We start from the raw sequence: 112,518 nt of genomic DNA on the forward strand, positions 1-112,518 counted from the left end.
TTATAGAATCGTTGAATTGTAAGGGCTGGAAGGGATCTCCATAGATCATCTAGTCCAATCCCCCTGCTAAGCAGGCCTCCTACAGCAGGCTAGGTAGGCAGCCAGTTGGATCTTGAATGTCTTCAGAGGAGGAGAATCCACAGCCTCACTGGGCAGCCTTTTCCAGAGCTCTGCCACCCTTACTGTGAAGAAGTTCCTTCGCATATTGGTGCAGAACTTCCTGTTATCCAGTTTATGTCCATTTCACCCTGTTTTGCCCCCAAAGACCACTGAGAAGAGGTTAGCCGTGCTCCTTAGTCTTCCACACTTAAGGTATTTATAAACACTAATAAGAACACCTCTCAGTCTTCTTTTCTCAAGGCTGAACAGGCCCAGATCACACAGCCTTTCCTCATAGGAGAGATGCTCCAGGATCTTTACCATCTCTGTGGCTCTCTGATAGACTCTCTCCAGGAGATCCCTATATTTTGTACTGGGAAGCCCACGGCTGGACACAATACTCCAGGTGAGGCCTGACCAAGGCAGAGTAGAGGAGAAAGATCACCTCCCTTGATCTGCTGGCTACACTCCTTTTAATACACCCCAGGATTCCATTGGCCTTCTTGGCCACCAGGGCTCACTGCTGGCTCATGGCCAACGTGTCATCCACCAGAAGATCTATGAGTAAAAATACAATGCAGGAAAAACTACTGATAGGCTCAGACTACTGTGTGTGAAGCCATCCATCACTGACTCAATGCTTGCAAGTCCTTCTCCATTTGCCTGAAGCTTCTCATTCTCTCATCATCTGGACAGGGTGAGAATTGTTTATTTGTCTGGAGTGCAGCTGAATCCAGGCACAGAGCTGCAGCTCCTAAGCATTAACAGAAACAATACATTTGCCCTCACAGCATGTCAAGAAGCATGGTCCTATGTGCTTTGCTTAAAAATAGTTGTAGACAAAGCAGCAGAGGAAGAACCAGAAAACTTTGAAAGGCAAATCCAGCACCTTGTTGGTTTACTTGGGACACTTGGTCGTACTCAGAGTGGCTTCTCAACCTCTTCATGGCCCCTGGACCTCCACATGCTTTGAGGAATTGTCGTATCAGAGTTCTGCCTGCGTGAAAAACTGTCAGCTTGCAATCTGAAAGCTCATCTTACTGATACTTTATCCCCCTGTAAAGCTAACGGGGATGAATATACAGCACGCCTTATGAATGCTGCCTTTCATCATCTCCTCCAGTTTCAGTCACTCTCAGCAGCTCTGTTCCAAGAAAGCTGGACAAATAACCAAATGCCGAAGTGTATGAACCTGAAAGTCTGACACCTCACTAAAGGGTGTTACTTAGGTCTTCCACATGAATCTTTCTCTACCCATGGCTCAGTAACAATGCTGCAAATGGTTTGCTATTCGAGCAAGAATTTAAAAAATCACTTGCCTTCCCTACAAAGCCTCTTCTTCAACTAACATCTGGGTCATTTAGATGGCTAACAGGTTCACTTTTAACTGCAGGAAAAAGAAAAAAAAAAAAAAAAAAAAAGAACTCCTTCAGATGAGAGGTGCCTAAATATCTTATTTATCAAAAGTGACAAAACTTCACTCAGTTAAACAGGACAAGTTGAGCCAAATAAACCTCAGAAAGTTCAACAAGGCCAAGTGCAAGGTTCTGCACCTGTACCAAAGCAATTCTAAGGACAAATATAGGCTGGACAGAGATTGGACTGCAAGAAGACTTGTGGAGGACTTGAGGGCTCTTGTTGATGAAAAACTTAAAACAAGCCAGCAGTGTACACCTGCACTACGGAAAGCCAATGGTATCCTGGGCTGCATCAAAAGAGGGGAGCCAGCCAGGCGAGGAGGTGATTGTCCCCCTCTACTCTGCCCTCATGAGGACTAATCTGAAGAACTCAGCCCAGACCCGAGGCACCCAGCACAGGAAAGACATGGAGATGTTGGAGCAAGTCCAGAGGAGACCATGAAGATGGTCAGAGGGTTGGAGCACCTCTTCTATGAAGGAAGGTTGAGGAAGCTGGGCTTGTTCAGAGGCTAGATTTAGATTAGATATAAGGAAGAAATTCTTCATTATGTGGATGTATTGTGTTGTAACTTGGCAAGCATCTCAGCACCACATAGCCTTTTTGCTCACTTCTCCCACTCCAAAAAGGGGTGGGGGACGAGAATAAGAAAAAAAAATGTAGAACTTCTAGGTTGGGATAAAAACTACTTACTAGGATAGAAAAGGAAGATAGAAATAACAATAAAAATAATACTGCATTTATTTACAAAACAAACAATATACAACACAATTGCTCACCACCTGCCAACCAATGCCCAGTCAGCCACTGAGCAGCAGCTGCCTCTCTTGCCATCTCCCCTGCGTTTTGTAGATTTTTTCACATGATGACATGTGTATGGAATATGTTTATGTTAGCTGTCCTGATTCTGTCCCTTCCCAGCTCCTTGTGCTCTGCAGCCTCCTCACTGGCAGAACAATATGAGAAGCTGAAAAATGGAAACATTGTCTCAGGACAGCACTGCTCAGCAGCAACTTGTTGTGTATTTGCGTATATTTGTGTGTTACCTACATTGTTTTTCTCCTAAAGCTACAACATAACAGATGCTATAAAGAAAATCAACTCTGTCCCGCATGAAACCAGGACAGGGAGGTGGGGCACTGGCACAGGCTGCTCAGAGAAGCTGTGGACGCCCCATCCCTGGAAGTGTTCAAGGCCAGGTTGCGTGGCCCTGGGCAACTTCATCTGGTGGCAGGCGTCCCTGCCATGGAAGGTGAATTGAAACTAGGTGATCTGTAAAGTCCCTTCCAAGACAAATCATTCTGTGATCCTGAAGCTAAACCAGCCTGAAGTTCACTGCAAAACTGACAGAAAAACTGGGATACGGTGGATTCTCCAATCTGATTCTTTCTCATCTTCCTGGAAAGAGATTCTTGCTTTCTGCGAGCAATTTAACAACTACATGACAGGACTGTTAGGTTCTCAATTCACAATTCATTGCAGTTTGACTTGTTTTAACTGGGTAAGAATAGCAATGGTAACAATTAGATTTCATAAAGCATGCTTGTAAAACAATGTAAGATTGCAGAGACTGTTTCCCACTGTTTCTGCCCTCAGCTGAATAAATTTACCTTGAAGACAAGGATACCCAAGTAGTATAGGTCTCTTATGCATTTAACATGTATTACTTTTATGTGACTCTCTTCTGACCATGGGAGTCTTGGTGTCCACATGGAAGGTATGGACAGTAGATGGCTGTGCTTAGGCAATGGATGGCCTGCTCAGCTGGAAATGGTAAAGCCAACATTTGTTAGAGGAAGTAAAAGAAATGCTACAGACAATTAAAGTACTAGATGAATAGCACCACAGAGATTAAGATCAAGCAGCAAAAGCTTGTTTGAGCACAATGACCTCTCTAGATATGCTCTTGTTGTCAACACTGGACAGCTTATTACTGTCCTGCTGCAGTTCCCACAGGATAAGCCCAGTCCTTGAGATATCCTATCCTTGGTTCAATAATCACTGGCAACAAGTTCTCCTGGTTTCTCCTTCACTGCTTTGCAAGAGTCCACACCTAATACAATAGCACATATTGCTGTCTTCATTATTTTCTACCACCCTGTATTTAATTCTGTGATTAATTACTTTCATCTGTTACACGATATCAAGGTATGCACAGGGTGCCACAGATCCCTAGCCTCAGCACAGGCAGCAGGACTCAGCCTCTCAAGGCATCAAGCATCTTTCACACATTTGACAAAGTCACAGAGAAAATGGAAGAACAAGTTTGCTTTCTAAGCAAGATTTTAGAAGCTCTCATTTCTCTGTTATGCAATGAACTTTCTTTTTCCTTTTTCTCCTTCCATCAAAAAGGTGTCCCATCTACTTTGAGTCAGTTTTTGTTACTGCAGTGTTTGTCAACATCTACCTTATACAACTGAAAAGCAAATTTCGTTCCACGGCTTTCCTAATTCACTTGTTGAATCTAATCACTTGTACTTCCACACACACTGTAGACACATTTCAAGTGGAAAACCAGCAGTAAATACTTTGATTCTATGATGCAAAAAATTGTCAGTTATAATTTTTAAACTTCTGTTTATTTCCACCAAACAAAGACATTTCTAGGCCTTATTAAGTGAAAAGAACATGATTTAGCAGAGGGCTGTTAGCATTAGGGTAGTATGATTAGGTTGCGGTTGGACTTGATCATCTTTAAGGTCTTTTCCAACCTGAGCAATTATGTGATTCTATGATTCTATGAAAAGCATTGATAATTCAACCACTAGCTCTAATTCCAGTGCTTATCATCCAAATAATTGTGAAAGCAAGTATTCTTTTTAAGTTAAAGGACATGGTGATAACATTTTTTCTTATTCCTGTAAACATATTGCTTTTGTCACAGAACTAGATTTCGCTAAAAAGGCATTGCTGGCAAAAATACTAACATTTCCTTCATCTTTTCTGTAGGATTTACCACAGTTCATCCATTGCAAGATAAATTTTACATAGAGAGTATCGTTTTAAGTTATCTGCAGGACAGTTACTTTGTGTGCTTACCTCCTCAGAATCTTAGGTGATATTCTTCTTTACCATTGGATTTATTTCTCTGGCTATGCTCATTAAAACCTAAAAAATTATCACCAGCCTTAACAGTTTGTCAGGTTTTAAATCCAATTAATAAAGGATTAAAGACAAAAAGATCAAAAACATCATGCTAAAGAAAAGAAGAGAAAAACAAGAAGAAAAAAAATTCAAAGATCAAAAATGTCGCTTTATTTCTCTGTAGAATTTAAATAAATAAATGACTCTGTATGATATCAAAAGATCTGAGACTTTCCAATACTGTCTAAAAATGCACTGCACTAATGCTCATTTTTATAATGAGGATGCTAGAACAAAAGAAAATGGTAGTCTCTGTGCTACCTCTCCTTCCATAACTTCTAGGAAAGACTTAAATTTCACTTTTAACTCTCCCATAGATTTAATGTGAAATGATCAAGCTTGATACATAGATGAGGTGTTCTGTCTACAAAAGGAAAATTCCTGTTAGCCCAGCAGACAGTGGTGTGCTTCTCTCAGCAGGACTTCCCTGCACCTGGTGGGAAAGGCAGGCCTTAAACCTGTGCAGGACACGCATCATACCACTTCTGCCTCTGCATCCAGGTGCAGGGGGTGCAAAACCACTTATTTTTGGTGAAAAATACTGACAGAGACCCACTGAGGTTTGCTCACCTGCACACCAAGGTTTTCCCCAAGTGAACCAAACGCCCATGTGTTTTGTTCATTTCCATGAGGACAATTCTTGCCAGATGTGACCAAGCTCCTGTGCATCAGAATGTGTTGCATGCAGCCTGGGTTTTCTGGACAGACGTTTCAAAACCTAACACTACATATTCTTGCATAAAAGAGGCTCTTTTATCTAGTACTTAGATACGGTGGTTAACTGAAAACAAAGGCATTTTTCCTTTTCCTGTTTGCTAAGCATTAGACTAGAGGGAGTCCTTTCAACCTCAGGATGACACAAACAAATACATCATACAATCCCTTTCCTTAGATGAGGAACTTCCATGTTAACGTTCATATTTTTATTCCCAGTCTTACTGGAAGACTGTCCCAAACACCAATTCCGTAACATACAGAAGTCAAGTAGTTTGGAGACTAAATTTTTGTTACATGGATGTGTTGTTATTTATTTATTGAAAAATGCAAGGAAGACATCCTTAAACCTCTGAGTAATTCCAAAAGGACCACAAACAAAACAAGAATATGACTCTGTACCAGTAGCTCATGCAAAGGCATCCACTAGATCCAGGCCCCAAGTTAATAAGTAAACTTTATTATTTGTCTGTTATTACAGAGCTGTCTAGAAGCAAGAAGACAGTATCCCATTAAGGAATTTTACCAAACTGTGTCACTTATTTACAAAAGTATTTGTTATTCATGAATTAGAGATGACAAAGGAATGCTAGAAATATATGTCCTTTATAGTTCTGCATTTTTGGCTTGCACAGAAGTGACTTATATGTCACTTATATGACAAATTCTCGTGGCTGTGAAGTTTCCCCATACCTTATAACAACAAATGGGAAGTCGCCAAAGGACTGAAAGAGCATTTATGGTTTACTTCATGTACGAGCTGCTGGGAATCCATAATGCTTCAGTATCAAATATACTGTTTGCTGTGGAATACAACAACATAGAGAAATGCTGGTCAACCTGATGTACTTGCAATGTTTTTTCATTCAGCACTGAGTGTAAGTGAAAAAAGTGGCATTGTTCACCACCTCCCAGAGAAGAAGGAAATCCACATAGTTTGGGAACTGAAGATGTGCTGATGTTCAAACTTCCTCAAAGGTCTTGCAGGCACGGGGCAAGACAGTGTCTGGTTTGGGTGCCTGACAGGAGCTGGAGACACTGAAAACCTTTGTGTAAATATCTGAATTGAGTTTACTTAAAACCTTCCTATAAATACCTGAATCAAGTTTCGGCACCAAACTTTGATAAAGGAAAGTCAACAGTGTAGGAAAGAGAGAACAAAGATTATCTACCTACATGGAGCCAGATGGGGAGTAAATATCACAGCAATTAGCGGATCCTGGAGATGCAAGACAGGGAAGGAGAAAACACAATAGAATAGAGCACTACTTCTGACCTATGGGCTGAAATAGCAGGTGTGATTTTCTTAATAAAGCATGGGTGGAAGGATGGAAATTTAAGTGAGAGGAGGTATAATTACAAACTTCGCTATGACTGTGATTCAGATGTTTATGAATAATTCTTCACACTTTCAAAAAATCCCCAGGGAAGGAAGATTTTCTGGTGCAAAAACTCACTGTGCCTGTTCTGATATCACAGATAGAAAACCACAGTTGTGCTAACCAGTGAGTTGATCTCACTAGATGGATTATGGAGGTCCACCAGAGAGAAACACAGAGCCAGAATTGTCAGCTGGCAGATGCACTTAAAGAGGACCAGGAGGGTTCTGCCTGTAACAGCAAGAGTATCTCTTACTTGCAATGAAGTGAATCAGCATCTGCAGTCCAGATGGTGAAATGTGAAGGGCTGCAGTGCCTGTGAACAAATGGGAAACTGAATAAGATGTTTCTCAGGCTGAAAACACATTCTAGCAGACTTTAGGCTTGCTTGCAATAAAGGAGCCTTCCAAGTTGCTGCCTAATAAGAACAAAGTCTTTCCCACTTCCTGGGAAGGAATTTATTATTGATTCTCAACAGAACAAAGTAAAACGACACAGCCATCAAATACTGCTCACAGAAATGTATCTTCTGCATCACAGCTTACTGCCTTTTTACATTCTTTCTAACTTAAAAATTCATTCACAAAAAAATTAGACCAGATCAGAGCAAAGAGAGTGCGCTCTTCCCCTCCCAGTATATGCTCTTGATGACGTAATGGATCATCTGCAGGTGTTATTACTGCTAACAGCAAAACAGATGAGCAGATATTATGCACGGGAGACAAGTTGCATCAGCAGTATTCCCACTCAGCAAGAACCTTTGCTTTTTTGCTTTTTTGCTCTGTTACTGAGAGATATAGATGGTTTCTGGCAGAAAACAACTGGTAGAAAAACAATGGAAGAAAAAAAGTGATTAAAGGCTTTTTGTTTCTCCTGTCCAATTCTTCAACCCTGTTTGCAGTCAAAAACTGTTTTTTGTTTTTTTTTTTCCCAAAATTTCATACTACAAATTGCATCAACATTTGTCTGCTTAGTGCTTGGTCAACAAGGCACTGCCCTAACCTGTAGCAGACAAACGCTCACAAAATGCCATGGTAAAGCAGAGCCTCAGCCACTTGCCATTTAATTCACTGCTGTTGGAAAGAAACGTTACACTCAAGCTATTACAGAGCACATTTTAATGTAGAGCTTTACAATCACTTGGAGGTCTTAGGAAAGAAAATAAAATAATAATATAAAGCAGCTGGCCTATTTCTGCGTCAGCACATCGCTCGCTCCACCTTTCACCTGAACATCCTGTGCCCCTTCTAGAAGTTCCTTAATTAACCCTTACTTTATCTTACAGCTATCAAATGTAAATTAATAGTTGTCTGGGGTCATCTTTCCAAGGTTACGTTGCACAGCATTCACCTGCTCTTGTCTGTCAAAATTAAATCTGGAGAGTGCTGAGTTGCTCCATAAAGTACGTCACTTGAAGATACAGTTTTTCACCTATACAGCAGAGCATGATCTTAATTTGGGGTTAATGAAGCAAACACCAAAGTCTCAGGGACTAAAAAAAAACACTCTACAAAATGCTTTTTTCCCTCTGGGACGGAAGAAAAGGGTGAAAATCCCTTTTGAGATTTCAGAGCCTCACAACTCTCTTTTTTACACACGGTAAGTTTATTTCAAAACAGCTTTCATTAATAAGCAACAGAATTCCCTTAACTGACCTTAGACATATGCAGGCTCTCAGATGGTAAGCAGTACTGCTTCAGGCTAAATAAGCAAGTGATGTGCAGTGTATGAAACGAGCAGAATCCTTCTCCTGCTCTCAGTCAGCACAGCTGTGAGTGACAGCACACAGCAAGTGACCAACGCGCACCACTGCAGCGCTGCAAAGGAAGTTTTATTCCCCTTGAGCCATAGCAAATACAGCCGTTCAGGTGTAAAGCATTTTCAAATGCATTAGTACTTCTCTGTTGATTCCCTGAGAACAGATATGCCTCCTGTATGCTTGGGTTAAGTCTGAGGGCTAAATTTGCTTTTGGAAAATAGTAAAATTTGAGGCTGTGAATTCTTGCTTTTATTAGTGACTTCTCAAGTAAGAACTGAGAAACAGATTGAATGTTATTACACAGTGGTAGATGGGAGTAAACTGTATTTATACAGTAACCCCTCAGCAATCATGAGTTAGCAACTGAGGAAAGCAATTATTTTAGAGCAAATACTTTTAGTAAGTATAATATTTCCCAGTACAAATTTTCACCCTTTGGACCTGGAAAAAAAGATGTAATAATTGAAATGAATTGCTGGATCTTGCTGGATCTATTTGGATTTTAAACCCTTTTTTTTTTTTTTTTTTTTTTTTAATGGGGAAATATAAAAAAAGACAAGGAAGGAGGAAATGAAACGAAACTAAATCCAGTGAATAAAACAAGATTTTAGAGATTTTCTGATTGGTTTTATAATTTTGCTTTTCACTTCCAGATCAACTTTAATTAATAATTAGTATACAATTATATACTCATATCTAATCAAAAACAATAATTAATCATCTTAATCATCTTAATCTGTTACATTATTTATGTAAATAAATAGATCATGCAAATTCATAATACATAAATGCAACAGAAAAATAAAAGCATTTCATTATTTATTCATGCTTCTTTCTTCGTTAATTTGGAGGTAAAAATACTTCAATTTCCTATCAAAATGCAAATATAAGAACAATATATTAAGGATTCCACTTGCAAGAAATACCTCAGTTTGCACTTAATGCCAGCCAAGCCTCAAAACACTCCAAAGTAGTGCCATTTGTGCACTGTAATAGCTTCCCTTTTCCTTCCAAAGCACAACCACATGGCATGCATATGCTCAGAATCACATCGGTAAGCCCTAAATCTGGCTCCAGAAAAAAAAATGCTATCAGCAATGAAACAGGTTTTTGTTTCTGCTGTTCCCTTATAACTCTTGGTTGAACGTGAAAGTTATGTCCACTGCTACAGAAAGTCTGTACTCGTGTTTGCCAGACATGGAGAATTCAGTGAATCCACTCAGCAAAATCACATCATGATTTTCTACCTTCCCATCATTCTCTCCATTTTCTCAAGTCTGTTTATTTGTCTGAACTCAGCTACTGTTCTGTCATTTGTATCATGAAATAAACAAAATGTTTATGGAGACTAACTACTAGGCACAGACGTGCACACACTTGCTCTGAGGTACATAAGCAAAAGTAATGGAAAATTACAAGTTTCTGCATTGGGTTACACCAGAGCCATATGTAACAGGATCTGGAGAAGATAAATTCCTTAATCAGGGTACAGAAACAGTTATTTTAAGCAAGGCAGGATGTCTGGAAGGATCTGGCCTTGAACATGACGAAGTGATATTTTCTGCTTGTTTTGTTAGTGAAGAGGAGATGAGTTGGCTGGATTGAAAAACCATATCTTGTTGGAACCCTGAGGCTATCTAATAATTCACATTTCAGTTTCCAACAAGATGCTATTGATAGACTAGGTGTGTTGTACATGCTTACTGTTGCCCTTTTCTGAGCAGAATCAACTCCACAGTGCTCTGTATCCTGGGTCTTACATGGCGAGCAGAAATTCTCAGCTGGTTTAAGTGGATGTAGCTCCATGAATTCTTTGGGCATGTGTCCAGTTACATCACTTGTTTATGTAATTTGAGTTGATTCATTTATTATCAAATTTATTTGAGATTTAGGCAGATCAACCTCACTCTTGCCTCCACTATTGCCATGTAATTCTGGTAGACAGTAATACTGAGAACAACAGCCTTTTTAAGATCTGTCAGAGACAACTCGCCTTGGTGGCACTTTGATGGCAAAAGCAGCTATGAACTGACAGTGCAGCAACTGCAAGGGAACCATAAGGAAATCATGTTTGAAACTTTGTGACCATATTCTGTGATTGTTAATCATTACAGTTCTTTGTCCATCACTATTAAAAACTGCTATTGAAGATGAAGGGGTAGGATATGGGGCACTACTGCTCCAATTAGAAGATCAGAATCCCCATTTCTCTGATCACTAGAACTTCTTTCTGAAGTTTGTATGCATGCATCTGTTGCAATGTCAGCACCATTCATCAGTTTAAGTATTTCTTTCCCTCCCTGGCATTTGTACCCTTGAGGTTTTACTGGAAAACAATTAATTTCGCTAAGCTAAGTAACATTTTTTTAATACATTCCTAAATATCGTTAGTGTCACAGCAACATAATTTTCTGCAAGTATTATAATGTGAATTGGCCATTCTTAATTATGCAAGACCAGGACAATAAACAATCTTCAGGAAAGGTCTCACCAGTGCTTTGCAGAGAGTCCTACATAGAGGAAATTATTCCTGTGAAGCTAATCCTTATGGAAATGTCTGCTGTGAATGAACAATTTGATATATTTAAATATAAGTGCTCTCCTCCCAGTCCTGCAATAGATGTTCCTGACTTCTTTTTTCCTTTGTATTTTCAACAGATGAAATCCTGTCATGTTGCAAAAAAACTGCTGCTATTCTTCCCTAAACACGTGAGCTTGCACTTCATAGCGCTAAATTCAATCCTAATTCTGTTTCTCTATTTACCGGTTATCCCTTGCTTTCCCTGTAGGAATCATCTCTGTCATAAATCATGCTGTCAGCAAATTCCATTAGCAAACAAACGCTCTCTGTGACAAGGCCATTAGCGAACACATTCAACAGGACTGAAGTCAGAACTACAAACAGTACACCTTTCTGATCTGAGAGACCTTTCTAATACAATCTGCAGTTGTCTTATTGCTGGTTCCTCAGTCCTTTTCTCCAAATGAAATGATAACTTCTCATGTAGTACTGTATCAAAGGCATAAGTGAAGGCAGTAGAGTGCTACCCTCCCTAGAAAAGGTTATCAAAGGCAGATGTCTAGCTAAGTCTGTCACAGTCTCTCACACTGAACTTCATCCCTGTATTTAAATTCCTCGTTCAAAGCATCTTTTAAATCATTGAGTACTCTGAAGTCGGAGCACCACACACCAAGTGACCTAGGTGAGAGTGAGGGTGAGGTTCAGCAAAGAAACAGAACAGTCTTCTTACTTTGCAGCCCACTTCAAAGAGAACTCTAGTCTTTATTTCACTCCTCAGAGAAAGACCTTTGGCTGTTATCCAGCGACTGGTAGCAAATCAGACTGAACCATCCTCATGGCTGCAGCTATCACTTCTCCCTCACTGCACTGTAAAAGCTGTGGCTGCCTGCTCTGGGAACAGTGCCCCCGGACTCCCTGTGCTTCCTTTCAGAAGGGCTGATATGATTCGGGTCTTCCCAAAAGCTTTTTCTCAAGAAAGTTCATGATGCAAGGAAATTCTACGTCTCCTCCGTGATGAAGTTTATTTACTGGCTCAGTAAGAACTTCTATATTAGGTCCTCACTGCTCATCCAAAGTGAAGACAGAAATTGCATTGTTTTGCATTAGGTCAAAGTCATATGGGTAAATAACTCCGTTATTTAGTAATTATGATACTGGATCATTACTAGTAATGTGTTCTGCAGTCCATAGCTGGGAAGTAGAAGCTTTTAATCATAACTCCCAGAAGTCTGCATCCTTGCTGTCCTATTACAGGGCACCCTGTATACTATAAGGTCACAGCAGCAGCTCTATGGTCATCTAAATCACTTTTCCTATAAGCTGCAGCTGCGCTCAAAACCATAATAACTACTTCTCATATCCCTTTTCATGCTCTTCTTTCCCCCACATACAATCTGTCTCTGTCTCTTACTCCCAAAATTAAAGCACCAAGCATTACCAAAGAGCAGTTCAAGTATGTGTGATGGTTGCCAGAGCCCATCACACTGCAAACATTGCCTGAACAGCTGAATGCCTCCTCTGATATACCATAATGTAAAATTCTGGAGTTGTCGATGTTGTCACCATCACTACTTCCAGCAATAGTTGTTAACCAGAGTTTACGAACAAAATGACACACAAATTTGTGAAATGTTCCTTCTTTTTTTTTTTTTTAAAGATCTTGGAATGGGTTCAGAGGAGGGCCACTAAGATGATCAGAGGGCTGGAGCACTTCTCCTGTGAAGAAAGTTTGAAGGAACTGGGCTTGTTTGGCTTGGAGAAGAGCAGGCTCCAGGGAGACCTCACTGTGACCTTCCAATAATTGAAGGGAGCATTGAACAGGAGGGGGAACAACTGTTTACAAGGGTGGATAGTGATAGGACAAGGGGGAATGACTTTAAAATGGGACAGAGGAGGCTTAGGTTAGACATTAGGAGGAAGTTTTTCATACAGAGGGTGGTGATGCACTGGAACAGATTGCTCAGAGAGTTTGTGAATGCCCCATCCCTGGAGGCATTCAAGGCCAGGCTGGATGTGGCTCTGGGCAGCCTGGTCTGGTAGTTGGTGACCCTGCACACAGCAGGGGGTGAAACTGGATGATCATTGTGGTCCTTTTCAACCCAGGCCATTCTATGATTCTATGACTCTATAATCACTAATAAAGCTTTCTTCAGTGTGTCTTTGATGGCTAGCTAAGACTTAGTCCTCTTTAAGTCTGGGTTTTATGCATCTTTCTTTTAATGATCTCTTATGTGCCATATTTTTCTTTCTCACCTTATAATCTACTTGTTTCTGAAGTGATTCATGAGTGACATCACCTCATTGCTGTCTCCTCTCTGAATGGCTTTCAAAAATGTTGTCATAAACTGAGAATAAAAGAAATTTATTATTTTTATAGACAAGACTCATGCGAACATGTTTCTCACCATGTCTTGTACAAGTAATTATTGCTGTTAAATGCATCACTACCATTTCCAGTAGAATCAAACCAGGAACAGAACACAGCTGTGCAATAAGATGATTTTTGAGATACGGATTTTGCAGATAATGGAGACTACAACATGCTCAGAACTTCCTGTATTAAACATCTTCTTAGATCAACAGTAATGGAACTCTTTAAAAGCTAACATGTTTTTCAGCATTTGTGTCAGTTGCTTTCTTTTTATGTGTCACTCAACTTGAACAGTGACAGTTTCATTTGTATTTCAGCCAGTTCTTTTGTCAGACAGGAAACCTACATTGCAGTTGTTGTGTTGCAAATACTTGGAGAGAGCAATTTGAAATAAACAATTCAAATAGGATTTGAAAGAAAATCTTCCAAACCCCTTATCTTAGGGTTTGTATAATCTAAGGCTGTAAAATTTTGCCCAAAGCTGACATGATGCATCTTCCCATAGATATTTAAAAGATGTCTGCTGCATGGATACCCTTCTGCCTTTGTACAAAATATAAGAATGGAACAAAATTTAGTCTTTCCACTTTTTATTCTGATTCCTGCCTACACACCAGTGAAGATTATAAAAGTAAAAATAGTGAAAGGTTGCTCGTCTGGAGAGGAGCTAGATTTGATTTTCCTCTTTAGCCTAGAAGATTTAATGCACAGAGTAGAACAAACTGTTATTTCCCATATTTCTGCTCAGCTGCTGCTCCACAACAGGTAGAAAATGAGCTCCATTATTTTCCAAAGGTCAGTGTAATCACAAGTTGGCTTCAGTGATAAACTTGATTTTTCTGCCACACATAAACATGGAAATGAAATATCTCCGTGCTCTAGAATTAGTGCTGTGAATAATTTCTGTTTAAAAAACAAACAAACAAACAAACAAAAAACTAAATATGTCTTACTGCCCTAGTATTTGGAAAATAGATAATGTTGATGTAGCAGCTATTTATCCCAGATATCAGACCAGAAAAGAAAGGAGAATGCTGAAACACAGAGAAGAAGGCTGACACAGCTCTGCTCCTTGTCCACTGCAGGAGAATTGCTGGGAAGTTGTTCTGGGGATACTAGGAAGGGGGGAAATAATCAGATCTCAAAAAAAAAACACTCTCAAATTATTTATTTTAGTACAACTGAAAAGCCAGATTAGAGTGCTTGCCTCAGCTCAGTATCTCACATTATTTCCCTTGAAAAAAATGAGAAATGAAGACAGGGAAGCAACCAGAGCTCCTGCAGTCTTGGCTCAGGAAAAATCTACAGCTGCAGGGTAGCGGGTGTCGGGTATCACCACAAATAACACTACACAAAGTGCAACTGCTGGGGAAAGATAGTCAGAACAGTTGCCTCAGAGTGACCTCTTCATGCATCCCAGTCACAGAGATTATGGAAATGGTGATGTGAGTCAGCATTGTGCTCCCTGGGAATTATTCATGACAATTCAGATTCAAAGTCTGAGTCTCTCACATTCTGGGGAAGTTTAACTTCATGACTTTGAACTACTCCATCCTTGTAGAATTACAGAAATGATTGCTAGATAGTGTGGCCAGGGAAGTTAAATATTTGAATATTTGATCAAAATATATGCAGCTTAATGTAAATCTTCTCGCTCTGCCTCATAATCAGGCTAGCTGTTTGTAATGGAATATATTTTCAATTGATCTTGTCCTGACTTTCAGCTAAGTTTTAGTACAATTTCTTCCCAAAACCATGGATATCACAAGTTCTTGTGATTGTCAAATTCAGTCTCTATACTGTAGGATATTCAGCAAGATCAGTTTCAACTTCTTCCCTGACAATTCAGGGCCACCTATCTAAGGGAATAATTCTACCTTCATATATAAATAATCTGAATATTACAACCACATTCAATATGAGGGAGCACAAAAGCAGTGCAAATCCAGAGGCAAAAAGCATAGGTAGGAAAAGTATTGAGGAGCTAGATGAGCTCTACTGCAGGCCTGTTACAGCAGACTGTTATTTATAGCATAGTAGTAGTGCACATGCATTCCCCGAAATCCAAATCTGGCTTGTATGAAACAGGCATGTGTCCAAAGGTGTTTGGACGGAAGCTGGGACAAGAAATACAGACATGCTGCAGTAGGAGTTTAGCTACTGTTCAGCTGTCTTTCCTTTCACTCAGCATATTTCCTAGCTTCATATTTTTCTCTTAATTTCCTTTTTCTTGGCTTGTGCATGAAAAAGGAAAGGGTCTTGGGAGAGAAGTGTTTCACTGGTACTGAGGAAGGGGCAGAAGAACACAGCTGGTGAATGTGCTTCACAGTACTAGCTGGCATGGCAACATGGGCATGGAAGCCACTTTCCTTCATCAAGCACCTCACCTCACATCTGTGCCACATCCCCTCCCTCCACCTTCAGAGATCCAACAGTGGTCTCACAGAATGCCTTTTAACTGATTGACCTGTTAACCCTCAAACATAGAAAATAATGAATGTAAAGGATCAATGCACAAATAATTGATCCTTTCAAGGCTATTTAAAGCTAATTATAGCACTGAATGCTAACAGAAGTGTCTGTTGGCTACTACCACATAAAATAATGTCAAAAGCATGTTTACAAAAGAAAAAAAAAAAAAAAAAGATAAATTCTAAAACCTGAAAATGTATTTCACCTCATCTCTTCCAAAGGCAGTTTATGACACTTCGATTATTTGGGGCAAAGCAGTGTTTCAAATACAAACACATTTGTTCAGTCCTCTAAAGTTGGGTGCGTTTCCAGCAAAAAGATGATCACCAGCATTAGTGTGCACCTCCAGTAGGTGGGGTGTCACTGAATGTGTTAGACATGTCCCTACTCTGACAAGCAAAAAAGATGTGTAATTATTTCAGAACCTTTCCTTTACTTTCCCTATATCATTTCTGTTCCTTTCGTGAATTTTTTTTCCAGAAATAATTCAGCAATCTAGGTTCTTGCAGCAAAGAAAGTAACAGCAAAAACTGTATTTCACCAAGAACTGAGTGTATCTGGACTATCATCACAATTTTTTATTAAGCCAACTCATTTTTAGAGTTAATAAGTTCAAATAAGTCAAATTCAAAACTCCGCTGGTCATCACTTTAATTAGCAAGTATCAGGTGCTGTTAAATTTGTTAGCCTCTTTCACGAAGACTCCTGGATAGGGATAGGTTTCATTCTCATACTTTTGCAGGTAGCATTTCCTCTCATTTCATATCCAAATGATGTAAAGTCCTCTCGAAATTTTCCACAAAAAGGAAAGAAAAACATTCTTTTTTTTTCCACACTAACCAGAGTGGATGATAACAGACACTTCGCATGTGAGAGAGAGAAGTCCAACCCCAAATTTAAACAGAGTATTCCTAGGACATGAACCCAGGTTATTCCTGGTAGCTGACCCAGCCCTCTTTGTCTCTTACTGTATTACACAGAAAAAAAAAAAAAACTTCACTGGGAAAATTTGATTGAAGCTATTGTGCTCCTGCTGGTTCTACTTGTTTCCATGAACTGTCATTTTCTAGCAAGGAAAAGTGGCATCTGAAACACTTCAGAAGTAGCAGTCCTGTGTAGCTACTTATTTCTCTCCATAGACTGCTATTGAGTGAGTTGACAGCTATCTCTGATGCAGGCTCTGCAGATGCCTGTAGATAGAAAAAATGAATCTCAGCCTGTTCAAAGCTGAATCACACTCTATGTAACCATGAATGAGTCTTTGAGATATAGGACAATCCAGAAAGCTCTATTTCAGACATATTTCATGGATGAAAATCATTTTTCTGCCTACACTCACTCTCTACTGAATCAATCAGCAGTCTTCAATATTCCTGAAGAAGAATTAGACCCTTGATATGAAAAGAGAACATTCTGGCAGAACACAGAGTGCCTAATATTCATGAACTACTATTATTTTTCTTTTTCATTTAAATAGAGATCTCCTTGTACCTTGCTCAGATGGCACACTCAGAGCCTCAGGCAAGCCTATGCAGTTGGCTCTACAGCTTGCAAGGCCTTGGCTACATTACAAGTGTCATATTTTCTCACAGATAAATTGTTCTTTAGCATTGCCTAAGTAATAGGGTTTCCATCAGTATCAGTTTTGCATACCTCCTTCCCCTTTTTCATCTCCCTTTTATCATACACACGCATTAACTGTGAGCATTGCAAAGAAGCTCTATTTATGTTTTAGTTCCCCTGAGTCCCCCTTGCCATCTCCAAGGGAATGGATGGCATACAGGATCAAGTTCCATATTCCACCCTCATGTCTTTTTTTAGCACCTGCTTTAAAGAATCTAAGGCCACAGTGCAACAGACAAGGTTCAGTGAGTATGCACAGCACGTGTTATGCAGTAGAATGGTGACTGAAATGAGCTGTGCTCTCCCAGTATGCCCACTTCCATCATCCATCCCTACAAGTCCTAAGACTTATGAAGAGTTAGCTGAGGTGATGGAATGGGGTTTGTGCATGCATGAACGGCAGAGAAGTGGGTTTGCAAATTTCCAGTAAGGAGCTGACTTAGGTGCACCGACAAGAAATTCATTTATTTTTGTTTAGCTACGTGATCTCTATTATTAAATCTACATTTTCTTCTTTGCAGTTCTGAGAAAGGATAGTTTGACACTAATATGCAGCCTCTTTTATCCCCAAAGAATTTTGTCCTCCTAATTAAAATACATTCCTCTGTTTAAATGATTCCCCTGATGACATAAATTATACAAGGCATGAATGGCAGGGCATCAGGCTGTAATGTCCTGAAGAGATAGATGGAGCGAGGTCATGCAAGGTTATTACTTCACTTATGGACAGCACACCCTACTCTCTCCTTCCTAAACAAAGGATTTCAATCTTGCTTTATGAAATCCTGACTTAAAATCCTCCCTGCCCCCAGCAGCCAGCCCCCCTCTGCTGCATTATGACTGCTCTTCAGCCCACGTGCCTTCCAGTCTGAGCTACCCTGTCCAGCACCACTCCAGCCGAAGTCCCAGCTTCTCACCCCATATCTGTACAGCATCTGGCATTAAGAGGACAAATATAGAAAACGGTACTATGGCAGCCTTCCTCACCAGCTCCTGAAGCTGGAAAAAATGTGAGGAATCCAGACAGTGATTGATCTGTTTCTTTAGGTAAGTTTTGAATAAATGGCAGCTGTCTGATGCTGGATGAGAGTAGAAGAGTTTGTTACCCTACCCACATCTACAACAAAAATAAACTCAAGATTTACCAGAATAGGGAAAGCCATGTGAGCACAGGCTGACGTTTACAATATCAGCAGCATCCAGCTTTCTCCAGTTAGATGACAACAGTTAAGAAAGCCAACAAATTGCGCACATTTTTCTGTTTCTACTCCCAACAGTATTACTGCTGATGGGGGCTAGGTTGAAGGCAACAACCTACCAAAGGAAACTTTAGCAAATGTGCAGTAACATGGCTGCAGCCCAAGTCACCATTCAGAGTGTAATTCCACTCCACTGAGGACTCAGAAGGTTTGGTTGCACAGATAAACAAGTCACTATGTTATCCTGAAGTGTAACAAATGCCACCACAATGCTGCCTGCAGAAGAAGAGACTGAACGCAAGATTAAAGCCCAATTCCTACCTGAGAATGCTGAAGAAAAAGAATCTCAGCACTCTGCCAGGTGCTGCCTTTTCACAAGCAGCGTATACATCCCACACTTGACCCAAGGCAAGTCTTGAAGATGACACTGACACACTGATGGTTTTCTCTGTTCATTCTTAAACAGAAAATGTTAAGGGTGCAAGCAGTGGGATTTGGATTCCCTCTACTGTAATCCAATGGAGTTTAGACAAATCACTTTGGGTATGTCTATATTAAGAGAGTAAAGGCTCAAAACACCACAACAATTCCTCTGGTGCCTCTCCAAGCCAGAAGAAGCAAGAGAGAAGTGCAAAGCAAACTTAGTTCACTGATGGCATTTGGAGGCGTATTTCCTTTTGATATAATGTCTCGAGTGCAGTTCTGTATCAGCATTTCTGTATTTTTTGAGCCCCGTACTGTTATATCCCTGCACCACCATCCAAGTTCGCCTAATTGAAAGGAAAATAAGAAACAAAAAAACATAACCCTTTGATGTTCCCAAGTGGGAAGCAATATAAAAGCTCCCAAGAAATATTTTGCATGGCATGATAGCCAGTGAATGCTAACACAGCCTGTGACATATACCTTTCATTAATGGTCTTGGAAAATCAATGACTCTTGGGTTCTTAAGCAAATATATATATATTTTCATTCTGAGTGGAAAGATGGAATTTCCAAAGGGTATCAACTGAAACCCAGAGCAGAAATGTAATTTGTCATACAACAACACTGTGAAATATTTCACAGCTAAAACTATATTAACATGACAGAATCTGAAGCCAGTTAACACTTCCCCATTAGAGTGTTACTTCAGTATCACTCTTGAGCAAGATGTCCTTAGCCCAAACAAACGCGTTTATTGTTTCTTGAAACACTGCAAATGTTGCCATCTACCTCCTTCCCCTGTCATGCTTCCTTCTTGAGAAAAGTTCAAAGCCACAAGTTAATATTTGAGTCTCTCTTTGAGTAGCAGAGGTCAAGACATCCACCAGCCCCAGCTGTGCATTCCTAGGCAGAACGCTTGCAGTCTACTTGCAGCCGTACAGTGAGTAGTCAGGTTTTCTCTTGGACTGTAATTACACCTCTTAGGGAGATAAATCAACATAAAGATTAATTCAGGGTCAGATTATGACACAGGAACTCATAGCAAACACAGTTTACTCCTAAATTCGGTTCTTTCTGACTCAAACTGAATAACAATTGATATATGGAAAGTGGCATGCTGCTTGTAAAAAGTTCATGAGCTGAAGAAGCAGCAACATTCACAGCAAATCTCAAGCACTGTCAGTCATCCATTGAGTTCAGCTACTTAGAGTGACAGTCATTACAAGAGTTTTACAAGCACTTACTTAAATGCTGTCCTCAAACAGTTACTTGCTGACAAATCAACAGTGCATGGTCAGTGAGGTGCCATTCTGGCTACTGAGCAGGCTAACCTCCATAAGAGTTATTCAGTAGAGGCAGTAAAGCTGTAGCATTTATAACATGACACCTTTAAGTCTTGCTTATTGCTGTATTTTTATCTAAGGGATCACTCAAAGAAATCAGAATTTTGCAGCTTATTTTATTCAGAATGAAAATGGTTTCTGCTGTTTTGTTGGTAAATCTTTGTCTTCACCAGGTCAGAACAAAGTCTTTCTTGAAGAGATGATGAATCAACAGCAGTGTCTGCCCAAGTGTAAAGGACCAATGAAAAACACTTTCTGACTTCCTGTGATATGTTTGGTATCTTTTTCCCTTAATCTAACCAGGGGTATTTGTGAATCTGGTCACCACTTCCACGACCACTTAACACTCAGCCCTAAATGCTTTCTCCCCTTACCCAGCCTATCGCATTTGATTGCGTGTCCAGAAGTCTGTTTCTGCCCAGAATGTGGCCCCCTGGAATCATAGATATACAGGCAACATACAGCATAAACACAGCTAGTCTGCCTCATGTGGGATAGATGGGAGCCACTATCCCAGGGCTGCACAGCCGTCCAGACATGTCTGTGGTGCAAGAGACATGAGGTGGGCAGTAACGTTCAATGGCTTGTCTAGGATTCCTGCAGGTAAAGCAGCTCAGGTGGAGTGACTTTCAGGAGGACTGGGTAGAGCAAAGAAGTTGAATTAGTTTTCCCTGAGCCCTGAGAAGGTGTCACAAACATCAGCCACTCTTCCCTATGGATAGTGAATTGCACTTTTATACTCACCACTCATTCACTGCAGACTATTATGTAAACTATTTGTGACACTTGCAACATGACAAAGCCACAAAGCCTAAATGCACTGTCACTCTAAAGGTCCCAATGGAGACGAATCAAAATCATAGCTCTAAATAACCTCAGATCACCTTTCGTGAAGGAAAGGATAGGCAGTAAAAGCTGGCAGCAACACGAACCAGATGTCAGATCAGACCCTCCCCATTCCCCATACTCTTTTCTCACTAGGACCACAGAGTACTTCCCCTTTCCTTCCCCCTTCACCCCCCAGCTTTACTTCTTCTTCTTTCCTTTTTTGCAAACAACTGAGAATTGCTGCATCCCCACAGCAGTTTTCCCATGACAGGATGCTAAGCGCTACTTAAAGTCCTTCATTAACCACCTTCTGTGGATCCGACAAGTGGATCAATGCAATAGGAAAGCAGAAGCATCAGCAGATGAAAGCTGGCAAGCCTCCTTGGGCCACTCGAGGCTATCTGAGCTCAGCTGCTTGCTCTGTCAGAGACTACCATCCCACATCAGCAGGAGAGACGCTCAGCCCCAGATCCCACACTGCCTATCAGGTAGTGTGGCAGACCTGGCAGTCAGGTCATTAAAAGGCAGATCCCATTAGAACACTCCAAAGCAAACTCTGTTGCTTTATCACCTCCCTGCAGAATTGTTTTCCTCACTGTTTCTTTACTTGCTATTAAAATTCCCTTTTTCTCACTAGACTACAGATTGTTTCTTCTTACGTATGTTGTTTCCTTCTGTGCAATGAAACTGAATATAGCAACGAATCTTTCAGTGTACATTTACTGTTCTTGCTACCAGTCACTCTGCCAAATAATCATTGAGGCTCAGAGGGGACAAGTAATAAAAAATAAGAGGGAAATGCAGGTGAATTCCATATTCACTTATCCTTGATAGTGATATTACCACTAACAGTGCTAGTGAGCTACAAGTGATCTATTGCTCTGTTAGATATAAATAAGGGTTGGGCTTGACATGCTTTTGAATTAAGCTTCTAGTTTGGCAATCAAAGTGTCTTGAGTGCATTCCCCACCCACACTTTAACCCTTGCTAGTGTAGTCCTGACACAAGCACAGTAGCAACAGCTGAACGTGAAATGCCTGTACATCCAGATATATCAAAGTGAACCAGTCTTGATCTGAGAGAGTGGTAATTGACCTCAGGCATACAAGCCAGAAGGCTTAAACATGACATTTTGGTAATAGCAGCTTTTCTCAGCAGCAGCAGGAGAAGGGAAACATTTATTGCATGCTCCTAGAAATTCTTAGCAATCAAAGCCACTGACAGACAGCATTGGAGAGGCAGCAGTGGAGTCAGTTCTAGGAAGCAACACCTACTAATGAAAAAATACTTTCTGTTAGAGAGCTGGGATGCTCTTACAGACCACCTCCAGCAAGCTTTCGTGCCAAACACCAAAGAGCTGTAGCACTGAGCATTTTTTAAGACAGGAAAGGAAGCATTCCACTGAAATCTACTGAGCAGATATATAATGAGCTTATTTGGCTCAGTGATTACTTAGTGGCAGTTAGTCTTTATCTTTGCCACTTCCATTTTCCTTTTTGTTCTTGTGAACCAAACTAAGTTGACACAGCCAGGAACTGTATTATGATTCATAACTGTGGGACTAAGAATCTATTTTCATTGACTGGACAACAGACAGAAAGTGACTCTGCAGCTGACTCCCGGGACAGCATGTAAGATATGTGTGGTATGTGGTAAGCTTTGTAGTCTTCTTTGGCAGAGGAAAATTCCCTAGATAAGGACAATGGCAGGAAAGAGAAGGAAGTACCAACAGAAAATTTTACAACTGCAGAAGTCATCAAAGAAAGATGAGGTTTGTGTGAGGATCTTATCTTTTATGGAAAGCATCATTCTCTTAAGCTAAAACAATAAGTAGATGTTTGAACATCTAAACTTGGATCACTGTGCCTCAAGTAAACCCACAAGCACAGATGCAAATAACCCCACTTCACCTCTGGTCTTTCTGGATCAAAGTATGTCTCAAGGCAGATCTTACAACACCTACAGAAATAGTGATAGTCCAAATCAATCAATCAATCAACCAATCGATTAATTAACTCTTATCTGAAAAGCTTTGATGATTTTCCAGACTTTCTTCCTGAAAAGCCAGAGCAGTGCTCTCTCCTTTAAAAAGAATAGTATTGTTACTCAAGAAATCTGTAGATCCCCAGTGATTTACAGGTACTTTTATCCATATGTGGTGTAACAATCTCGTATTCACTCAGAATTGTAGACTTTTTGAAATCAGAGATTCTCATTAAATATCACCACCTATTTGGCTCTCCCTGGCTTATAGAACAATATATTCAGCAAATTCAACTTCAGGATTTCATTAGGCTAAAAGAAAATGAAGTATGGGCTCAGTCACCTTTGTACAGATTAATCTAGTGAGTTCTTTAATTCATCATTTCCCTAGCAATAGATCCACCTCAGAGGGTTTTTTGGTAAGCTGATGTGTTTATACTTTTAATTTAGATGTCTGGTCTACGTATTTATATAGGTTAGTTGACTTTGAAGGCACTGCCAGACAGCTACTATGCAAAGCTGCAGGAGGAGAGAGCTGCAGGGGACAGCAGGCTTAGGTGACAACAGCCCTTATCTGTGTCCTGCCTGAATATTGCTCTCACAGTGCCCTAATGGCAACGCTCCCAGCATACATCAGGTTTTGGTATGAGCAGGACCTGATGCAGTCACATCCCTTGCAATAGACCAAACATCCAACAAACTTCTGCCTCAGCCAGTGGACATACTGGTGCTCCTCATGCCCAGCCAAGAGCATGGGAAAGATCCTCTCACACAAGCCAGGCTTGGCAGTCTGCTATAAGTTAGCAGTTGGTGATATATGCTTTCAGCAAAGTGAGATAAGTGATAAACATGGATATAAAAGCATATTAACAACAAAACTAATGAAATGCAACACAATAGCACAATGGTCATAGGATGTAACACAAGACACAATATGCCATTTGCAGATGGTGCATATCCCATAAAAACATCATACCAATGATGTCCAGCAGATTGTTCTATTTCTGTTGCAATTCTGACTATCCAGCCCACATCATGTTTGATAGCAATGCACACCTGTTTTTGGCAAATAATAGCCTTTTTATATTTGGTGTTGAAGATTCCAGTCCTTCATTTTGAAAATACACTGTGTCACATATTATGCCTAAGAATATGGTCCAAGTTGGAAAATTACAGAAGTAGTTTAGGGTATCCAGAATGAGTTACAGCACTGCTCTAGCATGTTATTGCTTAACAGAGAAATCTAGATTCAAATCTGTCCAGAGGCTAAAGGCTGCAGATTCTATTTCATTCCCCTTTTTCCTTAGGTCCTTCTCTCATGAACGTATAAACCCGAGTGCACTACTTTGACAGAATATTGTGTGGAACCTCTTCCTTCAGATTTGAGTCAAATTCACAATCCATTGAGTATCAAGAAAAAGGTAAAACACATTAGTAGGATGTGGAAAGTCTCATCTCTGTTGGCTGTAGGCAGGACAAAGTTCAGTAAATGATATGCCAAACTGGAAAGGCCGATGAACCATCATCTCTCTCCATTTCATTTTGACAGCATCAACACCTTCATCTTTAAACGTTTAAATTTTTGTCGCTAGCACTGTTGTATGCTATTTTCTGAACCCAGAAAATAATATGCTTTACATATCATAGAAGAAGGATTCACTATCTACTAAACAATCTCCAAATTTGAAGCAAAATGCAGCCCACTAGCCTGTAATTTCTTGGAACACCGATCACGTGAGTAGTGTATTAGTTTTAACACCAACCTGTGGAGACATCAAATACCAGTTAAAAGAAAGCTGCCCAAGAATTCCTTTTGAGAAGTAATATATACAAATCCAGCATGACTAGAATACACTGAAATATCTACATTTAAATAAAATCCAGTCTCATTAGGTTGCTTATTAGTTTCGACCACACAAGCTCATTATTGAATAAATAGCCTATTAGTGATTAGGTGAGTGTTTCAAAACTACAAAAAGAATAGTCTTAATGCTGTAGGACTTATATTGGATTATTTTCTGCTGCAGCATAAGTTCAGATTAATTGTTAATGTTTTTGTAGAGGAAAAAATATTCTATCCAACCTGCAGTGGATCAAATGTGCACCAGAAAAGTGCCAGCAGAAAAGTGGCAAAGTCTTTTCATATCTAAATAAAGTGAAACAGGTTTGTGTCAGCTTTCACCACACTGGATTTGTCCAACTGATGTAAAGCAATATAAAAATGTGTGTTTGTTTTGAACTGACCATGATCAGTAAAACCAAACGCAGGAGACATTTCTGAGAGTCCCCAGTGTGTGTGTTTCAGTGAACTGGCTTCATATTATCACAGGATTTTTCATCACTCTGGGCGTAGTAACACTCTAAGCCGTGGCTGCTTAGCACCTCTCACCACAAGGTACAGCCTGCAAAGAGAAATAACTTCTTGACAGCTTTCCACAGGTCAGAGGGCTTGGTGATTTTTTTGTTTGTTTTTGTTTTTGTGTGCTTTTCATGAAATTTAGAAAACATTTGAGTGACCTTTTGTTTGTATGGATGAAATCCTGATCTGTACAGAGAAGGGCAGAGGACTAATTAGGTTTTTCTGCCCAGAGGTGGCTCCCACCCCAATGAAGTCCATGCACTCTTGCTACAAGGGCAGGGACAGCTTGATATAGAGAGAGTAAAAGGAACCTGTGAAACCCCATGTCTACATCAGGCCATGCAGGAGCTTGAACTACATCAGTTCAAACTGCATCAGTTTATCACTAGTGCTGAAACGAAGCTCCAGCCTTTTTGCTATGCCTGCTGCTAAAGCTTTTATGTATACAAACATACATTCATACACACAATCTCTTTGATAAACTGCTATGTTTATTTCTGTTTGTGTTTAAAAATAAGTATTTCTAATGTGCTGGTTGGAACAATCATTTTTAGCCATAAGTATCATGTTCAAAAGCTGCACAAATTTAGTTGAAAGCTTTAAAATAAATAAAATTTAAAGAAGGTAAATAGAATAGCTGGGACTTGTCTTAAAAAGAAAAACATAAAGAATGCATAAGGGAATGTAGTTGGTATAGGGGTGATAATCAAAGACAATTGCAGAAGAAAAAAAAAAACACTAAGTTAACACTACGCCTGTAAAAGAGGACGACAAAATTAAATCTGAAAGTAAAGTTGGCGGATATATAACATTGCTGGATATATTCACAGTTTCAACCCAGAGAAAAGCAAAGAAACATATAAAAAAACCATAAAATAAAAGAAAATATGCTTCTGGTTAAAATAAAATTAAAAATTATAGAAAAAATTCTTTCTGTTTTCTCCCGAATTTGGCTTCATATCAAATGTCAACATAGGAGTGACCTTGCATTCTAAAATGTGATAGATCCAGCAACTACTGTGCCACTTAACTTTTCCACCTTTGCAAGGCAGCCTTGGGCTGTTCTCTGTTGTGTGTTGCTTTCTCACAGTGTGAGTGCCCTTGGCTGGTACATACTGTTAATCGTTGCTTTTTAATTTGAATCACGGCTAGTTTCTTGAATATTTAAAGCAGCCATGCTAGAGAGTGAAATGCTCTCAGGCAACAGAAGCTGCCCTCTTTCTTTCCAGTGAAGACTGCCATTTCCAAGCTTTACTTTCAGGCTGATGTAGAATTATGGGCAGAGGTGCTCACAGTTGTCTCTAGATCCAGGTAACTCTCCATTTGTGTACTAGTGGATGAGTTAACCTCCTCTTCCTTCCTCAGTGCAAACAGGGAGTAGTGAAAAAGGAAGGCTGTCAGGGTGACCCAGCCCCCAGCTAGCGCTCACAGAAGCAGCTCAGGTTCAGCAGAAGCACGTTGGTGGGGCATACAGTACAGCAGGCCTTCACTTCGCTGATGGACCTTCACACCACTTGTAATCCAGCTCAGGAGGTGTCTAAGCAATCATGTGCAGCTTTGGTCACAGAGAGGGTACAAACTATGCACACATCTTTGAGTAAGGAATTCTAATTCTCATCCCCTGATGCATGCTTCCTCAGTGGCTCAGCATCTCTCATGCTGCTTTTCCTTACAACTCTTCTTGTATGACCTCAATCACTCTCCAAGTTAATTAGTTTGATTCTAATCAGTAAGATAATTAACATCTCATTTTAAGCAAGAAAATAGTTCTCTTCATTTCAGTGCTGTATTCTTAAATCTGACCTTTGCCTCCAACTCAATAACTCTAGAAAAACTTCACCTGATAGCAAATCCATGTTAAGTGCTGACCAGTAGTGAGAATCCCAGTGAATTTTAATATTAGAAGGACTTTCCAGCTCTGACTCAGAAGAAATACGGTGATTACTACATGAATTACTGTGTAAGTTTCCTTTGAAGATGAGTGTATAATGGTGACTATTCAGTCAGTGCACATTGTTGGAAAAAAACCTTCTTCAAAACTTCAACCTCCTGTGTGGAGCTGAGTAACCTTGAGTCCTTTGACAAGTGAAAAACAACTCTATGTTGCAGGATATTTTTACGCCATAAGTAATGTAATAAGGCAAAGTGAGGAAAGCTGCAAATAGAGGCATTTTCAGGAAATGGGAAACCTTTAAAGGGAGAGAGTTTCAGAAAAATTTAGGCAACGTAACTTATCTTTGGGAGAGATTTGCCTTCACCTGTAAAGCTGAAAGAAGTCATGTTTGTCTTTGAAAATGCAAAAGGAGCATAGATCTCTTGCATTTCATTTGCTAATAGTCAACGAAATCTCAGGGGGTAAAAACTTAATCTATACCCAGCAATTTCTAACATTACTGACTATCTGAGGCTGATTTCCACATAGTTTAAACAACTGTTCCTTCTTCCAGCCTTGGTACTTTAACTCAATTGTCAGTAAAGACATTTCCAGTACAGCGACACTTTGATCATGAGGCAGTGACTGTGATGTGCTGTGCCATTCAGATGAGTGCTTATTTTTCAGTTCCTTCTCTAAGACGATAATAAGCTTACAAGGTACTCTGTAACTGCATGAAGACTTCTCTTCATCAAAGCAAAGATTTCTGCAGATTTTGGGAAAACGTGTGAATTGCACTGCCTAAAAGGTTTTAAATGATTGGGTTATTAAAGTCTGAATTGTAAGGATGTAGCAGAAAGGGGCACATTAAAAATGAGTGACAACGTTTCCCAGTTTGAGCACATAACAACACAGCCTTAATATTCTCCTTGCACTGTTTGGAATTTCTGCATTAAATTTCTTGAAGCAGTGACTTTTGGTTGTTTGACAGATTCAAACTGACAGTCTACAGGTGAATGGCTTTCTGCCACGTTACAAGTCTTGAGTCATTCAGGAGTGCAGTGACAAGTACATATTATGTGTAGGCACTCATCTTACCAAGGGCCAAGCAGTAAAAATCCTCCTAAAAAATGGCTTCATTGACTTAAGCAAGTTTGTGTCATGCTTCAGGATGCATAGAATTTGTTCCAAGTATGGAGCTTCCTTTCACATTTGATTGCTCCTTTTTTATTCAGTGAAGATAAGCTCTCCTAGCACTGTAATTCGTAGAGCAGTTGTTGGTTTCACAAAGTGAGGCACTAACTTACAGCCACCTCCATCTTTTATTCTAAGCCTCATTCCAGCTTTGGAAGGGTCACCAAGATTTTAAAAGGCTAAATGAGCAAATCCCATTTCTTTCTTGAATTTGGTATTTATATTACTGGTGTAAGTAGTCAGATTTTACATCCTTTCCCCCCCCCCCCCCCCCCCCCAACAAAGTGTATAGAGTAATCACAATCTAAAACATGCAGTCAACATTGCATGGTTTGCTTTCATATTCCTGAAGGGAATAATGCTCTCTTAACAACTCAGAAAATGTGTCCTTTTAGGACAACATAAGTTTTATTATTTGGCATATAAATTAGCAGTACCTGGCTTGTGTGGAAATCCCTACTGTTCTGCTGTAACTGACCACCTCCAGTAATAGGGCCAAAGCTTCACCCAATGGGGAAACCTTCACCTTCAGTGTGCTTCAAAAATTGTTTTTTCTTAGATTGGTTTCTTCACCTTCAGATCTAGCCTAAAGATAGAGAAAGTAATCACTGAAACAACAATAACTTTGTCTAGGGATTGCATTAATGCCCTTGTGTTACAATATTTTAAATAACATAGCCATGTACTTAATTATGGTGGAAGATAATAGGTTCATTTTGCCTACAATCTTCCATTTGAGAGAACTGTGATGTCCTTTGGAAACATGTAACAGCATTGCAAAAAAGGCTGAATTTGATGTCAAATCCATGTAACATCAGCTTAAACATCAAGACAATTTACAGGGCCAAGACCCATCACAGGCCTTTGGCTCCACTTTCAGCTTGATTTTACAGCAAAATCCTCCTGCTTAGATTTTGGAATATATCTCACAGTATTGTGCTATATGATTTTCAGGCTGTTAATGGATTACAGTGGAAGTCACAGTGGGAAATAAGAATTAATGCAGTTTGCCAGCCATCCTCAGCAGAAAGATATCTCACACACTTCCAAACCACAGTCACCTGGCAGTGTAGCAATTCTAGGCTGCTCTTTGGAGATGTCGAAAGATCTCATTGCCCAGTACAAAATTTAGGGATTTTGGGGTCACTTTCTTGGGGCTTGATGCTTATTATGGGCTTTGAATCTGGTTGTTAATAATATTTCAAAGAATACTTAAAATATTTTTTTACTAATTTCATAAATATTTGTACAGTAACAATCAGGGAAGCAGCTACCCTAATTACAAGCTACTTTCAGAAGACACTAATGAAATCCAAATATTAAAAACAAACAAACTGATCATTATAATTGTAGTTGCTAAATACCTTGACCTTATGCTTAATTTTAGCTCTTCTCACAAAATGGTGTCTTAGTCATCCTTGTTGTACTGACAGAACGTTCAAAGAAAGTCTTCTCTTTCCAGTAAATCTAATATTGCTGTCTGACTCACTGATACTGCAGTGTTTTATCTATAAATATTTAAAACAACAATCTGCATTTGATTATATATTTTATGTAACTGTTTACCCCACCTGTATTGTTTTCCTTGTTTTCCTCCACATGTTCAAAGATTAAAATATGTTTATCATTTTACTCAATATTTTCTGCCTCCAAACACTGATTTTTGGTGAAGGAGCAGAATGTCACTAGGACTGGCTGACACTGTTGATGGAGCAGCACTGAAACACAGAGCAGTCATGTTTCTGCTCCATCCCAAGAAGGACAGCTACTGTAGACTTTGCTGAGGCATTCCCTCCCTTGCTTCCTTTCCAGTTTACAGGGATTCAGGCTCAAGCTTTGTGAATCAATGAGCATTTATAATAGAATCAATTCCATCCTAGAAGGAAAGATCATTTCTTTTATCACAGATTTCTCATTTACAGTCAAAATCATTTCCATTATGACCACAATAAGATTAATACGTATAAAAATGTGTCATTGAGTATCTCCACTACAATTTGTTGTTCTATTAGGGCTCACCAGAAGGTAGTGAATCAGGCTGAAAATTTCACTAAAATCCTAGTGCGAGTCGTAATGGGCTGTGAACTGTTCTTCAGCTCCATGCTCAGGTGACCAAATTCCATCTTCAGCCCAGAGCAAACCCTGTGGATCTCTGATTGCCTCTCTCCATGGAGGGAGGCAGCATGTGGATTAAATTTTAGTGTGCAAAGAGGACTCATCAGTTATATTTATTAAAACCTTTCCTTTATATAAACTGAAAAGTTAAAAAAATATACATGATTTGGTCTGCTCCCCAGGTCATTTTGTTTCCTACTGTTCCTAAAGTCTTCACGTTGCCTTTTACAGACAAGTTGCAGAAGGAGGTATATAACGTCACTTATAGTTGGGCTGTGCATCTGCATCTATTGGGCATAGCAGACTGTCAAGTAGAGCTAAATATGAGTATAATAATCGCAGCTTGACTTCAACCTTGTCAACAAAATCAAGATGACTTTTTTTTGGCGCAGTCTGTCTTTGAATAGTGCTAACATGACAAAAACATAAAGCAGAAAAAATGTATTTGTTGCTGAAGCATACCATTTTGACAATTTCTTTGAAATTACTAACTTCTGAACAACACTACTCCTCAAATTTAAGCAACTTGGAGCCCACTAGTTTTCAGTTATTTCATCAACATAGGTAGATAACATTCTGAAATTAATTGTCAAAGTGGTGTATTTCATTTTTTTTACCTTATTAGTCATCTGTGAGTACTTTTTCTCTACTTTAATATTTAGAATCACAGAATCATGGAATTGCTCAGGTTGGAAAAGACTTTAAAGATCATCAAGTCCAACAACAACCTAACCATACTACCCTAACTCTAACAACCCTGAGCACCAGTTTTGCTTTAGACAAGCAGTTTCTTCAGGTTTCTTTTGTTTGCTCTTAGGAACTCCTTTCCTCCATAATTAAAATATTAAAATCTCCCAAACATTTATAGGTGAGAGCAACTGTCTATGTAGCAGCCAGAGTCACTGATATGCAGCCATGAGAATCAGAAATTCATGTTGCTGGTGGCAGTCTGTTTTTCTGGCAGTCATATGTGCAACTTTCATTAATGATGATTGTTCATCTACTTTTCCAAGCTTTAAAGAAACAAGGAAAATTACACTATACGAAACGTCCCAGACATGGGACAGACTTCTTCAATGCCGCACAGTCTGTTCAGCTGGTATTTAGAGGTGAAATAAAGTCATCCAAAAATAGAGTTAATTTAGGGTCAAAGTGAGCCACGGTTTACTCCTGAATGCATTGCATTGTCTTTGATTATTTACTCCTTTATGTATCTTGAAAATTAAGGGCAGGTTTTTTCAATTCTTACACTTTCAGCAGACTAATAATGAAAATTTGCAGTGTTTTCTGTATATATCTTTAATTGTCGTCGGGATTTTTTTTTTTAAATTCCTTTGTTGAAACTGGTAATCTATGTCACTATATGAAATATTAAAAAAATAAATAAATAAGATGTCTAAACGGATTCTGACTGAAAACAATGTATACACGAAGTAATCCAACTTCCAAATCCATACTGAAGTATTTCTGCAGGAGAGATGTCAAACATGCCAGAGAACAAAAACCTCAGTGGATGCTCCCAGCTAACAGAAGTTACACTTGGGGAAAAACTATCTACTCTGTTGTACATGAAGGCTTTGTGCAAAATGGGGAAAAGAGGGCCAGACGGAGACCTTTATATTTAGAAAATGATCATTCTGTCCTTTGAGCAAAGAGCCAGGCTTGCTATTAGAACTTGCTTTCTTAGTTACGGCAGTAAGAAATTTAATTTTAAAAACACAGCACATTTAGTAGCTATTTAGGCTAAAGCCCAAGAAAGAAAAAAAAGGCAGGCAGAAGCTTTGGGAAAATGTTATAAGTTATTGGGCCAAATATGTATATCATATATATGCATGTATATAAAGCATATATATTATTATATAGATACATACTGTATATATATATATATACATATATATATATATACATATATATATATACAGTATTCCTTGCCAGTAAAAAATGTATGTGGGGCAAAGGAGGTTACAGACATACCCATCTACAGCAGGCGCACAGTGAGGCCGTGTCTGGGATCCACAGACCCGATATGTGTGCACGGGGACTGCTTTCTGGGATTGCCAAAGCCCACTCATTTCTAATGCAAGTGAGGAGATCTTCCACAGCCCCTTTTGCTGTCCTCTGTTCCCTGAGCTCTCTGAGCACGCCGGCTCTCCCTGCTCATCCCTTCCCATTACAAATGTCACATCCCCATCTGCTGCCCCTGAGCTCGCTGTGCTGGCAGGCTCACACGGGCAGAAGCAGCAGCTGACGTTATTCAGCCCAGTGTGTCACACTGGCAATCCAAAGGCAATTACTAGCATTTTCTGCAGAAAAAAAAATGGAAAAATGCTGCTGTGTGTCCCTTTTAATGCCTCTAGCGCAGACCAGGACCTACCTCCAGCATCACCATGTCCAGCTCTTCACCCAGGCACAGTACAGCTTATCTGCTCAGGGTGACAGTGAGTGCTTTTCTCCAGCCAACTTAGATGGTGGCTGAATGATTGCTTTTGCCTCCCAGAACCTCCTGAGGAGTAAGCTATGCTTTTGTAATACCTGAATTATGTAGAATTTTCCTTCTGTCCCCATCCCAAGTGGTGCCAGCAGCTGTGTGTTACCACGGTCAGCAGGACTTCCCTTGTGTAAAATTATCTGTGCTTCTCTGTTTTATCAAATAATAACACCGCTCAGAAAGAGTCCTGAAAAACACATTTTACAGGAACTGCTTCTTCTGATAATTACATATTTGGCAACAGAGGGTGAGGGGGTGAAGAAAAGCTATTTTCCCATCTGCAGCAAATCCTGACAGCTTCTTAAAAACAACAGTAATGAGGGAGAGAAAAAGGAGATATTTGTGAAGTATTTCAGTGTTGGATTCATGCTGTAGCTGCACACTGGGCCTTCCTTGATTAATTTAATTTTATGGCGGGGAGTTTTGCACAGCTAACTGGAACTCTTGGCAAAGTACGGATATGTCAGAATCTGTGGTTCTCACTGAATGTTTGAAGGCAAAAGTACTCAGTGAATGGCTTACTTTACACAGAATCTGTTCAAATTCTGACTGAGCCATGACTGAGCCAGGGGATGAAGAAAAAAAAAAAAGGATCAAAAGTTTGCTGACCCAATAAATGGAAGAAAAAGGAAAAATTAAAACATGTCTTTATCAATGACTCAACACAATGAGTTCTTTGTCTCAGTCTTCTCTGGCAGTCCTGGTTGATGAAAAACTATGAGCTAGCAGTGTGTGTTTGCAGCCTGAAAAACCAACGATATCCTGGTTTCCACTAGAAGAGGGATGGTCAGCTGGGAGAGGGAAGTGGTTGTTTAGTGGGAGCTATTGGGAATAGGTGAACGGTTGGACTGGGTGGTCTTTTAGGTCTTTTCCAACCTTAGTGATTCTATGATTCTATGATTCTAAGTGTTCCCCTCTACTCTGCCCTCATAAGGACCCAGCTGGAGTACTGCATCCAGGTCAGCGGCCCCTGACACAGGAAAAACGTGCAGCTTTTGGAGACGGTCCAGAGGAGGGCCATGAAGATGATCCAAGGGCTGGAACACCTCTCCTATGAAGACAGGCTAAAGGAAATATGCTTGTTTAAGGCTGCAAGGAGACATCATTATGGCCTTCCAATATTTAAAAGGAGTTTATAAACATGAGGGAAATCTACTTTTCACAAGGGTAGATTGATAATGATAGGAAGATGGGGAATGATTTTAAACTAAAAGAGGGGAGATTTAGATTAGATCTCAGGGAGAAGTTGTGTACTCAGAGAGTGGTGAGGTGCTGGAACAGCTTGCCCAGAAAGGCTGTGGATGCCCCATCTCTGGAAGTGTTTAAGGACAGGATGAATGGGTCCTGGGCAGCCTGATCTATTACCTGATCTATCAGCTGGCAACCCTGTCCATGGAAGGGGGTAGGAACTTGATGATCCTTGAGGTCCCTCCCAACCCTAGCCATTCTATGATTCTATGGTTCTGTGATTCTTTACTGAGTCCAAGCAATCTCCTTTGTCCTAACAGACTCCTCTTTGTTGGGAAGCCCTGACAGTGTGTTAGGGAAAGTTTGGAAGGGAAGCAAGTAAAATAACAAATTTTGTCAACTACAGGCACCAACAGAAGAGAGAAAAGTACTGTAGCAACTCTGCCTGGAGTACGGGAGCAAAGTTCTGCCTTCAGCTTTCCCGTCCACACTGCAGTGCCTGAGTGACACTGGGGCATGCTGCCTGTATGAACCTGACCCTACAGAAATTCTGCCTCCTCCTCACAGGAGGGAGCACAGTGCAGCCGTCATCAACGGTGCAGTGAGTGGAAACATTCAATTATGGGCAGAAGAGAGGCCTAAGGCCTTGGGAAGGTCTTTGCTTTATAAAGTTGTGGCTCCTGCACTCTATGTCGCAATCCTAGCTGCTGGCATGTGTAACCATAGCCCTTCAGCTGGAGCCACACTATAAAAGTCTGCTGCGTAAGCTGCTGAGCACAGATGGTTATCTGTAAATATCTCTATTTAGATACAGAAACACTAGTTCTACCTCTACCTACTGTAAACTTCTGTAACATCTGTAAGGTATTAAAACACAGATTTATGAAAAAACATGGGGCATGTATTTGATTCCAAGTTACTGTTGTTTTTCTCCCACTTTTAGTATCTGTTACTAAATAAACATGGCGCTTAGTCTAACATCCAGAATTATTCAGGACAACAGTGAGCTTGGAACACTGACACTAAAACCTTTTTGAGGTTTTGTCTTGCTATTGTTGGACACGTGAAAAGGGTACAAGAGGACATCATGGTGAAATTGCTCCATGGACAGGTAATAGTAACAAGTAAAACAGAAAAAGAAAAGTAGAATTTGGTTATCATTCTTTCTGGCTGCATATTAACTGACGTTTTAGGTTAAGAGGAAACTATTTACAGCTCTAGTAACCTGAATCAATCTTAAGCAGTAACACTCAGTGCTCAGAAGATCCTGACATGGTCTGAGGACTGATTGCATCTCAGATGTTTTCTACTGCCACTTGGATATAATTGTGGCTTCTTGTTTCCAGCCAAAGCACAGTTTTGCTTCTTATATTTTTATTGATTTTGTCTTAGATTGTCAAACTAGCTATTTTGAAACTGTTTTTAGTATTTTTATTTCTATGCTTCACCCCAACTCCCCTTTTCTTTTTCTTTTTTTTAATTTTTCCTTTCCTGGTCCTCAATTTTAAATATTTCTCTCTGTGTGAAGTGAGATTAAAAGCTTTACTTCCACTAATTTTCATACTTTGAGCAGCCTGAAAGAGCTGGTTAGTTCTGATTTCATGGTTTTGGTCGTTTTGAAGCAATCTGCCAGGTACAGCACAACCCAGTGGCCAGTGTGTGCACAGCTTCTCCATGGGCACATTTAATGGGAAAAACAAATCAAAACAAAACAAAACATGCTTTAATTCACTAAGCCTAAAAGTTGAGTATGAAAAGAGCTTTCAACGTGCTTCTGGTAACTGAGAAAAAGGTCAACCTGTAGCTGAAGGACCTCCTGCTTCTGAAGGAGACAGCCTGGGAGCCTCTGCCCAGCTCTCTGCTCAACGCAACATAAAACCTTGTCATGGTAATTATAGCTCTGGACAGGTGAACTCAATTGTGCTGGATTGGTGTAACTGGAAACACCCTTCACTTCAGGTTTTATCAACATCAGCCACATAACAACCTTTTGCTCCTCCGCTACAGCTCTGTGCAGATGGAGTTGAACATCAGGATAACGACCAAAAGTAAAAGTCATTTCACAAGTTGATTGTATGAAAAAATTTATTGTTAAAAGGAAAAAAACAGAGAAGCATTTCTTCCATATGAAATACTGTTGTATTTCAAGTTGAATACTTGTAATTCTTGTTCTTCAAATCTTCAAAAATTCTTGAATGAATGTATCATAGTCTGAAGTACTTGGCTTTTCCATAACTGAAGGCACAGCACTGAAATGCAGTTCTCCGTCTGACCATCTGCAATTATTCTGTGACTTCATTGGGATGCCCAGCTCCAAGAGAAGCTGCATATATTGGCTGAGCATCTGATCGCAGCCGTGCTATAAATGGAATAAGAACTCCATGTTGCTTTCCACACAGAACTTGATGCGTTCTACCTCAGGAAAGCTGCTTTATATTTTGTAAGATGGATTCCAGTTGTTTGCAGAAGGAGCCTCTAAGTTCTGGATTTATTTGAAATGTTTGTTGAATTCAGAAAGGGTCTTGTTTCACTATCATGGTGAAGTTCAAGCACATGATAATATTCTGCTCAGAAACATCAGAGAATGCTTGTAAAACAACTGTATAATATCCCTAAAATCCAGAAAGAAAACAAGGAAATTAGTGCATAATGCTGTCCATTCTTGGCACAGTGGCCCCTTGAGGTCTCAAGCTGCCCAGTGACCCTTTGGCTTTATCTTAAATCATGGTACCAGAGCCTTGAGAGACCTCTGGTCCCAGTGATCAGCTCTGCACTGCATGACTTGACTGTGCACAGCATGGGCAGTGGTGGCTCAGCTGTCCCCAGCAGCTCTCAGCTCACCTCCTTTCATAGAACAACTGCTCCTGGACAAGCAGGATTCTATTTGTCCAAACCTGCACCTTCAGCCCAGCTGTAATTCATCCATGTTTTCTTGCAGTGACCACTACTGTATGCAACACTGGAGTGTTTGAGTCAGCTGGACATTCCTTCCAGACCCGCAGTTCTGCCCGTGTATATCCTGCAGTCTGACCCATTAAGCAGCACAACTCCAGATCTAGCTGTTGTCTAGCAACTCATCACAACTTTACACAAGCAGAATTAGTATACATCAGGACAAAAGACATCATCATGGCCCTTGCTGAACTCAGGTCCCATTCTACCTCCTTTGAAGCCTTTCTCTTCTGATACAAGAAGCTAGTAACTGTGCTAGACTGTGAGGTTTGTAAGAGTTTCTGCTTTCCAGTAAAATGTGATTAGCCATAAGGAAGCATCAGGTAAACCATGAACACCTAAATATAGGAGGACTTACAGCAGAAACATTCCCTGTCTACTACTAGCTCTGAGGCTGGAAGAGATGTTCAGATGTCCAACCTCCTCAGGGGCCCAAGAACTTTGCCTTAAGGGGAGACTGAAGATTTTATGCCAGTTGAAACTCTTTGATGACATTTGCGGAGTTAAATAGAGTTGTTAAAGCTAACGTTAGCCTTGGAAAGGCTTAAGTTGATGAGGAAGGTGTTGGGCTGCACTGAGGACAATTGCTACTCCTGATTTAACACCAAAGCATTGCTTTTTCTTTTGGATACTGTTATTCCTCTCCAAAACTTTGCAAAGAGTTTCAGGGATGAACAGATAAGCATGTGAAAAGAAAAAGAGTGAAATGGGCTGAAAGAATCCGAATGGATCTATTAAAAAAGGTAATAAGAAACAGAATAACTTACCAAATGAAAATGAACAATTAAAGTGACATTAAATTTATACTTTTGGTCATTTATAAAATAGAGGAATAATAAAGGAAGAATAATCTGAACACATCTAGAATTTCAAAGATGCTGCCATTCTGGACTTGTCACCTCAAGCACAAGAAAGTTTTCCGACATTTTCTTTTGCTGTTTTCTACAGTTCAGTTGAACCTATCTTTCTAGAAAATATATAAATGTAAGACATAGACATGTTAGAGTGGTCCAGAGGAGGACCACACAGATGATTATAAGAATGGAGCACTTCTCCTGCGCAGAAAGGCAGAGGGAGCTGTGCTTGTTCAGGCTGGAGAGGGCTGAGGCCTCCAGGGAGAGCTCGCTGTGGTATTTCAGTACCTAAATGGGGACTACAGGAAAGGTGGAGGGAGTCTTTGTAAAGGAATGTCAGAGAGGATAGGAGGAGGGGTTTTCAATTAAAAGAGAGTGTATTTAGGTTAGATACAAGGAATGAATTCTTCACTACGAGTGTAGTGAGGCACTGGAGCAGGTTGCCCAGAGAAGCTGCAGATTCTCCATCCCTGGAAGTGTTCAAGACCAGGTTGGATGTGGCCCTGGATAACTTGGTCTGGTGGAATACATCCATGCCCATGGTAGGGGACTTGGAACTAGACGGCCTTTAAAGTCCCTTTCAACCCAAATGAGTCGTTGGTTCTATGATTCAATGATCATGTAATTGTACAATTCTGTTAAGTATGCTATTTTAACATTACTATCCATTTGAATAAAATGAAAAGTACCTTTGGAAACGATGTTCTTTTACCTTTAATGTCAAATTCTGTTTCAGTTGTTTCTGTAAAACAGATAAGCACAATATAAACGGTTACTTAAACATAAAGCCATCAGTGAAACTTCATAAATAACTTCAAAGCACTATAGCATATCTCTCATATCTATCAGCAGTGCTGCCAATGCCATTTACTCTTCCAGGCATAAGACCTTCACCTCTTTATTCTCCTAAAACTCAGCCTGTTTGCCCAGACAATGTGCAAGAAAATATAAATCAAATAGGAAGCTACAACATCTTCTACAAACCCCTTCTTACTGTATTCAACTTGTAATAGTAGTTCAGACAAACAGTTAACAGAGGAGAGCTGAAATTCACTTCCAAAAATAATAATAATAATAATAATAATAATAAATAAAAAATAAAGGAAAAAAAAAAAAGGAAAACATGAACTACATATTTGGAGAACTGATATCCTGAATTTTTCTGATCAGAGCCTTTGTCATGCTAATGTTGGTTAGCTTGAACTAGAGGATTGACTCTTCTCTAATAAAACACATTTTATGTGGTTATAGATAGTACCTCTAAAACACCATCTGGACTCTTACCTGAATTAACGGTCTGTATATTAGTAGTGACCCTAGATCCTCTTCAGCTTTGTGTGCAGTCCAGTCAAGTGTAGTTTTCCATGTCATTTTAGAAATGTTTGCAATAAAAGTGTCATAATACAAGAGTATTACTAATCCCAATTTACAGAGATGGAAACAACACTATAAAGACATTAAAGAGTATAATTTGAAAACACTCGATCTTAGCAGAGTTATGCCACCAGAGAACTGCCTGCTCTAAATTTTGCCACCTGAATGATGAGGTGAGGGGTGAAATCATTGGCCCATGTGACTTGAGTAGAGTGCACCTATGTGCAAGCTCTGATTAGACGCTTTGCTCTCAAACAGTGAAGTATTATACTCTTCAGTGCCTTAAGCTGCTGCTTCCAGAAGCCAGAGGTCCCAGAGACAGAAAGGACACTTCAGTGAAGGCTGAAGTGCTATAGCACAGCTAACCTTGATGAAGCTTCACCTTAATGTTTCTGGGTTTTCCTTCTAAGTGAGATGAATTGATCATAAAGAGAAAATCCTATATGCATGGGTTGATCAGTTAGTCTTCTCAGAAATCTTGCTTGGTAGCAAGAACCAGTGGCCAGGTTATGCCACAGTCTGCAATCTGCTAGACACGGTTTCCCACTGACCTCCTTTCAGCTTTCCACACAGAGAATATTCGTCATCAGTTCCACTGCAAAGAACTTCTCTCCAGTGCAACGCTTTGGCACCTTCATACCAGACTGTGAAGACTATCTTCAAAAAGGTAACATCACTTTCTAGTTAAGATATTGCAAGTAAGAAAAAAGTAATTGCTAAGGAGGAAGAAATACATATGCAGACATACGATTTAGACTAAAAAACTATTTTTTTTCTGAAATTTGGATTTTTTTAGAGTCCCTCAAAACTAATAAATATGCATTTCTTGAAAACCATTCTTTCCAGAAAAAAGTTTGTTTCTTTTACCAAAAGTCATCAGTCTTAAGAAATATTAATGACAAATTTCAAAATCTCTTTCAATTTCTTCAGCAAAGACAGCAGTGTTCACTTAGCTCCATAGCTCACCCCTGAGAGATTCCACACATGGAGTTTTAGGCAGGTATTGTAAACAAATTGTCCAGATTGCTAGTAGCTGTCATAAGGTTATCTTACTAGGGAAGCAACCTTACCACAGCTTCAGAATTTTTACTGAGCAGGTGAAGCTTAAGATGCAGCTCACAGACTAATAGAATCACAGAATATTCCGAGTTGGAAGGGATAAGGATCATCAAGTACAACTCAAGGCTTCACACAGCACTGCTCAAAAATCAAACTATGCGTCTGAAAGCACTGTCCGTACACATTTCATTACACAATTTGACAACTTGGTTTAAAGTTTAGTTCAAAGCTAGGTTTACACATACACTCTTCATTACCATATTTCCAGGTTCTGGAGTATGCATATTCATAGTCCTGATGTGCTTGGATATTTTCTCTCCTTAAAATACCTTGGGTCTTTTTCAGACCAGAAGAGCTTGTATGCAGCAAAAGTTTGTTTGCTTTTTCTGGAAGTACCTGAGCTGCCTCAAACTGGCACATGCAATGCGTCAGTGTACTGAGCTACGGAACCTGCATAAACCAGTCAATTTCAAACACTCTTATCTTCACAAACTGCTTAGAAATCATCATTTCTGTCCATTGCTGTAGTTTGTCTATTCCACTGCTAATCACAGAAAGGTATCGCTTAAATACACTGACATTTAGGATGAAGTGGCAGTTTTTTGCTTGCATCACTTTTATTATTTTTTTGCATTCAGACAATATCATTCTCTAGGCTATAGTGACTCACTTGGAATCCAGGTAACAGCAGCATGCCAGACGGATTTGTTCAGCATGCTGCAGGGTGTCACATTAAACTTGAAATAATGAGCTGAAGAATCTACAAGATAAAATGATTTCAAGTTCATGAAAATAGATTTCTCCAAAGAATTATTAAAAACATACATATGTATACACTTACAGTAAACACAAACACAATACAAATAAATTTAATACAAAGTATATATTATACAATTGTGTAATCTAGTTACTTGCAGTAAACATTAAAGGTCTTTTCAGACAATATTCCTGATTGCTTACATGGTTAGTGCAAAAGGAGCATCATATTACTTTGTGACTGAGAAGTAAGAAAAGTCATTTGTTGAATGAATAACATTTTGCACTCAAACAGGCAAAAAATATGCTTCTTTCTTTTTCAAAGCCACACACTTTACATTAACATTATGCCATCAGGATCCTTTGATAAAAATGTCTCCACTTATGCTAGTTGTGTATTATCCATACCAGCATGTTGCCCAAGGCTAGCAGGCCACCTCAGGTAGCAACAGTGACTTCATCATGACTTATAATGAGCTCTGTCTTCTATTTTGTGGTTTCAAGCAAGGGCTGTGCAAAAGGACTGTCTGACTGCTGGTAATTGGCAGTCATGTTATGATCATAACTGCGTACAGGAAATTATGGTAGAGAAATGGAGAAGAAAACACGGTAGTCTCAAAGGCTCAGTTTGCAAGCTTAGGCCTGACACAGACTCATTACATTTTTTAAATGGGTGTTAATGGAAAGCAAAGTACCTAAGGTAAATATTCCCTCTCGTGCTTTAGTTTACATAGATATTTTACAGGTGATACACACTGGTAATGCACATAGACATGTTTCTTTCCTTGAAAAATATCTGTCTCCTAAAATTCCTACCTTCCTGCCATTGAGTATATGTGTGCACACAGAACCAACCTGCTTGGCCCTCTCAACCTCATTGTGCCTCATTGCTGCAGAACTGATGAAAAAAGTCAGTGAACTACATGGATCCTGTGGCCTACTGCTCAGAGACAGCTAGCAATCACGAGAGAGCCTATCTTGCTGCCCCAAAGCTGCACTGACCCCTAGCCTCATACCATCTCGTAGACAGCTTTTTTTTTTCAATATTTTGAGTGTAGAATATTAGTTAAATCAGTGTGGGTAATTCATACAATACAGAACTTCCAAACAAAATTCAAAACCCCTGTCTTCCAGCTTTTCCTGAATCAAAATATGCCTCATGCTTTCTCTACTAAGTAGCACCTTCCCTCTTAGCTACTGCAAGCCACCACTGAAGTAATATTTACATTTATGCAGGATAATTCTTATAATAGGGTGATTAATAACAGAAATATACAACAGCTGAAACTCTTGTTTATATTTGCCTGATTCATCCAAGAAACATATGGAAGAGAAAGCTCACATTGCCTTAGGCTAATGTAATTATTGTGCACAGGCCAGAAAGAAAAGAATAAGCTAGTTTCTACTTACCACAAAAAGTATACGACAGTTCTAGATCTGGCGATGTACACAAAAATCCACTGACTCCAGGAGTGAACAACATGAAAAAGACAAACTCAAACATATTTACTTATTTTGATCGGTATTGGGCAGAATGCTTCATTTTGGGGAAGGAGGAACAAAAATTCAGCACGGTCATCCTCAGTCACACGTCTCCGGGGAATATTTGTTTTATTCTGTCAAATTCTCTTAATTCTCTTAATCCTATTACAATGCTATCAGTTACCTTCATCATAAATTTCATGAAGAAAAAGAATTTCTGCCTTCATTGTTATGTCTTCTCCAGACAGCACAGCTCATGTCACAAGTGAAAAATGAAAGAGAAAACTGCACGAAATGAGGAAGTGAGAGAAACTAAAAATACGATTACCAGAAGAATATAGAAGGCAAGTGGGGCTGACTCAACAGAAGCAACTGTTGTTAAGGCTTGATTTCACATGCTCACAAAGGTTTCCTGTACATAATAAAGAGAAGTTGCAATCAAACGATGAAAACCTAGTCCACTTTTACTGGTGCGTTAGTTAATAGTTCTCATATGTTTTCACAATGAATTTCTCACAAAGCTCATCATACCAGAGGAGAACTCAGATGTTATGGATAGGTCTAATCGGATGATATATTTCCGAAAGTCAGATGGAGATTAATGTGACCAGTTAACACATTAATGATCAGAACAACTGAAGTTCTGCTCAGTGTCAGCTATTACCTCCAAAGCTGCATCTATCACGATTATACTTCTTAGCAACAACCTTAAAAATCTATAAAATTTCTACTAATGAACTCCATGCCCCTCCCCCTAGCTCTGTGACCTCTTCTCATGCTCTTCACTGCAATCTCTAGCAGAGAAGCTGCACCACGCAATTCATGCTGGAGCAATGAGTCTAAACATTGAACATTTTGTGAGTACAGTGCATGTTAGGGGGGTTGGAACCAGATGAACTATAAGGTCCTTTCCAACCCAACCCATTCTATGATTCTATGACTTCAGCGTTATACAATTTCCCTGACAGAGTACATACACCCCACACAGACTTCAGCTGTTGTTTAACAGGACACTATAAAACATGCAAACCATTTGCAACCACAGTTGCAAATAAAAATAAATCAGGATGCTGTAATAGCTAGGATGCTGTAGTAGCTGGAAAAAGAAATAATGAGAATAATGAGACGCTGAAGTGTAGCTACCTCATACCTGTGTCAAAAGAAAATATTTGTTTTAAATCACAAAACTCTGGCCATTGATCTGGAGTGAGTCTAATCAGTCAGAGAACAAGCCAGGACTGACAGAAGACTCAACAGATCCAGCAAAGGTCACAGGCCAGTTTTAAGTAGCTGGGAGACTGCGCTGACTGTATGGCATGAGATGACCCTCTGCTGTTAGACTGGTACTTGCTTCACTGCACAGCACGTTGGGTAACTGATGGACTCATTAGAAAGAACTCTGCAGATTTACAAGGTCATATATAAAAGCTCTCACAACTGAAATGAAGACAAACACTTTGTTGAATCCAGTGACTTTCCAGACCGGGTTCAAAGCTACTTGTTTTCTCTCACAGTTACTGCCATAAATGAAATAGATGAGGAAGGAGTCCCCCCTGGTGGCATACACAAACACATGGGGAACCCCTGCATCCTCCACTATTCCTTGTTGCATTGTACTGCATGAGAGTATTTCAATACTTTAAAAAATATAGCATAACTGTGCTTCGCTTTAAAAAGGATCTGGCTGTCTAATTAGAGAAATTAAGTCCTACTGATATCAGGGTTAAAATTTCTCTTGTGACCATGACAATGAAGTTTGTAACCTTTACTATGATGTCTGGTCAAGCTGTACTTAATTCAAACTAACCTGTCCTTTTCAAATCTCCTCTCCAAATTCTGTTTTAGATGTATGAGTACTCTAATGATTGTATCAATGGCATTCACAGAACTGACCTTCTGTGGAACTCAATGGCCAAAGCCCTAAACTAGAACACTGTAGGTGTGCTTTTCTGCTTTCAGTTTAGTATGAAGGGCACTGGAGAGGAAGGATGTGTATATTTCTACATTTATTTTTTACTAGGTAATCTTTCTTTAATGTTTTTCATTTATACTCATGTATGGAAACTGCTGAGTCACAGCCTGAACCTCTGATTAATCACCTGAGGTGAGCCATGAGTCAGCCAGAGGAGCACAGGTGAAGGCAATTCAGCTGTGCTTCTAGACCTATTTAAGAGCTGGCTACCAGTGGGGAAGGATCTCTTCTGGAGATCCCCTCTTTTGGTGTCTTCTGGTGAGCTCAACCGAAGGGTAAGCTCTTCCACTTATTCTCTTTTTGTTATCGTTGTCTGCTTTGCCTTACTCTCTTGATTATATTGCGATTATAACATCTTGATATCTATTGATTATACACAATTATATTGTGATTATAACATCTTGGTTATACAACTCATAACTACATTTCAAGTCTCATGTCCATTTAACAGAAAATAAAATAAATCCAAATATGGAGAACTTAGGAATTTTCGTTTTGGCTACATCTGAGATGCTGAGAGTAAAATTTAACTCCAAACCTCCTAGCTGATTTGCGTTTAAAAGCCTTAATGTTATAAATGTAATGTAACAAAATGTTTGAGACTTTTAGTGTTTTAGTACTTTTAGTTTTTAGTACTTTATCTTCTTTCTCAATACACCCAAACAAGTGCCGAGATCTCTTTAAAATAATAACTTTGCATTTAGATTGTTGGCTGCAGATGAGTGCTATGACCAGATGAGCATTTATAAGTCACTGAAATCTCCCCTAGGAAAGATTAACAATATACTTTAGCATAATATCCCATCACAAGAAAAAAAATAAAACAGCAACAACAGAACCCAGACCAACAGTATTCCAGGGCACCAGAGGAAAGCACTCTGTTCCAAAGTGTTTGTCAGACAGAATGAAATACTATGGAATTGTGACATATTATGGAAGTGGGGTCATGACCAGGGATACTAGACAGAGCTGGAGAATTCAGATCCTCTATACACAGCTGACAGAGTGCTGAGAGTGCCAAGGCAGATGCATCCCAGAGCAGTGCACCACTGGTGACTTTGTGCCATTTGAGACAAGAGCAAGAGAATAATGGTGGAAATAAAGAAAGAAGTGATGTGTATTATCCAAATGTATTTTCTTTAATGCTATATGCATTTTGGCTTAATGATGTGATTTGGATATATCACGTTAAGCCATCAGAGGCTGTTAAAAGTGAAGCAAATGCAGACTAAGCGTCCCGTGGAAATAATTGTGTTGCAAATAACTGTTACCAGTAAGCTTCAAGTTAATTCATTCCAAGCCAAGTGTAGGATTAAAGCTTACAGTTATACCCTAAAGTATACATTGAATCATTAAACTTTGCAGGAAGAAGAGAAAGCAGAGGATAAAGGGGAAAGAAAGGGCTGTGCTCTACCTGAAACTGAACAGTCAGAAAGCATACCAAGCAATACTGCCTACCAGGTAGTCAAGAAATTAAGAGAGCTGGACAAGTTTTCTGTTTGCTCTTATTCTCTGTTCTTCCCTGCTTTAAATAGCTGCTCATTTGAGCTTATTCTAAGCTACTCACTATGGCCTGTATAACTGTGCAATAATCTTATTACAGTGGATCCAACTCTTAGCCAGCTCACTTGTCCCATTTCTCAGGGGGGCTGCAGCAGGCTACGTGGTACATAGGGTCACGAGGACATTGATGTTATGGCCACAGAACTCCACAGCAACCAAATTACAGCAGTTTAACAACTTTCCACCTATGAAGTTATACTGAACAGCTGGAATAATTCATGTGCTCTAACTTTTCATAGTACAATTTCATTAAATTTCCATCACCTTAATTAGACTCTCACAGTACAGTTGAAAATACTCAGCACTTCCTCATCTTTGCCAATGAAATGACTATGGTGTGTAATAAAGTATGCTCCAATGAAACTAGCTAATTTTAGGAAGTGTACTTAGGAGTGTGAAGCAACTCAGAGCTTTAAAGATTTCTTTCTGAAATCAAAAGGGGATCATTTTCTGATCAGAATATTTTACATATGCAAGAAAAGACTGAGGGTTGTGGGATAATTTAATTTAAAAAATAACATTAAGGAATGACAAGCATTGTACTTTGTAATTCAGACCAGATAGGTACTGATTAATAATACGGGTAAATAATATTGCAGACAAAGCCAAAGACTTTGAGAAAAAAGGAAAGGAACACTGGCAAGAGACTTCTACATGGCCAGAGACTGAAAAGAAGAATCTGCCTGTATCCTGTTTTCCCATGAAAATGGCAGTCATCCACAACCTCCTGTGGAAATTCTTAAGGTCAGAAGGGGATAGGAGGCAAGCATCTAGGAAGGAGATTTGAGTCATTTCATATGTTCCTGTTCTTCACACCACATTGAGAAAAATCAGTACTACAGTAAGATGCGAGACCCAGCTGCTTATAACAAGAAATGGGTTGGCACTGAAGGGCTGCAGGAGCTCACAACTCCTACAGAAGGTATAGCCTTGCAAATAAGACAGCTTGTAGATAACATCTTTCAGAAGACTGAGCTTCTTTATCTGTATTTCCTTCAGAATCTCTACTCACATGTATGTACACATTCATGTCTTATAATTTTTTTCCATGATGCAGGCAAGTCTGAACCGAAAAAAAAACTGCCAGGAATGAAAACATTGGATTGCAGGAAATCCTCTGCAATTATACATACTTTTCACCAAAGGTGAAAAAACTGAAGAAAGATCAACAAGAAAATGGTAGTTCACGAAATTAAGGAACAGTGAATAAATTTAATAAATGAACAGGGAAGGTTGTGGAGCTGATACAAAAATATATATATATATCTATATCATAGCATTAAGTCAGTTCTCCAACAGAATGTGTTAGTAGCAGAAGGGGCTGTTTTGCTTTATGCACACTTTCTAGCTTAGAAGGACATCAATCATTTCATACTTTCTGACTCGAAAATGCACTCACTACACTATGGAATGCATCTGAACTTCAGTATCTGGAGAACTGGGTTGTGTGGTACGATAAAAGGATGTGTTCTGCAAGTGGGGTGTAATGACACAGTAAACTATCTGTATTGAGTCAGACTATTCTGGATGCAAAGTAAAACAAATGCATACAGAAGTCTTTTTGGATTTATATATATATATACATATATATATAAAAAACAATTTTAACCTAAAGAATAAAATATCATTGCTTGAGTACTAAGTTCTGGTCTCAACAAGTTCCAAGGATCTAAACCAGACATCAATGTTCAAAAGAAACCAGGTCTGAGAATCCTGGAATTACAAACAAGGACAGTCAAGTCCTAACAGTAATTGGGTCAAAAGCATTCTTATTTGTTGACCATAACAATGTCTATGAAGATACACAGCTTCTTTCCTGAATTTAGAGTTTGCCAATTTAGGAGAAAATAAATTGTTGACTCAGTGGAAGATTGTACATCTCTGGTAAATTTGATCTTCCCCAGCGCTGGAAAGCAAAAACTGTTTTCACATTTTAATAAGATTGGACTTCTGTATTAAAGTACTGTTCAAATAAAGTAAAGTGATTACCATGATTTTCAAGGTACGTGTTGGAAATATGAAATGCTTTTCTGAGATCACATCATGGCCACAATTATCAGCCTACTTCTGGCAGAAACCTGTTTTGTTTTTTTGTTGTTGTCATTTTGTTTTTTAATTACCCATGTGTCAGAAAACCATTACTAACTTACCTGGTGTTTCACAGTCAGGAGATAAATTTTAAGTACCAGAGATAATTTTCCCTTGTCTGTTTTCTTTGGGTTTTGTTTTGTTTTGTGAAACATAACCACTTGGATGAAAATCTCTTATTATTGCTGCTTAAATTCTTATCCAGCAAAATTCCAAATTTCAACAGTAAAAATTCTTTGCATTCAGAAGAAAAGGTTGAAGATTTCTGAAGAAGCACATAAACAAAAGTTGGGGCCTTTCTTTTATTGACTCTTCCAAACTACTTCCTGTTCTCTATGAATAGAATTTTGATGTCTCAAATAGACATTCAACGATGAAGTTAACTTTATGCACGAGCACAAAAGAGAATTAACACATCTGACATGAAAACAATGGACAAATGTTTAATTTGGTGTAAAACATGACTTCAACAAGTACCATAACCATGTGATTAGAATTGCTTACTACTGGCCTCCTGCCTTCAGTATAATGCATTAAACATACAAAAATATATCACTGTTTACTTACCCAGTGATACTGGCTTAGCAGAGATAGATCAGGCTGTTCAACATAAAGCTGCTAATATGAAAGAATCAAAATGATTTCTGCACCTATTCTTTTTTTAATTCAGTAATTTTTTAAGCCTTAAAATATTCAGACCCTTCATTACTTGTATACAAGTATCTGTCAGTTTATGTGACAAACTTCTGCTTGGTTTAAAAACATTTAAATCCAATTTCCACATATTCAGAGTGCAGAACTAATTCAAACAACCTACTCATGAGATGATCTTATACTCAATGCTCAAACTAAATGTGACTTTCTTTGCGGAGTTAAAAATCAAGAGGTATATTTTTTAAAGGCACAAGCTCTGAACAGTACTCTGTAAGAGATTCCCTTTTGTTTCCCTGGCTTTCATAAATGCCAAAAGAATCCATTTAAACCATTAGATGCTGGTATTTTAAATTGGTACAAATATTTGTCTTAGCAAGATTTTCACAGCACAGATCTTCCTTCTTTTCCATCTCTGGGAAAAGAGATGCTTGGGAGTGTGATTCTATCTCAGAAAAACATTGAAGTAGCTGTGAATACTTAGAGACTGCTGCAACCCAGCCATCCTTTCCATCTTTTCCAGAAACCCACAGACCTCTAAAAGAAGGCTACAAGAGGTGTCAGCTGTAATATCTGCCCCTGTCTTTCGAAGTGAAGGCCAACCCTACTCCAATGGGATGAAGAGTAGTATCCATTAAAAACAGCCCGACCTTTCTGTGTTAAGCACAGTTTCTCTCTAATCTTAAGAACTTAACAATGTGCTTGACAGGTAATGAACATTCCAGATTTTTTTTTATATGAAAAGTTCCTTTTAAAGCAGAGACAGAGTTTGCAGCACAGTCCATGCATGGTTCTCCTGGTTAGTTAAAAATAAAAACAAAACAAAAACAAGAACAAGCACAAGAAAAACAGAAGTATTTTAGTGTATTTTGTGTTGTTAACTCTGACGAAGCCCTACATACTGTTTATAGGTTTAAGAAAAAAAATTCAGTACATTCCAAAATTTGAGAAATTCTACTGTTACCTGATACTTTTGAAACCGTAATATAGTTTAACATTCTTTCACATTTATAGCAGTGCACAATGAACAGTAAGTGACATTCCTTATCTCCACATTATTTACTTTCACCACCTTTCTCTTCTTCCTCAAAATCAAAACAAAAGGCTTTGTCATAGCCCATGAGACGGTTATAATCCTGAGGATCCGGGAAAAGCGTTGGATTAACAAGCATTGATTTAGTTTTAGCATAAAATGTTGTAAACATCTTGGTGATGTCTGGAATCTTTACATCTTTCTGATGGAAGACAGTTGCTTTTTCTGCCAAGATTGCATTGTACGTAATAGCTGTGTATGTGTCCATTTCCTCTTTATAGTAGAGTCGAATCACATAGCCCTTTGTAAGGATATGCAAAGTAACTGGAGTAACAAACGTAAAAAATCCTATCAACCCATAGAATGCAGCTTGTAGAAGCAAGCTGTCAAATCCAATACCAGTTTTCAGCACGAGGTAGGGCGTCATGAACAGGTTAAATATGCTGGTGGAGTAGGAGAAAAATCTCACACCTATATAGAACAAAACAAAAAAACAAGATTAATACCTGTAAGTAAAATTGCCTCTGTAATTACCTATGTACCTTGTGCTACAAATTTTTGTCATTACTTCAACACCTAAAATTACTGAAAAGCCTTTTTTAAAACACTCTCCAATAAAATAAGCCATTAACAAGTACCAGAAGGTCCAGTCCTCTCTTCCTGCCACTCTCAAGGTTTGTTTTATACTGGTTTTATACTTTATACTGTTTTATACTTTGTTTTATATATATATGCTGGGTTTAATCAAAGCTAGTAGCTGGTTTTATTTCTATGATGAACTCTGCTATTATGCAATTATGCAGATATATGTATTTTTCACTTTACAGACAGGAATAACAATTAAAGATATGGCTGGGCACTTCTCTCTTCATCAACAACCACATTAGACATTCAGTGTGCATTAAAGAAACAAGTTTGCTTGGTCCCCCACTGTGTTTAATTTGAAAAATGTAGGTTATTGTACATTCACAAGCATTCTGCAGCCATCTTTGCACACAGCTTGAAAATCAGCAGCTGCTGCTATCAATCACCCACCATCCTTGAGACATAATGAGAACCAGTAGTCTAAAGATGCTGTGAAAACTGAATGTATCAGGGCATACTTCCCCCTTCAATTCAAAAATGTCCATCAGAAAACATCAGCGAACTACTTTTTGCTAAGCAAAAACATTAACTGGTCAAAGAGAGATTAACCAAAGTCTCATCACAGACAGCACTTCTGTCATTTTAGTGACATTCAAAAGCATACAGAATGCAAATATTAGTTACAGTTGGTCAATGGTGGATAATCACTCGAAAGGCTGCAAGAGAAACAGAAGCAGGCTGAGGGATTACAGTTGCACTGTGTTTTCAGAACTCCCTGCAGACCTAAAATTAACTGAAACACAAATTCTGTTAATATTAATCATTATACACCACAGAAGTATAAAATCAAGCATCACAGCAAGATATATATTCGTGTTCTGTACAGAGATTTGGGGTTTTAGCACAGTTGGAAAGAACATTTGCTTTCTTAATGTTGCATTTAAATATTTTAAATATTAGGGAAAAAAAAAATCAATAAAGATCCTTTCAAGTTACACACCTAACACTGCTTTTGCTAAGTTTCCTTTATAAACCAATCTTCCATGTTCTGGGTGGTCAGAAGGAGCAGATGTGCTGAGGCTGCGAACTGCTACCCCTTGAAAAGATGCAACCTGAAAGATGAAAGCAAAATCAGTATCAGCACTTCAGAGAATCATAGAATAGAATAATTAAGGCTGGAAAAGACCTCTAAGATCACCTAGTCCAACCACCAACCCGCCCTTCAACCATACCCACTAACCATGTCCCTCCGTGCCACATCTAAGCATTTCTTGAACACCTCCAAGGAGTGATTTCACCACCTCCCTGGGCAGCTTATTCCAATATCTCACCACTCTTTTTGAGAAGCTTTTCCTAATATCCAGACTGAATCTCCTTTGGAACAACTTGAGGCCACTACGTGCACAGAAGATTCTCTGTGTCCTGAACCTATTCCCAGCAACCTGAAGTAGCCATTAAGATTGGGTTATTTGCTACAGGATCATTTAGACTGGAAAAGTCCTCTAAAGGTCATCACGCCTAATTGTTAACCTCACACTGCTACTAAAGCACTACATCTACTCCTTAAACACCTCCAGGGACAGCGACTGCTTCCCTACGCAGCCCGTTCCAATGCTTCACAACCCCTTCCGTGAAGAGTTCTTTCCCAGTGTCCAACCCAAGCCTCCCTGCACAACTGGATTATGCGGGCTATGTAATTTCCAATATGGGCTAGGATGCTGCTGGTTCTTAGCCACCTGAGCACACTGCTGGCACAGTACAGCCCAGCTCACTGTATGACACACTGTGCTATAACCTGCAATACTTTCTGCACACAGCTTTGCAAGGAGGCAGTCACGACCTTTACCTCTTAGAACCCCAGTCAAAGACCACCATCCCGCAGCAAACTTCGTGCCCAGCGAAGCTGAGAAACCAAATATGCCTACCCAGCCTCTCTCCGTTACGTTCGTACTTCTCGAAAAGCAAAGCGCAGCCAACCCGAACCCCTTCCCCTCCCAGCGCACCTCGGGAAGCGCCCCGCAGCTGCTCCGCAGCCGCTGTCTCCCCGCGGGCAGAGGCTGGGGGAATCCCAGACGGCGACTGGCAAGCGGAAGCCCACGGTGAGCCGCGCCCCGCAGCCAAACGGGGCCGGGCCGGGAGACGGCGGCACGCCAGCAGCCGGCGGCGCGGAACAGCATGGCAGCCACGGTCCCTCCAGCAGCAGCCGGCAGCGAGACGCGTGGGGAACGGAACGGAAACGGCGCGGTCCACTAGCGCAGCATCCGCCGCCGCCGCCACAGCGCATCCCCGACCTTTGGTTCCGCCGCAATTAGGCCCCCCCGGCTCTCACCCAGCGGTGTGACGGAGCCCGGGGCTGCCTCTGCGGTTATATCATGGGAATGTCCGGGCACCTGCGGGCTGAGGTGCCGGGAATGGCAAAATAGCGTAAAACAGGCTGAAAGCGCTGTGCAACGTCGGAACCCTTCACCGTAAAATGGCCGGGCTGTGCTTTACGGGGCTCCGCTCTGACCTAACGGACTGGCGGTGTTTTGAGGCCGAGAAGCAGATAAACGTGGCGGCACTGCCACGGCCGAGCGGCCGGAGTACTCCCGGCGGCTTCGTGGCTGACGGCCGTTCTTCGGCCCGTGAGTGCCAGGGCGGCCTCACCGGCAGCTGTCGGGCATGCTCAAGCCTCAGCCGTTCCAGCCGGCCGCGCAGCAAACCTTGCCCTCGCACGTCGCCCACCTTAGGGACAACATGGCGGACAACACCTCCCCCTACATAAACTACAGCTCCCGGCATGCCCCGTTTCCGCCGCGCAGCACGCCGGGAGCTGAGCGCTCGCACGCCTTCCAAGGGCAGTGTGCGGGGGGCCGGAAGTGCGCCGTGACCCAACGGAAGCGCTTGGAAGGCAGCTGGCCCGATACGGCGGGGGCCCTGCGAGCGGGGCGGAGGAGCGGCACCGACGGGTGAGTGGCTGGAGAGGCCTCGCCACAGCCGCCTGGGAGGTGTCCACGGGGTCTGCCGCTGGGAGAGCGGCGAGCCTCGCTGCCGGGGGCGGGAGGCCCGGAGCGCCGAGCGGAGAGGCCTGGAAGAGCCGGGGGCGTGTGGGGAGGAGGCGGGGGTGCGTGCGTGCATAGTGCGGGAAGCTCGCTGCTAGGGGTTCACTTCTAGGCTGGGGTTCCCCTGCCGGGTGTGAGCTGGTAGCGTTTCTCCTCTCTGTAAAAGTCTCTCTGGATTCCACACGCCGCCGGGAAAGGGGCTTTCCAGAACGCTGCTGTAATTAAATATCGCTCTTAAACTTTTTCCGCTACGAATTATGTCCACCCTCTTCCTACGCCATGTCTTAAAGAAAGGGCAGTAACTAAGGCCAAAAGGATTTAGGATGTGTTCTCTGGCGTTGTTGTGCCAAGGTGCGAAGTGCTAGTTGAAGTGCTTTGGCTGTAATGGTCAGTGAATGTAAGCAAAACAAGACTGATGAGGAAGAGCGATTGACTGCCCGTGCTACTTAAAGACAGGCTTTGTTTTTCTGTAGGTGACCACGAGCTTTGATAAGGTAATGATGGCTTTAGGTACATATGTGAAAAGTGTGACATTAGCAGGTAGCTCTGAGGGCCAGTGTTACCTATAAAGTGTGGTACAGTTTGAAGGAGCCTTAAAGATTAATATTGTAGATCGCAATGCGAGCATTGCGCTATAGGAAGATGTAGTTGTCGGTTTGCTGTTTACTTGGGTTTGCTCTGGTTTTGCTGTTTGAGAGCTTCAGTTTGAAATGTAGATATAAGCATCTCGGAGACCTTCAGGATAAAAAGAGCTTTGTACCTGTATTTATTCCCTTCTGTACTCAAGTTTCCTCTTTTTGCTATGCTAAGAACAAAAATATAATTGGGAGTGAAATACAATTTATTAATTGAAAGGGTCCTTACAGAGATATGTGTTTTTCTGTAATACATCTTGAGATCAGCTATCTAGTGTGTAAATACTTTTTTTTTTTTTTTTTCCCACTAAGATTTACCTTCAGCACTGAGAAATTTAAGTTATATGATCTTGAGAAGCTTTCATCACTTCTGGCATTTCTTTGTAATAGAGAAAAGTCATGTGAGATTTTTTTCTTTTTAGTACTGAAATGGTGATGAAATAATGTACAAAATTTCTTGTATTCTTAATGTGAGGAGTTAATACTGGTTCACTGAGGAGATCCAGTTTTGTAAGGTACTGTCTTCTGTCTCTCACTTTTGTACATTTTTCCTGATCCATTTGCCCCTTATGCTTTCTATATGGGAATAAATTAATATCTTTTGAAAGCTTGCTTAACTTCACCTGTTTTTGCTGGTTTTTTTTTTGTTTTGTTTGTTTGTTTTTCTTGGAATTTTCAGTGTATGCCCTACATTTTGTCCTAGAAATATTTTTTGAATTAGAGTAAAATTTTTTTTATAGGATTTTTACAAGTTTTCTTGCATCTGAAAAGGCTCAGAATGTAGTTACCATTGTTGTGGGGTAGTTTGCATAATTGCGGTTTTTTATGAATGCTTTAATGAGAGAACAGAAATTGATACTGTATTAAAAATTTGGAATGTGCAAGCAGCTTTATTTCCTCTAACAGCTGGAGATATAAAGTAACCAGGGCTTTCCTTTTATATTAGGGAGAAAACTGTAATGCTTGCCTTTTTTTTTTTTTTTTTTTCTTTTTTCTCTTGGGAATTATTGGAAAATAAAGTTCCCTAAGAAAAAAGAGTACCTTAAATAAAGTGAGGCCTTTGATACTCCATGCGTGGCATCCTAACTCACCTGTTTGTCTGAACTAGCATTCACCTTTAGTGTACCTTCCTAGTAAACTGGCTGATCTGGCAATCTTGCTGTACCAGTTTTCCCTCATGATTTTTCTAAATATGTTTCAATCCATATTTACATTATTTTTTTGTGTGCCCTAAACAGCGAATACTGAACTGAAGAGTGGTATTTTTAAACAAGCTTCTCTTTAGGATCTAGAGTAGGACTATAGTTTAGGATTAAACAGTAAGACACTGTTCATTTTGCATACAGTGGCCTTTCTTTGCTGAAGAACTCTTCCTGATTTACAAATGACACTCAGAAAATTCCACATTTGACTTCTCAACAAACCCAGGAATTGTGAAGGCATTTTTGTTATTTGCCCCACATTTTCCAAAAAGTTGATCTCACAGAATACAAAAATGTCACCAACTGAAGCGTACAAAAGACGTGTGTGTGCTTGTATTGCACAGCTAATGATTTGGAAGCCTTTCGAGTTACCCTGCACCAGAATCTGAGTTTCAAATATTTTTCTGTGGGAACAAAGAATCTGAATGCTTGCAAATGTTTGCATAGATTTAAGTTTCTTGTGCTAACTGGACTGGAAGGATGATGTTCGTGCTGTGTACAGCAGTTGCCTGTGTTCAGTTAAATTAACTTATGCCCATCAATTATATTTTAGTCTCCCAGGCTTAGAAGGTGTAGAAGGAAGTGATGTTCTGAAAATTCTGGGTGTGTTGGTTGACAAGCATGCAGTTTTGGGCGTAAGTTAGGAAAGAGGTCATGTGTTTTGTTTTGTTTTTGTTTTTTTCCTTACATTTAATGCTCAAGAGAAACAAAAAGAAAAAACTAAACTCACTATACCATATCTTTTCTTCTTGGGGTTGTGAGGAGATAAATGTATTCCAGCACGGAAACAGGAACACTTGATTTGTGTTGACAATTATGGTGGTTTATGATTCTTAGTTATATTCTACCTCAACATGTAAATCTGTTACTGCTTCCACTAACTCTTGTGTAAGCTCATGAACCAGGAAGGGAGTTGACTGAAGAAAACAGGCTGTGGCTCGTGTAGGATCATGTTAATAACATCTCAGATAACTTGGGTGTAGTTGTTGGAAAGAAGATGCTTTTCACAAAACAATCACGTAGAACTGAAATATGTTCAGATCTTCATAATGTATCATGACACACGTGCACTTCTTGAAGAACCAGTACTTGCAAACAGTTTCTTAGTTTTGTTATAGCTTTTCCAAGTTTCCTGTTTTCCTTTGCTTATTGCTTCTATTGTTGCATTGACCCTGTGATCCTTTTTTGCTCTTCACCGTCTGTATTTTGTCAGAAGAAAATCTATATTACCACTCTTAGTCATAATTATCACTTTTCATATTTTTTTGAAATTATACATTATGTCAGAACAAATGGAGTGAAGTGGAACCAAGTTCTGTCCCATGCTTCCAAGGTGAATACAGTGGGATGTATGATGTTACTTGCTTAAAAGTAGGTAGGTTTCCTGAGCCTTCTGCTTTTAGCAGTGGTATGTTGCTTTTGTTCTGCAGAATCATAGAATCACCAGGTTGGAAAGGACCTACAAGATCATGTATCCAACCATCCTCCCATTACCATTGCCACACAAGCACTAAACCACATCTCGCAGCTCCTCATCCAGACGCCTCTTGAACACTGCCAGGGACGGCGACTCCACCACCTCCCTGGGCAGCCATTCCAGTGCCTGACCACCCTCTGACAGAAAAAGCTATTCTATAATTTCTATGTTATTCTTTTTTTTATTAGAAGTACAAATTTTATTATTTGTTAATCCTATTATGTTGTTTAGTTGGATTTAAAATAAGGCATGATCTTGGCATGCTTTTTCTTCTTTGCTTATCCATTTGATGAATTGTATTTGTCTTCATTTTGCTAAGCCAAACAAGCAAGGCTTTCTAATTTTTTCATTACATTGCAGGCTTTTTGGTCATGTCGGTAACTCCTTTCTGTAGTGTTTCCATTTTGAACTACTTCTGCCCAGGGAGCCAAGAAGATCAATGGCATCCTGGCTTGTATAGGAAAGTGTATAGCCAGCAGGAGCAGGGAGGTGATCATCCCACTGTACTCAGCTCTGGTGAGGCCACACTTCAACTACCATGTTGAGATTTGGTCCCGTCACTACAAGAAAGACACTGAGGCCCTGGAGAGTGCCCAGAGAAGGGCAACAAAGCTGTGAGGGATCTGGAGCCCCATCCAACCTGGCCTTGAATGCTTCTATGGAGGGGGTAACCACAACCTCACTGGGCAACCTGTTCCAGTGTCTCACCCCTCTCACAGTAAAGAATTTCTTCCTAGTCTAAATCTACCCTCTTCAAATTTTAAACCATTTCTCCTTGTCCTGTCACTACATGTCCTTATAAAAAGTCTCTCCCCAGCTTTCCTGTAGGCCTCTTCTGGTACTGGAAGGCCACTGTAACGTCCCCCTGGAGCCTTCTCTTTGAAGAAGATAATGAAGTTTCATACAACTTCATTTCATGTGCTGTTTTTCAAGACCAGTGAATCACTTCTTTGTGTGATGCTCTGTTCCTCTTTTGTTGCAATGCCTTCTACTTGTCTCATCTAAATCTGCCTGCTTTTTTTTTTTTTTCCCCCAGCATTGTTAGAATAACATGCTTAATGTCATTTTTGGAGGACCTAGTACTCCTTTTCAGTCTAAATGTTGCACATTTGCATCATCTTACTTTATTCTATTAGACAATTTTTCTCATATGATTATCCTCTTCTCACATTTGTTTAACACCAGATGATTTGTCTTGTCCAGGTTCCATCTAGTTTCCTTTCCTGTTATCGAGGAAATAACAGATTCACTTCTTAATGTTAGGTTACTTCAGCATGCTAATCCTTACCATGTTTGTATCCTGTTTTCCTTTATATTTCATTCTGTTGGCTGCCTCTTCTGACCATGGTTTTTTTTTTTCACACTCGCCGTGCTAATAACTTATTTTTTTCCTCTTTCATCGTATGATAACACGTTTCATTTGACATTATTAAAATGTTCACTGTGGGGTTTTTTTGCAACAGCTCTAATATTTTGATGTAGACATTATTTCAGTTCCCCAGCTTTAATATGTTAGCTCCCTTAGGTTATACAAGGTAGCCTTTTTGTTCCTGAGTAATCGATGCTCTCCAACAGGACAATTTCCATTTCCAAACTTGTTGGAACAGATGAAAGATGCTATCGGTTTTGTGCTGTTACTATTTCAGCGCATAAGTGTAATTTCCATGGAGGAGTTACAGGAATTATTGAATGGTTAAAGTTTGATATTATGGTATGGCAGTCTATACAAATTAAGATCATTATTGAACATGCCTAATGTTCAAGAAGTTTATACATGGAAGAAGATTTGAAGTACTCCATTGAGAAAGGAAAAAAAAACTAAGATATTTCTGTGAGGTTGGAATAATTTTCAAATGCAACAGCAAAGCAGGCAGGAGATGCTTTTTGCTCACTGTTCTGCAGACACTTCAAAACTAGTCATGAATGGCTAATTATACTGAAAGTGACTCCTTGTGAGAGCTTGAGAAACTATTGGTTTTATTTCATACTTCCTTGCCTGAAATGGTTATGAAGAAGGGGAGACAGAAGAAATCAACGCTGAGCACTGAAGTACTTTTGAGAAGTGAAGCTATCTGCAATAGCAAGGAGCTGCAGCTTCCAAAGATCTGAGTCTCTTGACTTTGGTTAGGAATCTCTGTAAAACTTCCTCCAAGTCCTTCAGCTCTCTCCTCAACTTGCTTACTATTTTATTTTAATTTTTTTTTTTGGCCCCAGCTTTTACCACAAATAGAAGAGGGAGGAAATGTGGGGAGCAGTTTCTTCTGCTTTTTCACGCCTTCTTGGGATCCTTCTCAGCAGTGAGCAATAGCAGTTCGTGCGTCTGCTTTTGCTCATTGCTTTTCGTAGCAATCTAATGAATTATCAGAATTCTTAGCAGACTTTTTGCTGCCCCAACCCCGGTTTTCTACTGAATAACTACCCAGAATCCCTGGTCATGTTTTGCTGAACCTTTGAGTATGCAGCAGTACGTCATTGATTTGTACTGGGTTAATGTTTGTAGAGTAGCAGTAGACACGAAAGGAATTTTAGGACAGCAGGTGGGTGAAATTTCTCTTTCATAGTTTTCTTTGCCACAGCAGAGATGCAGCTCAATACAGAGAAATACAAGTTGAATCTGAAAATACTGGATTTGTTATGCAAATAAGTGCTTTCATTTCTGTATTCTTTGGAATCATTTTCATGACAAATAACATTTGCAGCAAGCTGAGTGTCAGCTTGTAAGCTCTGGAATTCCTGGTTAACTTACCATGTGAATAACTACATTAAATATCTGGAGTAGATTATCTAAATGACATTGGTGTATGTGTCAGGAACTCTCAATCTTCTAGGAAGGACGGCTTGGAGGGCCAGGTATTTAATGCACACTGATCAGATTGTTTTGTTGAGCCTTCTCTTCTCCAGCCTGAATTCCCCAGCTCTGTCAGTCTTTCTGTGACTGACAGATGCTCCAATCTAGGATGCATTTCAGTGTATTTTGTACTGAGGAGCCCAGACCAGTACTCCATATATTCCACCAGGGCTAAGTAGAATGAAAGGATGCCTTTGCTCAGTGTACTGGGCTGCTCTCCTCCTCGATCAGCCAGGCTTGGTCTTGCTCTTCCTTGCTGCAAGGGCACATTGCTGGTGTGTGTTCTTGCCATCCCACAGTTTGTCTACCAGCACCCTTTGACCGAGACACTGGTCAGACAAGTCAGTACTGGTGCATGGTGTAATTCTTCCAAAGGTGCATTTGCCATTGAACTTTGTAGAATTCCTGTTTGCCCTTCTCCAATTTGTTGAGGTGTCCAGGGAATACCAGGACAACCATGTGATGCAACAGCTCCTCCTGTATTCACAATGTACTGAACTGTTGCCTGACTTTTCTTCTGTAGACACACTGTTTATTCTCTTCAGTGCCTTCTGTGCTGTGGCAGAACTTGCTCTCTTTATCTCCCCACTACAGCTGCATGGGTGGTGTCTGTAGTAGTAGAAGTGTAACAGGCTCCTGAGGTAACCGTGGCTTGATGATCAAGGGCTTTTAAAAACCTTAAAGAAACATTTTCTTTGCAAAGCAATGATTTGGAGATTCTATAATATAGTAAGCTGGTGGGGATATATTTAGCAAAAAAAAAAACCAAAGTCAACAAACCAATAGCAACAAAAACCAACCCAAACCAGGAAACACCAGTTTCAAAACAGCGTTTAGTGTTCATGACATTGCAAGCTTTGTGTCATCATATTCTTTTTAATAGCCTTTTTAATAATGCAAATGTAACTAGTGCTGACTTAAGAAATTGCAGTAGTGACTAAAAAAATTGCCTCGTGTATTTTCAGACGCTCCTATTGCAAAAGCTGCTGTTGAAAAGAAATAATTTTTTTATAAGAAGAGAATGGGTAAGTGTTCTTAGATTTTTGTTGCTGTTTCTCACGTGAAACATTTTAGCTCTTGTTAAGAGGGGTTGGACTATAAGACTCTAAATGTTGACCTTATAGCTTTTTTATGTGTGTTTTTTTTTAATTGTAGCCTGAAAACTTTGTGGATCTTCCAGCTAATGTAGTTTTTAGAGGATTTTTTTGTGTGAATGTTGCTTATTGAGATGAGTATCTGTCTAACAGTAAAATATAATTAATATGCCAAATGATGAAAATGTACGTGCTAAAATAGGATGCCTTTAGGTTTTATAGCACAAAACTTTTAGATAGGGGGCAAGAAAATTTCCCTGCTGAAATTTCTCATTATATTGTTTGCTAAGGTCAATCTGTTTAATTCTGGCTAAGAGGTCATAATAGGGACTGACTGTTAAATTACTGTATGTGTGTGAAACATGGCTAATTGAACTTTTCATATCTCTCTCACTACAAATGATGGTTAATGAAACAAGGTTGGAAAGATTCTGGTGCTAGCTATACGTTTTCTGAAAGTATTTTAGCATCTTTGGCACTGATGGCAAGTTATTAACATTGTCAGCAACTATATAGAGGATTATTTTTCTAGAAGGATATAAGTATTATCTGATTTTCCAAGCTGTTAGAACTTTAAAGACTTCCAGTTTTACCTTACTGCCAAAATTAATACTGTCCTGAATATTTAATCTTACATGCAGTATCAAACTCAAGTATTAATTTCTAATAGAAATGAAGCAATACTTGGTGTAATGGGTCTGTACTCCTTTAGAAAATACAGTATTTGAAATAACAACATTAACTTTCCAATTTGAATATGATAGAAATTGTATATTTATCGAGTTGGGCCTTTCTTTGAACTTTAAACCTTCCTTCCCCTTTTGTTTAAAGTTATGATGATCTTTATTACAGTTTACAGGTGTGCATGAAGACCATCTCCAAAGTCATCTTGGTGCTGAGCATGATGTGGGTACAGAGTAGTCAGTGGTTCCTACCCCAAAGAGCATGTTGTCAAAGCAGATACATAGTAAGACAAAAGAGAGCAGAGAGACAGGAAAAGCATAGTCAAAACTTATGGGGAGACTTCACAAACTCATTGGGGTTTTTTTTGCTTTCTCACCAAAGTCACAACATGAGTATGCACTAATTTTCTTAGTCCAACTGGCAATGAGCAAGGAATTAACTCGGTTTCAATTTTCCAGCACAAAAATACGTGCTTTGACTGCTTTCATTCCTACTGTGCGTCAAAAAGCATTTTTCTCTTACAGTCTGTATTTTGAAATATTGGATATGTGTTTAGATGACTTGTAAGTTATAAGTACCACTGTCCCAGACGTGGCAGTCATTTTGTGAATGGAACAAGTAGCATGTTCTTAAAATGAGTAAATTATTTTCACTTGAGAATTCATCTGGAGGAAATTTTTTTTCCTACACAGATTGCTGAAATCATGTCAGAATTTGGTGATGGAGAGAAGGGAGATGTTAATCAAAATAGATGCATTTTTCTAAAAATTCCTCTTTTGAAATAGGTTACCACACTTTTCAGAGAAGTCTTGAAATATGCAAATATTTACCTCATTCTTGGTGGTCTTCAGTGGTTCTTCTGTCTGCAAACACAGTCACAGGAAAGACTGAAGCTTGCATTCTTGTAATTGGAATCAGTCATTGTATACTGAAACTGTTGTTTTCCTTCACAGATGGAGAAGAGAAAACATACGGTGGGTGTGAGGGCCCAGATGCAATGTATGTGAAGTTAATATCTTCTGATGGCCATGAGTTCATTGTAAAAAGAGAGCATGCATTAACATCAGGAACAATAAAAGCTATGTTGAGTGGACCAGGTATGTATAACAGATGTAATACCCTCATGTCCTTCTCTTTCTCTGTTGGATTATTTGAATTTCTATCATATAGTGGGCAAAAGCTGGAGCAAATAATAACTTGTTCAGACCATTACTAATTCCATTTCCATTGGAACTGTCCACCTCTGTGGAGTATTGTATACCATATAATTGAACTCCATAAGTTTCTGGATGGCTAGTAATTTTATGATGTTATTACTACCATTTTCCTCTGTTAAATGTAATTGAGGTCATTATATGAAGCTTGCAGCTGTCAAATTCAAGACAAGTGACTCCATTGCTCCTCCATGGTAGAATTTGAAGTATTCACAAAGTCTTTATGGCAAGGAGTACTTGAGCTTAATGGCACAAGTTAGTGTAAGTTTGAAGAAGAGATAAATTGACTGAAGGAAAACCCTTCACGTGTTACTAGGTATGTGAGACTACTTCTGTTTTAAGAAGTGTTTGAACTAATTGTTGAACCATGAAAGGGTGGAGAGGAGAATGAGAAATTGACTTGCATGTTTTTCTTCTTCTCTGCCCTTGTCCCATACAATTACTTTTGGCCAGTCGAGTAGCAGTAGGCGGTATCGACCGCTGATCAAATATGGTCAATTCTTTTTGATTGTGATGAATGGAATTGCTGGCAACATCTATTTGCTGAATATACTTTCAAATTATTCAATAGTAGTTGGGCAAATTAATTAATTAAAATTCTCAGATAAAATATGAACATGAAAATACATTGCAGATCCATTGTCTAATTCACTCCGTATCTGCCTCTGAGGTGTGCAAGAAGAGTAGTTACAAAACCGGATTGTTCCAAATTTGTCCTGTGATCTGTAACAATATGAAGAAATAAAAGGCAAAGAGGGCTAGAAAAGAGACTCTGTAAAGGAGTCAGCACTTAAGAATGTTTTACATAAACATTTGTAAGATAAACAAGTTTGCAAGTAAAATTATTCTTACTGTCTACAGGCCGTAGTTTCACTTATGTGTAAGCGTTCTCTATTTCAGTATTGTGACGTTGTCAATATGCTAACAGTTGTGTTGCTTCCTACTGTTTCCATTATAGCTTTAAGGCAGATTGGCTTCAGGATGTGTGTTCAGATATTTCTACATAAATACACTGAGACATTAGTAAATAGCTCTGCTTTGTGGTTATTGTGAAAGGGATCCCTACAGAGATATCCCTATAGAGATAACTACATAACTGCTAGGTCACCTATAAATATGGAGTGTATGTTAGTGGGCTTTGTATTGTCTTTCAGCTTAATAAGCTTAAAGCTGAGAGATAAAAACAGTGACAAATCTAACATTAGAGGAAGGCTGTGGGACTAACGACAGGATTTCGTATCCTCTGTTTCATGCTTAGAGGGCACAGAAGAGAGGTTCAAATATACTTGTGTTTTGAGATTTGAGCTTTGGATAAAATGTTCAACTCTAACAGGGATAAGCTCTCACAGCATGCAGCGTTTCCTGCAGTACAACTAGGGTTTTCCTCTTGCTCCTGCATGCCTTTTTTTTCCCACAGCTTATCAAGTTAGTGTATCTTTAAGGCTTTAACCCTCTGTCAAATCTGCCAGAAACCATCCAAGAAATTCAGTGGTAGTGGGAGGAGACAGAACTGATGAGTGTGCATATGCAAATATGGAACATTTTCTTTTCTTGAGAAAGCTAGCTAAAAATTTGGATGTATACCTCTTTTTCTAAATGGTAGTGTGAGCTTTTAGTGCTGAGCACGCTACAGTTTCAGAGAACCTCTTGAAAGCAAACATCAGAATTACACCTATATTTCTGGTGCAGTGGTTCAGAATATTAATATGTTGCAGCCTAAATGAACAAACATTTTCTAATGCAAGGGATCCTCTAATTTGTGAGGATTATAAATGTGAAACGCTCTGCTTTGCACTGAAGAATGTAGCAGCTAGGAATATGGAACCTAGCAAGTCTGTTTGGAAAATACTGTATTATTGTAGTAAAGTGTTTCATTTTGTAGTGAATTGAGATTCTGATTTTTTTGTTTGTTTGTTTTCCCACAGGACAGTTTGCAGAAAATGAAACAAACGAGGTGAATTTTAGAGAGATCCCATCCCATGTCCTATCCAAAGTATGCATGTATTTCACCTACAAGGTCCGCTATACTAACAGCTCTACGGAGATTCCTGAATTCCCAATTGCACCTGAAATTGCACTGGAACTTCTGATGGCTGCAAACTTCTTAGATTGTTAAATAAAATAAATTATAATAAAAATGTAAAACTTTTTTCAGTATTTAATACATGTAGTTAAGTTAGTAACTTTTTTCAGATAGCATGTTGCGTGTGTGCTGTTTTGGAACTGTTAAGTTCACTGCAGAGGCAATTGTCTTCAGTCCTTTTGCATATAGCAATCATTCAGTTGAGATTTGTTTTGCTGCTTACACAATAAGGACCTTTTCACAACTGAGACAAATAAACAAATATGCCAATTAGTAGATGGCTATGCCTTATCCTTTAGGTGTGGTAGAATTTTCTTTTAAGACAATGACTGTGTAAAATACTGGAGTTTAGCCTAATGCTCTCTAAAAGGTAATTATAGTTAAATATAAGTAGCTGTTTAGGGTTTCTAACTTTCTCTTGTTGTTAAAGTTTCTGAACATCTGAACTTAATCTCCTTTATAAGGTGGCTGTTCTTTAGAATACTTATACTAACTAGATTAGAAGTGACCTCTCTATAAGGTTTGTATACTGACAGCAATATTCCATTTAAGTTGGAAGCAGAGTGTAGGAAAATATTCAAGGCTTTTAATTTAATCATCATTTAGACAAGTGAAGAAGTGTACTTGATGCATTTTTCCTTTCTAACCTGAATTTTCTCCTTCAGTAATTACAACTATTCAAGTCACTAGTCGGTACAGTAACACTGTGATCGTACTGACAGTGGGTTTTAATCTCTGTATATTCTGTGTAACATATAAAGTTGTTCTTAATGTTCTGTCACTTGACCTGATATGGATTCTATATAGTTTCAGTTATGCTTTATTTCCATTGTTGTGGTGGATTACGTACTGTATTTAATCTTTAGATTAGCAGTCATTCCAGTTTTCTAAAATAGCAACTGAAATGATAGCAGTTATCCTATTCTTTACCTCTTCCCTGACCTCTCCCTTAAATCCACAGAAAAAAACCCTAAATGTGGAGGCCTTGTATTGGATGGAAAGGGCATTAAGGAGATGTTTAAGGAGCTTTTTTAAATAAATGTAATATAGTTACTTCCAATGTTTTTACAAATATTTTAGAGGAAAAGGATTGGCAAGCCACTCACAAACTAGAGTGAAGCACATTAGCTCTTATTAATTCCTGCTTCTAATTGCCTATACAGATTATTCTTAGTTTTAAACAAATTTCCATGAAGCAAAAAAGGAGAAAAAAAATGAAAAATTAAACTGAGATGAAGTTGCTTCTTGTTCAGTCACGGCCTGAAGAACCCTTCTGCCAAAGTAAAATGTAAATGAGCATGTGTCATGAAGAGCAATGCAAGAACAATGTAGTTAGCATTTCCATCAGCTGTCTCTGATTCACATTTTTGATTAAGAAATGATTGTCATCTTTTATGGAAAAGTCCCACTAACAGATGCCGGGATCTCTTCTTTAATATGTTAACTAAGGGTGAAACTCTTGTCTAAGCCTGATTGCCAACATAAATACAACCTTTGAGGTTTTCCAGACAAAAAATGGTAACTTGCATAGACTATGCAATCTGCCTATGGAGGAGTTCAGTTCTAATAAATCAACTTACTCTGGACTTGAGCAATGCTTGATAGACAAGCTGACATATGTCAGCATGTTGATAGATGAGCTGGCGTTAATTCACATCACATACTTTGGCACAATTTATCGTGTTTAGTGTGGGGATGTTCATGATTAGATTGGTTTTGCATGATAAAGCTGAAGTGTGTTGCAAGGTGATTGTCTGAAATCCTATGTCTGAGCACTATGGTCAGTGCTATTAGTAACTCATTTGCAAGAGCACTAAAAAGAACACAAAACAGAAATATCTTGTTATGCTGTTTTTGTTACCACCGGTAGGAATATACTCTAGAAGTTGAAGAAGTACTGACATAGATGTTTAAGTTCCAACTACATTGTAGGCTGAGAGTCTTAAGTTCTTCAGCCATTTTTAATAGTCCTGAAGTCAGTAACTTGAAGCTCAGACTGTTTAGTTCAAAGTGGAAGTAAAAATAATGTCATTAAAAAATAATAATAATTTGTTTTAAGCATTCCAAAACGACCTCCTCTTGAAAATACATGGCGTTTTATGATTCCATGCTTCAGCAGCAAGATAAAATACCTGTTTTATTTTTGAATTATAATTTCATTGTTTTTCCTTCAGCTTGACGTATCATACAGTAGCTTTGAACACTCAGGAAATGCAGTAGTGTCCTAGAACACACTATTTGCAAAACCACTGGCTGTTAAGAAAACTAACCTGCAGATTTCTAATGGGGAGGGGGGCAGAGGGAATTAGTGCAATTTATTTGGTAGCAACATGGGTATGCTATTAACAGACATTGGAAAATTACCACACTTAACCCCTGAGTTCTAAATAAATTTCAAAATTGAAAATTTTTAAAACTGTGTTTTTGTGGATTTGTGACTTACGTAGAATTTTCATGAATGTGTGATGAATAACTTGCTAGTATTCGTGCTAGCATTTGAGTTACAGGTTTTGAAACGTATAATAATAATTTTTTTCTCCTAGTTCTGAAGAGTTTTGTTGATTTAGTCAGTGTTTAGATACCTTCGTGCTCCTAACTGCAACAACTCACAGTTCTTAAAAGAAAAGGCCTAATACTGAGAGAGGATGGCATTTGTTATTGCCTTAAGAGGATATTTTAAGGTTCCATGTCCTATAATACTGAATTCCCTTTTGCTTAGTCTGATAATATCTGATTTTTTTTTTGTGATTTTATCTGATTTGTACCTGATTCAAATTTTAAACATTGGCCATGAAAAGTTATAAATTCTGTATCAAATGCTGGATTATGATTTTTTTCGAGGTACACGGTACTGAAGAAGTCCCTGATGGTCTCCAACATGAAATGGCTTTTTTATCTGGAGCAATCTGAAGTATATTTTACAATACAGGAAATTCCCTTTTGGTTCTGAGGTTTAAAAATAGAGAAGCTGTCATCAAGACTCACTAGGCCATTATATTCAACAATGTATTCAACACATTCTTTAAAAGGAATTGCTTGAATAGTAGTAATGTGTAGTTGCTTCTGGCTGTGTTTTTATTGGTATGTATATGGTCATTTGTAGTCATGAGCTATTGAAGTGGCTATTTCCCCTCCTACCTTTTTTTTTTGTTTTGTTTTGTTTTTTGCAGTGCCTTCGAAGGAATTTCCCAACACTTATCTAAATCTTGTTGATTTGTATGATAAACCACAAGGAAATTATAGGCATAGTAAATTTTTTCAGTCCATGTTTTATGACAACTTATATTTGTTTTTAAATTTTGCCTCAAATGTTGCATTGTAATTTAAGAGTACCAGCTACTGCAGGGTCGACAAAATCACGGTAGTGTATAGGAATCAATGAGAAACAGCTAATTTGTCCTAGCTGAAACTCAAAGTGGAGACTGAGGTGCAAGCTTAGTTTCAATCTGAACAACCGAAAAAATAGCAGGAAGACTTTTTTTTTAAGGTTGGGTAGATTTAGATATTAAACTATAATGCTGTTTTTAAAGTACTGATAGTCCAAAGCTTTGAAATAAGAAGAAAAAGCATATAGTGTTGGTTTTTTTCCCCATAGAAAATGTTCAACTTCTAAGGTTTTGTTTGTTTGTTTGTTTTTACAATAACCTGAAACTGGATTTCTTTTTAAAAGTAGCTTATTAAGTGGTGATGTGATGGAACGTATCAACAGTGTGACCTTGATGTGTTGCACAACAATTGGAAGAGCCAAACAAGCACACAGTAGATGTGGTGATTATTAGTCATTTATGAAGCTCTTTTTTGAGCGTTGGCAGTAGGGCAGCACTGAGAGAACGGTGACTTTTTATAAGTTCAAGTTTTTAAAAGTGTTATATGCCATGAAATAAAGTTTTGAGCATGTTACTTCTACAAGCGTAGGTTATGGTGCAATCTCTTCTCTATGGGAGGTCACTGAGATTAAAAAAACAAAAACAAAAACATTCTGTCATTGCCATGTTACTGTTTCATGTTTACAGAAAAGAGGATTTTCCTCCCACACTATATGGGTGGAGAGCCTAGGACATAGGAAAGGTCAAAATTACTCTGACAAATGGAGTACTTCACCCCTTTCTCCTCCTGAACATGACATTAGTCATGTAATGATTTGTAGCCTCGCTTGTGGAGTGTAGAAATGGAAAATTAAAATTGCCCTTAAAGTATGTGCAGCGTTTTAGACTGGTGAAAGTAACAGCTTACGAGTTTCCGGATAATAAGCTAAAATCCTGATGAAGAAGTTGCTGGTTCTTGGGATGGTGCTGTGCAATGAGTTTTGGGGGAACATAGACAGTTTTGGTGATTTAATGGTACTCCATATTTATTGCCTTTTTTTTTTTTTAAGTTATAAATACAATGAATTCTTTCAGTATTAATTTTTAATTAAAAACTGACTTTTTAGATAAGAATTCACAGCTAAGCTTTTTCTTCCCATTAAAAAAAATACAACAGATACCCAATTACACTTAATAATAGAAAATAGTAGAAAATCTTCAAAATGTCTGCTACTTGAAGCAATAAGTTATCTATGTTTTTTGTCTTTGGTTGCTATGAATTCTTGTTATTTTGCTTGGTAGAAAAGAAAGTATTTGTTAGGCTGTTTATTTCTCTTGCATAAATAGTTCTTGGCTTTTTTCGTATCACTGAGACTGAAAAATACCTGGGATTTATTTGCATTTGGCATAAAGGACTTCATTTAGCTTTTTATATAGGGGAAAGCTTTTTTGCATTACTGTAGTAGACTGCATGTATAATGTTTTTCAGAAGTGAGACTCCATGTCAGTCAGAATTATTTCTAGTCAATTACTTGAAACGTATAAATGATCTCTCCATTATGCACTATCATTTAAACTCTTCAGGTAGTCACAGAGCACTTCAATTATGAAAGCTACTTATTTTAGGAGAACTGTTGGAAGGTATTTAGCTGAAATAGTCAAGTAACTACTCATCCTTTTTATTTTCTTAACATAGGTAATACTTTGTTTCAGGGCAGACGTACCATGTAAGAAGTCTTGTCTTAAGGGTGTTAAAAAGCAAACAGAAAGAACCTCTAACCAACAGGCTGTGTCAGTGATGTCTCGCTGTACAAGCCTGCAAACAGAATTTTGTAAGCTGTGGTGGCCAGCAAAGATAGTGCTCAGTTTGATGTGCACACCTGGAGGGTTCGTTTTTCATCTTTGAGGAGATGTGATGGCTTACTGTACAGCTGTGTCACCTGAAGTCACCTGAGAAGTCACTTCAGCAGTTTTATCCTGGTTCTAGATTTGCATGACCAAACAGCAACATAGATTGAAAATCCCTTATCAGTATTTATCTTCTTCATTGATGTTAAATGAGTCACTTCTGTTTATAACAAAATCTATTCAAATACCCCTTGGCCTTACCTGGGAAGCTTTCAATTCACAGCCTTAATAAAGATAAAAATAACAATAAAATAACACAAAAACCTACGCAATATTTATATTTAAATCTTAAATGTATTTCTTATCACTGAGTAGAGTCTGAGCTCATGTATGTGATAGATGCAGTAATCATTCCACTTACAAGAGCTCTGGAAAATGATGCTTTTATGTGGAAGAACATTTAATAATTACATCATGTCACACTATTTAATCTGTTTATCTGTTTAATCGATTATGGATCCTATGCTGTCCTCGTTATTTAAATTTCATAGCTATGTGTATTTTAAAATATATAAGTATACAGGATTTCTAAGATTCGGAAGAGTACTGGTGCCAAAAGCATGATTTGACAATTAAGTGTTAATTACAGAATACTGCTGAAACAGTTCCCCTCCTTTCCCTGGCCTTGTGTCCTTCCCTTGCAGTAATTACAACAACTGTGTGTTCCCAGAATAGGACAGATTCTTTTTCTGATCTGATGGAAAATGATTATGTGTGATGAAGCCTTGCTCTCCTGGAAGTGGCTGAACATCTGCACGACAGTGGGAATTAGGAATGAATTCCTGATTTAGCTTTGCTTGTGCATGCAGCTTTTGCTTTACCTATTAAACTATCTTTTCTTGAATCCGTGACTTCTCACCTTTCTGATTGTCTTCCACATCCCATTGAGGGGAAGTGAGCGAGTAGCTGTGCAGCACTTATCTGCCTGTCATAACAGGAGTTCAGTCTTCCAGTGGTTAAGCTGAAAGGTACAGATAGTCCAGTAGCTGCAAAATGGCTAAATCCTACACAGTAGAAGAAAGGGAAACATGACATCTTAGAACAGGCTCACCCTCTTCTGAAGATGCTGCATTTGCAGCAAGTTAGGAATAACGTAAAAACTTTTCCCTTGCTCCTTTGAAAGACCTGAGACAGAAGTGGTAAATGTGTCCCTTAGTATTCTCAGCTAAGATAAAAATGGAAGAAGCAATTGATGAAAATAAGTAAAGAATAAAACAGCAATATGATTTCAAAGGTAAAAGACATCTTAAAAATTGCTAAAAAAAAACATCATTTTTAGCTATGTATGCAGTTCATTTGTATTCTTGATATACTTTTGTTTTGGTTTTTATTCTACGGCTTTTGCTAGTATGACACAGACAGTGCTTTCTGCAGGTGCGTCAAGCTCGTGTTTATCAGAAGATCTCTGTTCCAGAGGCGTTTTAAGCTCAGTGCCCATGAGCTTGGCAGTGGAAGAAGTTGGCACGATTCCTCCGAGGTATGTAGTCCTCTGTGCTCCTGAGATGTAGTCGCCTGGCACCGCAGATTATGGTTGCTATGTCACTGGAGCTACAAAGGGAGGTTGATGTCAATGCGCAGCTAACTTCTGTGGGAGAAAGAGATAAGATGGAAGGCTAAAACTTACAGTGCACTCAGACAAAAGAAACCAAGTATGTGCTGTTATAGTGGAGGAAGAATGATACAGGGAAAAGGGGAAAGCAGAGGAAAAAATATCGGTAACAATAATGGAGGGAATGGAATGTAAAGAACTCTGATCAATAAAAATAGCTAACCTTTGTAAAACTGGTTAGATAGGTCAGAAAATTACCTGAGAAATGAGGACTGAATATCGATTGCCATTTTTTTTTCTGTGAACACAAGGTAATGCAAACTACATAGAAAAGTGGATTTTTAAATCCAATTCATGAATATTTTCAGATGTATTTGTAGTAGGAGGTATAGTTGCAATTTTCATGATTTGCACTACATATATTACTTGTGTGAGTCACCATCATGCATTTGATCAGACCAGAGCAAAATACATCCTGAAATAATGAATATCGCATTAAACTCCTCTTACCTCTACAGGTTTTTGTGTTTGTGATCTAGGATCACAATACAGGAAGCTTCTGGCAAAAAACAAAGTTGGCTGATGCAGGATGAGGCTGCACTAGCCCTAATACTTTCTTTCACACAACCAACCACAAATCTTTCAGTTCCTGCATTGACTATCTCTGCAGTTGCAACAGATTACGGGTTAACTGCACAAGTGTTTTCTCTCATATTTTGTATAAGTAAGGGTCAACAACAAAATGAACAGTAAATTACACTATAACCAACACCATGTGAAATCTACCCACATTAGGATTTGGGGCTTTTTGGTGTTTAGATTACTGAGTAACTTTGAACAAAGAATTATATGAGCCATCACAAAGCTGGGGACAAAACTGAAAGGAAGAAAATACTTGTATTCATTAAACTTTTCCTGAAAGTCTGCTAATAATATTTTTTTTCTTGCTGTGCTCAAATTCCTACAGCATTATGCACTGTACAAACATTTATTAATAATACTGCATCCAATTCAGGTTAGTGATGTATTGGCAGGGGATAATTCTCCAGCTGCCCCTATTGCAGTGATGATGAAGTAAGGAGATTGCACAAATGTATCAGTCAATCGCATGACACTTGGAAAAAAACAAAGATGGGTAGTGTAAAATAGACCTTTTGTGTAAGAGCAAACTAGAAGTTTATGGATGATGTTTGGATTCTTCTAGTCACAAGTTTCAGTTGTAGAGTAACTGTATGGTTTCATAAGCATTTGGTTAAGATAGGGTGGGAAATAGCCCATCTCTGCTTTATAATTTCTGTGAAGGGCAGATCCTGAACCTTGCTTCTCATTTTTGTTATCCTGAGGAACGAGATTTGCTGCTAGATTAAATAACTTCAGTAAACAATATTTTAGCCTAAAATGCAGGAGGTGTCTTTATTTTTAACATCGAAAAGCTTTGGTGATTTAAAACAAACAAACAAACAAACAAACAAAAAAAAAACAACACAAAACTTTGAACTTAAGGATGGTTAAAAGGTCTGATCTTTTGCTAAAGCCACTTCTTGCTCAGAGATTATTTATCTTTATTACAAGCTGAAGACATATTTCTATTGATTACAGTTGTTACATACACTTTTATGCCTCTTCATAACTTCTGTCCTTGATCAGTGTTTTCTAGAACAAGATTAAGAAACTGAATATAATAGATTCAAATCAGTTTTGTCTCCCTGTGATTATATGAACAAGAATAGTCAATATGTCAATGTTTATAGCTGAACACATGTCCATTGCTTAAACTTGATGCTCTTGCTATCTCTGTAGCATATGGCATTAAGAAATGTATTTTAGGATAAACATATGCTTGAATCATGCAAAAATAACAACATCTAGTAAAACATTTTCAACAACAGCAATGTTCTACTTAATATTGTTACTGCCCAAGACAGTTATGAAGAACTGTGAGGGAAAAAAAAAACCTTCTATGTCTACTGAACGCAATAAATTCTCTGCGATCTAAAACATATCAAGAGATCACATCAGCACATATCAGCAGTAGCTTCTAAGAAAGCATGATGCTGTGTTTTTTGACACTTCAATGTCACTTAAATGAAGGCAGTAGAGCAATGCCAGCTTGCAGGGCTTCAGGTGCCTACCGTGTATGACTAAGAATTAAGGTTGGATTTAGAGGGCAAAACGTATAGGATTCAGCTGACATCGCAATACTACTTCTATCCTTACTTCCATTGGGATGGTTCCATTTCCTACTCAAATCCACATATATTCATTTCTGTCATCAGCAAATTCCTCCAAAGCCCATAGGCTCATTCCTTTCTACAGCTAGCTCGTGGAGCAATGATACTCCTCCTGCCTTCTGTTGGTCCTTTTATGCAGAACACTGGAGTTTGCACGCTTGCTTTACCAACGGTAACACTGCTGACACTGAAACAATTTGGAATCTGATGCCACATTGTGCTGAGCTTCTATTTTTCTCCAGATAGCCATTCTCAAAGTTGAGGAGACATAAAAACATGCCAGAAGGTAACACGTGCAGGTGGAAGCAACACCTTGGGTCACATCAAATAATGTGATTACAGAAAGTAAGCAGGCTCTCTTATGTCTCAGATCCATCTTTAGTCCTAAACTTAAAGTGGTAAATTTCAAAGGCAAATATAAACAGAGAACTATTGTTCAGCCATTTAATTGGATCCGCACCCATTTGGCCACTTTCGAAAGGAAAATCAGGTGCTGCCTGTGGTGGAGGGGTGCCCCAAGAGGGTTCTTTGCATCATCACAAAGTACAGATCTGAGTGGACTCAGCCTCTGGAACATACAGCTAGGTTAGCAGGGAGACAGAGGCTGTAGCTACAAAGCCAGCATCTCTACTAAGTCTTTATGTTTGTGTGCTAACATTAGGAATTCCACGGGGTTGTCTTCAAAAGAACGACTGTGTATGTTTATTTTGAGAACCAGATAGGTCTGAAACACTCAGGTGGAAGTAATGGCTACAGAAGGTGTTTCCACAGAGTGCTTGCTTTTTTGGGCTGCGCCCAGGTTGACTGCGGTGCTTGTTTGCTTTCACCTACACAGCCACCGCAAAGGCACCCGGTGCAAAAGGGAAAACAGTTCACTCCAGGAAATGAAAACAATCCAGAAATGCTCCCACGTGAAATACGCCCTTGCTAGTTCGGGCACGTCTGTCCCTGCAACGTCAGAGGAAGAAAAAAGCAAACAAAAAACAAACAAACAAACAAAGGCGGTAGTGCCGCACGGCAGGTGAAGAGCAGCTTCTTCCTCCGTTAGGAACAACGTCAGCACAACAGCACAAGCGGAGCGGCGCCCGGCGTTAACGCGAACCCCACCGGCCGTTTGCTGCTAACCCGCCTCAGGCGGAAGCGCTACCCGCAGCCGCGCGTCCCCGCTCAACCGGCGTTTCCCAACGGCCCCGCACAGCGCGGCAGCCCGACAGGACCCTGCTGGACGGGCCAGCCGGCTGCAAGCGGGGCGCGCCGGCTCTTCACCCCTCCCACGCGGTGAGGGCAACAAGACCAAGGACAAAACCCGCCCGACCGCCTTGCCACTCAGCCTTGGCGTCCGCCCGCACCGCCTCCCCCCAGCGCATGCGCGGCTCTGCGGCCACGTGACCGCCGAGGGCGGGGAGGGAGACGGGCGCGCGGCGCTGCGTCTGTGAGGGTGCGGGCTGGCGGCGCGGTGGGAGGGGGAGGATCCAACATGGCGTCCATGCAGGTGAGCAGCCTGCGGCGAGGCCGGCTGCGGGTCCGGGAGCCGGGGCGAGCCGTTCTTCGAGCGGCGGGAGCGTTCCCGGGGGAGTCGTGCGGGCGGTCGAGGGGAGCGGCCGGTCCGACGGGATCATTTGAGGAGCAAGAGGAGTCCGGCAGGGCTGGGTCGAGCTGAGGGGCGAGGCTGGGCCCCGGCTGTGGAGAGAGGAGTAAAGCGGGAGGGCAGCGGCCTTGTGAGGGAGGTGAGGGGAGCAGGGCTTAGGAGTGAGCTGCGTTGGCCCAGCGGGCATGGCCTCGACCCGGGAAGTCCTCGGAGGGGAGGGGAGGCCCCGGCACTGCTCCTGTCCCTTGGTGGGGTTTGGGGAGCCGGGCGGTTTGCTGGGCGCGAGGGGGATGCACGGAGTCCCGTGGAGACCCCGTCAGGTCGGTGGAAGGACGTGGGCAGTGGCTCCGTCTGTCTGGGGCTGTAACTGTCGCCGATGGGGGCCGCGACAGGCGGGCTCGAACCCGCGTGGCCCCGTTGTCCTCTCTGTGTAAAACGAGATCGTGATGCAGCTTCGGTCCTGCGGGCGGCCGGCGTCTGGTTTAACTTAGCTGGATGGATGGGGCTGCTGGAGGTACGGTGGCGTGAAACACCCTGCTGCTTGACAGGTCTTTCCAGCTGAATTATTTATTCGTACCTGCTCCGAAGGAGTGAGTCTTAAATAGTAGCTGCAGAAATTGCTCTGTGGGAATGGATCGCTTTCACTGCGTGCTGTTCAGAGTGGATGGGGATTTATTGTGACGTGCCCAGGACAAAGGATCGCTGGGTTTGGTGGCTGTACTCTCTGTCTTTTCTTACCTCACCTGTAACTGCTCTGCTTTACCTTATTTTTTTCCATGTTGTTTTTAAATGAAGATAATTAAGTACTTCTGTTTTCTATCTCCAGTTGGTGTTTCTTTTCTTGTTTTCATTCTGGGTTTTTTTTTTGTTTTTTTTTTTTTTGTCGTTACTAACAACCATGGAGTGTAGAAATAATCAGATTAATTGTCCTGATAGCCCAGCTTTAGCATTAGCGAGAGTTAAAATGTCAGAACAGTGAACCTTTTGGGGTAAAAATTCTACTGGTGATGTTTAGTGCCATAAAAATAACTGTGTGTCTTTCTGAGTTATTGAAATGAAATGGGATCAAGAGCTCAAACGCACTTGAACATACTGTACAGAATGTTCTTGATTTAGCAGTACTTTAGGCAGATAGTCTGATGCGTCTTTGATTTATCAGCTTAGTCTGGCAGATGCGTTTTTGTAATGCTTTTTTTAATGGTCGAACTTCACAAGCTCAAGTGAAGAATTGAGGCAGTCATTTATGAAGCAGAACCTTTCATGAAGCGATGTGGGGTGAAAAACAACGTAAGGAAGTGACAGTTCTGAAACATGAAGAGGGAGGCACTCTATGGGCCTCTGTAAGCCTGGGCTGTGCTGCTGTGTTTGGCTTATAAAATGACCTTCTCCAGCTTGCCTCACCCTTGTTCCTGTTGATCCCGTTCGAAAAAGAGAAATAGTGATTACAAAAAGTGAGACTGTTTAGGATACAGGAATGACAAATATTGTCTCAAAGATCGGTTGTGTAGAAGTTGTACTCTCCTCCTGTAAACATGGCTATAGTAGGTCTAATGTTGTAATTACTTGCATTTTGGATATAGTTGCTATAAGGTTATACTTTACATTTTGTTCTTTTGTCTTTTGATGAGATAAATTTACAGAGTCCTTTTTGTTTGTTTACATCCTGCTATTTGTGTAACATTCTGAAATAATGACTTTTTTTTCTGAATTTTAGCCATTCACTTCTGCTTTATTAAAAATCTAGAGGAATGGAAAAGAAATTCGTTAGGAACTGTTGTTCTGAGTAAGTGGGAAACCTAAACCCGTGTACTGTAAAGATGTAAGTTTCCCAATTTTGGACACTTATATTGGTGAACAAGATATGAAGGCTCTGAATTCTTCTAAAGAAGAACATTTTACAAACAGCAGAAGCTGTTGCTTGTAATTCAAAGTGATTTTTCCATTCAGCATTATTGAATTAATCAGTGCTAACATTTAATAAGGTCTGTCTCCATAGTGTTATGGCAGTGTCACTGGTGTTTTTGGTAAGGATGATCTGTTGGTACTTGAAAGACATTTCAGACTTTATTTAAGCTGCCATGATTTTGTACAACAATGTAATGCCCTTGATCATTGTTTTTAGGTATTCACTGAAATTTCTGTGTTTAGCTTAAAGCAACATAGCCATCCTAGAAGGAAAGCTTTGAAACTGTGTCAAATCACTGCTTTCTGCCATGGTCAATGAAGTAGTTACTCAACCTGAGTAGCTGCTGTGGCTCAGTTGATGAGTTGTAACTCATACTCACAAGTTTTATGAGTCACTGTGTGCATATTGAAGTTCTATGATTTGTTTATGCTGGACACCTGTTGTGGTAGGTTACTGTAAGGTTTCTGCTAGAATAATGGAAGTCAGTGCTGTTGAGATCCTCTCTTTTGCTTTATTCCCCCTCTGTCATCCAGAGCGTTGTCTAATGTGCTGTTGGATTGGTTTAAACCTCAGTTAGGCAAATGGTGGTGGTTTTTGTTGGTTTTTTTTTTTTCCCCAAGAATTTCTCATAAAAGTCCAAGCTTGTGCAATTTCTTCCTGGAAAAACAAAACAAAACAAAAAAAAACCCAACAAAACAGAAAGATCGTGATTACTGTAGAGCAAGTGAATGGAATGAACTTGCTTAAGAGAATTTGGCATTGTATCTTTAGTCTTAAAGCTAGAGATGATGTAAAATGTATAATTTCTGTGCTAAGTATTGCGTAGTCAGTGCCTTTTCCCAAGCCCACAAGTATCAACTGTTTGCACTAAACCTTGGAAGATCGCTGTATCTGGAATGCTGAGGTCTTAACTATTCCTGTTTTGCTTCTCTTCATTCTTAATGCTGAATTCCTTGAAGCTTTGAGTTATGGCAGATGCATTTAAGTGGCTTTCATGAACACATCTACGGGAACTGCTTTAGCTGTGTATTTTATCACCTCTGGTCTTTTCATTACTTTAAGCACATGAGGTTTGTACCTGTAGGTATTTAAAACTGATTAAATTCAAAGCTAATGTAATTAATGACACAAGCAACTTTACTAAAGATTGTAGATTGTTGGCCTTCAGCACACATTTGTCTTATCAGGGCTTTGGTTTTTTGCCCTTGAAAACTGCCTGCTGTGAGGCCACCATCAAGATACATGCACACATCAAAATCAGAGTGCTACTGTAAAAGCAACAGGCTGCTTGTTTTCCGAATGTAAGAAAACATAACGTCTGGAATATGCCCGCATTCTTTTTAACTTCATTGTTTCTGTTCATTACCAGCTCCTGTAGTCTCAGTGGAAGTTTCTGTTTCCGGCTGATCTCAGAAAAATTGCTTATTGCTCAGTAGTTCTTTGGTATTGACAGTGGTTTTATTTAATAATTTGGAAATGATTATCTTTTTATCTGTTTGACAGCCTTGTTGGGAACAAAAAAATCTAAAATATATTCAATAGAAGTTCAAAAAAAAAAACACAAACAAAAAACAAAGGTGGGAAGGAGAGAAGGGAAGGGGGCAAGAAAAGAATAAGAACTTAGATGGGTAAGACTTAAATTTAAGTGGAACTTCAGTGCTGTTGCACATGTTCTGTGCTGTTGGAGGTCTCTGCACAGGGCGTTATTTCTGTTATTTTAAATTAAGTATTTTAAAAATGAGAATAAAGTAAGTAGATGCTATAGCTATCTACCAATTCTGAGATGTAAGCACAGTGGGACTACTGGTAGTAACAATGTGAAATAGCAGTGCCTTTGGTGAGATACTGTTGAAGATTTAAATAATAGTAATAATAAAATATTAAAACTAGAAGATGTGGATGCCACAATTGAGACCAGAATGAGTAGAGAGTAAAAAGCATTTCTCCTGTCCACTGAGTGGTTGCCAGTCCTTTGTGTAACCTTCAGTTATCAGTCTGTATGCTATGGAGCATATTAGTTTGGGCTTGCAGCCAATATGGAGTGAGTTAAATGTAAAACTTGTATTTGTTTTACCAAAATGAGTTTGTTTAATCTGTTTTTTCTTTTTTTTTTTTTTTTAATTAACTACTTAAATGGTTGAAAGTCCACTGAATATTCACAGCTATTAGTTCAGTAAAAATAAAACAAAAATTCTTTTAGGCCCTAAGTAGTCTCACATGCTTGTTTTTGTATCTACACCTATATAAAATGCTTTGGGAAATATTTAGCTGTGCAGCAGCTGCAGAATTTGTGGATTAGAATAGAATTCCCTTTATAAATAGAAGGCAATGGCAGACTTCAGTTTACTAGAAGCTAATATACCTGGCTAGCAGCAGATTTGCCTCCTAAATAAGCCAACTGCATGGCTGGAGCATGGAAAACTATGAAAGCTTTCAACCTGCTATTTTGAACATTGATGTGGCATCAATGTATGTATTATTTATACTAGTAAAATAAGAGCATGCAGATATTTACTGTGAAGAGCGATTATCCCAGTTGATCGTAGACATTTTTTTTGTTTGTTCTCATAGTGCTCTATTCCTGTTCTTAGGCTTGAAAAGGAGAAAAGAGAAGACAGTAGGTTTGCAAAAGCCAGGTAATGTTGTCTTGTTTAGCTTGGAAAGCTCTCCGTTTCTAAATAATAAGTAAAAGCAGCTTAATTTAGCTGAAATAATGAGCAAAAGGTCATTAGATCAAGCACTTCATTTGTTTGATCAAGTTCCATTGAGCAAAGAATTCCAGACTAAACACTCTTCGCTGTGAAGGTAGGGGCTGCTCTGGTGATACTGCAGGATAATTTAAGTGGTTAAATTACCCCTCTAATGTGAAAGAGGCAAGGCAAAAGTTCCATGAACCCTGCCCGTTGTTACAGATGTGCACGGATAGATTTGCTATAATGATCCTATCTCTTCTGTAGCCTTGTTTCACATTCAAAAGAGGAGCTTCCAAGGAGTTTGCAAGCTGAGGTTGGTGGTGGTGAGGATGAAGGACTTTTACTCCAAAACATTTCTGCATCTTTGTGAAGTAGCAAAGGACTGACAGCTGTGTACTTTGGGTTGTGTTTTGCCCTTTGTATGGGTGGAAGAGGCAATGTTATAAGTTAAAAGCAAACTGAAAGAGTAATTTTAAAGTGGTTGGTTTTTTTTCCTTCTACAGAGACAGTAAATAACCTTGTGCAGTAGAACGCAGGTCAAGTAACCTGCCTTCTGCCTGCTTATAATAATTGAGGGCTTTCAAAAGGTGCTCCGAAATTTTGCAGGTTGTTTGCTTCCTTGGTCACCTGCCTCTCTCCATCTGAGGTCACCTTTCTCACTGGAATTAAAGCAGAGTATTAATGCAGGGGACAGAAAGAAGGGGAGGGAACATCACCATTCAGTGAGAAAGAACAGAAGGGAACGGTGGCAGAACATGATTTACTGAGACTTATTTTGGTGGAGATTGTTGATATGATTGAGAATGCCGTTTGGCCTTTTGTGCACAGTTTTAACAAGAGCTTTTACTCTTCGTTAACAAAACCAAAGTTGTCATATTTTTATTCAACTTATAAAATTAAAAGTACTGCTTTATTAGCCTTATGGAAAAGGTCCTGTATATTTGTTGATGTGTTAAGTTTTCCAGAGTACAGCAAGTATTGTCTCTAAAATAATGGAATAAAAATCTTTGTGGAATTCTATCCTACTTGTATAGATTGGAGTATTTCTTCTTGATTGAAAATAGTAGCCAATAAAGAGAAGGGACAAAGAAACTGAATGGATTGAGACTTTCCAAATTTCCTCCCTGTCCTATTTTAGTGATATGGATTAGAAGAACATTTAAATCTCGTTATAGTTTGCTGTTTCCAACTTCTGTTCTTCTTTTATGAAAAGGCTTTTTTTTTTTTTTTTTTTTTTTTTCTCATTTTTCTCAGAATCCAGCCTTATATCATGGCTATTCTTTATAAGAAATTCCCTGGTTTTCCTCATTATGCCAACCCATGCCAGTATGGTAAATTCATTGCTTTGACTGAAGCAGGCTAAATGATGTCCTTTGAAGACTGAATTATTTGCTGGGACTTGTTAGTGCCATGTGGGGCTTTCCTGGGCATTGGTGTGTTTGCAGAATCAATTCAAAAAGCAGATGATTAGCTGTCAGTTTTATCCTTTGTTGATGGATTTCATTTAATTAGCTTTAAAATGAGAAGTTTAGCATCAAAAATGGGATTAGCTGGCAAAAAGCATTTCAGGCTGTGGTGTGCAGGGTGGCTTTGTGTGTGGTTATTGGTTTCTATTGAATTGTTTTGTAGTTCTCACTTAATGCTAATGTTGTCTCTTAGCCACTAAGTCAATTGTACTATTTATTCCTTTTAGAAGAGGAATAAATTATTCCTCTGACTTCCTGATCAAATATTGAGAAATCTACAGCATGCAGTATTTCTTGCTTTGTTTTAGAATATCTTGGTAGACATGTGAAGAAAATATTCTGTTTACTGAGCTGAGGTCAGCAGCACCACTCGCCCATCCCTCCCCAGTCCTAGTGGGGTCTTAAAATGTTCAGAATAACAAAGTGTTATAGGTGGAAACTTCTTTGTGCTCTGCTTTTAGGTTCCCCTAAGAAGAGCAGTGCACAAAATGCCTGGTGTCCGGGACTTGAATTATGGATTGGTCTGGGAGAATAGCGTGGAACTGGGCTGCCAGATGTTAACATGTTTTATTAGAAATAAGAAGGAGGGGACTAATCTGCTTCTGCATCCGAGTACAGATTGAAAACCTGATATTTGGCCAAAAATAGATCAAACTGAAAAGCAATTCTTAAAAGTCAAATCCTGCTTTATTTTGTTATGGGCGTATTATTTTGTGAAGCAGCTTTGCAGAGCGGAGCTGCGGCTCTAATTGGGCACATCAGACAATTCATCTTTTTTCCTTCCTCCTCTGGGCCTTGATTAAAACTTACCACAAGAACTTTGATTAGAAAGAATTCTCCCAGGATTGTGATAGTCAAGTGACTGGGTGGCTTGTGGGTTTGGGAGTCTGGACCAAATGATTTCACCTGAATAATGGGATATGTACTCTGCTGGGGCTTTCTTGAGTGATCCAGTTGTTAGGAAACAAGATTTCTAGTTTGCAGTAGCTGTCTCTTGCATCTTTTCCATTGATTGCTTGATTTTTTTAGTTAAAAAAGTATTAGCTGTGTCTGTTTTTAATCTTGTTTCTCTTCTGAGAGCTTTCAGTATTTAAATTTGGATGTCTAACCTAGAGTAACCTGGAAGTAGTTGTAGCAGTAAGCTGCTGCTAATAATGTTAGCAGCGCTTTTATAACACTGTTAATAATGTGTATTTGTTTCTGTTGTTGTTGTTTGTTTGTTTGTTTTTTTTGCTTTTTCTTCCTATAGAAGTTTTGTTTCACAAGCAGAGTTATTTTTCCAATGCTTTGAACTCGTATCCCTCAAGATCCTTTGAGATGCTTTTCGGTAAGAAATATGTGAATGGAAGAACCAAAATACTGAAAGTAGGGTTGTTACTGCTCTTGTTTCCAGCTAGTGGGTTGTGCCAGCAGACTTGTAACAGCTCTGCTTATGAAACAGCGTGGTGATGTTGTCACAACAGAGTTGTTACAGCCTAGTGACAGCTATTCTGGTACGTGGTTACCATTTGCCTTCATTCAAGGCAGGAGCACATCTCTTGCATGCTAAAACTTCTCCTATTCAAAAAGGGTGTTTTCATGAAGTATTTTGTAACTTGAATGAGGGAGGAGGTGAAAGCCTGTAAAGCCAAATGTAAGGTGGTTGGGTTTTTTTTCCAAAATTCATTATGGGATGCTTTTGTGCTGACAGTCTTAAGTCTTTAGATGTGCAAGATAATAGTTTGCAGTTACTGGAGAAATATTGTTGGGTCCCTTTGAGATGCAGTGGATTGTAACATAAAGCAGAAGACTGGAGCACTTAGGGGATTAATTTTTAACTTCTATTTATGAGTTAGCTTTTCTTCCTTGCAGATCTCAAAACTAGATTAAGATTTGCATTTACAGTATATGACTGTGTGGCCTTGGAGAGCTACTCCTTTCATGTATCATCACAATAAAGAAAGGGGATTTCTAATGCTTGGAAATAGATTTCTAACAAAAAATGACTTGCAGATTTTTTTGAGATTCCTATCCTTTCTGGTGTGTCATATTTCAAAGTTTCTGTTAGATTTCTCAGTTTAGTTCTTTCATTTCCTTATGATAGCACTTAACTGACTACGGCTGCTGAGTTCTCTACCTCTCAAGGTGAAAAGGCTGCCACATTGCAGTTAGTTGCCCATCCCTGTTTATGTTAGAGAAAAAGAATGTGTGACAGTGGAACACTCCCTCCAGCAGAAATGACAGGAAGCTGGATACTCATTTTCCACTTAAGTTTTCTGTTCTGCTAGAGAGAACTGTTCTAGCTGCCCTTACAATGTCCTGTCATCTACTGAAACTCCTCTTGGATTAGTCAGCTCAGTTTTTCTCTCTTCCGGAAATTTCAAGTCAATTTGAAAGATTGCTCACAGAGTATTTGTCTAAGCTCATTATTTAGTTTCCAGTTTACCCATTTAAAGAATTGCACATCTTATGTGACATTTCTTGAAATACTGGAAGGTAGAATGTTCAAGAATTGCAGAGATTTGAAGGTATGCAGTGAGCTTTCTGCAGCTTTATTTCTTCTGTATCACTTACCTTTGTGAAGTATTCACAATATATTCAGCTCTTAGGAGGCAAGTCAGGAGTACAGGCATGCTATTGAATTTGGTTGCATTATGGCATTAATATTTTACTGTGAATATAACAGTGTATGTGTATTTTGCCCACTCCATTTATGAGGTCCAGTACCTTAATTGAAACAGTATTAATTGGCTGCCATAATAGCTCTCAGCAGCATGTGTATTAATAGTTGGTCGTGACCCTTATTGCTAAGGGTACCTTACTTTCTTACATTCTTTTTTTCTTATAGCTTTGTGGAGAGACTTCTAACTCTCTCTAGTGTCCAGTTTTGTGAAGGAGGGGTGGAACTGTTGTGTTAATGGGCTTAGAACTTAGAAATAGACACCTGATACTATGATACTGGTACTGTGATATATAACATCTGGCTTAATGGTGCACAGTAATCAAACTCGCTGATTCTAGGAGCTGGATTCTGAAACCCCGTCGTTGCCAACTTCTTAATCTCTTCCTGTCTTAAGCTACCACTCTGTTCCTATTTCCACATTTATCTCTATATCGTTCTGCCTTGCCTTTGCTTCTTTATGTGATTCTTCAGGAATCAACAGAACTGAGAAATTTAGCTGTGGTATTTGAGATGCTGCTGAGCTGCTTCTAGAGTTGGCAAAGGAAGACATTTGCCATGTTGGAGATAGAAGAATGTATATTTTTGCCTTGCAAAGGATGCTAGAAGCTACTGGCTTCGGAGATAAATTTAAACCTGAACTGTGACAGACAGTGGCTGCCATCTTTCTGGATTGAAATGATAAAGTTTGTTGTCAGCTGTCTAAGAAGCTGGCAGGAATTCTATTGCACCCAGTTAATTTTATTCTTGGCTCCATATGCTTTGAGAAGTCTTACGAGTTTGACACATGAGAAAATCTGTGGAGGATAACAGAAAGGGTTGCACAAATCCTATTTGACAGAATTAGCAGTAGAATACAAGCCATTGCTATCTAAGGCAACTTTAATTACTTGAATAAACTTCATTTTGGAATTGATGTTTGGGCCGATGTTAAGGCTATGATCTTTGTTTTCATCCTTGAATTGCTTTTTCCTGTAGAGGTAGGTGAATCAAGTAATCTTGGTTTCAAAGGCTTCCACATCTGTGAAAGTACTCATGTGGAATGCTGGCTGTGCTGTTACTCTTTGCCTTTTGCAGCTGGTTATTCCTTTAACTAAAAGATTGATGTTATCTACTCTCGGGTTTCTGATCTTCCAGCTCTTTTCCTCCCTTTTTCTCTAGGTAGTGAATGTTTTATCGATATGATCCTTTTTAGTTTTGTTTAATTGGAAGTTGTATTAAAAAAATGCATAAGCATGAAATTCTCTCAAAAATAAGCTTTCAATTTCAGATTGCCTGTGCGTCTTTCATTCATTCCCCTTTTATGTAGGTAACTCCTTGATTGCAATCAGATTTATTTTTTTTCCTCAGTTGTATTAAAACAAAAGTGGCCAAGCAGGATGGGAATGTCTGTATGACATAATGGATTAGCACAAGCATTGGAATGATGAATTTATGATGTGAAAAAGAACGGTACAGCAAGCATAAATCCCAATAGTGCATAAATGTATAGAAATCATCTGAGTGAGTGATGGAGGTTGTGGTGGGAGTGAGTAGCTGCACTAGCTCTGTTTTGACTGAGAGGAGCTGGTTGAGATGCTGAAAGCATCTCAGTATGTGCTAAAAAGAATGATATACTTGGTTTGTGGTACAAAAAAGAAGCAAAAATAATAATGATATTTACTTTAGATTTTACAGCACAGCTGGAGACCTGCAATTGAGGAAGGACTGCTGAGTGTCCAAGTGCTGCAAGTTCATAGCTTTCCACTGTAAATTAGTATTTTCTTCTGTCTCCATATGGAAAAAAAAAAATGTAGCAAGTGTAATGAAAGTCACTATAAAAGAAAGAGTGAAATCTACCCACGGTGCGTTGTTTTTATTGGTGGATTTGAAAATATTTTTGTTGATCACATAAAAGGAAGATGAACAAAGGAGTGAACCTGTTAATGGAAAAGAAGAGCAAAGAACAGATGACGTGGATTCTTAATGACGATGAGGCAGTAAATAATGCCAAAGATAGGACAGATTGGATAGCTTTTTGGTGTTGAATATTTTGTCAGCCACTAGGATTCAACTGTTAGGAATGGTGGTTTTTTTTGTTGTTGTTTAAGTGTTTAAGCATCTGATTCTGATAATTTTGGGGGGAATTATTTTGAGTGAGTTTCCAGGTAATGAATACTTTTTTTTTTTTAATCTGCTTTCATCTAGAAGGATGACTTCTGGAAGTCATTGAACCAAATGGTCTCTGATATCAAGGCTGTTCTGAAAGTAATGCCTCCTAATTTATTATGCTGGCTTGTGATGTCAGAAGTGAATGTCGAGGGACACAGCAGATGCTGAACCTTCCCACCAGTCTTCTATTACATGTTGTTGTGCAACAGATGGCAGCAGAGGGGCAGTCTGACAAAATGGTGTCTGACGTGGAAGTGTGGGTGAAGCAAAGGTGTGCAGTGGAGTTCTTCCATGTGGGGGGAAAAAGACACCCACTGACATTCACCAATGCTTGCTGAACATTTATGGAAACTGCACACTGAGGTGGTGGGTGCTGCTTTTCAGTGGCAGCAAGAATTGGATCAACTCCTCTGGTGCAGGTTCTTATGAGCTGGTGAAAATGCATTAATAATTGTGATGACAGGTAAAAAAAAGTCTTTTGTGGCTGGGTATGTGCTCTATCAAACAGTATTATTGTATTCTTTGTATCTGTTGTTGTTTCCATGGAAATAAATAGGGGCATTACTTTTGGAGTGACTTATGTAAAAAAGTTACACGTAGCTAGGGCATCCATTTTGGCTGTTTTTAAGAACAAATCATATAGAATCATAGAATTAAGGTTGGAAAAGACCTCTAAGATCATCTAGTCCAGCCATCAACCTGTGCCTTTGACAGCTCTGGACCATGTCAGTCAGTGTGGTATCTCCCCTTTTCCTGAGCACATCCAGGAACAACAATTCCACCACCTCCCTGGGCAGCCTGTTCCAGTACCTCACTGTTCTTTCTGAGGAGATGAGGTGGATGAAGCAGGGCCTGCCTTTCAAGAACCCACCATGCTGGTTGGGATTGATCCCCTGGTTGTCTCACATGCAGCACGATTACAGTCAAGACAATCTGCTCCATGACTTTCCCCAATACTGAAGTCAGGCAGACCTGTAGTTCCCCATCTTGTTGAATTGGTGTGATTTCCATTCTTTTTATGTGTAGTAGCTATTCTGAAAGTGGGACAGTAGGTTTTTTTTTTTTTTTTTGATGATGCAAATATTTTTTGATTCATGTTACTGTAACTTTTGAATGAGTCAGCAAGAAAAATGTGATATAAATTAATGGGTTCTTTTTTTGTGCCCTTCTAACTGCAGAAATATCTAAAGGTATTATAGCTGTAGTTTGGTTGAAGTGAAATTACTCTGTTTCAAATGAGTGTCTGATTGAGAGAGTTTTGTTCTGTCAAGCTGACAGGACCTGTTAAAAGGTATTTTGAAGGCAGTCTGTGTTATCTACCATGCTTTCTGTTATCAGCTGGAAATGATTGGGATTTTAAGAAAATACAGAAGTGACAACGAATGGAGAAGCTACAGTTGAAAAAAGGATTAAAATCAACAAAATAGGATTCAGCAGAGAAAGCTATGATGTATTTAACTGTAAGGACCAGTGTTCCTTTGGTGAGGCTCCAGACAATGCTGCTGTGGGTTAACCACACAGAACAGATAGCTAGATCCCATGCAGCTGCTCAGTCAAACTGTCGTGTGATGGGGATGAGGATTGGAAAGGTAGAGTGAAAACTTGTGGGTGAGGCCAACACAATGCACATGAAGCTTTTGCTTCATTTAAGGAAAGCAAATAAGGAATCCGGTTGCAACTCTGCATTGGCAGATAAACACTTAGGTATTTGGAAGAAACCACAGTTACGTCATGCATAGGGGTCACTTGGGAAAACATAAACCAGGGCAGAATGCAGACTGAATGCAAGTAAAAAGCATTGTGCTGCTACAAGGAGAAGGCAAATATGTGGGACACATGCACAGAAATACAGCGAGTAAACATTCTTTTCAACTGTGCAGCTGTGAGGCTTCAGCAAAGTGGCTGATTTTGAATGTTGAGTTTCTGTATATATGTGTGTATCACATATTAAATAAGTTAGCAGCAAAAATGAAATACTTGGAAAAAAATGAGAATTTAAAGAATAGTCTATTTAGTAAAGATTGTTAAAGTAAGCTGGAAACAGGATTCTGTACCTGTAAGAAGAGTAGGAGGAGTGATTTGGTGTAATTTATTTCACTCGCATTTCTTACTGTGAAGAAAATTATTCCAATTGCAAAAGCAGCAGAACTAGAAGAGGTAAGGTAATGTGGGAAATAGTAAAGGCTTGTAACTTCAGTGATATGTAATAGTATATTTGATCCATACTTATGGTAGAAAGATGAAGAGATTACTTCCTTTAGTAATGATCAAGCTTTTAGTTTGTGAGATTGTACAAATGAGAAGGCAAAAAGTTGAGAAGATGTTAATCCGATATCCTTTGTCCTGCTGTGTATGCCACTGCTAATGGCAGTTTTGTTGCTGAAAAGCAGTAGCTACATTCATGGCTTTCAGACACGAAGTCTTTTTTTCCTCCGTGAGACAGCCCCTTTTCCAGTGTTTAATTTCAGAAACTTTAGGGAGTTTTTTCAGAGTCTTCTGATTAGCTGCATTCTGGGCTGAGTGTGCAAGAATGAAGAGTAGGCGGCAGCAGCTCGAAGAATATGGTTCTCCTCCTTTCTGGCATTTGAGATGACATTTGGTGTAATGTCCTTAAGGAGCCCTGCTAGAAGGGCACTGATGTACTGGAGTGAGTTCAGCAGATGGCTACCAAGATGATGAGGGGTTGAACTGCATGGTGTACAAGAGGTTATTCATTCTGAAGAAGAGAAAACAGAGAGGAGTTCGCACTGATGTCTTTGCTGGCCGGATGGGTGGGTGAGGGATAACAAGCCATGACTCCTCATAGCTAGAAGCCAAGGGGGAACAGACAGATTGGAATGGGTGATGTTTCAGTAAGATGTAAAAAGAACACTTTGTACTGTGAGAGTAGTCAAAGGGTGGAATGGAGTGACCAAAGTGGCCAATTAAAAGATTATTTTCTGAATGCTAGTTAGCTCCCTCTTTTTCAGTATTTGAATAGATTCTGGTTAGTAGATCATCATTACCTCTATGAATTTTGGACTGGTTTCTGTAGGGTACTGGATAGCATGTTCCAGAGAAGCTCTGTAGAAATCTATTAGTCTGCAGAAGTAGCTGAGTTTGATGCTTGTTAGAACAAATTTTGAAAACTTCTGGTGAAAGAGTATTGAGTCCTAGTATGTTTTTCAGTTAATCTGTGAAAGATTTGTATGGCATGGTTGATGAAGTGTTAAAGAACAGTAGAATTGTATATTTTACTTTTCCAAGTTGGAAAAAAAATGATACACCAGAGCTTCAGGTCTTAACTGTTTATCATTTTGTCCAGTAAAAGGCGTTCTCTTTGTGTAAAGACTGCCTTGCTTCTATCTTTAGACTGCAGTGGCTAGAATAACACTTATGAAACCTTAGAAGTACTTATTTCACCTTGAGCTGTCTGACACTTCCACGATTTGTCATGGTGGGGACTGGAGAAACCTAGAAATTGATTATGAAATGGTATTTTTGTCCTTTCATTTCAAAAGAAGTTATCTTAAGATGATAGATATAGCTGAAGTTGCTTCTTTCTCTGATAGAGAACCTTGAAAAAATGAAGAGCTTCTCTGATGGCAGCTGTTGGTCTCCTGTCCTATTTCTTGCTGCTTTGAGCTGGGGTCCTTTAATCCTCCAGTAATAAATGGTGCTCTTGGGGGGGGGGAACACAAAAAAAATCTCCCATTCAAAACCAAGTGAAGAACGAGTGCTAGAGGACGAGTCCTGGTTTCTTGGTTGATGGCACCCCTGCTGACATTTCCACAGGAGCTATGCCTGGAAACATCCTGTTAGTCAGGTGTGCGCTGGAGTTTTCCATGTGTGATAGGAAGTGATAGTCAGCTTTTCTTTGTCGTTTCCCTTGTTTCAAAGCAGTAAGATTCTTTGCTGAAACTTGTTTTCGTTTCTTGCTCAGTAGTAATGTTAGAGGTTTGCTTTTCTGGAGAGGCTTGTTTTATTTTGGCTTTTGTCTGAGTATTCAGTTTAATTCATGTTAGCAGTGTTAAATACAGTTGGTGTTACCACCTGAAGCTTCTTTCTCTACCATTTGGGGAGAAGAAAAATGAACACAAAGTCTTATATTACTAAATTATGTAGGCTTCTTATGAAAGAGTTGTTAATTGCGTTTTCAGCAATGTAGTTGGTGTGCAGTAAAAGCAGTAGCCTTAAATTAAAGTAGCCTTTAATTAAAATTCTTTTCTGACATAATGTGTCACTTCAAAACAAAATGATTTAATTTCTTACAAACAGGGCACTCAAAATGTGTATTCATCAGAAACTTTTGTACTGCAGGCACAAAGCAAGTTTTCAGGGCTGCTTAATAGTAAGTTATTTCAAAATGTAAACTGTGAAGGTGCCAGGGCTTTTTCTTCAGGATTTGCCTGAATTTATTGTAAACCTATTTCAAACATATTAATGAGATATTGAATCACTTCTGCATTGTGATTCAGCATCGGGAACAGTGGTTTGAGAATTAGTTTAGGAAAACCAACAACCCAAAGTTACAAATTTGTTTTAAACCTACATTTAAAAAAGAAGAAAAGTGTATGCTGAATGAAAATTAGGTACTGAACTCCAAAAGGAAATGTATTTTGTAATCCTTAGTGCTAGGTAAGCTTTAAATCTCATGTAAGGACATTTAGAATAGTAAGGATGATGGAAATGGACTGGTAAGCTGTAAACAAGAAAGTGTTGGCAGGAAAAGGGAGAATAAGATATGAGAGAGCCTTGACTTTTTCCGTTATGCGGACAGCTTGGAAATGACAAAACATATTGCATAATGTTTTATGGAGAGAAAAAAATACTCTTTGAAAGCATTGCCAATGGTAACACTTTACTGAGGTCCCATATTGCTCGCTCCGTACAACAGCTCTTAGTTTGTACAGAAAATAGTTGGTTGCAGCTACTGACTTCACCCTGTAAAAATAGGTGAGAATTACCTGACCTACTGGTACGGTACTTCTGTAAATATTACTCTGTAAGTTTTAAGATGCAGTTGTTTAAAAGTTATAAAGTGGTTTATTTTCTGCAGAATCACATAATCCAGTTTAGCTTTGTCTTCTGTCCCTTTGGGTGACCTAGGACAAGGGAAATGCTTGCACCAATGCCACATAGAATTATCTTAAACAATGAAGAGAAGGAAGAATTGTACTCTTAAAGTCTTGGAAAATTAATTGCAAATCTGATGCTATCTGGGGATTATGGAACAGTTACTGTTAAGAACAGAGGCATGATTTTCGTCTTTATTGTATCACAAAATCTGGGATACTCCTCTGTATTTTGTAATGCTTTGCTTACTGCTGTTGTAAATGTTGGAAAACGTTAGAAAACTCCCAGCATAAGGCCTGTGAATTTGCAGTTTGATTTCTTGCAGATGACTTTCTTCTTTCTCCACTTTTAATTACACTTTGTACTTAACATTAGATTCATTTAAAAATGTCTACTTTCAGTAATTGATTAACATTTACTTAAATGCATGTGCTCGTTGTTGAACTTAATGTAATATTCCAAATATTCCCTACAATTCCTTTTTAGAAAAGATTACAAAAGGAGCTATTGGCATTGCAAAATGATCCGCCTCCCGGAATGACTCTAAATGAAAAGAGCGTACAAAACTCCATTACACAGTAAGTATGTGGTATATATACTATATATATATGTATACATTGTTTAGTTTTTGTTATCAAGCTGAAAAATGTAAGCAATCAAAATCCCATCATACATTTTCCACTAATCATTCCAGGTAACATTCTGAACTTCTGTTTTTTATCTAGGGAATAAAACATTTTTCTAATTAATGGGTGTATTACCCAGCACAATGCAGAAATCTCAGGAACCAGCATAGTGAATTCATGAAATTCATATTAGGTATGTTACTGTTTAACAACATGGCAATTGGTATAAACTCTTCTTGGTTTGGAATAAAGCAATGTAAGAAACTCTTGCAGCTGCTAGCCTGTGAGACTCCTCTAAGTTTCATCAAAGAACAGAACTGATGTAGTTTTTTTTACAGTATTTAGATAGTTTCATAGTTATTAACTTCCATCCATGTTTTCTAAAAGAAGTGGAGAAAGGTTTTTAAAAAAGCAAAGTTGCTGAAGTTCATTTTTTGCACTGTTTTCTTTGCTGTGGTTTTATTTGGGATTAGTAAAACTGAAACAGGTTAGTTAAGTATTCTCTGCGTTTCATTGAAGTCAGCGGGTGTTTTCATTGTATTAAAATGCTTTCAATTGACTGACATTCAAAGACTTAGACTCTTTTAACGTTTTTGAATAATTTTGTCAAAGTTTTTCTTAGCTTAATTTTAGGGAAGTGTTAGATTTTTGCATCTACTAAGGTTTTCTATGAGTGTGAATTTCAGGCTGTTTTCTGTGATATGTGTGCCATTGACTGATGGATCAATTTAAAAATCTAACATGGAGCTGCCCAGTTGAAGTCGCTTCACATCTGAATTTCTGGTGATGGCACACAGGCTGTGCTACGTGAAGTTTTACACAACTGTTGCTTTTAATGTTCCTGCTTTTTGTGATACTTGATGCAGATGAATATTACTGAAACAAATTGAAACGGTGCTTCGTGGAATTTGTTACTAATAACAAACTGCTGTGCAATTCATGAATCGCAAGTTTTGTTTCTTGCTTTACTTTGTCATTTTCTTCAGGAAAAAAAGGTAAACATTTTATTTCTCAGAGAAAACTCAAATTTCTTTTCAACTTCTCTAAAGAGAAATAGTGACTAAAGTTATTTTACAGAAAATAAAGAGTTGTAAAAAGAAAAGCTTGGTTTTTTTATGCTCATAGTTTTCCATTATTCTAAGGATATCTTTGTTAGCAGACTGCTGCTACATTGTGTTTGGGTTTTTTTTTTTCTTGCTACGTGTAATTTTTATACCTTTCAATACGTTACAAATAGAAACTTCCTGTTTACAGTTGTGATAGTTGTTTGTTTTTCCAAATTGTTGCTGAGTAAAAAACTTCCTGCCATTATAAATATCTTTTTTTTTTCTTTTTCTTTTTTTTTGCCCTTTAAGGGCTTTCAATGCCAAGTAGAATGTTCTGAGATAATTAAATTGTGGTTAGAGCTGGTACAGTATAGATTTGTACTCACTTGGGTTTGAAAGGAGTTGAATCAATTAATTGAAGCCCATAGTGTAACTGGGTCATTTTAAACCCAGTTTAATCAGTTTCTTTTTAGTACACGTTAATTAGAAGTTTTGGCTTAAGCAAAACAAACCAAACAGAAAAAAGCCAGTAATACCTCAATCATAAGAAAAAACCGCAGTGTTTGGAAACAATTATCTTCTGCTTTCTAAGTAAAACTAGTTCAAAAACTGGAAAGTGGAGATTCTGGGTCACAAAGACCAATAAAGCTGCATAGCTTTAAAGATGCAGCACGTCTATAAATGTAAAGCAGAATGTATAGCAAGAGATAAGTAGTCTCAATTGCATCTAGAATAAATCATTACAGAATATCCTGAGTTGGAAGGGACCCATGAGACTCATCGAGTCCATCTCCTGGCTCTAGGCAAGACCATCCAAAATTAAAACTGTCTAAGAGTATTGTCCAAGTGCTTCTTGAAGGCCATGGCCATTGCCCTGAGGAGCCAAATCCAGGACCTGACCACCCTCTGGGGAAGAACCTTTCCCTACTACTCAATCTGATGTGGCTTCATGTCATTTTCTTGTGTACAGTCACTGCCACCAGAGTGCAGACATCACCACCAGTCCCTTTGCTCCCCTCATGAGAAGCTGTAGGCCGTCACGATGCTTCCCTTCAGCTTCCTCTTCTCTGGGCTAAACAGATTCAGTGGCCTCAGTCACTCTTGGCATCTTTTGCCTTCTAGGCTCTTTACCATCTTCATAATCCTCCTTTGGATGCAGTATAATACCTTTATGTCCTTACATTGTGACACCAAAACTGTACACTGTGTTTAAGGTGAGGCCACACCAGGGCAGAGCAGGGCAGTCCTTTCCCTCAATGTTCTAACAGTGCTAGGCCTGGTGCACTGCAGGGTATGGTTGGTCCCTTTGGCTACCAGGGCATACTGCTAATTTTGATTCAACTTGATGACAACCAAATGGCTTCCTACAAAGCCAGTCTCTTGTCCTCTGAGTCTCTACGTATATATGGAGTTACCCATCACAAGTGCAGAATTCAGCACTTGTTCTTTTTAAACTCCATGTGATCATCTAGTTTGCTGATTTGCCAAGATCTCACTGCAAGGCTTTTTTACCTCCAAGGGAGTCAACTTTTAGTGTCATTAACATTTAGTGTCATTAACAAACTTACCTAGTGTCCTTAGAATCCTGCGTTCAGATCAGTTATAAAAACACTGAAGAGAACAGGCTCTAAAATTGAGCCATGTGTAACCCCAGTAGTAACTGCCAGCCTGGAGTAACCCCATTTACTATAGCCATTTGAGCCTTACCTGTGAACCAATTGTTTACTTGTCATACTGTGAACTTCTCTAGCTGGATGCTGGCCATTTTGCCCTGAAGGCTACTGTAAGTGTTAAAAACTTTTCTGAAATTAAAAAAAAAAAAAAAAAAAAGGCAAAAAACCCTACATGTACTAGTTTCTCTTGATCAGCTATATGGACAACCTTGGTGTAAATGGCAATTAACTTAGTGAAGGAGGACTTTCACATAATGATCATGATCTAATGACTTCATTATTTCAAGTGTTTTTCAGTAACTTCCCGAATAATTTTTTATATTGTTTACAAGGCACTAAAGTGAGAATGACTGTCCTGTCATTACCAGGACGTATTTGTTGAACTTCTTGACAATTAAAACATTTGCTAACTTCCAGCCAGCCGAAACCTCTCCAGATTTCTAAAACCATTGAAAAATAATTGAAAGAGATCTTCTGGTGAGCTCTATAAATCCTCTCACACTCCACATATTTTCATATATCCAACTGGAACGGCAGATCCTGCAGAAATTCAGAGTCGGCTGGAAGTTTCTTTCCTCTAGCTCACCTCTGGTCCCCTTGTGGAGTTCTATCATCACTACTGCAGAGGCAAAAAAAGGCATTATATGTTTCTCCTTCATGAATATCCCTGTTTGTGAGGTAACTTAACTTGTCAAGTAATGAGCCAGTGTTCTCTGGTGCTCCTTTTGCTGTTTAAAAAAAGCCTTGATTCTAATGTCAGTACATTTTCTTTTTCCCCTTGAGGTTGTGAAGAAGGTCCCTGCTCAGCCAGGCCAGCCTTAATCTCCTCTTGCTTGATTTCTGATGCATTGAAATTCCCTTGCTCCTTTGCTCTTAAGATATGACTCTTAAAAGTGGCCAGCGCTGATGGGTGCCAATTTCTTCAAAAACAGATTCCTGCAGCATCTTACGAAGTAGTTCCCTGAGTAGCCTGAAGTCTGCTTTTCCCATATCCAGTGCTGAAGTTTTGGTGGCTGCTTTCCTGTCGCTAAAGATTTGAAACTCAGCTACTTTGTGGTCACTGTGGCCAAAGATGGCTGCTAATTGCTACTTCCCTGCAAGACTCTCTCTGTTTACAAGTAACAAATCTAGGAAGGCACCTTTCCTAGTAAGCTCCCTTAGTAATCTCCTGAGCCTATTTATATCAGTTATATCATATTCCCAGTTAAAGCTGGGAAGTAGAAATCATCTGTAAGGACAAGGGCAGCTGTTCTAGAAATATCCCTTAATTCATTGTAAAGTCATTCATCGGTGTTGTCATCCTGGTTGGGTGATCTGTGGTAGGTTCCTGCAACAATATCGGTTTCATTTGCTTTCCACCTAATCCTTAGTCAGAGGCACTCAACATGTAATTGCCAAGTGTCAGTGCCACACAATCCAACTCTGTTACATACAGTGACACCCCTTACTTAATCTGCAATTAAAGGGCTCTTCCCCATTACAGCCATTACCATATTCCTTCTGAGGAGGATGACAGCAGTTCTGTAGAGGAGCAAATTTTTCTAAAAATAAAATTATTTTAATGCAGTAGAGAAGAAGATGAGGGATTGATGCTGGAAGTAATACTGTTTAATGTCTTTATAGGTAGGTAACAGGGACAGTGGGATTGAGTGCATCCTCAGAAAATTTTCAGATGACTCCAAGCTGAGTGGTGCAATTGACATGCTAGAGGGAAGGGATGCCATCCAGAGGGACCTGGACATGCTTGAGAGTTGAGTCCATGCCAACCTCATGAAGTTCTACAAGGCCAAGTGTGAAGTCCTGCACTTGGATCAGGGCAATCCCAAACGCAAATACAGGCTGGGCAGATGTTTTGAGAGCAGCGTTCAGGAAAAAGATTTGAGGGTGTTGAGTCATGAAAGTCTTAAAATGAACCAACAAAATGCACTTGCATGCCCAGGAGGCCAACCATATCCAGGTTACATCAAGAAACGTGTGACCAATAGGTCGAAGGAGGTGATTCTGCCCCTCTACTCTGCTCTTGCAAGACCCCACTTGGAGAACTGTGTTCAGTTCTGGACCCCTCAACACAAGAAAGGCATTGAGCAGTTGGAGTGGGTCCAAGAGGAGGGTCACAAAGGTGATCAGAGGGCTGGAGGACCTTCCCTGCAAGGTTAGTCCGAGAGAGTTAGGGCTCTTCAGCCTAGAGAAGAGAAGGCTCAGGGGGAACCCTGTAGCAGCCTTCCAGTACCTGAAGGGAGTCTGTAGGAAAGCTGAGGAGGCCCTTTTTATAAAGGCATGTAGCAACAGGGCGGGGGGGGAGATAGCTTTAAACTGGAAGAGGGTAGATGTAGATTAGATGTTAAGAAAAAATTCTTTATTGTGAGTGTGGTGAGACACTGGAACAACGAGGTGGCAGATGCCCCTGTCCTGGAGGCATTCCAGCCCAGGCTGGTTGTGGCTTTGAGTAGCCTGGTCTAGAGGGAGGCGTCCCTGTCTATAGCACTGGGTTGGAACTAGATGATCTTAAATCTCTTTTCCAACTCAACCCATTCTGTGATTAGCGTGCACCACTTAAATACGGGGATAGCCTGTATGATGGCAGTATGGAGAGAGGCTGGGAGTAGTATCATCAGAACTTTCAGCTGAAATAGACCTTGTTCTTTGAATGCTTTTCTGTTCTGAAAAATCTCATTTGCCTCGCTTGCAACTGATGTAAACGAACTTACCTGAGAGTTTTTGTAGTCTTTTTTTTTTGTCTCTTGCTAAATCTTTATGTTACTTTGTCCCTCAGATGTGTGAAATTCTGTCAGTGAAAGACAGAAATGGGGAAGCAGTTTTACAAAGGATAGTACTAAATGATCAACAGAACTCTGAAGTGATGGAATTGACAGAGCAAGATGTTGCTATTTGTCCTGAACACTGCACAGAATCATATTTTTGCCTAAACTAAAACAAAACATGTCACTTTATTCCATGTTGTGATGGAAGGATCAGGTGCAGAAGAGAAGTACATCTTAATTACAGTTGCAAATCATCCATTTTCTATTTTTAATTTTCTATGACCTTTTCATTTTTATGCTGTTAACCTTTACAGTTTTATGGTTTCCTTGTGTGTCAGATTATGTAGCATTTCATTTCTAACTTCTTCACAGATGCACAGGAGCATCATTCCTTCTCACCCTGGGGATGCAGATTTTATTTTAATAAACTGTATTGATGATTTCCTTGACAGAAAGATAGAAACAACATGGAAGGAGAATGCCCGCTACCCTGTTATATTCCAAGCCTGTTTTTATGTGGGAATAGTCTCTGGAAGTCTTCTATGTCAGCTGTGGCTCATGTAATAGGGAATTGATGAGTCTGATGAGTTCAAGTCATCGTAGTTTGCAGTGCTATGGCAGTGCCTGTATATGAAATACCAAACTTGATCCTTTCAAATGTGGGCTTGAGGCATTATTCACTTCTGTAATGGCTATGCTAATGGAGATTTTGAAAGATTGGCTGCGTGGTAGTTGATTTTATTTGTCCTGTGCTCCAGGAGTAAAATAATAGTTTGTTAGTCCATAATACTGTTTTTTTCTCCATTCTTAGGTGGATTGTGGACATGGAAGGTGCTCCAGGAACGCTATACGAAGGGGAGAAATTTCAGCTTCTATTTAAGTTCAGTAGCCGATATCCTTTTGATTCGCCTCAGGTGTCCGCTTTCTTCCTTCCTACTTAATTCTACCTCTTAGAATAGTTGTGTGGCACATGCTGAATATTAATGCTGTTTGTATATCCTAATGTGAGGTTTAATTGTTTCTAGAAAAAAAAAAGCACATCTGCACAATATGTTTAACATAAATTGAAACGAATCTTCAATGAAGTGTAGTGTCTACTGCAGTCCACTTGGTTTCATGGAAGATGGAAGAACAATGTACACTTGAGCTTTATTTATATACTGTGAAAGAGCAACACAATAGTAGGAAGGTTCCTTTTGCTGCAGCACAGGCCTGAACGACAATTCTTTTGTCTCCTCTTCAGCTTCTAGTTCCTTTCTAAACCTCTTTCACCTACTGCCATTGTTAATATGGCTGTCAAAATAATGTGGTAGGGATTCTCATAAATACCTGGCATCTCTGGCAGGTCTGCAAATCTAGTGGTTATAATTGAAGTGTGCGCTACTGCTTTCATGATAACATTAAGTACTGGAGGGGCAGCATTACTGCTTGGGTGCAGAATGAGCTCTGTACATCCATCTGTCCATTGCCTGAGAGGAATGTTACAAATCATGGCTTGTAGGAGGAAAGTAGATGTTCAGTTATCACTTTGGCTCTCCTGAGAATGAAAGAAGAAACAAGAGTGCTTTAGTTCTGGCCCTGTTTCAGCTCAAAGTTTGAAGAGTCATCTCTGCTTTTCTCGTGGTTGTTGAAGCTCCAGCAAGGAGCTGCACCAGTCACTTAAAATGTAAAAATACGTATCTTTAAGTATTAAGGTAAAAACTAAGAAATGCTGACTCTTTAGTCTCAGGTTTTAAGGAATAAATTGGCACATTCCATTCCCATCTGCATTTCGTTAGGTTTGCAGTAAGCTACTCATAAGAGATCCACACGACCCCCTTTGTTTTGATTCCAAGCAGGTACTGTTTGTACTCAGTATCCAACATGTAAAAAAATTATTGTAAAAAAGCAATATAGATCAGTACGCATAGACAAATGTAGCTATTTCTTTGTAAGCATAAAAGACAATTAAGAATTTAAGTGCTGCATATTTAGTTGTAATGGCTAGAATTTCCATCGTGCTGCTGTACAATAATTTCATTCTCTGTTTTAAAGCTCTTGATTTATAATTCTTTCTCCTGTAAATCTACATTCTTTGAATTGGCAATTCATGTTTCTGCTGTTTAATCACTTAGTTGTTTTCTGCCTTAATTGAATGTTGTCTGTTATAGTGTGCATGCTTTTACTTACTAGTATGCCTAGTCCTTATTTTCCTGTAAAATGGAAACATTAGTTAGATATTAAATACGTTACTAAGTTACAAAGGTAAGCTTTTCAGTGCATAAAATGTACCAGATAAAAATCATTCTGCATCCACTTTTTTCTGCTGTCATAAAGAAAAATGCATGCCATTTGGCAAATAGGTTGAGCTTTCTCACCTCAGGTTCATTTGTGATTAAGGTGGAACTTCTTTCTGGTAGTCAGTAGTGCGATGGGGTGTGTGAACATGCACATGAACTTAGAAAATCTTAAGAAGATGTTGTGGTTTGAGTGGTATAGAGTTATTATGTCATTTTGTAAAAGATTGCAGTGCTTATGTTGGATAAGGAGCTCAGGAGGATAATGCTGCTGTGAGGATTTTGATTTTTTTACTCCCTTTTCATTGGTCCTGAGCTGACCTCATGTTTTTGTCAAACTTACTGTAAGAGCAGTAATTGTCAAAATTGATTTTCTAACCTTTATTATCCTTAAATGGAGGGAGGTTCTCAGTGCTGTTCTCTGTTGTTTGCTTCTGTTAAATGAAAGTAATTCCCACTTAAATAACAATCTAAAATATTTCCTATGTGATAATGTATTATGGTTGTAAAGAGTCCTTTATGTTATAGCTAATAGGATTAGTGTGTTTAACTCTTCTTGAGTTGTCCAGAATTACATCCTGTTGTGTCCATAGAAATACTAATTTGTGAATCTAACCTTCTGGATATGCATCTGGATTCCTTAGGATGTAAAAGACTGAGGTTTCAAGATTTAAAATCTTCAGTTAGATATATTTGTTGCTTTTATATTCTTTTTGTTTTGTAGCTATTCATAGGAATAAACTGCATTTCACTGTTTATGCAACTTCACTTTCACTAGCTAACAAGGCTTCTGTCATTTCATTTTACGTTTTGACTAACAGCTCAAAAAATGAATGAATATGGTATGTTGTATTATTTATTGTAAATGAAAATGTCAGAACCCACTTTATTTTACAAAAACTGTGTAGTTTTATTTGAAAGTTGGATGTTAAACATGTGTGTTGTTTTTTTTTTTTAGGTCATGTTTACTGGTGACAATATTCCTGTTCATCCACATGTTTATAGCAATGGTCATATCTGTTTGTCCATTCTAACAGAAGACTGGTCTCCAGCTCTCTCAGTGCAATCTGTTTGTCTTAGCATTATTAGCATGCTTTCCAGCTGCAAAGAAAAGGTATGAAGTTTTTTTGTCATAGAGTCACTGGCTTGGGTTGGAAGGGACCTTAAAGGTCATGTAGTTCCAGTCACCTTGTGATGGGCAGGGTTGCCACCGCCTGCTGATTTCAGCACCGTTGGAGTAGAATAAGTGAAAATTATTAGTTTTCTATTTTGCAAAGTAAGATTTTTTTGTTTCTGAAATTCTAAAATAGGCAAACTTGCTACATCTAAATTTCTGTTATTCAAAAGTATTAAGTTAGAACTGCAAACTAAATAGTACAGTAAGTACTTCGTAACTTTGTTTGATGGTAATCTGTTTGCATGGCTTTATTGGAGAAGAAGCGTAAATAGCATGCTTCTGTTTGTACCAATTCATTACATTATATTAACACAAAGTTAAATTCTTGCAGTTCTGTTAAAATTGTTTGTCTCTAAAGGCAACTCAAAACAACTGACGAAATGCGAAATGTCTTTTTTGCAGATGTCTAAGTTGTACCATTTTATTGACCTCGATCACTTTTATTTCAGAAAAGTAAATGATCCTAAGCTGCTTTTTGATCATAAATAAGTGATGCTCAGACTTTTCTTGGAAAAGAAGTTGCTCTTTTACTTTTGACCGTTAGTTTTGGAGTGGAATTTCTGTGGAGGTTAATTTGGTCAGAGCTTATACATATAGAATCATAGAATCACTCAGGTTGGAAAAGACCTTAAAGATCATAGAGTCCAACCATGAACTAACCATACTACCCTAACAACCCTCTGCTAAATCATGTCCCTGAGCACCACATCCAAATGGTTTTTAAACACATCCAGGGATGGTGACTCAACCCATTCCAGTGCTTAACAACCCTTTCTGTAAAGTTGTTTTTCCTGATATCCAACCTAACCTTACCCTGGCACAACTTGAAGCCATTTCCCCTCGTCCTGTCACCGGTGAGAAGAGACCAACCCTGCTCTCGCTGTAAGCACCTTTCAGGTATTGGAAGAGAGCAGTAAGGTCTCCCCTCAGCCTCCTTTTCCTCAGACTGAACAGCCCCAGTTCCTTCAGTCTCTCCTCATAGGCCATATTCTCCAAGCCCTTCACAAGCCTTGTTGCCCTTTTTGGGCCTGCTCCAGCACCTCAGTGTCCTTTTTGTACTGAGGTGTCCCAAACTGAACACAGTACTCGAGGTGAGGCCTCACCAGAGCTGAGTACAGGGGCAGATATGTGCTTTCCCAACATGCATATTTAACATATCCCAGTTGGTCCTACTCATGTGATTTTGAGAGGAAAATTTGATGTGAGAGGAAAATACCTCTCAAATTGCTTTGTTATATCCTCTGCCTCTGAGTTTGCCTAACGAAACCAAATGAACCAAAGTTCATTTTTCACCCATTCTAAGCTGGGATTTATCGGTGTGAACTGGATCTAATATATAGCAATTAGATAAAAAAAAAAAAAGGAAAGGAATTTCTCTCTTTTATTTTTTTTAATCAAAAATTGTTCCTTTCTCATGGGCTCTACTCTTTGCTTATTCTTCCTAATACCCACATATTCCTACCCCAGTCTTTCTCTAGGCTATTTGGATTTTATCATGGGATCTTAGCTTGGATTATCTGCAATAAAAGCCATTACCTAGATTTTTCTTGCAAGATGACTTTCCCTGTTGGCTGCTTTACTTTCACTATATTCACATAACCTTTCACAAACTTCTTAAATAGTTCATGTATTTACTATATGGGGATTGTTTGATTATTTGTAGGTCTTTTCTTCTGTTGCAGAGGCGACCTCCAGATAACTCATTTTATGTAAGAACATGTAACAAGAATCCAAAGAAAACAAAATGGTGGTATCATGGTAAGTATTTCTCTAAGACCAGGAATTTTGAAGACAATTGAAATGAAGGATAAATGTGTTGAAAGTCTTAAACTCATTAATTTCAAGTTTATGAAATGCTGTTTCTTGGATACTTGATGTGAATTTCTGTACATCTTATTTTAATAGCTCCCAAGTGAAATTTAGATAGCACAGATTCTATGTTTTGAATTGTTGGGCTAAATTGGAATAATAGCTCTTGTAAATTGTCTCAATCTATGAGAGGTCTTAAGTTTGAGGTGTAGAAAATCCTTAAAGTAAGTGTAGCTCTTTTTTCTCTTATTGCCAGTAATGCTTTTAAGGGCTTTTAAGGCTTTCACTGCAGTAGAAACACATTTACATGTTTCTAACAGTCACATATTTTCAGTTAATTCCACCATCTGTCAGAATTTTCTGCGTAGACAGTTGGATGACTTCAACACTCTTAGGAACTTATAGTTAGAGGTGTAGTAATAAGAGTTTACATGTACATGATAAATATTTATGTACTAGAATTGCTTTTTATAATACTACAGTGTCTGTAGTGCTAGTGTTGTTTTCTTGTTTTTTTTCCTTGTCATCTGCTCTTTATCTGACTTTATGCTGTGTGGTTTCTTTCTTCTGCTTCAGCATTTGTCATCTTCTTCCCAGAGCTAGGTTTGGCTGTATGTGCTAGTTGTGTCTGGTCCCTGAAAGAAAGTAAGACAGGATGGGAGGGACAGAGGCTTTGCTTTCCTTTTCTCTTGCTGGCTCTATGTTCTTGGCTTTCACTGGGAAAATACTGTCAAATAGTCATTGGGAAAGAGCAGAAAATGCTGTATGCTTAGATGATGCAGGGAGGAGCTGGTCTTACCTTTAAGTGAAGCATCCATCATAAGACATTCATTTTTCTGCTGTCTCCCTACACCAGGGAATGTTGTGTTTTGTATGTGAAGTGAGGTCAGGTAGTTTGAGATAGCAGGACTGGAGAGACGATGCTGCTTTCGTGCATAAATGCTCAAAAACCCAGAGATGCCTTAATAGTAAATGTTTGAGTTCCATAATATTTGCGGATGCCCATGGTTTTTTGACAAATGGAAGTGGAACAAAATGAAACTGTGCTACTCGTGATAGTCTAAAACAAGTTGATGTCAATCACAGTAAGGCCAGTGCTGTATGTCGTAGGGTGTAAGTATTTAAGAAACTTAAGGCTGCTTATCATATGGTTGTAAATAATGCTGTTTATGAAATTGACTCCAATAATAATTATACTCTTTCTCTGCAAGGATAATAGGCTGGATTTTTCATCTTCACTAGATTATTCAGTACTCACTTTTTCTTTTTTTTGTTTTTCACTCTTGCAGTATCTTTGCTGCTTAATTATTTTGAGTTTGCTTTATCTTTATTGGCAATTTTGGAATTTTTTTTATTTACTGTTTTAATTTTGTTTTTACTTGCTAGTTAATTCTACAGGGAAATGAAATTAAATTTCATTTATTGGCTTTATGTTGTAGTTAAAATAAGTCCTGCTTACTTTGCATTGGTACTACAGCCATCTCCTTTTGCTTGGGAGTTGTGTCTCTCAAGTAGAACAGATAATACTTTCATTTTTTATTCATGAAATTTGAGTTAAGTAAGCAAAAGATCAAATAAGTACAGAAAAAAAAAGTGGCTATTTGACTCTGAAAGTTACTATATAATTGTGACCCAGAAAGAAAATCAAGCTGCTTGTATTCCATTGAACAAATCATTTAGTTACCTCAAAGCAGTTATTCAGCAGTTGTTTTCTGAAAGTCGGAGAACCTACTAAGTCAGAGTAACCTGGAAAAGCAACTGAAGAGATGAGAAAACAAGTCAGTTCATTTAAATAAATTATTGTTTTGCTTCATAATATTCTCATTTGTTTTTACTTCCTTTTTAGCTACTAATTACAAAGGAGATCATAATTAAACTATTACTGTGCTTCCAATCCTTTTAAATTCTTAAATTAAAAAAGTAAAATCTTCAAATATTAGATAAAAAGTGTCCCTGACTCAACAAAGCAGCTTATTCTGTAAACAGTTATAGATCCTTGGTCATTACAAACTCAGCATCCTCAGAAGTCCTCTTTTAAAACCTGCTTTGTCTTACTAATGGTGTCTTTGACTACCATACTCAACACCTCCTTCAACTGTACATTGAATTTCACACTGACTTTCTCAGAGTTGGTTGTGCTGTGTCAAAGACAAAGGAGGATCTTCCAGATAAGGTTTTCTTAGCCATGTTAGGCTGAAATTGGTTTCATAAAGCTGTTGTCTATTCCTTTGTGTTGTTAAGAGGTAGAATTTTATGGGGAGAAAGAGTATGTGGCATTGGTGATTTTTTTCAGCCAGCAATTCCTTACTGCTTTTGGCTTTTGATTTTATTTTTTAAGAGGTGTTTTCCCTGATACTTCTAAACTTTTACTATGCTGTTTAAACACCTCATCATCTCTCTTGCGTTCTTACCCTTTTTTTTCCTTACATGTACAGCTTTGTTCCTTACCCTCTTAATAAAACAAAGGCTCTTTTCTTTTTTTTCCCTGATATGTAGTAGTACTGAGCACATAGTGTTTTCCCAGTGAGAATGTAGAACTGTTTGCTGCGACTTCTATTTTTACTGTTCATGGATTTAGTAATGTGTGCTGTTTGTATGGCTACCTTTTTCTGTGTGTGCAAGATTACAAGTTAGTGCATTAATGACTGGACAGTAAGTTTGTTTTCTGTTTACAAGCTTAATATCTCCTGTTACCAGTTGCAAATATTCTACATGTTGATATGTGGAGTGAAAGGTTTAAATGGGTAAGTTTCCTCAGGCAAATATTTGTATTTAAATATTAAAGTGTAGAGCAGGCACATCTGGCGCAGTATTCTCTTTTTTAATAGGTCCAGTCACAGTACTTAAAATTCAGTGAATATAAATATTTTCACATTTAAAGTCTTAGTGTTACAGGAGTGATGTATTGCCTTTGCATGGTTCGATCAGATGTAGTTTGTGTTGATTCTTGAGAAATATAAAAAACGTTAAGATTGGAGGCATCTGGATAAACCAACTCTGCTGACACATACTGATATATATTCCTTATGGAAAGATTTCTCAGTTTCAAAAATGGATGTAGGCCTGCTTTTACTTCAAGGGGGGCAAAATATTTAGTGTATTTGGTGTTTCCTTTTCCTAGTGTTTGACTTTCTATATATTGAATGTACTAATTACTGTCCTTTTGATTGACTGCTTGCCAATACTAATGCACTTAAGAATGTGTGGGTAGTAGTTCGGCAATTTTATATTTTATACTCTCATCTCTTTTTCTTGAGTCATTATTGAACAAAATTGTCAACTTATTCATTTGGTGTGTTTCCACTGCGCCTTAATTTCTGTGCCAGGAGTTGCTCATGCATACATCTCCTTGGTAATTCGGGCTTAGTATTTATGGTAAATATATAAACATTCTCTTTTTTTTTTTTTTATCTTATTTTAAAGATGACACATGTTGATGCCACCATTTTGTGATCCTCGTAGCAGAAGATAGTCCTACTGAGAAAACGAGCACTTTGATCATTCAGTCTTTGAACTTTAACCTTTGACTGGAAGTGACCTATAGGCAAAGAAGACTACTTCCTTTGACTGCATTTTTACTAGTGTGCATTCTGGGCGCATGTTGATCGCTGGTTCAGTCCATGCAACTGACATGCTTTTATTAGTCATACAGTATTAATGCAGGTGTCCAGAAATGTCAGAATAATTCCATTATTTTTATTTTAAGCTTTTGGAGAATTCCAGGTCTTCATATATTGTGCAATAACACTGAACTCCTTTGCGGTTTTGGTGCATCCATTGCCGGCAATGGACATTGTACCAGGGAAAGGTTTTTTGCTCCTGCCACAAAAAGATTGATGCGTAATAGAGCTGGGGAAAGTTTCAGATATTTGAATTATAAGCAAGGGATCTACCTGTACCTTAAAAGCCACCCCATTCTTTTGTATTTGGATTCTATGCACTGTGATCTCAAAACTAGCAGCATGAGGTAACATGCTTAGCTGAAGGACTGTAATAAGATCATTGCATATTTATTAAATTGTTTGTCTGCTGTCAAATTGTTTTGACATGGAAGGGTTTTCAAGTGACATTGGCAGGGAGGTACAATGTTATCCCTATGGTGAAATAAAACTACTTTTTGTATATAGTTATTCATATCTCTGAAGCAAAGGTATGAGTAATTTAGGGTATGAATGATTTAATCAAGAATTTATTTTGGAGATAAGAGAGGATGGCAGTGATATAACTGAACTTGCTGCAGTCCATAATTGGGCTTGTAATTTGTACTTTAGAGCTTTTTCCAAATAGATTGCACACTGTTATTTCCTGCTAGCCATCAGCATGAGCCCTACTGCCTACACCAATATTTCATTTATTTATGTGTTTGAAAGAAATCATATAACATTTTTGTTTGCATTCACTGTTTCTTTTGTTGTTGTATGTCATGTTTGAATGTTATGAAATATTTTGATTGAAAAGCTGAAAAGTCTGAAGTTATTTTCATGTAAATTATTTCTTTACCTTGTAAGCATCATCTTGTCTTTTAATCCTGTACTATAAAAAGAAAAAAAAAAATACATTTTTGACAGAGGCTTAATGTTTTGACAAAAAAGTGTGGACCTTCTTATTTAAGTTTAGACTAAAGTATATTTTCTTAACTTGCTTGTCCCTCACAACCATTATGTTTTGTTTGTTTTGTTTTTCCTCCAGGCTTTTACTTCACCCTTTCCCCGCTCCCCTCCCTCACCTCCTCCCCCCCCCCCCCAAAAAAAAGATGAAAAAGCCTAAAACCAGATTGATGTATTTTCTATGGAGCAACATTTTATTGAAATAATAGATAGTTGTTCTCACCACTCTGTAATATTTTGATACTGCAATTAGGTTATCTTTTTAGGAAGCACTTTTATAAACTTAATACCTTTACACGTATGCAAAATTTCTATGACTTTTATTTTTACTGTTGCCTTACTGTTGCGATCAAAAATAAAGAACCAAGTGGTCAATATGTGAATGTTCAGATGAAGCGACTACTTGATTAAAAAAAACAAACAGAAAATCAACAGTGACACAACCCAAACTGAATAACTACAAAAACAAATTGGCTGATAGTACTGAGTTTTTTAACTGCTGTATAATAACTGACAAATTTTATAGCCTTGTACATACTTCTCTGTTATCTAATGTTGAAAACATTTTTAAAAATGAAGAAGCATAACTCAGGGTGGATAGAGTTCAAATGGATTTGCTTTGGAGAAGTATTTTGTACAGCAATTATTGATACTGTCAGTAAAGTGAGGCTACAATATACTTCAGGAACTGCTATTTTTTCTACTGTATTGAAAATATCTCTTGGCCTTTAAAACGCAATGGTAAAATCTAGTTTTGAATATAAATTTGGTGTGTATATATACTTTCACAAAGAGCCTTTAAAATCTAGAATTCAGATTCTTTTAAGAGCCAAAAATAATCATTTTAAGCAAATAAAGTAGTTGTGCTCCTAACTTCTTATTTAGATAAATTTTATTGCTTTAAGTTAATCAAATCTGTTATTTTTTGAAATGTTTCATATGAATGAGCAGTGATCTGAATATTTAATCTGTATATTCTTGTTAACTGCTCTCTATCATTGATTGAAAGGATTGTCACATCTTTGAGAATTCATGTATTTTCATACAACTGGTTCACATAACGGATCCTTTCAGATAGTCCACAGTGAAGAGACCTTATTTTGATACAAGGTAATGTGTCTGAAGAAATGGTTAAAGTGCATCTTCTCAGATACTTAAATCTTTTCATATGTTGGATTGCTGTTCTACAATACATGATTTCAAAGAAGCTTTATGACATACTGTATGTATTTTGTTGGAGTTGTGCGATGTAATGCAAAGCATTATGGTTTTTTTTTTTATCTATGCTATCACATGGACTACAATGAAGTTAACTAAATTTATGCTGCTCTTCAATGAAATCCTCTGTAATAAGAGAAAAAGAAATCCAAGGTAGATTAGAATTTACCTCAAGTCTTTTAGTTTACAGTAGAAATGCATTCATTGGTTCTCTTGTAGATTTATTGGTAAGTTCTCCTATATATAGAGGGCAAGGACAAGGCTTACATACCACTCGAGCCCTCAAATTAATGCAACTATTCTGACAATACAGTGGTGCCCTGAAAGGGGTTTAAATTAGATGAAGGTGGTGCCATCCTTTCCATAGGGTGAGCCTGTGTATGTAACTTTCTTTTGCTCGGAGTTTCTCACATGAAATGGTTACAGAATTGGCTTGAAATGATCTTGCTTTTATTTTGTGTCAATGTTAATGTTGTTAAAGACTTTGTTTTTGTGTTTAGTGTCTTTATACTATAACACAATAAATTCTTGTTTTAAAATAGATCACTACCCTTGAATATAAGTACGTGTGGACCTTTTCGTGGTGGAGTGCAGGAACATTGTTCATTACACTCAGCTCCTCTTGAGACAAAACTGTCTGTAATACTTAAAAGCTGTGATGGATATCCAGGAAGGGATTTCGGTAGTACTGAGATGTCTCCTCTTTCCTCCAGACAGCATCTGTTGCAAAGCTGAAGAAAATTATATCTTTAGGAAACAAAACAAAGACTTAAGATACAATAAATAAAAGAGCTGTGAGATTACTTTTCATTTCTCATAGATTTTTAAATAGTTCTGTACTGTTGTTCTTCGTTGTTTGACAAATGCTTTGTATATCATTGGGCAGTGGGAGTTCAGATGTTTGTTTACATCTAGGGGAAAGAGAGTATCTGTTACTTGATTAGCATACGTCAGGATAGTGCAATGAAACTCACAATTGCTTTTGGTCTGGATTAGTTTAAGATGTGGAGGCTTCTGTTTTGGAAAAAGTAAGACACTTTTGTGATATCTGAAAGAAATATTCTTGTGAAAAGTTCAGTTTTTAATGTAGGTATCATATGTTATGAAGAGTGTCCCGTCTGTTTGATTTTTAGTTCTCATTTTATTTGAAATTCTGGCCAGTGTTAACAACATCTAAGGTTTTAAAGCTAAGGACTAAGGAAACCATACGATTTCTGTGTCAGTAACTTCTAAAGAGCAGATTAGACAAACACTTGCCATGAAGAATTTATATAAAATGAATATTAAGGCTTTTTGATGGGGTTTTTGCCTTTGTTGTTGTTAATGTAGACATTTGTTAAAATTAATTATTTTTTTTAAGGAAAGAACCACCTGTGGCATCATGTTTTTTAAATACGCCTTGTTACTTTGTGATAGCGGAGTTGCATATTATCTACCTTTGTTGGGGAAAACTGGTGTAATTTTTTGCCTCTGTGGTAAAGAGTTCAGCATTATGTTGTGCTGTACACATAGAATGAAGCCTCGTGAATCCCAATCATTCTAAAAAGACAGCTGAATAGCTGAGTGTTGAACTGAATGACCACTGTAATATTCCATTTTCAGCTGCAGCTGCACAGGAGACTGAGAAAGTTCATTTAGGATTTCATTTGTAATGCAAGTTCTCGTTGGCCTATTGTTTCCAGGACCTCTAGAAACTTAGCAGACCATCAGGATCATAAATACCTTAAAATAACTTGAGGAGTAAAAAAAAAAATAAAAAATCCTTTCTTTTACTGTATTAAAACATAATTCAGAAATACAGATTTGAAAATATTTAGCTACTGCTATTTATTTTTACTTATTTTATATTTATAATTTTTATTTATATATTTATAATTATTATTTTATCAGCAGTGAGGGTTATTTTATTCACTTGCCATGTTTTGTCTTCCAGGTTTTAACTACTTAAAAAAAGAAGCGTTTGGTGCCTTTTAATCAGTTTTGTAATACTGACTCCCCTTGTACTGCTCTGTTTTCTGGTATTTAAAATCTCCGCAGTAAGACCTTTAAACTCCTGTCTCGTCTTCAGCAGTAGAGGAACCTATTCTGTTTGAGCACTTACGAGTGGATTCTGCCAAGAAGATCAAGATTAAGTCTTTTCAGATGAATATTCTGAGCCTTTTCTCTTCCCAGGACTACAATATAATCTGGATAGTGTTTTTGCACTCCTCCAGTGCACAGCGTTACATCTTTAGAGAAGGGATGAACAGAGCAGGTTTCCAGCTATTTAGTATTCTAGTGAACTGTCACTCAAAAGGAAGAGCTTGTTCTCTTCCCAACCTCATGCTTCACGTTCAGCCTTGCATCTAGCTTTGTCCCAGTCTGCACTGAGATGATTTGGTATGTTAAACAAGTAGGAAACGAGCCAAGAAGAAAACGTGGACATTCTTCTTCTCTGTTAGCAAACTGAATCAGTTTGCTTCCATGATCAAGAGTTTTGAAGCTTGTACAAGAAGGGTGAAAGGATTGAGCAGCTGGGAATTGGTAGATGATGGCTGAAACTTGATTCATATATTTAGGATTTTCTGTATGTTGTAAATCACTAGAAACATTGTTTTACAGGAACTGAGTTATATACAGTGAGAATTCTAAGACCTGGAAGTCTGAACTGCTTATGGCCATCTGTGGTGGAAGATACACTTACTGTATGTTTCAGCTCTGTTTTCCAGTAAAAGTCCTAATGGTCCAAAGCCTTCAGGTAGTCCATTACATCTCGGTTTAGATGCCTCAAGTATCTCTGCCCAGGACTGTTATTTTGTGTCCCTTTGTTCCCCCCCCTTCCACTTTTAAGAATTATTTTTAAATATTGAGGCTGCAGGCACTTATTGGTGTGGATGTTTTTGTGTATTGTTTTTTATTGGAATTGTTATTTTTTTGTTGTTCTTAAATTTGCTTTGTAGTCTGCTGCTGCAGATCTATTTCAGAATGCTTGAAAGCTCATGGTTTGTCTTGTGATTGTCTCATCCTTTGATCTGTGATTTGCATCTTTGCACCTCCTATTATTTCAGACATAGTTTTTAGAAAGAGAGTGCATCGTTGTTTTCAGCTTGTCACTGCTTAGGTAGAACAACTGGATAAAAGGATTGAAATAGCTATTGCTGTGGTGCATTATTAATGGGATCACAGAATTGTAGAGTTGGGAAAGGACCTCTGAAAATCAACCAATCCAACTCCCTGCTAAAACAGGTTCCCTACAGTAGATTATACAGAAAATCATCCGGGAAGATTTGGAATATCTCCAGAGCAGGAGACTCCACAGCCTCTCTGAGCTGCCTGTTCTAATGCTCTGTCAATTTCAAAGTAGGGTGGTTTTTTGTTTGTTATGTTTTGTTTTGTTTTGTTGTTTTTTTCCCAATTTTGTGTAGAACTTCTTATGTTTCAGTTCGTGCTTGATGCCTCTCTTCAGCAGTGCTCAGTGACAAGAGCCTGGCCCTATCCATTTGATCCCTCTTTTCAGGTATGTATAAGCATACATAAGATCCTCCCCTCCTCCTCCCCAGTCTTCTGTTCCCAGGCTGAGCAGTCCCAGGTCTCTCAGCCTTTCCTCATAAAGGAGGTGCTGCAGGCCCCTAATTATCTCTGTAGCCCTCCACTGGACTCTGTAGAAGTTTCCTGTCTTTCTTGAACTGAGGA

At 38.8% G+C, this 112,518-nt stretch overlaps 4 protein-coding genes across 7 annotated transcripts; 2 read left to right on the forward strand and 2 right to left on the reverse strand.

Annotated features, from left to right (window-relative positions):
• Positions 1-36,561: 36,561 nt before the first annotated feature.
• LY96 (lymphocyte antigen 96) lies at positions 36,562-43,276 on the reverse strand. The gene is made up of 5 exons (XM_048938656.1): positions 42,900-43,276; positions 41,404-41,493; positions 40,226-40,354; positions 38,990-39,042; positions 36,562-37,106 (listed from the first exon to the last, which is right to left on the reverse strand). Exons 1-5 carry the CDS (start codon positions 42,991-42,993, stop codon positions 37,005-37,007), a joined length of 468 nt encoding a protein of 155 aa, XP_048794613.1. The 5' UTR covers positions 42,994-43,276; the 3' UTR covers positions 36,562-37,004.
• A 5,741-nt stretch (positions 43,277-49,017) lies between these two features.
• Positions 49,018-53,128, reverse strand: TMEM70 (transmembrane protein 70). Of its 2 annotated transcripts, none has more exons than XM_048938654.1 (3): positions 52,867-53,128; positions 51,864-51,975; positions 49,018-50,749 (listed from the first exon to the last, which is right to left on the reverse strand). In XM_048938654.1, the coding sequence occupies exons 1-3, from the start codon at positions 53,038-53,040 to the stop codon at positions 50,301-50,303; spliced, it is 735 nt and encodes a 244-aa protein (XP_048794611.1). In that variant the 5' UTR covers positions 53,041-53,128; the 3' UTR covers positions 49,018-50,300. The 2 variants fall into 2 exon arrangements, with proteins under 2 accessions (XP_048794611.1, XP_048794610.1); XM_048938653.1 differs by having other exon boundaries at positions 52,789-53,128.
• Positions 53,129-53,707: 579 nt separating this feature from the next.
• ELOC (elongin C) lies at positions 53,708-65,414 on the forward strand. 3 transcript variants are annotated; one of them, XM_048938658.1, is made up of 4 exons: positions 53,708-53,811; positions 61,032-61,091; positions 62,798-62,941; positions 64,984-65,414. In XM_048938658.1, the coding sequence occupies exons 2-4, from the start codon at positions 61,088-61,090 to the stop codon at positions 65,172-65,174; spliced, it is 339 nt and encodes a 112-aa protein (XP_048794615.1). In that variant the 5' UTR covers positions 53,708-53,811; positions 61,032-61,087; the 3' UTR covers positions 65,175-65,414. The 3 variants fall into 3 exon arrangements, with proteins under 3 accessions (XP_048794615.1, XP_048794617.1, XP_048794618.1); XM_048938660.1 differs by lacking the exon at positions 53,708-53,811 and adding an exon at positions 59,701-59,755; XM_048938661.1 differs by lacking the exon at positions 53,708-53,811 and adding an exon at positions 60,575-60,707.
• A 10,073-nt stretch (positions 65,415-75,487) lies between these two features.
• Positions 75,488-107,759, forward strand: UBE2W (ubiquitin conjugating enzyme E2 W). Its single transcript, XM_048938657.1, has 6 exons — positions 75,488-75,626; positions 92,139-92,230; positions 98,571-98,673; positions 100,994-101,149; positions 102,895-102,970; positions 106,445-107,759. The coding sequence occupies exons 1-6, from the start codon at positions 75,612-75,614 to the stop codon at positions 106,456-106,458; spliced, it is 456 nt and encodes a 151-aa protein (XP_048794614.1). The 5' UTR covers positions 75,488-75,611; the 3' UTR covers positions 106,459-107,759.
• Positions 107,760-112,518: the final 4,759 nt, after the last annotated feature.

The sequence above is a fragment of the Lagopus muta genome, chromosome 3 (genome assembly GCF_023343835.1).
Source record: "Lagopus muta isolate bLagMut1 chromosome 3, bLagMut1 primary, whole genome shotgun sequence".
Lineage (NCBI taxonomy): Eukaryota > Metazoa > Chordata > Aves > Galliformes > Phasianidae > Lagopus > Lagopus muta.

Coding starts and splice junctions, on each gene's coding strand:
- UBE2W (XM_048938657.1), top strand. Junction 92,231..98,570: donor GTACAAAACTCCATTACACA/GTAAGTATGTGG, acceptor CTCCATTCTTAG/GTGGATTGTGGACATGGAAG. Junction 101,150..102,894: donor TTTCCAGCTGCAAAGAAAAG/GTATGAAGTTTT, acceptor CTTCTGTTGCAG/AGGCGACCTCCAGATAACTC.
- TMEM70 (XM_048938653.1), bottom strand. CDS start 53,040: ATGCTGTTCCGCGCCGCCGGCTGCTGGCGTGCCGCCGTCTCCCGGCCC. Junction 51,976..52,788: donor ACGTAACGGAGAGAGGCTGG/GTAGGCATATTT, acceptor TTCATCTTTCAG/GTTGCATCTTTTCAAGGGGT. Junction 50,750..51,863: donor CTTAGCAAAAGCAGTGTTAG/GTGTGTAACTTG, acceptor TGTTCTATATAG/GTGTGAGATTTTTCTCCTAC.
- ELOC (XM_048938658.1), top strand. Junction 62,942..64,983: donor AGCTATGTTGAGTGGACCAG/GTATGTATAACA, acceptor GTTTTCCCACAG/GACAGTTTGCAGAAAATGAA.
- LY96 (XM_048938656.1), bottom strand. CDS start 42,993: ATGTTTGAGTTTGTCTTTTTCATGTTGTTCACTCCTGGAGTCAGTGGA. Junction 41,494..42,899: donor ACTGTCGTATACTTTTTGTG/GTAAGTAGAAAC, acceptor TTTATCTTGTAG/ATTCTTCAGCTCATTATTTC. Junction 39,043..40,225: donor GTGTGGAAAGCTGAAAGGAG/GTCAGTGGGAAA, acceptor TCTGTTTTACAG/AAACAACTGAAACAGAATTT.